Consider the following 144,179-nt stretch of genomic DNA (forward strand, 5'->3'; position numbering starts at 1 on the left):
GAGGAAGAACTGAATGTTGAGATGCCTGCAGGCATGGATTTGGATGTAAGCCGTTCACACTGCGCGTTTCTTAGCCTTCCTGGGCCCGCTCAGCGCTGGTAACTCTGTATAAGCTCCTGCTGCACAGGTGGCTTTCGTTCTCCTCTCCAGCTGTTATGTAGAGCCTGGTGGCGGGTTCGAAGGCCTGCAAGTAGGCGAGGGCAACGTAGCCAAGTTTATGCCCAGATTTAAGTGTGTCCCCTAAGTGTTTCGGGATGTTTTCAGTTCAGTGGCTCATTCGTGTCCGACTCTTTGCGACCCCGTGAATCGCAGCATGCCAGGCCTCCTTGTCCATCACCAACTCCCGGAGTTTACTCAATCGAGTCGGTGATACCATCCAGCCATCTCATCCTCTGTCTTCCCCTTCTCCTTCTGCCCTCAACCCCTCCCAGCATTGGGGTCTTTTTCCAATGAGTCAACTCCGCATGAGGTGGCCAAAGTATTGGAGTTTCAACTTCAGCATCAGTTCTTCCAATGAACACCCAGGACTGATCTTTAGGATGGACTGGTTGGATCTCCTTGCAGTCCAAGGGACTCTCAAGAGTCTTCTCCAACACCACAAGGCCAGCGCCTAGGTAGCCTAACATGGTAGTGCCGGGGGAAATGAGCAAACGTTTTAGCCCTTCCTTATGGTTTAAATTTCCAAAGACAAGGAAAGTTCAGATCTGCTAGGTGCTTGGAACAGAAAAGGTGGAATGGGGTAAAAAATGTGTAAAGTTAAAGTGAAGTCGCTCGGTCCAGTCTGACTCTGCGACCCCGTGAACTGTAGCCTACCAGGTTCCTCCATCCTTGGGATTTCCAGGCAAGAATACTGGAGTGGATTGCCATTTTCTTCTCCATAGGATTTTCCCGACCCAGGGATTGAACCCAGGTCTCCCTCATTGTGGGCAGACGCTTTACTATCTGAGCCACCAGGGAAGTCCGGGGGGGGGGGGAAAAAAAGTAGTGTTACTCGTAATTAGGCTTTAGCCAGCCCTCCCTAGCTTTAAGAAGTGATTAGTGGCTGTGAAATATGTGAAGGGTACGTGCTTTTCAGATGTTGTTTAGTCGCCAAGTCGTGTCTGACTCTTGCGACCCGTAGACTGTAGCCCTCAGGCTGTTCTGTCCATGGGATTTTCTAGGCAAGAATACTGGGGTCGGATCAAACCAGTGTCTCCTGCATTGGCAGGCGGATTCTTTACCATTGAGCCACCAGGAAAGCGCTTTCCAGGTGTAAATTAATCTTTAATCAAGAATAGGTTTACCCAAAATGAAAGCCTGACTAGTTTCTCCAATCCTTTATTAACTATCCCTTGGTATCTGCAGGTTAATTGGTTCAAGGGCCCCCCCTTCCCCTCCCCCCACACATCATAGCAAAATCCAGTGGATGCTCGTCTTTTCTATAAAATGGTGTGATGTTTTTATATAACCTACTTATATCCTTCCCTATAAATAATCTCTGTATTACTTAAAATACTTAATACAATATAAATGCTATGTAAACAGTTGCCAAGATGAAGCAAGTTTTGCGTTTTGGAACTTTATGGATATTAGGGGGGAAGATTTTTCATCTGTGGTTGGTTGAATCTGAGGCTGTGTAACCCCACAAAGGGAGGGCCGATCCTAATTGTTCAATAGAGTGCCCAAGAGAGGCTGTGTGTGTCCTGTTTGAAAGGTTTTCCTGCTAGCCGGTTGAAGTCAAGAGGCAAATATGTCTCATGATGTTTTTTGTCAGTCAAGAATTAAAACATTTGGAAACAAAAGCGTCCCCTATCTATATTTATTGGGGATAATTGAAAGTCTTGTTTTTATAAGGCACAACAGCATAATTACACCTATAATAAACTAGTAAAAACCTCATTACTTAAACACCCTACTACTCAAGTTTGGAATTTAGACAGTTGTTGTCTTAGCTAGTGCAAATTAATGGTATAAACAATGAGGTGCTGAGAATGGGAAAAGCATCTTTAAAATGGTTTGGAGCATCCATTTTTATACATTATTTTAAACTGATTAAACACCTCCTGCCTCTTCTTTCCTCCTATTTGATAGGGTTAGCGTGATTTTTACTGGGAAGCTTAGAAACACTAAATTCATTTAAAAATTTTAAAGCACTTCACAGAATAAAGCATAGGCTTTGTTTCAAAGAATATAAGTAAATCTGTATTTTTCCAACACAGAGTAAAGAAAGGAAATTGTTGTTTAGTTGCTAAGTCATGTCTGAGTCTTTGCAACTCCGTGGACTGCAGCATGCCAGGCTTCCCTCTCCTTCACCATCTCCTGGAATTTGCTCAGATTCATGTCCATTGAGTAATTAAAACAAGGTGAACACACAGTATGAGAGCTAGGATGGGTGTTGGTACTGGAGTATATTTAGCCCATTAGAAATGTCACAAGCATGAGGTATAAGGGGGCACACAATTAAGAATGTGTTGACAGGAATATCCAGAAATAATTTTTCATCAAATTTTCTTAAAATTTCAGTGGTGAAATTTCCATTATTCATTTTTCAGTATCTGGAATATTGTATGAATAGTATCCAGAACTCATGTAAAGAAAAAGCTATGAATATAACTAGTTCAATCTTTATTCATTAGTCATGTTCTAACACTCACATATAGTCCTGATATTGTACTCATTATAAATTAGAAAAAAAGAGTATAATAGTTTACTTCCTTGGGAAGAGGGGAGCATCAGCAACTGTGGAGTGTGTAGGAACAGGGAATACTAATATAAGTAAATCCAAAATGACTGAAACCGTAACTGGAGATTTGTATTTGGGACTCTTCAAGCAAAGTTCTTCCCTGGTGGCTCAGAGAGCAAAAAATCAGCCTGCAATGCAGGAGACTCGGGTATAATCCCTGGGTTGGGAAGATACCCTGGAGAAGGGAATGGCTTCCCACTCCAGTGTCTTGCCTGGAGAATCCCATCAACAGAGTAGCCTGCTGGGCTACAGTCCATATTAGGGTCACAGAGTCAGACATGACTGAGCGACTAACACACAAGAAATGTTCTTTACTCGGTCCTGTTTTTAATTTCTTTTTGCTATGTTTAGTCTTCACCAGATAAAAGTGATTTTATAAGTTTCTCTCCCATTAAAGTTTCTTTAAATTTCCTGTAAAAGTTTTAGAACTGAAAGTCTCATCTGTGGTTGAAAGGTTTATGCTTCTTGCCATCCAGTAAAGTTGGAGCTAGTCTAAGTAGAAATATTGCCACATACATTCGTTAATATACAGTATTTGTTTTTCTCTTTTTGACTTACTTCACTATGTATAGTAGGCTCTGGGTTCATCCCCCTCACTAGAACTGACCTACAAGTGTTCTTTTTTAATGACTGAGTAATATTCCATTGTGTATATTTACCACATCTTCTTTATCCATTCGTCAGTTGATGAACATCTAGGTTGCCATGCCCTGCCTATTGTAAACAATGTTGTATGCAAAACCCAGCACAACACTGTAGGGCTTTTTTAAATTAAAAAGACAGACACAAAGAAATACTGCCACAAATGGGCCATTTTTTTATATTAAAAAAAATTGGGAGGGTAGGTATAGGTGCTAAACCTTAACATGGCCTGGGGGTGATTTCTGTACTACAGAACGACTTAACTGACTTCCTTCATAGTAAGTCTGATTGCCAAATCCAGACCTCAAAAATCAAGCATAATTGAACTCTGAGCATACCCAGTTGCTTAAGACCACCAATTTAAATATATGAAAATCTCTTTGGGCTAAACATGCTGCTGCTGCTGCTAAGTCGCTTCAGTCGTGTCCGACTCTGTGCGACCCCATAGACGGCAGCCCACCAGGCTCCGCCGCCCCCGGGATTCTCCAGGCAAGAACACTGGAGTGGGATGCCGTTTCCTTCTCCAATGCGTGAAAGTAGAGTCGCTCAGTCATGTCCAACTCTTTGAGACCCCGTGGACTGTATACCCCACCAGGCTCCTCCGTCCATGGGATTGTCCAGGCAAGAGTACTGGAGTGAGGGGCTACATATGGGGTGGCCATATAACTTATCTAAACTTTTTTAAAGTGAAAGAGGCTACTAAAATAATTAACAGGTGTTGATTTAAAAACTAGGACTGCCCTCAGCAAACCAGAACATTCAGTGTGGACTTCCCAAGAGGGCTCTCATCATCAAAAGTTAATCGTGAAAGATTCTACACTCTGTATGCTAATTTGCACTCCAACCTGTCTAGATCCCTCTCCATTATTGTGGCCTTCTGGGTTTCTATTTACCCATAAATAATGCTGGGCCCGTGTGTTAAATAAGGCAGTGATCCATACTGACACCCTCTGGGGCTCCCTCTGGGGCTCCTTTGGCTTCCTCAAGTTAAGTGGGTATAGATAAAGGAATTTAGAGAGTAATTTTATTCTTTGGAAAACGATTCAAAATCACAGAAATGACCACATACTGATTTTTAAATTAGAATACTTTTTTCCAAAATGGTGAATGAAATGGGGCAACAGTCATCTAAGCAAGCTTTAATAAATTTGTAAACCCAACTGGATGATCATGTAGTCTGCAGGAACTAAGACTGTTTTAGGACTATTTTGTTTTCAGAAAATACCTGGTCAGTGAAATCTCTCAAAAATGGTAGAGAAGCAATCACAGTGAATAAATACATCTTTCTGTTTCTACTGATTGGCCACTTAAATTGGAAGAATGCATAAAGAAAACATTCTCATGCAGCAATATAAGCAATGTGTAAAGATGAAAAATTTAGTAGTCTAAGGCAACCACAAACTTCCACATTCGTTGGATATAATCGGCCAAAAATTTTTTTCTTCTTAAGAGTATGCCAAAAGAGATTGATGAGCTATTTCTGGTGTATATATAAACATGGGGTTGGTAATATTAGTTACCCTTTAAAATATACCCATTAACTTTCTGAGAAGGCATTTTCGAGTTTTGGTTTTTTTTCTTTATGTAACAAAACTTGTGTTAGGGCAGTGTTTGGTTTTGTAAACTTAAGATCAAATTATGTCTCCAGAAAGGGAACTACATATAAAACACATGCTGAGATGCTAGCTTTAAGAGTTGTTCATCCTGGTTTCAAACAGCAGCATAAAGGAATTCCTTTGAGCTTTCTTTTGTAACCAAGTGGAAGTCACTCAGTCTTGTCTGACTCCTTGCAACCCCAGTCCATAGAACTCTCCATGCAGGAATACTGGAGTGGGTAGCCTTTCCCTTCTCCAGGGGGTCTTCCCAACCCAGGGACCAATCCCAGGTCTCCCACATTGCCGGCAGATTTACCACCAGCTGAGCCACAAGGGAAGCCCAAGAATACTGGAGTGGGTAGCCTATCCCTTCTCCAGGGGATCTTCCCAACCCAGGGATCAAACCAGGGTCTCCTGCATTGCTGGCAGATTCTTTACCAACTGAGCTATCAGGGAAGCCCAGTACCCTTTACTAATATCACATAGATGCACATTCCTTCAGTCATTTAACATTTATTGAATGTCTACTGTGTGCAAGGCACTCATCCATGGCCTAACCAACCACATTCAAGTACAAAGAATCATTAGAACCATTCCAAATCAAAGTGTAAAAACACTTTGAAACAGGACATAGAGTGGTCAAAATGACGAGGTAAGCAGAACATAACATACATTAAAAGGTCATTTTTTAAACTTTGGACACTCCTTGGGTTGATAATCCTTTTAAATTCACAACCATGGGTGGCACTGCTTTCTATGGCAACATTCTTCATTCCAAAGCCTTTTCCCTCTGTGTCAGTACTTTCTACATTTGAATTTGTTGACTGGAAACATGTTTCTGAGTTTAGCCATTATGCTACTAAACTCAATGAATCATGTTATTTTTAACTTGTCAAGTCATAGAGAAATTTAGCACCACCGAAGAGGAGAGATGTTTGGATTGAGTCTCTACATTCCGGATTGTGTAGCCTAAAAGCAGTTCATACTTGATTTAGTCATTTCAAGGTGCTGATAAGAATAACAAAGAATGGTCCAACAAAACAAGTAACTTGGCCCAGCTGTGGCTGCCGTGTCCTGTTCTGGGAATTCTTAGCACAGAACACTTGTGACTGCTGCTTTCTTCAAGAAACAAACTGCAGGGCTTTCCCCCACCTTTGGCAGTGACTAAGGGTTGTGACCTTGAGGCAAAGTAAATTCTCGTAAGTCTTGATTTTGTCACCATAATGACAAATTATCCACCTCAAAGAGGCAGTTAAGAGGATTAAATGAGAAAAAGTGCAAGTCCTTAACCAGGCACCTGTAAGACAAAAGTGGTTCAAATAAAGACTAGTTCCCTTTATCTGACCTGTATGAGAAAACAGACTAGGATTTCTTTGTCTACTCCTAGTTGAAAACAGAATGGAACTTCATCTACCCTTAATCCTTTCTCCTTACTCCAAACTTCCAGATGAATTTTATGTCCAGTAGCAATCTGATATTTTAAAAATCAGCATATAGTGGTATTTGTTTTATCACACCTTCTTTATGATGCTCTGGTACCCACTGTTACTACCTTTTCCTGACAAGCACGTTACAGAATATTATCCAAATTAGAACACACTTACTGGACTAGTAGTGCCATATCTGGTCTTCAATTACTTTAAAAATACACACACACACACACACACACACACAAAACTTTAACTTCTGATGACAGAAAAAGGTAGCCACAAATATTTCTCAACTGGGTAGATATATATATTTACTCTGCTTACCTCATAAGAGAAGAAAAAAATGGTTCTAACAGAAGCTAACAGCTTCAGATGGCAAAAAACTCAGATGAGACTTCCACAATAGGTACACCTGTCTGAGCAAATTTTGGAATGTAGGAGGTAGAACATAGTAAACATGAAAAGCAAATAATACTTCTTCCTAAAAGTGGATCCCCTCTTTACTGAAAATCACCCTTAGACATCACAGTTTCCAATATATGCAGAAAGTCCCAAGCCCTTAAACAGCTATAATGACTTGCCTCTTGATATTAAAATGTTCACAAAATGAAAAATTCTTTAAGCTGAGGAAAACTTTCATAATGAACCTCAAATTGGGGGGGGGGGGTTAAATAACTGAAATATTTATTTAGCACTGGAAAAGTAAATTCTTAGTTGCCCATGGGTGGCCATGTACAACAGACAGCTGACAAAGTCTGCTTAATAAAATATACAACATATTTTTTCTTATGCAAAATCAGCAACAATCTGGGATAATTCAGATTTATTATGGGGTAACTGTCAAAAGTTTGTATCTGTGACAATAACGATGAAAAACAACCCAGAGTCCATTCAGCTTTATCTGGCAGATGGAAGGTACAATCCTAGGGCAACAGAATTTTCAAAAACAGTACAGTTGACGAAGTGTAAAAGGGTTCTAATTACTTAGTGACAACATAAAGTGTTCCATGGAGAACTGTGTCTCCTAAATCTCACATTCTTCATACCTATCTTTACCTTTCTAGGTGTCTTTCAGTCTAACACATATCTACCTGCTGATCCTTCAGATACAAAGTGTCTTTACATCCCAAATGTTATCAATGCTTCCCCGCACCCCCCAACTGAAGCTCTTATTTCAAAGAATACACTGAAAGTTTAGAGGAGGAAATAAAAAAGGAGAAAGGAAAATCAAGCCACTTTCCCCCAGAGCAGTATATAAAACTGCAGAAGAGTTTTCCTGTGTTGAAATTAGCATGCTTTTGTAATGAATAACATCTCAGTGAAAGTAAATTAACACAATCTGCCAGGTAGAGAACTAAAAAGAGGACTTTTAACAGCTATCTTCTAAAATGTCCTTCTGTTACTAAAAAGGCTGCTTTATCAGTTCCAACAGTTATGATGGGATTTAACTTTTAATCAATTCCAACTTTTATATTTAAAAAATTTACTGCAAGAAAAAATTAGCTATCTCATGGCTCATGAAATTCTAGGACAGGAGCAAGATAAATTCCTCTTGTTTAAGACAGACAATAGACCACATTAGTTAAATGGATTTTGTTTTACTTCATTCATTGAGACACCTGCAATTGCTAACAAAAATTCCCAGTGTATGCTTTGCTCGCTAATTTGGGGAAACTTTGTTTTATATTTTTCCCATTCAAACTGATTTATCAAAACAAGCTGACATTTTTTAAATTATCCAATAGAAGGGACATGATTTAAAACATCCTAGAGAAATGATGTTATCAGTAATTTACAATTTAAAAAAACTCAGCCACAAAAAATGTCAAAGCTAAAAACAAAGAGTTTTACTATGACTCGGTGCTTTATACCCATCTGAAAGAAGTTATATTTTAATATGATGTAAAGGCAACATTGAAAGTTTTTCTTTAAATTAACCACCTAATTTGTCCCTAAAATTACAAAGAATCAAAGTCTTTTACAGGTCAAGTGCAATAAACTAAAATGTTCTTTCAGCACAAAGCAGCACTAGAAAAAGTAACAGTTATAGACAGAGTTGACTAGTTTTGCAGTGGCTGCTCCATCAATAACAGACATCAGCAGACGGTATCCATTCCAGAGCACAGACACAACTACAGACTAGATGCGAAGAATGCTTCACACACTTGGCTGATAAATGTTCTTTGTCTTTGTATCTTTCTATTTTGAATGAAGTGGATTTCTTATTAAAGTTTAAATCAGATCACATCAGTTGGCGGTTTAAACAACATGATGAGGTATGAAAGCTCTGAATATCCCTAATGTTCAGCAGGATTTACCAGAGATATAACAGCTTGTCAGGGGAACTTTCAAATAGTTACACTTTGGGGTTATAATGAATTCTAGAAGAGGACAAGATTAAAGAGGTTTAAAAGGATATTCTCTGAAAAAGAAGTGAGCAACTTTTCCTTCAGAATTCATTTTGAACAGCACATCAACAAAAAATCTTCTCTGATAATGTGTCCCAACATTGAGTCAAGATGGCCAACTAGCACCAAGAAATCGTATTGAACTCAGTTGCAGTTCTCTTGGCAATTAAGCTTATTTTTCTCATTCCAGTCCGAGCACAAATGTGGATCACTGAAGACAGTACTGGAAGCGCCATTTGTAGGTAGAGGTTGTAGTCATTAAATGAGCCAGAAGGTAGAAACTTTTTATTTTATGGAAGGGACTTGACTGGGCAGTACTAGTAGGAGATGAAATGATTAGGGAACAATGAGGTTATAAGAAAAAGATCACTGCCCTTATTTGGGTTAAACAGGTCTGTCCAGAAGATGGTCACTGAAAATAAGGATGCTACTTATGCGCAGCATGAATACACTAGAATTCAGCTGCAGCTAACTAAGGAAAAAAAATAATCCCTAAGTAACCTTTAGAAGCATATATTATTTGCCAGTCACAGAAGGGAACAGCACCTAAGGTGAACTCCAACTTAATGAGGACCTTGATCAGGACCACAAAGCCTGAAACATTTGTTTTAATGCAGAAACAGCCCTAGTCACACTGGTTAAGTTTGGGAAAATCAGAGGTGTTTTTTTTTTTCCTTTTCTGTTTTTAACTTTTTTATTGAATTACAGGATACGGTTTTGATCACTAAGGATTCTAAATCTTCATACCAGTATTAGAACTGTATCACTTCCAAACCCTAAGACACGTTAAGACCTAAGAGAAGCAATAGCCATACAAATTAATATGTGCCCCTCTCCTTTCTGCTCTAAGGGAATCTTCAAACCAGTTATCACATTTAAGAGTCAAAGTGTTAATTCTTCAGCATTCCTGACAACTAGAAGCACATTCACTGAAGGCTGAAGGTGAGGGAGCGGATGGTTTACTATCTGTGGAGAATAGCGTCAATAGAGGAAAGAAAACCATCCAATCTCAGTAAGGATTAATGCAAATTTGGCTAGAAAAAGCCACCAGTTAATCCAAGGGTTCACTGTGGAAGAACTCATGAAAAGTACTCTGAAGTACACAACAGGTCTAAACATCTCCCTTGTTGCAAGTAGTTGTGTGAAATTCAAAGTAAAGATTTAGTCTCATCTTTTAATGTCAGTATTTTTTCCCACATTAAAGGGAATGAGGAGTCCTCCTTTTCCCCCACAAAAAAAAAGGGAGCCACATTAACATGTGTATATTCCCATGACTCTATAATATGTAAGTGCGGATCTCGAAAGCCTAGGGTTTTCCATAACAGAGTGGGCCGTTCTGGTTATTACCCTTTTATTAGAAGGGTATTCCACCACAGAGAGCCAAAGGTTTTCCAGATGTGTGTAAGAGAGCAGGTGCGCAAGGCAAGCAAATGAGCGCAAACAGTATTATGGAAAACATTTGAGAAGTTAGCTCCATGAGGACTGTGGGCTCCACAAGAGGACTTGACTGGGTAGCCTGGTCTGACACAGGGACATGAAAGCAGAGATTGCTTCAAAGCTGGAAACCTTCCATAGGTGCCTCACACTGCTGGAAGATGTACTGCTGCTGGCTGAGGTCAACCTGGGGTGCGATGCTGCTGTCCTCATCCTCGGTCCCAAAGTAATGCTCAATAAGATCAAAGGCCTTCTGGTAGATCTCTTGGTTTTCATGACTCTGTAAGAATTCAATTTTATCCAGGCCTAAAATGAAGAATTTTAAAAAATCTGTTATACACCTGTTAGAAATTTTAATAGAACTGTATTTTGCCATGTTTGTTTTTCTGATGTAAAGGAAGATTCTTTACTTACTTCTCATAAGCATTTTGCAACAACACAGAAAATATTCCTCCAGTTACAACTGAATAGAAGTATTGCAAACTGACATCTTAAACATGTGTACAAGCAACAGTGAGATCCCAAAAGCAAAAAATTTCTGTAACAGTCATATCATCCTATGCCTAAGGCCAGTAGCAGAAGTTTTCCTATTGGACTGTGTCTGTGGCCTAAGTTTACTCTTAGCTCTAGTTCTATCTACCCAGGCTCTGAGCTAACCAATATTATTTCAACAAAGGTGTAACATCCATAAATCAATCAGCCAGAATCAATTTATACTGGTTTAAGGAAGAAGTCCAACCAGAAAAACTAGCCAACACATACTCACTTTACTAAGTTTAATACATCTGAGCTAGGCTTTCTTTTACCTACAGCTTATAAGCAATCTAATGGCTACAGCAATACTGGAAATAAATGTTAACAGTGCTCAGAAAAAAAAAAAAGTACATATACATATTAAAAACCACATATATATACACACATATCCAAAAATTAACAAGCAAAATATCTAGGTAAAGGAACATTTGTCTTTTTATACATTTCAAAATTTTTTACACTAAGCAAGAATATAGTTTTTATAATCAAGCCTTTTAAAAAGTGGTAAACTGTTAAAGTCATTTTGGAAAACAATTCTGCATTATCTGATAAATCTGAAGATGACTGTGCCCTATGACGCCTAATTTCAATCTTAGGAATAAACAGACCTTAGAGTAGTGCTTTTCAATAGTGGCTATACATGAAAATCACTTAGGGAACATAAAAGTTATAAAGTACAATGGTAAACCAATGAATAAAAGTACAGTTAGAACTGAGATTGGAAGAATGAGGAAACCAAAAGGCATAGTGCATAGTGACTCTACTGTTTCTAATGAAACTCTAGAAATCTTTACAGTTAGGAGCAAAGGAATTGGGAAATGCGATACAAAATCAGAACTCTAGTATCTTAGAAAAGGAGTGGAATGGGATGTTGTCTATAGTAGCTACGGGTGCTCTTGAGGTTCAGATGTACTAGTAAGAATACAGAAGTATCATAATGGTGGGCAGCATCAGGGAATAAAAGATCCTAACAGTCCAATGTAAAAAGGGCTAAACTTAGGATACTTGCTTCTCTTCACATCTACAATGCATCTGTTTTCCAATCCTGCATGCCAAATATTTATAGGAGAAATTTTTTGTATGAGTTTGCTAATGACAGGTGTGAACAGGCCAAAAAGCATGGAGAAGAAAGAAAAAAATAATTTCAGGACATCTATTAATCTCGCTTACCATACGCTTCTTCAATCAAAGCACAGTAAGGATTAATGCCACTGCCATTCCTTTTGGCTTCTTGTTCTCCAAGCCTCAGGATATTTTCCAAGCCATTTAGGGCGACCTGTACAATCTTAGAGTCCATGACTGTGAGGAGATCACAGAGTGGCTTGATACAGCCCAGTTCTACGAGGTACCTAAATTGATAGAACAATTTAGTCACACAAAGCTTTTAATTTCATAAAACTTCAGTGAAATTGGTGGAAGGGAAATCCTCAAATTCATTGAAGAAATAAAAGTAGGCACTCGTTCAACCATACAACCTACACCTTGTCCAAAAAAGTCCAAGAGACACTGACAGCAAATAAAACACGAAAAGACACCCAGCATGTGTCACTGGGAGGCTGCAAATCAAAACTAATGACCCCACACCTGTTAAAATGGATAAAATCCAAAACACTGACAACACCACATGCTGAAAAGGATGTGGAGAAACAACATCCTTTTTATTTTGCTTGAGACATCTCATTTTTTGCTGGTAGGAATAGAAAATAAGATAACCACAGTGAAAAACACCTTGGCAGTTTTTTTTTTTTTTTTTAAGAAAGCTTTTCATATGACCCAGCAATCACACTCCCCAGACATTTACCCAATTGCAATGAAAATTTATGTCCACACAAAAACCTGTACAAGTGTATCTACAGGAGTTTTATTCGTAACTCAGGTGAATGAATAAACTACAGTGCATCCAGACAATGGAATACTGTTCTTGTATAATCACAAAGTTGTGTCCAACCCTTTTGCAACTCCAAGGACTATAGCCCACCAGGCTCCTCTGTCCATGGGATTTCCCAGGCAAGAATACTGGAGTTGGTTGCCACCTCCTTCTCCAGGGAATCTTCCCCACCTAGGGATCAAACCCTGCATTGGTAGGTGGATTCTTTACCACTGAGCCACCAGGGATTCAGTGATAAAAATAAAATGAGCTATCAAGCTATGAAAAGATGTGAAGGGACCTTAAATGCATATTGCTAAATGAAAGAAACTAGTCTGGAAAGACTCCATACTGTATGATTCTAAATACATAACATTCTGGAAAGTATAAAACTTTTATAAAGGCAACAGAAAAGAATAGTGGTTGCCAGGGATTTGAGGGAGGGGGTAAGGGTGTAGTGATGAACAGGTGAAGAAGAGGGGACTTTTAGAGCAGTGAATGATATAACAATGGTGGAAACATTCATCAAAATCTGTAACTGTACAACAAATAATAATCCTCAATATAAAATATGAATTTAAGCTAATAATGTATCAGTACTGGTTCTACTGTAACAAGTGTAACCATACTAAAGTAAGATTTTACTAGAAGAAATTTACAAAGTATACAGGAACTTTTATTATCATCTCAATTTGTCTCTTTTAAAAGCCTTAATTTTTTAAAGTTTTATATCATACTTAGCTTTATTATTTACCATGGAATGAATTTAATAGTATTGTGCATAATTTTATTTAAATATTTACTGATAATTTAGATGATATGTCCTTCGACAGGCTAGGTCACTCAAATACAGACTACATAGGCCTAAAGCCATTTCTGACCATTTCCCTTTCCTTTACAGCACAGTTTTTAGTCACTAAAACCTGTTAACCATTCCTTCAACATATCTATATTAAATTCTCAGTTTCTCTTAAAAAAAAAAAAAAAAAAAAGCTTCCTTAGATTATATCAGCTGCTGCAAATTTGAAAATCATAGAAAAACATAAAGAAAAATAAAAAGTATCCAGAGATAACCACTATTATATCCCACTGTGCTACATATAAGCAGGATGACTTTGGACAAGTTATCTGATCTGTGTCTCAGTTTCCTCAAGTAGAGAAATCTGGCAACCACACTAAGTCTGTCATTAAATGTCACCAAAATTTTAAAAGTAGTTAATTAAATAGATGCTTACATGTCTGCACTTAAAACTCCACTGGCCTATACAGGCAACATCAATTGGATATTTCAGAGACTTGTTCAGAATCTCCAAATTGTCCTCAAGCTTGATCCTGGTCTATGTCTGATGTGATCTCCTCTCCCCACTAGAAATCTTGGTTCAGTGACCTCTTATCCTTATATTTTCTTTTAAAACCTCATTACTTTTGTAATACTGTTTGGTTGTAAAATCTTTTATTATTAAAACCAGTGTACTGAAAACTTGATTCAGGATTAAAAACAAATTTTAAGTTATAAAAAGCTTCTAGAACTTGTATATAATTAAATGAATAAATATTGACTAAAACTATTTTAAAACTACCAAAAAATGTTCTAGTAAGTAAATTCAGAGTTTTGAAGATTTGAGTAGATTTTATCTGCACAAACATGGTATTAGTATTTCTTGTATTCCGGCACAGTTCATTAAATGAGCTCTGGGTTCCAAATTCTAGCCATTTAAATTATACCTCCTTACAAGATCAGAGGAATTTAAGGTGCTATTTTCTGCTGCAATCATTCATCTTTGGAGACTTAAAGACTACCATAGTGGTGTTCCACTATTGATACAAGTTTCTCCAAACAAAGTAACCTTCATCAAAACAGAGGACCAGGGGAGCTGGGCTGGTAGGAGATGGAAAATCATACCACTTTGAGAAAAGCATGGTTCAAGTCTGGAACTGGCTCCAATGAATGGTGTATTTCAAACATTTAAGGAAGCTGTGGTACATATACACCATGGAATATTACTCGGCCGTAAAAAGAATTCATTTGAATCAGTTCTAATGAGATGGATGAAACTGGAGCCCATTATACAGAGTGAAGTAAGCCAGAAAGATAAAGATCATTACAGCATACTAACACATATATATGGAATTTAGAAAGATGGTAATGATAACCCTATACGCAAAACAGAAAAAGAGACACAGATGTACAGAACAGACTTTTGGACTCTGTGGGAGAAGGCGAGGGTGGGATGTTTCAAGAGAACAGCATGTATATTATCTATAGGGAAACAGATCACCAGCCCAGGTGGGATGCATGAGACAAGTGCTCAGGCCTGGTGCACTGAGAAGACCCAGAGGAATCGGGTGGAGAGGGAGGTGGGAGGGGGGATCAGGATGGGGAATACGTGTAACTCCATGGCTGATTCATGTCAATGTATGACAAAACCCACTGCAATGTTGTGAAGTAATTAGCCTCCAACTAATAAAAATAAATGGGAAAAAAAAAAAAGAAAAAAAAACAAACACTTGGATAAAGCAATCAGTGATAAAGCAATCACTGATGCTACGTGGCTTTGTGTCAGGAAAGGCTTTCATTAAGAAAATTTCCGATGAGCAACAAACTCACCGTGTCTTAAACCATCTCTCTTAAGACAGGATTTTGCTTCTTCTGTGTCCTAATTTTTATCAACAGCGTCACTTTTTCCTTCAGTCTAGCTCTTTCCTTTCCTTTTCAATCTGTTACCAAATCCTATAGATCTCTTTCCAATATTTAGACCCGTACCTCACTGCTACAGCTATTATATATATATTTTGCTCACACAGCATGTGGGATCTTTAGTTTCCACTAGGGATCAAACCTATATGCCCTGCAGTGGAAGCAGTGAAGTCTTTTTTTTTTTTTCTTTAACATTTGAATAGAAAATTTATTATTTTCATCTTCCAAGTGTTTTCTTTTTCTATCAGGGGAAAAAAAAGAAATCTTAAGGACAGTTGTCACTTGCTGCCAAATTGAGGGTAGTCTTTCTACAGTGGTTTAGTTGCTAAGTCGTGTCTGACTCTTGTGACCCCATGAAGTCTTAAACACTGGATTGGAAAGGAAGTCTAAGTCCTTACAGCTATTACTGTAATTTTCACCATCACTGCGTACTAAACTATTAATACTACAATGGCATCTTAACTGCTCTCTTTCCTCTCCTCACAACACTGTCTTTTTCATATCACTCTTAATATTAAAGACACTCCAAAGCCTTCCTAATATCCAAGATTAAAGCCTTCATCCCAGTTTTCAAAGTCTATCAATTATTTAATTCCTCATCCCTGCAAAATAATAGCCCATAGAGAGATTGATTTGCCTTTTCCAATAACGTTTACTGTGCACATTTCTTCATGATATTCTCTCCTCTAAAACTGCCAAATCTCTGCTCAAATGGCAAGTTTCATCTCTTATGAAACTTTAATTCCAGGCAACATTATTTATCCTTCAGTTTTAAGAACTGTAGTATGTATTAGCATTTGATTATATTTAACCTAAAATTCTGAGTACTTCCCAAGTTATTCATAACTGGTTCTTGCATCTAAATCTTGTCTTCTCAACAAGAATAAGCAAAAGCCACATAGATGTCTTTTATCAGTAATAAAGTTATTTTATTTTCTATAATTTAGACTGTAATATTTTCATAATAATCTTTCGATATAACTCTTTAATTAAGAAAAAAATGGCTAGGAGATTGATAATTAACTTCATTATTACAAATAGCTATGCTGAACTTTAAAAAGGGATAGGAGCCGTTCCATTCCTAAGAGAGCAAAACACCCTGAACAGTTCCTGATGGATACCATGGTATTTTTTAAATGTCTTTAAAATATACACATGTACAGTTTCATTATGTCAATTAAGAAAACATACTGGTATAAAATACAGTGACAATAATTACAAATCTGAATCTGAACATAAAACTTGACTATCAACTGTTCTGTGTGCATGCGTGTTAAGTTGCTTCAGTCATGTCCAACTCTGTGCAACCCCATGACTGCAGCCTACCAGGCTCCTCTGTCCAAGGGATTCTCCAGGCAAGAACACTGGAGTGGGTTGCCGTGCCCTCCTTCAGGGGATCTTCCCAACCCAGCGTTGAACCCGAGTCTCTTACATCTCCTGCACTAGCAGCCAGGTTCTTTATCACCAGCGCCACCTGGGAAGCCCCATCAACTGTTCTAATAACTTCTATATTACTTCATGTTACTGCCATCTGGTGGTGACATATTTAAAAATCATAGTACTCCAAACCAGAATTTTGAAGATTAAAAAAGACTCAATCTCATATAAATACGTTCTGAAGACCACTTGAAGTCCTCCTTGACTAACCTATCCACGATGAACTCTACTGAAATAGATACTGCATGTGTTAATCTATTTAAATTGTATTATTTCAGGTATATACCTCTGATTTTCTGTAATTGATCAATTTCTGAAATCTTAGGACTACTTTACCTTCTCATGTTGAAATTTCAAACACAGCACTAAAAGTCAGCTGAGCACCTACTTTTAATCCACAAAGAAACAATATCAGAAGTATCTATTTTCCCCCATGTTACATATGTAGAAAAGGTGAATGGTTTAACACTCATTGGTGACCATCTTCTCATTTGAATTCCCCAAAGTACGTTAAGGCAGGATATATCCATAATCAAACATTTGATTATATGATATTCTTTTGAAGAATTGATCCCTATCCATATTTATGCATTCTCTAGCCATTAAGGTTGTAAATTGCTGCTCTAGGGGCCATTTAAGTCTCAATCTAATACAAATCTCTCCCTTTACTAAATAATAGTACTTTAGGAGACTTGCCTCTACTGAATTTGGCACTTTCATACTTCTCTTTCTAGGCTGTGCATTTCTATTATTAAGACATCTAAACAAGAAATAGCAAGTTAGCTATTAAAGTTAGACTCTTTAAGAATTCTACAAGTAACCTACTGGACTACCCACAATGTTTTTGATCAGACAGCTTTCAGAGGAGGCTCAAGTCACCCCATAAGTATTTCAATGGCCTCAAACCTCAACTACGCCTTCCTTCTCACGTCCCAGAATTATCTTTGGCAATAAAGAATGGGCGAAATATTAAGAAATCAAATATATGCGAGTTTAATTATGAAAATAATAACAATCTTCCAAGAGGCCAGAGTTAAGCATTCTTAACTGGGAAACAGAATGATTTTCTTTACAAGGCACTACTTGGCTAGTACTTACTTGATCTGTTCAGCTGATCCTCCAGAAGTTGCATTTGTGATGGCCCAAGCAGCTTCTTTCCTTGTCCGAAACTCAGCAGTTTGTAATATACTAATAAGGGCTGGGAAAATGTTGGCATCTATCACAGTCTGAAATTAAATTAAAGAAAACAAAATTACAGGAGTTGTAAAAATGTCCATGATACTACTTATAACTTTTCAGCTAGCTTTACTGACGTTGCCCCTCCCCTGTTAAAGATCCACCAGAAAGAGTTAACTTCTCATTATTCCAAACTTTTTGGCTACACTTAGTAACACTAACATCCTTCCTAGAGTTTGTGACCTTGTAATCGCCTTGTTTTCTATTCTACATGGGTTCTTTTCTTTTATTGTTCTCTCTTATTCCATTCACAGTAACAAATTTTAAAGGTTCAATTCTCTGTTCCTCAGCCATTCTCCTTTCTTTCACAGCATCCACTCTCACATGTGTGTTATACAGCTCCAGTCCCCATTTCTCACTGGAATTCCAGTCCAAGGTGGCTGAGAGCTTACTTTACATCTGCTATCCACCTTAAACATATCATCTGCTCTATCAGGTCTTTCTTCAAACCTCTCTAGTTCACAAAGGCTGTTTTGTATTTATTTATTCATTCTAAATTCAATCAGTCACCAACTCTTCCTTACATTCTCAATTCAGAACATCCTAAGTCCATCTTTTCCTTTAGCACTGCCACAATCTCACTCCAAGCCACAACCTCCCACCCAGATTACCAGAATAGCCTTTAGTTAGACAGAGTACTTTTATTCAGTCCCTCTCATATACTAAAGTAGTCTTCCTCAAATTGCTTTCTTCATGTTTCTCCTCAGTTCAAGAACCTAAAATGGGTTATCATTTCCTGTACCAAAAAACTACACAATTGATGGTAGCAGACAATAAACTACAGCTGAAAACATGCTATAAATTGCCATAGCTATAAATCCCAGTCCCTGACAGCCTTCTGGGGGGTGACTAACAATGGTTTCCTGGTCAAGAACTCTTTCCATTATACCATTGAAGGAAACCAGTAAAGTTTCGTGGAAAGATGCTTTATCTTGGTCCTGTCATTTACTGAAGGTATCTGTGAGCAAATCATTTTATTTCTCTGAGCCTCAGTTTCATCTTTAGTCAAGAATGTTGGATTAGATGACCTCTACAATTCTACTCAGCTCAAAGTCTATAGTATATCTGTTCTACTTTGTTGTTTCAGCCTTTCTCATGGTCTATCCTGAAACATCTGGCCCACTACTTGGTCTCTCAGTTGGGTCACTCTCCCACTAAAACAAGAACAAAAATCAAGGGCAGATAACCATTTAGGGAAAACTAGGTCCCCAGAGATTCATGAAAAACTGAAGCAATCTAACACGAGTCCATTAAAAGATAAATATTAAAAAATAAATAAATATAAGTCTAAAAAGACTTAACCTCTATAATGCAATAAAAAAAAGTAGTAGACTAAATAAGACGGCATTGAAAATCAGTGGTCTCCAAGGCAATAATGGAAAGAAAAAAAAAAGTACACACACACACACATACACTTTAAATGCTGACTGAATAAAACCTTAAATAATAAAAATATAGAATAAAGATGGGTGGTATGAGATTACCTGGATCTGTGCCCTATTTCCAGCTGTGATATTAGATATTGTCCAACATGCCTCCTTTTTGATAGACTCCTTTGGGCTACTCAGCAAATGCAACAAACTCTGCAGAGCTGAGCAATTCAAAATTACCTGAAGGAAAAGTTTGAAAAGGTTACTTACTGTACTGATCCAAACAGAAGTAAATCTCTAACTCACACACTTTATCTTAGGAAAATACAGGCAAAAAAAAAAAAAATCTCTCCTTGAAATTTTAGACTTAATTTTACACATGTGAAAAAGTATTCACTGCTAAAAAGAATTCATTTCTAAGATTATCAAAGTAATTTCATTATATATACTCAACAACTGCTAGACATAATATATAGCACAATGTGCCTTATTCACTTTACTATGCCTGTAGCGTATTAAAATATCTTTCCAGTAAGTGGCCAGAAATTAGTTAAGTGGTCTCAGATTTTTAAGTCTTCTGATGACTCTCTACCTGGTAGTCAACAAATCAATATATACTTAGTTAAGAATACCAGGTGCTTTACAGGTTACAAACATTGAAAATACATGCCCCCAGCTATCAAACAGCTTACAAAGCTAAAGAAAGTAAGAAAAATATAAGTGAACAAGGAAATCTACTCTACCAGAAACTAAAATCATAAAGTTATAAAGTTAAAATAATATGTGACAGGCTCAAGAATCAATCATTAAAGAAGAGAAAAGTGAAAGTCACTCAGCCCTGTCCAACTCTTGGCGACGCCATGGACTATACACTCCATGGAATTCTCTAGGCCAGAATACTGAAGTAGGTAGCCTTTCCCTTCTCCAGGGGATCTTCCCAACCCAGAGATTGAACCCACATTTCCCACACTGTAGATGGATTCTTTACCAGTTGAGCCACATGGGAAGCCCCTAAAGAAGAGAACAGCATATCTAGTCTAGAAACAAATGCAAGTATTTATAAAGAATTAAGTATATATACTTTTTTCTTCAAGAAAGGATTAACTGACTGGTAGTCTTATTTAATAGATGGTTCTAGTGAAGAACTAAAGAACCTCTTGATAAAGATCAAAGAGAAGAGTGAAAAAACAGGCTTCAAATTCAACATTAAAAAAAATAAGATTATGACATCTGGTCCTATTACTTCATGGTAAATAGATGGGGATAATGTGGAAACTGTCAGATTTCATTTTCTTGGGTTTCAAAATCAATGTGGACGGTGACTGCAGTCACAAAATTAAAAGACACTTACTCCTTGGAAGAACAGCTATGACAAACCTAGACAACATATTTAAAACCAGAGATATCACTTTGCTGACAAAGGTCCAGATAGTCAAAACCATAGTTTTTCCAGTAGTTATGAATGGATGTGAGAGTTGGACCATAAAGAAGGCTAAGCGCCAAAGAACTGACACTTTGAAACTGGAGAAGACTTGAGAGTCCCTTGGACTGCAAAAAGATCAAACCAGTCAATCCTAAAGGAAATCAGTCCTGAATATTCACTGGAAAGTCTGATGCTGAAGGTGAAGCTCCAATACGTTGGCCACGTGATGCGAAGAGCTAACTCACTGGAAAAGACTCTGATGCTGGGAAAGATTGAGGGCAAGAGGAGAAGAGGGTAAAAGAGGATGAGATGGTTGGATGGCAATACTGACTCAATAGACATGAGTTTGAGCAAACTCAGGGAGATAGTAAAGCACAGAAAGCCTGGTGTGCTGCAATTCATGGGGTTGCAAAGAGTTGGACAGGACTTAAGTGACAGACTGAGCAACAAGGACAACTAGAATAAGGGGTAACTAGTTGAAAAAAATTGTTAAATCAATTCTTAACCCCAAACAGTTACTAAAATAAATTTGCAATCTATTTAAAGAGTAAATATAAAAAAGAAACCATAAAGCAGAAGAAAATATTAATATAAACTAGCCAGTTAACAGCTAGTTTGGAGGACAGTGAAGGACTTTCCAAGCATTAAAAAGAGTAAAAGAAATTATAGGGGAAAAGTTAAAATTTTACCAAACAGAAATTTTTGTATGTCAAGAAATTCATGAAAATTAAAATGCACAGCAATGTGTAAAAGCATTTGCAACAGAAAAGGCTGCTGTCTTTAGTATGTAAACTGATAAGAGAAACTACAATTTTAATAGCAAATTACCTCACAAAGAAATGAAAATTAAAATGAAGCCAGTTTTGCCTATTAATTCAGAAAGTAACAAAACTTGTAGTTTAACAAGTACAGTCATTCCAAATAACAGTATAAAAAAGTCACAAAGCAATTTGTTAAATGCTGAAGACGTGGTATGGAAAATAAGCATGTCAGAAGTTAAAGAATTACTTGAGAAAGAGTAATAAGAAAAAAAAAAAAGACTTCATGGGACAGGGTGGGAGGAAACACTCTGAAACTCAGATAGGATTTTATAAGCAAAGAAGAGGGAGGACAAAGCATATGGAAGGATTAGAAAATAAAAAATGCTGATAAACTATCACAAAGTACTGAATTAAGAAAACATCAGTGAAACTATTAAGGAAAGGTTCTGTACCCCCAAAATTAACAGGAGGCTAGAAAGAAGAATGAAACTAAAATACTGCAGTACAAATTCCTAAGTCTTTCAAGATTCTTTATCTCATAGGCACTAAAGCTCAATGTTTCTAGAAGGAAAATAATGTGAACAGTTATTTTAGAGAAGATTAAGCACTTATTATTAGGAAGAATACACCGAGAGGGGTAAATGCCTGGGAGAGCAGGAGGATAAATAAGGTAGGTACAGCACCAACCTCTGTACGTGAGAAAACAGGGCCCAAACTAAGGTAATCAGGTGTGGACCTAGAAACAATAAAGGGACTTGCCTGGTGGCGCAGTGGGTAAGATACCGCCTGCCAATAATGCAGAGGATATGAGTTTGATTCCTGGTTGGGAAGATTCCACATGCCACAAAGGCTGTGCACAACTACTGAGCCCAGGCTCTAGGGTCTGCATGCTGCAACCACTGAAGCCTGCATGTTCTAGGGCCCATGAGCCGCAAGCTACTGAGCCTGTATGTCACAACTACTGAATCCTGCACACTTAGAGCCCGTGCTCCACACAAGAGAAACCACTGCAATGAGAAGCCTTCACACCACAATGAAGAGCAGACCCTATGTGCTGCAACTAGGGAAAGACCACACAAAGCAACAAGGTCCAGCACAGCCAAAATTCAATAAAAACAGTAAGAATCCATAAGACCTGCTGACTTGCTATCAAAAAAAAGTATGAGAGAGAGAGATACCTAACATGACTGCCAAGTTTCAAGAGTGGGTGAATAAATCGTACCATTAATTGAAGTGGGGAAAAATCAAAACTTGGAACTCACTTTGTGGGGGAGAAGATAAAGTGAGACAGGTACTAGAGACATGTTATTGGAACTTGAGAGAGATCAGAACTATATATAGATTCAGAACTTCATTTATTAGGTAAATATTTTTTGAGTCTCTAAGGACTATATAAGTTTTAAGTTTCCTTTCCATTCCTATACCCCAGCTACCCACAGAAACAACCAACGTTATTAGCTTCCTGTGTGTGCTTCCTGAGAAATTTTATGCAATTACAAACACACATATTGTTTCTTTCTCCTCTCCTCTCCGCCACTCTTACACAAAGAGTAATGTATGCTACACAATAATCTGTGCTTTGTTTTCCTTTTTAAACAACAGAACCTGAAAAACATTCTGTATATTAAAACATGCTTAACAGGTTCTTCATTCTGTTGCACAGCATTTCATTATACAGGTGCCAGACTTTAAAGGATCTTAGAATACTATCCAACAACAATTGGGGGCTATAAAAACATTTTAAGAGAATGACATGATCAAATTTGCACGTTACAAGCATCCTTCCGGTGACACGGGAACAGTACAGTACAAAATGTGTGAACTAAGCACTGCAAGGAATAAGCAGAGATGACCATCATTAGTGACTGATAAGAAAGATAGAAGAAAGGCAGTAATCAAACTAACAAACTAACTAGGTTTTTGTCTTGGGCAACCGCTGGGGTCATTCACCAAGACAGGAATGTAAATAAGCAAAGGGCCAGATATACCAGGAAAAACAACAGTTTCTCTATGGACAGAATAATTTTAAAGTAAATATTAAGAGCTGCAAGACATCTGAGAACAAAGTTTCCTTAATTTTAGAGAAGAGAAAAATGAAGACATTAAATGTCTTGCTGAAAGTCAGAGCTGGTTAAGAAAGAGCTAAAGTTGAAACCTAGTCCCCTACAGAGGATAATCCCATAAAGAGAAATGAACAGGTAAAGGAGCTTGCTAAAGAAAAATAAATGGTCAGTGAGGCAGGAGACCCAAAATACTTCAACAACACAGAAGCCTAGGAAGATAATTTTAAAGATGATGCCAAGGCATCTGAGGGATCAAGAATAAAAACAGCTGGAAGAATCCACCGTGAGTGATGTATCTTGATATAAAAGTTGAATGGAATAGAGGATAACATTAAGAACTAGGAGTGCAGATCCTCCTCATTCAGGAAACTTACCATGTACAAAATGGAGGAAGCTACCAGGGAAGATGACATGAAGCTGACAGAAAGGATGCTACTGGAAACTTCTGATGCTCACAGGAATCCCTTCAAGTAGATGCAGTGAGAAATAAATCTAACCAAAAGGATAAGTTGCACTAGTGTGTGTGTGTGTGTGTCTGTGTGTGTGGGGGGGGGGGGGGGGGGGGCCAGCAGCTCAGTTGTATCAGATTCTTTGTGATCCCAAGGAACCCACCAGGCTCCTCAGGAACCCAAGCAGTAGATCAAGACAGAGATACAGAGAGTGAAGGTATTGAAAGTAGCTACCAAAGCTAACATTTAACAAACATCAATGAAACAAAGTATCAATTCTCCCCAATAATATGGAGTTAAATACTATAATGGAAACATACTGGTGGTGGGGCTGTGGGGGTGTCAATGTGCTATTTTGGAAGGAAAAAAAAGTTACCATTTATTCATACCTGTGTCTGAATATCATCTCCTGTGACAATGTTTCCAACAGCCCGCAAAGCAGGAGAAACCACTTTATAATCATTATGCCTGCAACCATAAAAAGAAAAGATGTATTATATCCAACAGTAACATCTGTAATCTCCTCTCCTTAGAGCCAAAACCCAAAAGATAAGTGATAGTATCTTGGACCAGAAAGGTACAAGGAACCCTACCAGGATGAGGAAATGTTTTTGGTATAACCAAGAAGGACTGTTTTTCCATTTAATATTTTTGGATAAAAGCTACAAATCTGTTCTAAAAACCTTTCCCAAGTATTTCATCACCTAGAGTCCAAGTTTTTCCTCTCATTCTTTAAAACAGGTTTCATTTATTCTTTACTTGGTTTCCATGGTTGCTGAGATAATAGAGAGCAACAGTAACATTTACATAGCACTTTTAAAGTTTTACAAATCATTTCGTTTTCACAGAAATAAAAACATGTCAACAGCTAACTACCTTGAAAATGAGTCAGGTTCCATACTTCAAATACTAAACTCCTTCTACTAAACTTCAGCTAACTTAATGGTCTGAAAACCCCCTCTAAAATCTTCTACATATCTGAAGACAGATATTAAGTTTTGACTTCACGCTAAGTAAGTTAATATCCTTTAACTTTCCTTAAATATCTTATTTTCTCTCCTGTTTAATGAGATTGATCACTCTTCTCAAAACTATGCCAGTTTCTTCACATTTAAGATCTGATGACCAAAAAGAAATGTTAAAATATATAGTAAAAGTCATTAAAGAGTACAAAAGATTACTTCCAAGATTCTGAATGCTGTACTTCTGACTCCTCCAGCATCACATTGCTTTTAATTCACAAAAGCATTATGCTACTGATCTGTACCCAGTCTGTGGCCAGCTACCATCACAGAGTTTTATACTCTATATATTATATTATCTAACCCATTCCATGTGTCATATTTGGAACAATGTTTCCTTTCATCTACTTTATACTTACTCCAATAAATTTCACATGGCTTGTAGTTATACTATTTCCCCATTATGTTATCACTCTAATTTTTTCTTCAATAGTATTTTCTGAAAATTTGATTAATACAGTCTCAAATTAGTTATGCCATCAGTAAATCTTCCACTTCATAAATGAAAGGGATCCAAAGATATATAGCAAATGAAATTCAAAGTCTGACACCAGTCTATAAGCTTTAAAGAGCTTAGACTAACTGAGCCTAGACTACATGAGACAAAAGATAAGTTTGCTATCCAGTGGTTTGTCTCAGAATATTAAGTATGAGCTAGAACTAAATAGTTCAGAGTTTTCCAAATGTTTTTGCTGAAGGGCTGCTCACAGAGGAAGAATAAGAGACTCTTTATAACCCTCAAAACAAAAAGCAAACAGATTTAATGTGAATATAAAAAGTAACAAAGGACAGTAGCCCAAAGCACAATGAATCAGTATAATACATTAATATTTGAGTATCAGCAACTAGAAAACTAGTATGAGAGACAAAAGAACACACAGACTTTCTTAAAGATATCTTACATCAACAGCTCCACAAGTCTCCTACATACTCCTGCATCAATGACTGCCTGAATTTTATCATTGGGTCCATCTGACAGATATGAGAGGGCCCAGCAGGCATCAGCCAGTACATCAGTGTCACTGACAAACAGCAACCAGGAAAGCACATTCAGACAAGGGGAAACCTGTAAAGGAAAGGTGACATGATTATGAAATTCAATAAAATAAAAGCAAGTGAGGAGTGGGGATCCAGAAAGCAACCAGGCACACACCTGGTGACTTCTGGGGTGATTAATACTTCTAGAGATGGAGTAATAAGTGGCCAAATGACATTTCCACCTTGCAGTTTACTTTGACAATAGTCAGAGCCCAAGGAAAACAATTTCAAAGAGCGAAGTTTAATATATACCAATTTTCAGGGTGGGATTCCTTGTCAAAACACTCTCTGTGGATCACAGATAAAGCAATTTTCCCAAGTGCTAAAGCTAGGAAATTCTACATTTCAGATACTTTGTTATGAACAAAAATGCCACATTTTAAGGTTAGTTCAGAGCTTTCTACAGGCAGTGAGATTTATTCCAAATTCAAACAAAAACAAAGACCTAGTTTTCTAGAAACAAAATTCTAACATTTTAGTTTATCAAAAATCATTCTCTTTCTATTCACATTAACACTAGTTGCTACACTCTTTTAACTGTACTTTTTCTGCCAATTTCCCACATAATCCTTACCTTTGCAAATTCTGGAGGTGGACTTTTCCCTCTACAAAGATTAGACAAAGCCCATACTGCATTCCGGGTCATAGTCAGGCGGTTCTGCTTTGAAAATAACCTATAAGCATAATGATGCAACTGGTAAATGATATAATGGGCATCAATTCTCTGAAAGCATATGATAAATATTTAACCACTTAATGCTATTGATAGACAAATGTCTTCAAATAGCTCTTCTCCAGAACAATAAAGTTTAATTCTAACACAAAGAGTTCAGATTTTTGGCACTTCTTTTTACACACCTGCATAACAGAGAGTGCCCAAAGAAATGAGCTGAACAAGTTAGTAAGAAAATATTTGTAATGAAAAGCAACACTAGGAAATCCAAAATGATTTCCAAAGATGCACTCGTTTCTGAGGAATTTCCCATATTTTCAGTACTCACAAAAAAGAAAGAAACTTACTGCAGAAGAGGGGGAAGAATATTGCAGTCTAAGACATAGTCCCTGCACATGGTACTATCTCCAGCAATGTTGCCAAGAGCCCAGACTGCCTGTGAAAGAATTATTCATTAATGACAGGCTGCAGAAATATGTTCTCATATTTCTTTCAAAAAAATGCCAACATACTATAAAAACTCTTTACAAAATAATACAGTAGCTAATCAACATATTGTACATGGACATTAACTATTAACACCACTAAGCTCACTCATCAGGGAGTCAAATGAAACTGTTATGGGACTGGTAGAAGATCAGTAATATTAAAAATATACATGTGAATATACTCATGGTAGTGAAGTCATTAAAAAGAGGTACCAGTTCTTATATATATTCTTTACCTTAGGGGGTCCTATCCTTAAGTAACATTCCATGCAGCCCTTGGAACATAGCAGAGATCCAAATGGTTTACTCAGCTGATTTAAAATGTATTTTAAGCTTGCTTACAAAAGAAAACAGTGAGCCAAGAAATTAAGAGCAATAAAAATGCAGAAAACTTGACTCAATTTTGGGAGGTGGATATACTAGCAATCAACTAATCTTTCATGGGTACACACATATGTTAGAACTTACAAATTATACACTTTAACCATATGCAGTTTACTGTCGGTTGATTACACCTTAATAAAGTTGTACAATAAAATTGTACTCATTTAATTTGTATTTATGAGTTTGACAAAGTTTGTGATAATTAAAAACGCATTTTCTCTAAGTGATTTTCTGCACAAAAGTGACAAAGACTTGCTACTTCAATCAACACCAGAGCATCACCAAAAACAAACTGCTCACATGTCTACAACGTGCATGTGTAAGACTTGAGGAACTTCAGGGCTGGAGGGAAAAACAGTTCTATGTTTCTAGGAGAAATTCTGCCTATATTCACTATGAAACTTCCTATTTAGGTTAAGTTTAGATTTCTGGAACACTCCATGTGAGAACCATGAACTGTCATATCCAAGTGGTAAAACTAAGGCTCTCAAATATAAGACTCAGGGAAAAACTATATTCTTTAACCTGCTTCTTTTTACTTGTTTCATCTTTTACCTGTTCCTGGACATCTTCAAACTCTGAGCTGAGCAATTCTATGAAGATAGGCACAGCTCCTGCCTGAATCACAATCCGGGTCTGAAGAGAATTTCCTGAAGCAATATTTGTCAGTACCCAAGCTGATTCAAACTATAAAGATAAAAATAATTTCATTATCTTAGTAGAATTTAATAGGTTGTTTACTTACAACAACAAGGTTTTCTTTAAAAAGAAAAAAAAAAACCTGTTTTCTATGCATGAAGAAAGAATCTGAGATCATTATTTGAACATAATCTATCAGGTAAATATTATACTAATTTAATAGAAGACTTCCCAAAGAAATAACCTTCATCAGGAATATTGATCAGGTGTCTAAAATTTCAGATCAAGGTATAGCTGACATGAGACCATAAGAAGAATGAGGGACTGTTTGGTACAGTACTGTATTTTTCAAAAGGGTTAAGAAAGAACATATGCATTAATTTACTTATTGCACAAGATATCTCTTGAAGGAATCACAATAAACTGTAAATACTTGCTACTTACATGGAGCGGTCTGGGTGAATGGCAAACAAGTACAAGAAGGACAAACACTTATTAGAGTAAAACCTTTATGTACCTTTTGGCCTTAAACCATGTTTATTATCTAATAAAAAACAAAACTGAATAGTTTCTATAAAATGGGAAAAGTGAAATGGGGAAAGAATACTAGTGTAAAATGTATAAAATAAGGGCAGGGTGAAAAAGGCAGAGGACAATTTAAATGATTAAGTAGACCAAAAGGAGTTAACAGGCATACAACAAACAGAAATGGCAGCTCGAGATTCCAATAAATGAGCAGCCTTCAAACCAAGGCACAGAGGTGCGACTTTTTTAAAAAAGCATTCCTAAAGGTTAATAAACTGGTAAACAGAAGGTATGAAGGAAATTATGGCCAACAAAAAATACATCACATTATTAATTGTACACATCTCTATGGTACCTTGACTCTTTAGCCCAATAAAATGAAATCCAAGAATGAACTCCTACTTAGAGTTCTTAATTAAACTTCAGCTTTATTTCCTTCTCCTGTTCTGTCTCCTATTTAATATTCTTTAATGAAGCATATATGTAGGGGCAAAAAACTTCAGAGACATGCCACTTGAAAGAGAATCTCAATAAAAAAATCATCAAAAAATGGAGCTGTGACTCTTAAGCTTTTGGGTCTACTGAAAGGTAGCTGTCATATGGAAAAATAAATCAATCACTTGGGGTATGGGGAAATGAAAGAAATGGGAAAGCAATGCTTAGCACAGTCCAAAGAAACATGAATGAATGACAGTAAATTCATAGAAGAAGACACTTAAAGAAGGGGATATTCAAAGAAACCTTTAAGTGTGAAATACAGAAGTGAAATAAAGTGCTCTGATAGACAGTTAGGACACTGATATTACAGCAGCAGGGAGGCCAGACTAGGAGCACCACAGTTAAAGGGACTTTATTTTGCATGATAACTCTTTATTATAATCTCACATGTTAGTAAAGTAATGCTCAAAATTCTCTAAGCCAGGCTTCAGCAATACGTGATCTGTGATGTTCAAGCTGGTTTTAGAAAAGGCAGAGGAACAAGAGATCAAACTGCCAACATCTGCTGGATCATCGAAAAACAAGAGAGTTCCAGAAAAACATCTATTTCTGCTGTATTGACTATGCCAAAGCCTTTGAGGATCCAAAGACTGTGGATCACAACAAACTGTGGAAAATTCTGAAAGAGACGGGCATACCAGACCACCCCCAGACCACCTGACCTGCCTCTTGAGAAACCTGTATGCAGATCAGGAAGCAACAGTTAGAACTGGACATGGACTGGTTCCAAATAGGAAAAGGAGTACGTCAAGGCTGTATATTGTCACCCTGCTTATTTAACTTATATGCAGGGTACATCATGAGAAACGCTGGGCTGGAAGAAGCACAAGCTGGAATCAAGATTGCCAGGAAAAATATCAATAACCTCAGATATGCAGATGACACCACCCTTATGGCAGAAAGGGAAGAACAAAAGAGCCTCTTGATGAAAGTGAAAGAGGAGAGTGAATAAGTTGGCTTAAAGCTCAACATTCAGAAAACTAAGACCATGGCATCCGGTCCCATCACTTCATGGCAAACAGATGGGGAAACAAATGGCTGACTTTATTTTTTGGGGCTCCAAAATCACTGCAGATGGTGACTGCAGTCATGAAATTAAAAGACGCTTACTCCTTGGAAGGAAAGTTATGACCAACCTAGACAGCATATTAAAAAGCAGAGACATTACTTTGTCAACAAAGATCCATCTAATCAAGGCTATGGTTTTTCCAGTGGTCATGTATGGATGTGAGAGTTGGACTGTAAAGAAAGCTGAGTGCCGAAGAATTGATGCTTTTGAGCTGTGTTTGAGAGTCCCTTGGACTGCAAGGAGATCCAACCAGTCCATCCTAAAGTAGATCAGTCCTGGGTGTTCATTGGAAGGACTGATGTTGAAGCTGAAACTCCAATACTTCAGCCACCTGATGTGAAGAGCTGACTCATTTGAAAAGACCCTGATGCTGGGAAAGATTGAGGGCAGGAGGAGAAGGAGACAACAGAGGATGAGATGATAGGATGGCATCACCAACACAACAGACATGGGTTTGGGTGGACTCCAGGAGTTGGTGATGGACAGGGAGGCCTGGCATGCTGCAGTTCATGGGGTCACAAAGAGTCGGACATGACTGAGCGACTGAACTGAACTGATAAGTTCAGAAGACTTTTAAACACTGAATAGAACAAAATAAACTCATCTTAAATCACCTCTGTAATTAAATTACTACCCAAACCAATGTTCAAGCCCTTTTCAATCTGTCTGAATTGAAACTTGACATTTATACAGGCCTTTATATTTTAAAAGCATTAGTCACATACTCTTAGGTGTTCCTTACAACCACCCAGACAAAGACGCCCAGCTTTTCTAGTTTATGAATGAGGAAACTATCAGCAAAATATCCAATGATCACTAATGATTTGAGTAATGTAAGTCAAAACTATTAAAATAGATTACAGTCTCCTCATCTAGTAGGCTTATGAACCAAATCAGCTTCCTCTCTGAAACACACCTGTAATAATGACAAAAGCCTTTCAATGACTTGTAGTTTTAGTATCCAGGGCAAGCAATTTCGATTAATGACATGCCAGATTATTTAGGAAAAGCTAAAAGGAACACAGTTCACCTACAAAGTAGTTTCTTTTGCTTACTAGGAAAATTAACTAGTTTAAGAGAAACATTTGAAGTGAGTACAAAAGCAAACTCTCCTACAAGAAGGAAGGCTCCAAGTTCAACAAAGAGTCATCAGCATCTGAGAACAAGTCAAAAATACGAAAATTTGGAGGAAAAGCAACCTGTAAAAAATGAGTAAAATCAGCATAGACAGCAATCTATATCAGAGAGAGAAAAGGTTTGCAGTGAGATTTTCATGCAAAAGAAATGGTAACAACAACCTGAGTAGATAAATAATATATTAAAGAGTTATAAGGGTTCCCTGGTGGCTCAGTGGTAAAGAATCTGCCTGCAATGCAGGAGAAGGGGGTTCAATCCCTGGCTTGAGAAAATCCCCTGAAGGAGGGCATGGCAACCCACTCCAGTATTCTTGCTGGGAAATTCCATGGACAAAGGAGCCTGGCAGGCTACAGTCCATAGGGTCACAGAGAGTTAAGACATGACTGAAGCGACTGAACACAACACACACACAGAGTTATCAATGAGAAGAAATTAGAATACTGATTGCTCCCAGAATTCAGACTGCTGTTTGATGAGGTTTAGCACCAAAGGTCTCCCAGAGAAAGAACTCTAGATGCCAATGAAGTGAATAAAATGGAGAAGCAAAACAAAGTAGAGTGATAACAACCAGTAAAATGGAGAAAAAGTAAATAACAGCCAGAACATGAATGGAAGGAAATTGGAAGTTAGGACTTTTCAACAAAAGAACGTACCAGAGTTAAGTTTATTACTAAGAAGTACGTAACGATTATAACCTGAATCCAAAGAAGAGTCAAAGACTCTCCTAGTGAGAATGGAAATCAGAAAGTAATTTTACCATTACTGGATGGTAATGAATAAGTTACGAATAACCATAATAAGTTATGAATAACCATAACCAGATGGTAATGAATAGAAGGAGATGAATAACCATAACCAGAGAGCCACTGAAAACCAAATCATACTCATGGATTAATGAGGCATTAAAATACACACACAAACACGGAGAAGATTACTGTGATGTTTATCTTGTAAAAACTTACCAAGCTCTGCTTGTGTAATTTTCTATACCAATGTGTATATGTGTGACATCTATGTACGTATTGGAGAGACAGAAACAGAAAGAGAGAGAAAGGGAGGGACAGGCTGAGAATTCCCCATGAGTTAAACTCCTATTAAAGTGTTATAAGAACCAACTTTCTTCTTGTGTTTACATTTAATATGTAAGTATGTTTTTTAAAAATTGGGTGAACTTTGAACTATATTTCTCTTTCACTGGGTATTACAGTCATTATTTTTTGAGTGGGATGAATGTTTCAGTCTCAGGTTCCAGACTAGATTCTAACACGAGAGTTGATTCCAAAAACAACTGCATAAAGTTATAGAGAAATGGCCAGAAAAGGTAATCTAAGTAAGTAACCATGCAACTCAAAAAAACTCAGCAACATGATGAAATGAAAAAAATTCAAGAAATGGTACCATCAGAAGTAATACCCAAAATAACTATAATCTTTACTCCTCTTTGTTGTTCTAAACTACTATATTCTTAGTGTTCTAAGAATGGCATCATGTGAGGAAACAACCTGTCATGCAGCTGTGATTGCTTACAAATTGTAATTTCACTTATTTTTCACTGTCCAAAAAATTTCTAAATAAGCCTACAACTGAAATCTGAAGGGCACACTAAAGACTTGATATGTTCTCTCTTTCCCTTCTCAATCTCTACCTTTCGGTGCCCAGTTCCTTAAATAAGGAAAATGAGAATCCAAAACTGAAGTACTTCTGACCTCCTATCAAGTTTCCCACTCCAGGTTGAAGTACGCCTGGTTCCCTTTCTCCATTTGGATCAGGACTCTGTTGCTGGCCACTTTGCCGGTTCCACTCTGGTTCCTAGCAAATGCCAGGCTCACCTGGAGAGCAAGTGAAAAGAGAGGCTCACATCAGAAAAATAAACCCAGATATCAAACTCTGGAGAGAACAGTGCCTGAGTCATCTGAGCAACCTTTCAAGATAGGTAGAGGGCTCAATGAAGATGGGAAAAACATAGGAGGATGAAGGCTTACTGCAGTTTATCACATTAAGCTTTTAGTGTCAACAAGAAAGGTAGAAATGGGAAAACTAAACAAATTTAACTCAAATTTATAACTTTAAGAGGAATATCTATTTAATGACTGGAACTAGGAGGCAATTTACTTATATTCTAGCTTTTTTTGTAAGCTTCTATATAAGAAGGTTTGGGAATACATCTCAGCACTGCAAAGGACAGTACAAAAATTTTGGACCTGGACTCAGAATGCAACCAAAGTGGGTCCAGGGAATACACCATGAAGCAGACCAATCTCATGTCAAGGGCTCAAGTATTCTGAGGCCTACATGTTACCAAGTTTGAGAACGCTGTTAGTTAAATGGCGTAGTCTGCTTCCAAAGTCCTAGATTTCATTCATGATCATCTCATTTGAGGGCAAGTGAGTATTTAGGTAGCACTGCCAAAAGCAGGCATTTTTATCACCTTGGTTTGCAACACCCCATTGGTTTGGGATGAGGAAAGCCAGAAAGACAGTGAAGAGACCCTTCACTAGGATTCACAGTTCTTTGTATATGGAATGAAGGGATTACATTTGTCCAAGGATTTATTAGTGAGTTAAGTTATCATGACTATATATTATTACTCTCTTTCTGGAAGAGAAATGGTAAACATCTCATTCCAAAAAACACACTATTCAAATTTCTAATATGCAGGTAGGAGTATCAGTGACAACTCACATCCTAGTGCTCTCCAAGGAGACAGAGGAAGGAGTACCCTCCAAGCCTCCCAGAGTATACCTAATTATTTGACCACGAAGCCTCTTGGAATATAGTGATTTCCTCCTGCCTTTGGGGTAGTCAAGATTACCCATTAGTCACACTGGAGAAAGAATATTATGTTAAATGTACACAGAAGAAAATCTGAGGATGATGACAGTTTTGTTTTCTCTCTCAGTCTTTGGATCACTAAGGTGAAAATCATGAGGTGGTCACTTCCAGAGGAATCATTTCTTCATCTTTCAGCTTAATTAATAGTCTGTACAAGGGAGGACTCTGATAATTTTGATACAAGCAAATTTAGAGATTTCTGAAGGCTTTTGTCTTCAAATATGTTAAGATACAAACTCTAGGATTACAAAATCAAAATGATGTAGAATTTACAAGTGTTAGCTAGGAGATGGAATTGTGTGTGAGAATACACTGTGCTCTTTAGGGAGGACTGGAGAGGGTAGGAATGGGGAAAGATCCAATTCTCTGACATATTTTATCTTAGGACTAAATATACCATCTGCCTTTAATGAATGCATTAAGGAACTGGATCTCTTCAACCATCTACTAAAAACTAAGTTCAAGAGTAAATTTAGGATCTCCAAATTACTCTTGCTGTCAGGGATAGGACAGAAACATATTTTCAAATGAACAAAATGGTAATTTTCCCTACCTCCCTCTTCCTATAAAGCTTTTCAAATGATAAACTGCAGTAAGGCTCTTCATTTGGTCCCTCTGGTTCTCTTGACAGGTTGCTTAGGGGTTCAGGCTCTAATCTCTGCAGTGTTGGTAGTCTGGATTTCCCTTTTTTCCTGAGAAAAGTCCTCTTTCTTTGCTCTCTAGGTGAACCTGATTATTTTCCAGGTGTATGGTGATCTTGGCCTCAGATGGGGACCAGAATTACAATCCAGAAGGCAGCTAGCAAAACAGAATCTTAATGCAAATGAACTTGGGAATTAGTAAGTGTCAAACTGGAGAAGAAAACTGATGGGACACTGAAGTACTCTACCTTTTCTGGATTTCTTGTTTTTCCTCTGGAAGGAACTCATCACCGCAACAAAGAGTAAAAGAAAGAGAAAGATGGGATGGGAAGAAAGGAGAGAAAATATCAAGACAAAGCATCAAGCTTATGAATTATCAATAGTGCTCTGGACAGTAAGGAGCCTGGGGAGAGGAGCTATTACTTATTAAAAATAATACCCCAGTCCTTATTGTAGCCTTAGAGTAAGGCAAAGGTAATACACAAGAGGGTGAAAGTTATCTTTATGATTAACTTGTTATTAGCAAGTATCTACTTGGAAAAATAAGCCATTTTGTAATCTGCATGGTACCTAACTGATCTTTATAGTTGCAGAATCTTTCTAAAAGGCTTGAGCCCCTCAGAAAAGATCCTACAAGTGAGAATTTAGGAATCACACAAATTGTTAAAGAATAACACAGAAATTGATTCAGGTGGTTACTACAAGGAAGTTCTAACTACTGAAAAATTACCAGTTTACTTAAGAGCTGACTTTATTCAGAAACAATATAGTATTTTTAAATTTCTAGATAACTCCCAAGATGCGAGTCAGTTCATGGTTCTTTTACTCTAAAAATTATCTAACACCAAAGTGGTAGAATTTTCTCTTGGAATTCCTATACAACAGTATTGACAGAGTAAATTAACACAGGAGAAAGCACAGATTCCCAACAAGGCTACGTCCTTGACAGCTCTTTTGGGATGGGCGGGGAAGAGGATTAATTAGAACCAGGTTTGGGAATCAGTGAGTCTCTGATCTAGTTCATGTTACAAAGCCCCGAAAAAACCAACAAGTATAATCTAAAAATCCTTCAAAACCAAATTTTACAGAGTCCACATTAGGTCCTTACTGGGTCGTCTGCTACTGCAAACAATTCCCTCCCAGCTAAGTATGATCCATAGTCATCATAAAATATAATCTTTTACATGAGTAAAAATGACAAGAATTTTAAACAGTAAAACCAAGGACCTGGATGTTTACAAAGATATGAAAGCAGCTTGCAATGGGTTGTCTAGAACATCACTATCAAAAAATTAATCTTTCAACTAGATTAAAAAAAGTAACAAATCTGTATACAAAACATAAGTTTGCAATGGAAATTAAAATATGAGGCAAGAAATGAAAATGGTCCGCACCTGCAGTGTACAATTTTCTTTTCGTTTGAGGAACTCCACAAACCTGGCCACTACTCCTGGTGTGCTGATGACTTCATCAATAGGAGGATTAGGTTCTGTCTCCCCATAAAATAAAAGAAGAAAAACAATCCTTTGATTTCAAGTCAAGGACTTTATAAAGCTCAAACTTACTTCATAATATCCCTCCCTCAATTTTAGCATCTCTTTCATGTTGGAAATCTAAAAAAGAAAAAAAAAATGTAAAATTGAGTTCGGTCACTTTGAAACTAGGGTAGCTTAAAAGATTTCAAAATAAGGGAAGCCTTAACATGAAATGATGGGCAGAATTTCTAAAAATTGAAAATCACTGCCTCTATTATTTTAGAAAACTTCGAAAGTAGGGGAAAAACATCAAAAGACAAACACTGTTAAGTCTTTTTTTTTTTTTTAAACATAAATTGTCTTAAGAAACTGGATTAGGAGATCCTGTGCTTAAAGGATCTAATTTTACAGCTGTAGTGATAAGTAGGGGCCAACAAAAATAAGAATGACTTGCCAAATTCATCTGATTTTCATTTATGACAATAGAGTATCTTATAAACAAAGTCAGTCAACAGAGATATGTTGGGTAAATAGGTAAGAAATGTCCTAAACAATCAGCATTGTAATTTCAGCAAGAGATCTGACGAAGTTTTTGATGACATTCATGTAGCTCTGCAAGAAAAATGGCAGCTGGATGACAGTACTACTAGGGACTCTTAGCAAAGTCAATGGACTCACTGCAAAGAGATGACTAATGGTTCAATGTTAATTTAAAGCAAGCTCTAATGACATATTCTCTGCCTGGTTCAACATTTTTATCAACCATTCATATAAACACAACAAATAAATTTGATGATTACAATAAAAATGAAGTCATTAATATGTTAAATTACAGAAAGAACATATAGAAAGAACAATAATCCAAGCTGGCAATAAAACAACAGGGATAAAGCAACATTTAGCTTTTAGAGCAATTTTAAAAATTCACATGGCTACACAGACAAAACCTAAAAACAGTCCATAAAGGAAAGTATTAGGGCGTATAGACTGTTGAAAAGACAAAGAAATATTACTATGCCATGGCCACCAAAATAAATGATGCTAGCCTGAAGTACATTATTGGAATATATAGTTTCAAGACAAAGAAGATAATTTCCCACCACACTTTAGAGTAATAAGAATGTAGTATCATATTCTAATTATCACATTTTAAGAATGGCTGGAAAACCAGAATACAGGCAATGAAGTAGCACAGTGGTGAAAGGCCTTAGAAAGCCACACTGTCTAAGAAAACCATCTCAGAATACTAAAAAAAGTTAAGACATTTTTTGAAGGGGGCAGGGAGAGGGAGGTATTTTTAACAGGCTGCTGTGCACAAGACAATTATCTTTTGCTATGGTGGTACATTTTAATTCTAGTTATCCTCAAGAGATATATTAATTTATCACTAATGATTCCAAATAACCATAACCTACTACTGGATGACGGGGAGGAAGGCCAATTATTTTAAGTATTTACTATCAATATTTCCATATGGCTTAGAGTTCCAGAGTTCTTACGTGCCCAGAAGACAAGAAGTATCCTATCTCATCCTACTCTAATTATAAAAAAAAAAAAAAAAAAAAAAGCAGTTATCCTGTCCACTAATAAATCCATACTTAAATCAGCAATAAATTGCTATCATTAAAATCAACAATCACTACTCTTCCAAGTGATACTTTAAGTTTTTCTTAAAAAAGAGTGGAGTTTCTCATTTTAAATTAACATGAAACATTGCTACTCTTATCACTTTAAGATCTTTTATAAAATACCTCAGATATGAAAATAATGCCATCTTCTGGTACTGATAAGATCACTCAAATAAAAGAAGAAATTAAAAAACTAGCCATGGCTCATAATATACACGTATCTGTAAGCATCCTTTTATTCTGTTGATAGACATACTCCAAAACAGGCCTATCTACATGAGAAAAATAGACTATGGCAAAGTAACATTTTCTACATAAATGAAAAATACTTAACATATTCAGAACTCACCTTTTGAAAGCAGTTTTCTGAACTTCTGTGTTGCTGAAAGCTGTTGCTCTGGGCTATTGGAAAATATCATTTCAATCATGTCAGAAGTAATAACACCACCCTGAAATCACAAACAGAAAGCAAATACAATAAAATTTTAACTTAAATTCAAAGGAAAACAAAGATAAATTGTGGCCAACTTACTGAGTTACACAAAGGTAGCATAATCTTTGCATGTATAAATGCGTGAGATAATTAATAATGCGATGAAACCAAAAATCTTTGTCTATTATTAAAAAACTCACAACTGTTGAGAGAGTAACCTTAATAGTAAACACTAAGATAAGGCATTTATTATCCTTCCTCTCCTGCTCATCACATGGCTGGCTGTTCCTTGCATTCAGATTAAATGTTAAGTTCTAAAACAAGGCTTTTCCTGACCTCCAAATCTAAAGCAGCTACTCTATCTCTACCACATCATTCTACTTTAATCCTATGCCCAGCCCTTTCAACTATCATTCTTCTTAGTTACCTGTTAAATGTTTAGGTCCCCCCAGTATTCTATAAGCTTCATGAAAGCCAAACACCCTATCTTACCACTCTATCTCTGATGGCTGGCATACTGTGGATGTGCAACAAATATTTACTGAATGAATACAGAGTAGTCTTGTATAAATCACAGATTCTAGCCACTACCAAATTCAACAGCTGACTTTTAAAGTTTCTATTTTCTTGCTTTAGAAAAACCTTTCAGTTTCCCACTAGTCTCTTGCTTTATTAGTGCTTTCCCAAAACCCATCCCCAGCATTATACTTCTCAGGATCACTTGTCACAATGAAATAAAGTTCTTAATATTTCATGAAAGGTAATAATAAGATAAATCCTGAAGAAAACTGCACTAAGTTATAAATGCTAGATGGCTGGTAAGCAATATCTAACACTTAAGAATAAAGGATAGACCTAATAGATGTTGAAGAGATCAAGAAGAGATGAAAAGAATAAATGGAAGAACTGTATAAAAAAGATTTTAATCAATCAGATTACTATAGTGGTGTGGTTAGTCACCCAGAGCCAGATATTCTGAAGTGCAAAGTCAAGTGGGCCTTAAGAAGCACTGCTGTTAATAAAGTTAGTGGATGAAATGAAATTCTAGCAGAACTATTCAAATCCCTAAAGGATGATGCCATCAAGGTTTTGCATTCATTATGTTAGCAAATCTGGAACACCCAGCAGCAGCCACAGGACTGGAAAAGGTCAATCCTCATTCCAGTTCCCAAGAAGGGTAGTACCAAAGAATGTGCTAACAATCAGATGAGTGCTAACCACTGCACTCATCTCCCATGCCAATAAGGTCATGCTTAAAATCTTACATGCTAGGCATCAGCACTGTGCAAACCAAGAACTTCCAGGCGTCCAAGCTGGGTTCAGAAAAGGAAGAGGAACTAGAGATCCAATTGCCAACATTTGCTGGATTATAGAGAAAGCAAGGGAATTTCAGAAAAACATTTGTGTTTCCTTGACTATGCTAAAGCCTTGGACTATGTAGATCATGACAAACTGTGAAAAGGTCTTAAGAGAGATGGGAATACCAGATCATCTTACCTGTCTCCTAAAAAACCTGTATGCGGGTCAAGAAGCAATAGTTAGAACCCTATATGGAAAAACTGACTGATTCAAGATTGAGAAAGGAGTACAAAAGGACTGTCTGCTGTCACCCTATTTATTTAACCTATATGCTCACGAGAAATGCCAGGCTGGATGAGTTACAAGCTGGAATCAAGATGGGTGGGAGAAACATCGACAACCTCAGATATGTGAATGACACCACACTAATGGCAGAAAGTAAAGAGGAACTAAAGAGCCTCTTGTTGAGGGTGAAGGAGGAGAGTGAAAGAGCCGGCTTAAGACCAAATATTAAAAAAATTAATATCATGGCATCTGGCCCATTACTACATGGCAAATAGAAGGGGAAAAGGTGGAAATAGTGACTGATTTCCTCTTCTTAGGCTCCAAAATCACTGCAGATGGTGACTGCAGCCATATCAGAAAATGATTACTTCTTGGCAGGAAAGTGATGACAAGCCTAGTCAGTGGGTTGAAAAGCAGAGACATTGCTCTACTGACAAAGTGGTCACATACGACTGTGAGAGCTAGACCATAAAGAAGACAGAATGCCAAAGAATCAATGCCATCAAACTGTGGTGCTGCAGAAGACTCCTGAAAGTCCCTTGGACAGCAGGGAGATCAAACCAATCTTAAGGGAGATCAATCCTAAATATTCACTGGAAGGACTGATGCTAAATCTGAAGCTCCAGCATTTTGGTCATCTGATGCGAACAGACGACTAATTGGAAAAGTCCCTGATGCTGTGAAAGATTGAGGGCAGAAGGAGAAGAGAGTGTCAGAGGATGAGATGGCTGGTCAGCATCACTGATGCAATGAACATGAACTTAGGCAAACTCCAGGAGAGGATAAGGGACAGGGAGACCTGGCGTGCTGCAGTCCATGGGGTCACAGAGTCAGACACAATTGGGTGACTGAATAACAAGAAGAATAACTCATGGGTTAAGAAGCATTCTGCTCTTAAGAGTCAGAAAAGTAACTACTTTGAAACTTGTAAGTCTGATTCCTGAATAAACAAAAGTACCTACATGATCCTGTTAAGAATATGTTTTCACAAATATCTTTGCTTTCTTCCCTCTCTCATCCCTTTATCATGTAAGCTATATTGACTTTACATTTACAGTATTTAAATACCGTTAACTTTACATCATAGCAAGTTAAAGGATATCAAAGAGAGAAATAACATCACTCAAGGACTTTTCCCCTTCTGAGGAAAAGGTTAGTAGATCTTCAGCTGCAGGAAGGATAGCTGTATCATGTTACGAGGATGTGTGATCTTGTCACTGTCTTTATCTGAGACTCAGTTTAAAGAGTTGCATATGAATGCCACAATGACAAGGAGTAGATTGGGATAGTCAATTTTATGTGTCAACTTGGTTAGGCTGTGGAACCCAGCTGTTTGGACAAACAACAGTCTAAATGTTGCTGTGAAGGTTATTTTTTAGATGTGATTAACATTTTAATCAATACACATTATCCTCCAAAATGTGTGTGGGCCTTATGCAATCAGTTGAAGGGCAAAGATTGAGGTTTCTTAAAAGAAGGAAATCAGTCTCAAACTTTTACCTAAATTTCCAGCCTACTGGCTTACCCTACAAATTTCAGACTTACGAGCTCCAACAATTGCACGAGCCAATTACTGAAAAATCAAATATCAATGGATCAACCAATCTCTCTCTTCCTCTCTCCCAACCCCAAAATTTGTTCCATTAACTCTGTAGAACCCTAATACAGTTCACAAAATACATCATAATCATTTAACATTTACTTGGAAAAAAAAAGACAGCTCAACTTCCTAAAGAGTCTGTAAGAATTCACCACAAAATAATAGTGTTGGCAACACGTCTACATAGATTTCAAAGCAATTTAAACTGCTCTAATCCCAAAAGAAAGTTGGCCCATAAAAATTGAAAGAGAAAAAAAATCTGTAAAATACTGTGCATAATATACTATTATTTGTCAAAAAGAGGGGGATTTTTCTCAAAAGGAGTTAAGAATTTAGTAACAGTGGCTGCCAGTGGGGATAGAAATTGGGTGAGTAAGGTAGAAGAGAAAGATTTTTCTTTTTTTGAAAATCATGTATATATATGATTTGTTAAAACATTATATACAATTGATTAAAAAACCGAAAACCTAGACAAGTGTTATATCCATATAAATAAAGCATAATTTTTATCTGTTTATGTAACCCTCAAGAAAGTTACAAAATGGGTTATAATAGAAAATTGCAATAGCTGTGATGTAGAACCAATGTTTTAAAACATATGAATATGTCCAATTTTGTACTTGGAATGAGTAACAAATTGGGAATTCCTTTAAAGCATGCCTTGTTATCAACTTTTTTTTTTCTTTAACTTTTTAAGATTTATTTATTTAAATTGGAGGCTAATTACTTTACCATATTGTGGTAGTTTCTGCCATACATTCACATGAATCAACCATGGGTGTACATGTGTTCCCCATCCTGAACCCCCCTCCCACCTCCCTCAGGGTCATCCCAGTGTACCAGTACCCTGTCTCATGCATTGAACCTGGACTGGCAATCTATTCACATGACAATACACATGTTTCAATGCTATTTGCTCAAATCATCCCACCCTCACCTTCTCCCACAGAGTCCAAAAGTCTTCTTTACATCTGTTGAGTCTTGCTGTCTCGCATATAGGGTCATCGTTACCATTTTTCTAAATTCCATATGTGTGCGTTATTATACTGTATTGGTGCTTTTCTTTCTGACTTACTTCGCTCTGTATAACAGGTTCCAGTTTCATCCACCTCATTAGAACTGATTCAAATGCAAAAATTCAAGTACACTTCCTGAATCTGCATGTCATCCTTGCACAGGGGCCAAGCTAATCTCTTTATCATTCCAATTTAGTATATGTGCTGCGGAAGCGAGCACTTTAACTTTTTATTTTGTATTGGAGTATGGCTGATTACAAACAATATTGTGACAGTTTCAGGTGAACAGCAAAGCCCTTGTTATCAACTTTTAAGGAATAATTTTATAACTATCTCTTAAAGTTTCAACAGCTGACTTAATCTTCATAATTTAGTTAATTCTGTTAAACTGCATGCTGTTCAAAATATAATAAACATTTAATGAACCATGAGTTTACAGACATAGTTTTCTTTTAAAAATGAAACACCAAGTACTTTCTGTAGCCATCTAACCTATTTTTTTAATTCTTTTCTTGGCTCCACCTCATGGCTTTCAGGATCTGTTTCCCAACCATGGATTGAATGCAGGCCACAGTCATGAAAGCCCAGAATCCTAATCACTAGGCCACCAGGGAACTCCCCTACATTTTTTTTTTTAAACTCCAAAAAAGATCTAAACCTCATATCTTCATCAGAAAAAAGTAAAAAGCATTTATTTCATTATCCTACTTACTGGTGCCATCTCCATGTTATTAATCTGAGCCTCATGGAAGCCTCCATCTGACATAACTTCTTCTTCTGTTTCTTCTTCTGCTGTAGCAACATTTCTTCTCTTGAATAACTGAAAAATAAAAGACTGTTACTAAACTAAACTAATTCTAACACAAGGTAGTTCAACATTCAAACACTAGGTACCCCACTTTTAGAAAGCAATAAAGATGGAGCTTTCTGAAAATCATTTTTAAAATTCTAACATTTGTGCGCCTCCTTCAACGTTTCTGATGAGGAACTATTTCAGAATGCTCGTCTTATAAACTAATGCAATTAACTACTACAAAATATTACCACCAACACTTGATGAGGTAACATTTAGCAATAGAGGCCTGACACTACATGACACATTAAAAAAAAAGTAAAGTTGAAAAAGCAGGGTATGCTTGGTCATTTCACTCCTGAAGTAGCTGACAGGACAGACTTACCAATACATTAGGAAAAATAGGATAAAAATGCTAGAATAACTTAATACCTCCCTCCTAACCCTAATGGATGGTGGATAAAGGTTTCCTAACCTTCCCTATCTGTCCAGCAACCAATGATGACAAATGAAGACTGTTTGAACACTACTTTTAAAGCACTTATTAATTTGTGGAGGCAAAGGGAGAATAGTTGTGATTAAAGGAAAACCACTATAGTGCCTTCCATTATATACTAGGAAGTACACTTATTCATCAAGCCATGGTAGAGTAATAATTTATCCTCTCACCCTATACGATTTAAAAAAGCAGACAAAATCCCTAAAATAATAGTTATCAGATGCCAGATTACAGGCAACAGAGGCAGTGATCCTTCAGAAGAAGAGAAACAAGATTAGTCCTATTGCCTCAGATTGCCTGGATGGAGGTTCTAGGATGCAGCACAGTTAGAGTGAACCTAACAGGGTCAAGCAGCCCCCTCAATTGAGGAGACAGCATTCAGAACCAAGGAGGCCAAGACACCTAGAATCTAAAGGCAGGGTATTGAAGACAAAGAAATCACCAAAAAGAAAGAACTCTAAAACCTGTAGAAGGTTCCCCTTAATTAGCTTTGTACTGACAAGCACAGGTGGTGTGAGGAAACAGCCAAAAGCTAGAAAAGAAATTGCTTTCAAGGAGTATGCAGAACAATTTTATAGGTCACACAGGTTAAGAAATCATTCATGTTTCAGCTGGCTGGAACAGAAAAGTGTAGGGTTCCCTGGTGGCTCAGATGGTAAAGAGCTCACTTGCAATGCTGGAGATCTAAGTTCCATCCTTGGGTTGGGAAGACCTAATATATGGGGCACTGAGTAGAATACCCAGAAGGGTATTGACTCAGCAGTAAGGTAAATTAGTCCTAGATTATACATACAAACTGGTTTCAAGTAACTTAACTACATGCAATGACAAATTCAAAGAATTATACATTATGTAATTAAAAGAATACAAAAACTCAAACAACAGGAGGTAAAAATTACAATGCTCTGTATTCAATCAATAACTACAAGTACACACAAGAAGTAAGAAAAGACTACCTATGAGGAAAAGAAAGACAATATCAATCAAAATCACCTAGAAATGAAAAAGATGACAGAACTGGACAAGGAATTAAAATAGTTATAAATATATTCCATGTGCTCAAAAATACAAAAAAGTATAAACATGACGAGAGATTTTTTAGAAATACATTAAAAAAAAGGAAATCAAACACCTAGATATAAAAAATATAACTTTATGAAAAGTATGTTGGACGTGATTAAGAGCAGATACTGTAGAAGAAAAGATGAGGGAATCTAAGGACATCTCAAAATAAAAGAGATGGAAAAAAAGGCTGAGAAAATATGTACAAAATATAAGTCAGCTGTGTGACATCAAGTACTTACTGTACATGTAACTGGAGCCTCAAGGTGGGGATAGGGAAATAAATTTGGAAAATCAGTGGCCAAAACTTTTCCAAATCTATGAAAAATACAAACCCACAAATCCAAAATCTCTAAGAACTCCAGGAAGAAATATGAAGAAAACATGATAGGACATTATATCAAACTGTTTACATTCAGGAATAAAAACAAAAAAAAAACAAAGCAGCCAAAGGTAAAAAGACATTTTACATGCAGGGAAACAAAGGTAAGACCGACGGAAGACTTGCTGCTGGAAACAATGGAAGCCACTGAGTATGGATCATACACATTTAAAGTATCAAAAGAGATTCTGGTATAGCCACTACAGAAGTTCCTCAAAAAATGAAAAAAGAATGAAATTTTGCTATTTCCAACAAAGTAGATGAACCTAGAGAGGATTATGCTTAGTGAAATAAGTCAGAAAGACAATAGGCACTCTATGTTATCATTTATATGTAGAATCTAAAACATAAAAAACAAATATCAAAGGAAAACAGACTCACAGAAAAAAAATTATCTATCCTATATATATATATATATCCTATATATATCATATACCAGTGTTAGCTATGGTCATGAGGTACACTGTATCCCTAGCATTTATGTATCTTGTACCTGGAAGTCTGTACCTTTGGACCACCTTCCTCCAATTCTCCCTGCCCTAATCATCCACATCTGGTACCTACAAGTCTGATCTCTTTTCCTAGGAGTTCAGGTTTTTTGTTTTTAGATTCCACATATAAGTACATGTCTTTCTCTGGCTTGTCTCACTCCACACAATGCCTTCAAAGTCTATCCAAAGCTATTTTAAAACTTTAAAATAAGTTTTAAAGAAGACAGAAACTACCAAAACAATCATGATTTATATACCACATACAGACTGCAGTTGCCTGAAATTGTCAACAAGTTATTCAATGGGAAAAGTTGGCTGTCTACAAGTTTTATCAACTTGCTTGCTTCACAAGATATTTCTTGTAACTAGAAACATCAAGCAAACCTTCATTCTTTATCATTATAGCTTTAACAAACTTTTTGGCAGCATTATGTTACCTACTCAGAGTGAGTTAGCAAGATTCTGCTTATTTCAAAATATTTTAATAGTAACTGTAAATTTCATCTTTTTATACATAAAAAAATATAAAAGTGGCTCAATCAGAATGACATCAACTAATAAAGTTAAATTTTTGTTCTACTGGCATCAAATAAACAAAGGTCATTTATATAGTGCCGCCTAAATAACAGATACTAAGTACTAGTCTCCTAAAGGAAAGCTTTAACAGCTACGCTGTTATCTTCTGTATACTTGGCAGCATCAATTCCTGTACTACCCTCAAATCTAGCTGCACAGCTGGCCAAACCCTGTGACTTTTCCCGATAGATGACTGAGCAACTGTGGAAAGAGAAACAGAACGTAAATGAATCTGTTTTTTACTGATGTTTACTATTTTACAAATTAGGCATGAAACAAGTACTGCTGTGATAAGAAGCCGCCTAATTTGCTTTACCAGTTCTCCCTACATAAGATGGAACATATGAAACAACAAAATTAAAATTTTAAATAGAATAATATTCCAGAACCGTATCATAGAAACCTATTAAGGCCCTATTACAGTTCCAGATGTCATACAATGAAGATGACAGAACATCAACTACAAAGGTTTTTAGTCAGGTAAATGGGACCATACTTGCCACTGACAGAGCATCTGCCTTCAGGCAACTGAATATGAAAAACTTATCTTGTTTATATAAATTTTACAATGAAGCGCAATAACATGAAGTTCCTATCACCAAGAAGGAAACAGTATAAAATAAATACTGTTATTGGCAGACTGCCATTACATCATCTTCAAATGGCTTTATGCTAAATATAAGGCATAGTCTACTGGTTATATTCAGATCTATACTTGTTCTTGTATGCATACATACATGTAATTCATATTTACATGTGAATATAAATATGTAACAGTGCTGTTGTAATTTCTGCAATTTACCCCCAAAATAGAAGCTAAATAACAGCTCATCCAAAGAAAAGGTTCCACTTCAAAAAAGACACAGAGATGACTAAAGATGCAACAAGAAACCAAAAGAAACTCATCCTTTTATGAATAAGTGGTTGCTTTCAAAAGATGGTAAAGCAGACTGTTAAAAACTTAATTTGCTATACTTGGACTTCAAATAATTGGATATTCTAGTGCAGTGTTATGCAAAAGAATAGTGTGTGTTGAATAGCTCACTGTAACTGTAAAATATTTATAACAGATTACCTATTTCTCAGGTACAAAGGGTACCAACTCATTCACCTACCTTATATGGAGCTTTTTATAGTGTGGGGGTCAAATGGTCCTTCCAAACTGAAGTCTTAGCAAAAAACAAAACACCTAAGTGCTCTACCTTTAAATTTCCTGGCCAAACGTGATGGACCATTTCTCCTAAGGATTTTTAGAGAAAGGTAAAATGATGGTGAGTATCAGATTCTCCTGCAGATGTTCTAAGGTTAAAAATGATCAAAATTCTTGTCCTAAGTGTCATTATGAATGATACAGAATTTAGGGGTAAAAAGACTTACTTCTTGAAATTTTGTTTAAAATACTAGGTAATGAAGAAACATAAAGATACAAAGATACAAAACAAGCACAGCAAACTGTTGACAAGCAATGAACCCAAAGGATGGGTTTATGAGATTTATTATCTATTCTTTATTTCTATACATGTTGATAAATTTTCAAATTAAACTTTAGAAGGAAAAGCAAGGGACCAATTCTCAAATTGATCACTTGAGAATTCATTAATACACACACAGAATCTTTTTTTTTTCCCTCCACACACAGAATCTTAAAAGAAGTTGTAACTTCAGAAAAATAAAACAAATAGGCCAAAATATTAAACAGTAATTAAATAGCAATTGGAAACATGAGAACCTCATTCTTATATTCTACTTTACATCACCTCCACTCCCATACCCCTAAAATAAGCTGACTTTATAGTTGGGAAGGGGACATATGTATATGTATATTAAACATTATTAAAAGTAAGATACAGGAAGGTGAAGTCAGGATTGAAATAGAACATTAAATTCTTTAAGAAAAATTAGTATGGGTAAAGGATTTACCTGCTCTTCTCTTTTCTGTTTACGTAACTGTAGTCCTTCTTCCTCCCTCCTCCTGCGCATCTCATCAGGATTCAGGGACTTATTTTTGTAACTTTTCAGGCGAAAGTTTTCTTTTCCTGGAGTAGTCATGATTTCTACAAAAATAAGAGAGGAAACAGAGGAGCTTAGCTTACTAGGAGAGCTCTGCTACTTTAATAGTTCACATTTTTAAACAATTCAGTGTCTTTTAGCATATTCACAATTATATACAATCAACACCACAGTCAATTTTTAAACATTTTCACCACCTCAAAAAGCTATTGCTTCTGGATATTTCATATGAATTGAATACGTGTGATCTTCTGTGCCTGGTTTCTTCCACTTAGCATAGTATTTTCAAAGCTCATCCAAGTTGCAGCATATATTAGTATATATTAGTATTTTATTCCTTTTTGACTGAATAATATCCCATTGTATAGATACACTCCATTATATTTATCCACTCATCAAATGATGGACTTCCGAGTTCTTTCCATTTTTTGGCTACTCTGAAAAGTGCTTCCATAAACATTTATGGACAAGTTTTTATGCAGATCTGTTGTCATTTCTCTTGGGTATATATCTATATACTCCATTTAATCATTTCAAGAAGTACCAAAGTATTTTTCCAAAGTGGCTGCACCATTTTACATTTACAAAAGCAGTGTACAGGGGTTGCCAGTTTCTCCACATCCTCACCAATACCTGCTATCACAGCTTTTTTTTAAACTGAAAGATAGCTAATTTACAATACTTTGTTAGTTTCAGGTGTATAGCAAAGAATCACAACCTTTTGATTCTAGCCATTCTAGTGGGATAGATGTCTTTAAACCTATTTGTTTGCCAATTATACATCCTCCATAAAAATTTCTATTCAGATTCTTTGCCCATTTTTAAATTGGGTTGTCATTTTTACCACTGAACGGTAAGAATTCTTTTAAGTCCCTGTCAGATATATGACTTGTTAATATTTTCTTCCATTTTATAGGTTGTCAAATTTTCACTTTCTTGATAGTTTATTTTTTAATTTTTTTAATTTTATTTTTAGCCGCATCAGGTCTTAGTTGCAGCACACAGGCTTCTCTCTATTGGTGGCACAGACTTAGTTGCCCTGCAGCATGTGGGATACCTCAGTTCCCTGATAAGGGACTGAACCTGTGTCTCCTGCAATGGAAGGTGGATTCTTAACCACTGGACCACCAGGGAAGTTCCAATGTTATAATTTGAAGCACAAAAGTTTTTAATGTTCTTAGTGCCATACTTAGTGATTCTTAACCCTCAGTTTCATTCTAAGAGTTTTAGAGTCTTATCTCTTATATTGAGGTTTGTCATCCATTTTGAGTTAAGTATGGTTTGATGTTTAAGGATCCAAGTACACTATTTTGCACATAGCTACCAGTTGTTCCAGCACTACTGAAAAATGAAAAACCATTCTTTCTCTTTTGTATAGTCTTGATGCTCTTGTTGAAAATCAGTCAATTACAGACAGTTTTATTTCTCACCTTTCAATTCTACTCCCTTGATCTGTATATGTATCCTTGTGCCAATTCCACAAAGCCTTGCTTACCAATTTTTTTAAAGTAAGTCTTAACATCATGAAGTATGAATCGTCTTTTATTCTTTTTTTTTTTAAAGACTATTTTCACTCACCTTGATGGATACACTGTGAGTGCATTCCATGTGACTATTAGAATTCCATGTGACTTTTAGAATGAGTCTGTCAAGTTCTGCAAGAAGTCAGGTGGCATTCCAATATGAACTGCATGGAATCTGTAAATCAATTTGGAAAGTACTGCCACCTTAATGTTAATCTTCCAACCCATGAAAACAATTTTTTTTTTTACTTAGATATTTAATGTCTTTCAACAAAATCTTGTAGTTTTCAGAGTACATCACATTTGTTAAATTTACTAAGTATTTTTATGCTATTGTAGATGGAATTATTTTCTTAATTTACCTTTGAATTATTCATAACAAATCTATATAAATACAATCAATTTTTTTTTTTTTTACAATCAATTTTTATATGTTGACTTATGTATTCCACAACCTTGCAGAACTGAACTTGTTAATTTGAGTATTTTATTAGTGGATTCTTTAGGATTTTTTTGCATACGAGACCATGTCATCTGCCAGAGACAGTTTCACTACTTTCATTCCTTTTCTTCTTCTTGCATAACTGCCAAGATCAGAACTTCCAATACAATTTCATATAGAAGTGGAGAGTTGACAATCTTGTCTTACATTCCCGATCTTACGGGAATGTATCCAGTATTTCAACACCAAGTGTGATGTCACCTTCCAAATTTCCACAGATGTTCTTTTTATCATGTGGAGGAAGTTCCTTCTTAATGCATATTCTCATGCTTTTTCTTTTGATCAGTAAAGGGTATTAGAATTTTGTCAAAAAAGTTTTTCTATTGCAAAGACTGTAACTTTTGTTTTTTATTTACTGATACATTATTACATAATTGGTTTGTGAACCTTACATTTCTGGGATAAATGCCACTTGGTCATGCTGTATAAATCCCTTTATGTGTTGCTGACTTTAGTTTGCTAGTATTTTATTGAGAATTTTGTGTTCGTATTCATAAGAGATATTGGTCTGTACTCCCCTTATGATGTCCTCAGCATCAGGGTAATATGAGCTTTATAAAATATGTTGGGAAGTATTCCTCCTTTCAGTTTTTTGCAAGAGTTGGTGAAGAATTAGTCAATTCTTTAAACATTTGGTAGAATTCAGCAGGATAGGGCTTTTCTTTGCAGGAGGTTTTATGATTAATCCAATCTCTTCACTTGTTGCAGGTCTACTCAGATTATCTATTTAAGTCAGTTTTAGTCTTTCCAAAAAAATGTGCCCATTTTATTTAAGCTGTGTGTCCATTTTACCTAAGCTATGAAACTTACTGGAGTAGGAAACGGCAACCCACTCCAGTATTCTTGCTGGAAAAGTTCATGGACACAGGAGCCTGATGGGGTACAGTCCATGGGGATGCAAAGAGTCAGACACCAAGCATGCACGATTCCATGTAACACTGGTACACAGCTGTTCATAAGATTCCATTATCATCCTCTTATTTTTAGTTATGTTCCTTCTTTCATCTTTGACTCTAGTAACTTGAGTTTTCTTTCTCAACCTAGCAAAGGTTTCTCAATTGTGTTGGTCCTCTCAAAGAACCAGTTTTTGGTTTCCTTAATTTTCTGTTTTTCTATTTTCTAGTTGATTAATTTTTACCTTATTTTTACTACTTCCATCCTTCTATTTTGCTCTTCTTTTCCCAGTGATTTACTAAAGAAGGTTAGGTTATTGATTTGAGATCTTTCCTCTTTCTTAATTTAGGCATTTATTGCTAGAAATTTCCCTCTAAGCACTGCTTTCGTTGTATCCCCTAAGTTTTCTTAGGTGCTGACTTCACTTTCATTTATCTTAAAAGTATTTCCTGATTTCCCTTTCTATTTCTTCTCTGACCCACTGACTATTTAGGAGTATGTTCCTTAACTTCCACATATTTGTAAGTTCCCCAAATTCCTTTCTGCTTTCATTTCTAATTTCTTTTCACAGCAGTCAGAGAACATCCTTTGTACTATTTCAATCCTCTTAAATGTGTTAGGTTTGTCTTTTGGCCTAGCACGTGGTGTGTCCTAAAATATGTCCCACACGCACTCGAGAAGAATATATATGTTCTGCTGTTGCTAGGTGGTGATGTGTTCTATACATATCTGCTGGGTCTAGTTGGTTATAGTGTTGTTTCCTTTTTTATTTTTTTATTGAAGGATTTTATTTTATTGAAGGATTTACAGAATTTTGTTGTTTTCTGTCAAACTTCAACATCAATCAGCCATGCTGCTGCTAAGTCGCATCAGTCGTGTCCAACTCTGTGCGACCCCACAGACGGCAGCCCACCAGGCTCCGCCGTCCCTGGGATTCTCCAAGCAAGAAAACCGAAGTGGGCTGCCACTGCCTCTCCAGAATCAGCCACAGGTGTACATATATCCCCTCCCTTTGGAACCGCCCTCCCATCTTTCTCCCCGTCCCACCCTTCTAGGTTGATTCAGAGTTCTTATTTGAGAGTTTCCTGAGCCATACAGCAAACTTCCGTTGACTATCTATTGTACATATGGTAATGCAAGTCTCCATGTTACTTTTTCCATACATCTCACCCTCTCCACCCCTCTCATGTCCATATATAGTGTTGTTTCTTTTCTGACCTTATGCTAAGTGGTCCATCATTCAAAGTACAGTAATTGAAGTCTCCCAACCATTATTGTTGAACTATTTCCTTTTCTTTTCTGTCAGTTTTTGCTTCATGCATTTTGATGCTATTATTAGGTACATATAATAACTTTGACCTATCTAATGAATTGACGTTTTTATCACCATAAAGTGTCTTTCTTTATCTCTAGTAACATTCTTTGTTTTAAAATCTATTCTTTCTGTTATTAGTATAGCCACTCCAGCTTCTTCCTAGTTGCTACTTATTCATCTTTTTCCATACTTATACCTTTGATGTATCTGTATGTTTAAACTTAAAATATGTCTCAGGGATTTCCCTAGCAGTTCAGTGGTTAGGACTCCACACTTCCATTGTAGGGAGCATGGGTCCAATCTCCAGCCAGGGAACTAAGATCCCATCTGCCATGATGCAGCCAAAAAATAAAATAAGGTAAATAACATATGTCTCTTATAGAGAGCATATAGTTGGATCCAGTCTGACAATTTCTGCATTTCTAATTAGACTGTTTAATCAAATCATATTTAGTGTTATTACCGATACAGTTGGAGTGATGACTGCTTTTTCATTTATTTTCTGTCTCATGTCTTTTGTTCCTTTATTACTCTACCACTGCTTTCTTTTGTAATAAGTAATTTTTAATGAAACACTTAAAAATTTCTATAGTGATTTTTCACTGTACTTTTTTTGTTTTTCCCCCCTAGTAGTTGCTCAAGGGCTTTCCATACACTTTCACTTCTCAGAATCAGCTTCAGACTTAACACTCCCTTAATTCCAAGGAGATATAGAAACATTATGTTATATAATTCTATCTCTTTTCCCATTTTATCATACTGTTGTTATATAATGTTACAAACCCAAAAACAGTTATTATTACTTTATGTTATAAACAACATAAAATAAATAACATCTATGTTATTTCCTTAGCTTAAAATAGTTTTGTTCCCACTCACCTACTCTGAGCTGCTATTAGCAGATACATTTCAAATATATTACATTTCTACAGGCCCAAGAATGCATTAGAGTAAGGCCCCACACATGAAGTTTCAAGCTGTGAACATGTATTCACATGTCCCATCATGTAAGTTAGTTCACGTTCTGGTATACATTGTCACATGCATGCATCCATTATAAGTGGTTGTGCTTTTGTGTACGTACTTCACTGTACTGTACAGTATGTTGCTGTTGTTCAGTTGCTAAGTCATCTCCGACTCTATGCAACCTCAAGAACTGCAGCATGCCAAGCTTTCCTTTCCTTCACTACTTCCTGGAATTTGCTCAAATTCACATCCAATGAGTCAGTGATGCCATCCAAACATCTCGTCCTCTGTCATCCCCTTCTCCTCCTGCCCTCAATCTTTCCCAGCATCAGGGTCTTTAACAAACGGCTGGCTCAGTGTCATGTCAGGATGGCCAAGTGGTCTAAGGTGCCAGACTCAAGATTCTATCTTCCGAAGAGCTGGCTCTTTGCATCAGGTGGCCAAAGTATTAAGAGCTTCAGCGTCAGTCTTTCCAATGAACATTAAGGGCTGATTTCCTTAAGGACTTACTAGTCTGCTCTCCCTGCTGTCCAAGAGATTCTCAAGAGTCTTCTCTAGAATCACAATTCAAAAACATCAATTCTTTGGCACTCATTCTTCTTAGTATCTTTATTTCAAGCCCAGAATGTCCAGAAGCAAATGTAAAAGCAGCTGTGGCATAAGCTGGTACTGCTAAGATACTAAGTGCCAAGCAATAAGGATAGAAACAAAAGTGAAAATAAGTGAGAGAGCAGAGTAAGAAGAGGAAGTAACCTAAGAACGGAAGAGATTCACAATGCAGAATACTGCAAAGGGATTTTCTTTATTGGAGAAAGCACTGTTAAGTTTTTGAGGCAAGGACCCGAATGTAGAACGGTACATGAAGGGTGCAGCAGCTGTTCAGAAAGCAATCCAGTGATACCATGTCACCTATGACAAGAAGAACAGAGCTACTACCCAGACATGACTGGATCATTTTTTTAAGAAGGTAGATTGAACTGAACCCAGCAAGGAACCAGAACCTATGCCATCAATGTCAGGTGTGAGTAAAATTGCAGCATGCCTTCCGTCTCCTACTGCTGACGATCCTTCAGCTCTACCATCTCCCACCTCCTCTCCTTACTCTAGTCAGCAACTCTTCTTGCCTGTTCCCTCAATGCCAGCCCCTGTATGTCAGCTGTTGTACTTTACTATTGTACTTTTCAAGGTACTGGACTGAAGATTAAAAATGTTCATTTTTTTGTTTTTCATGTATTATGTTTATGAAAAGTATTATAAACTTATTACAGTATAGTACTATTGATATAAAGATGGTTGTGTTAATTGGGTACCTAGACTAACTTTGTTGGACTTATGAACAAATTGGACTTATGAATGTGCTCTCAAAACAGAACTCATTTGTATGTAGGGGATTTACTGAACACATATTATTTTACACACCTGCTTTTTAAATCAATTTTAAGAAAAAGGCGGGAAAGGTGTGCTTTTACACTTTCAAAATTACATAATTACCTTTACTGGTGCTCTTGTGTTCATGCAGACTGAAATTACCACCTACAATCACTTGCTTTCAGCCTAAAGAACATCCCGTAGCCATCATGCAAGACAAGTGTGTTAGTAGTGAAGTCTCTCAGAAGGTGTGTCTGGGAAGTATCATACATTCATTTTTAAAAGACAGCTTTGCTGGATATAAAAAAATTGGGGTTAAGAGTATTTGTCTCTGAGTACATGGAATATATTACTCTACCAACTTCTGGACTTTGTTTCTGATGAGAAGTCAGCTTTTTGTTTTTAATCAGGGTTCTTCTAAATAAATAATTGGCTGTTTTCCCCTCCTTTTCTTATTTTCAACAGTCACACTGACAGGTCCATTTGAAGATTTTCTTACGTTGATCCTACTTGAAGTTCTTTGGGTTCTTTGGATGTATATGTAGGTCACTCTTTTTCTATAAATTTGAGATGTTTTCAACCATTATCTCCATGAATACTTTTCCACTTTTTTTCCTCCCCTTTTCTTCTGGTACTCTCATTATATATACTGTGGTGCAGTTAATGATGCCCTATATTCCTCTGAGGTTCTTCAATTTTACCCATTTTTTCCCTCTCCTTTCCTTGGATTTCTACAGATCTATTCCCAGTTCACTAATTCTTCCTTTCCACCAGTTCAAATCTTACTATTGAGCCCCCTAATTTTTCATTAGTTATAGTACTTTTCAACTCCAGAATTTCCACTTGGTTCTTCTTCAGAATTTCTGTCCCTTGATTGCTAGTATCTACTTGACATAGGTTGTCATCATATTTGACTTCTTTGATGAAGGTTTCCTTTGATCCTTTGAATATATTTATAATGATTACTTCAAAGTCTATTCCTATTAAATCCAACATCTTTGCTCACAGGCAGTTTCTATTGTCTGCTCTTCCCAGTGTATCAGTCATATTTTCCCGGGTTTTGTTTTTGTTTGCACATATTTTACCTTTTTATTGGTTCACTTTCTTTCTTTCTATAGTTTCTTTTGGAGAAGGAAATGGCAACCCACTCCAGTGTTCTCACCTGGAGAATCCCATGGATGGAAGGGCCTGGTCGGCTGCGGTCTATGGGGCTATAAAGAGTTGGACACGACTAAGCAACTAATGCACACACAACCATCTTATAAAATACTATGTGGCAACTCTGTGTACACTCCTCCATCTATGAGGTTTTGTATTTTTATTTGCTTACTTGTTTACTAATTTGCTGTTTTATTTTAAAGAAGTCCACTTTCCTACCACACACACCTAACCACTTGGGAGTGTTAAGCCTCTGATGTTGATCCTCAGCGGGGAAATAGCCTAGATATGCCCAAAGTCATCGTGATCTAACAGTAATTGTCAGGACTCTAACCTCCATTAACTGCCAGCTGAGATCAGTCCTGGGTGTTTACTGGAAGGACTGATGTTGAAGCTGAAACTCCAATACTTTGGCCACCTGACACAAAGAGCTGACTCATTTGAAAAGACCCTGATGCTAGGAAAGATTGAGGGCAGGAGGAGAAGGGGATGACAGAGGATAAAATGGTTGGATGGCATCACTGACTCAATGGACATGGATTTGGGTGGACTCCGGGAGTTGGTGATGGACAGGGAGGCCTGGCGTGCTGCGGTTCATGGGGTCGCAAAGAGTCAGACACGACTGAGCAACTGAACTGAACTGAACTGCCAGCTGATCACTCTACTGTTTTAAACAACAGCTTCATGTACAAACTGTGCTACAGAGGAATCCAATCAGATTCAGGCTCCTTTGAAGAAGTAGTTTCAAGTCAGTGTTTGACATTCACTGTCCTCAGAAAGACTCCTTCCAGCTGTCTCTTATCCCAGTTCTTGCTGGCAAACTCAATGGCCTGCAGTCTAGTTTGTATTTTCTTGAATCTACAAACCTCCCAACTGCCTTTGGGAGGCAGTTTTCACAAATAATCTCCACTGTTTGTAAAAGTACTCTTAGGTTTGAACCTCTCCAACTCTACTGCAAATGAAGTCAGTTCCTTGAGGCAGTGATTAGGAGCTATGTTTTATGACCTGCTTCTCTCCTCTCAGTTCAGTTCAGTTCAGTCGCTCAGTCACATTCGACTCTTTGCAACCCCATGGACTGCAGCACACCAGGCCTCCCTGTCCATCACCAATTCCCGGAGTTTACTCAAACTCATGTCCATTAAGTTGGTGATGCCATTCAACTATCTCATCCTCTGTAGTCCCCTTCTTCCTCAACCTACCCCCAAGCAAAATCTCTGAATCGAGACTCTCAAGAAGAGGGTGTGGACAACAGCACATTTTTCGGAGTGACACCCATTTAGTAACCGAGTATTCGGTGGGAGACAGGCAGCAAATGGAGATCATCTCTCCTGACATAGAGCTACCACCTTACAACCTAGGGAAAAGGTGATCTATTCCCTATCAGCTCTGTTACCAAAATAACCCTTTATTCCACAAGTGGGTGCTGGACAGAAGGTAGCCCCCTACTTCTGCAACACATTTGCACAGAACTTAGCCTCGAACTTAGCCTCAACAGCAGGCATCTGGGGGTAGGATGAGAAATCCTGGTGTCCTGCTTCTCCTAGGAAGAAAACATTCCTTCTGGCAGAAGTTCCACATTTACTGCATGCCCTAGGACTATTTCCAAATCTCTAAGAAGTTGCTTTTTAATAGTTTTCCTCTGTTGTACTAGTAAGTAGGTCTGCAGAGCTCTTATGCTATCAGACTTAAAAGTCAAAGAAAGTTATTTTTAAGATGATTTTGATGCAAGCCTGATTTGAAAATCACTGACTGATAGCGTGCTATGTCACATCACCTATTTTACTTGAATCTCTTTAAAAACAAAAATACCTACAGGGCAAAAATTATTATTCTCATCCTTTATAGGGAAGGATTCAGGAGGCTTAAGGTCAAATAAGGTCACAAGGTGGAGAAGGCAATGGCACCCCACTCCAGTACTCTTGCCTGGAAAAACCCATGGACGGAGGAGACTGGTAGGCTGCAGTCCATGGGGTCGCTACAAGTTAGACACAACTGAGTGACTTCACTTTCACTTTTCACTTTCACACACTGGAGAAGGAAATGGCAACCCACTCCAGTGTTCTTGCCTTGAGAATCCCAGGGACGGGGGAGCCTGGTGGGCTGCCATCTATGGGGTCGCACAGGGTCGGACACAACTAAAGTGACTTAGCAAGCAAGCAAGCAAGGTCATAAGGATGGGGCCTTAATCCAATAAGGTGGGTGTTCTTACCAGAGCAAGAGACACCAGAGACCTCTACCTACAACCACTGCCCTGTGCTCAGACAAGAAGTTATGTGAGAAGAGACAGAAGGTGACCATATGCAAGTCAGGAAGAGAGGCCTTACCAAAAGCCAACCCTGTTGGAACCTTGATCTTAGACGTGTAGCCTCCAGCACTGTGAGAAAATGAATTTCTGTTGTTTAAATCACCCAATCTGTGGTACTTTTTTATGGCAGTCCAAGCAGACTTAACACATATACCCACTGGTATTTTGTCAGATTGGACTGAAAGACTGGTGCAATGCAGATGAGAATTTGCAAATAATTCTGAAGGAATCATAATTAATGGTGCTGAGAAAGGACATAGAGATCAGTTGGATTCCTAAAGTAAGTAGCATTTTGGTTCTGAACTATCACAGGACAGCATAATATCAACAGTGCTGCAATGATATCCAAATTAAAGAATCAGAAGTTTCAGGTTAAAGATATAGTAGTACAGAAACAGGGCAAGACCCAGATAAAGTTTACAACCAAAATCAATTAGATTTAAATAACTAGAAGCTTAGATTCAACATGGAGCTGGAAGGGCAAGCAATTAAGGAAAGGCAAAGTTGGGAATACAGCATACACATACAGAGAGACAATAAACAATAACATAAATGGAGCAGAAGGTACACTGAACAGCTGGGGAAGGTGGATGAAAGGTAAACAGGTGGGCTTTGTACAATTCATCTATAAGATTTCAATTATTTCAAAAAAATTTTTTTTATTTTTTAAATTATTTCAAAAAATTTTAAACTAGAAAAACGCTAAAGAGGAAAGAAATGGTCACACAAAACTTAACTATTCACTTGCTTTTTATTAAAGTGACATATAGAAGCAAGTCCAGAGAAGAAGTCTGGCACTGAAGCCCTATTTTCAAATTTACTTCTAAGCACCAAGATGTAGAGAAGATACTAAAATTCTGTGAATCTTGGTTTCCTTATTAGCATTGTGGAGACCATACTTTATAAGGTGAAGAGAAGTAACATATGAACGCATACTTCCCCTGTCCGGCCCATATACAGATCACACCTGATATTTGTATAATGAAGAAATGGCTATAAATAGCTCTAAAGTTTCAAAAAAAGATCTCATCTGACTAAACTGATCAGGGGTGGCTTCATAGAAAAGATGGTGTTTCAGGAAGGTTGTGAGGCATAGACAGGACTACAGGGGCTAAAAGAGAAAGGCCCACAAAACAGAGGAGAGTACAAAATAAAGACAGAACAACTGATGAGAACAGTAGTAAGTCATGTTTGGTTAGAGCAACTGTTCTTTAAAAGAAGTAAGTACACATAAGAAATGCAAAGGCCTCTTGGTTTTTTATTACTTCTTTGGTTAAATTTTGGTATCCAAGAACTCACAAATGACTCCAACATTCTAATAATTTCTACCATTCATATAGTGCACCTGTGTCTTTGAATTTCAAAGCATTAAAAAAAAAAAAAAAGAAATCCAAACACTATGGGAGGGTATAAAAAGAAAAATGAAACTGTACCTCCTTCACTGTTTCTAAAGGTAGCCACTATCAAGTTTTCCATATATCTTTTCAAGAATTGGTTATACAAACACATACATATCTTTTCAGTTATTACTGTATACTGACAGAGCAATTCTACATGCAGTTTTGCATTCTGCTTCAACTTTCAACTTTCCAAACCAACACCTTGAGAGCTATATCATTTTTAACAACATAGTAATTTTTATAGCATAATAACTAGACCAGACACATCACTGACAATTAAGCTTGACTTCAACTTTCTTTTGGGGCTTCCCTGGTAGCTCAGTTGGTAAAGAATCCACCTGCAATGCAGGAGACTCCGGTTAGATTTCTGGGTCGGGAAGATCTGCCGATGAAGGGATAGGCTACCCACTCCAGTATTCTTGGGCTTCCCTTGTGGCTCAGCTGGTAAAGAATCCACCTGCAATGTGGGAGAGATCTGGGTTCAATCCCGGATTGGGAAGATCCCCTGGAGAAGGGAACAGCTACCCACTCCAGTATTCTGGCCTGGAGAATTCCAGACTGTATAGTCCATAGGGTTGCAAAAAGTAGGACACAGCTGTAAGCAACTTTCACTTCACTTCAATTTTCTATTACAAACAATGCTGTAACCAATATTCTCTCTCAAGTGTTTGTACTTATTTTGCAATTATATCCATAAATGAAATAAAAACAATGAATCTCAAGGTCAAAAATATGTTCATTTAAAATTTTAATACTGTCAAAGTTCCCTCTAAAATACTGCACCAATGTACCAGTGAGTGAGTGCAACAGTTCCCCACCATCATCATTAACCCAAGGCTGATTCAAAATTTTCCATATCTAACAGTATAACATGTGAAAAAAAAATGTTTTTCATGAACACTATTTCCATAATACGCTCAAGTTATATGCTTTTTTCACTTTCACTCGCAAGTTTTTCAGAGGTATGGTGATAACATGGCATCATCAGTCTGGTGCCTAATGGAATGTTTGTTGTCTATGCTTATGTTTTAAAATGTAATTTTTATTTCTAAAACAATAAATATTAACAGATACACAATAATATAAAAGCTTTTCACGGTATGTGTAAATTTGAGACCACAATATTGAGAACCTTTGGTTCAGATAATCTTCTCTGTCTTAAGAGGAGAAAAAAAAATCCTGTGATATTCAGACAGCATTCAATTCATAGATTAAGGAACATATTTACAATACTATATCTCTTTGGTCAGAAATTATGTATTTCCACTTATCTCTTTTGTTACAACGATAAATGTAATGTTTCCTTCCATTATATTCTAACTGGTCACTGTTTGTTTATAGGAAAATTACTCATTACCATATGTTAATTTTTTAAAGCCAGCCACTGAATTAAATCAGCTACTGAATTCTGTTTCTGATACTTTCAGCTGACATTCTTGACACTGGTTTTTTGTTTTATTTAAAGCTTATGTTTATTGGGGTATAATTTACATACAAACTGTGGAAAATTCTTAAAGAGATGGGAATACCAGACCACCATACCTGCCTCCTGAGAAACTTCTATGCAGGTCAAGAAGCAACAGTTTGAATAGGACATGGAAAGGAGTACATCAAGGCTGTATTTTTTATTTATTTAACTTATATGCAGGGTACATCAAGCAAAATGCTGGGCTGGATGAAACACAAGCTGAAATCAAGACTGCAGGGAGCAACATCAATAACCTCAGATATGCAGATGCTGCAGCTGCTGCTGCTAAGTTACTTCAGTTGTGTCCGACTCTGTGCAACCCCAAAGACAGCAGTCCACCAGGCTCCCCTGTCCCAGGGATTCTCCAGGCAAGAATACTGGAGTGGGTTGCCATTTCCTTCTCCAATGCATGAAAGTGAAAAGTAAAAGTGAAGTCGCTCAGTAGTGTCCGACTCCTATCGACCCCATGGACTGCAGCCTACCAGGCTCCTCTGTCCATGGGGTTTTCCAGGCAAGAGTACTGGAGTGGGTTGCCATTGCCTTCTCCTGATATGCAGATGATACTACCCTTATGACAGAAAGCGAAGAAGACTAAAGAGCCTCTTGATGAAGGTGAAAGAGGAGAGTGAAAAAGCTGGCTTAAAACTCAACATTCAAAAATCTAAGATCATGGCATCGGGTCCCCTCACTTCATGGTATGTAGATGGGGAAAACAATGGAAACAGTGAAAGACTTTATTTTCTTGGGCTCCAAAATAACTGCAAATGGTGACTGCAGCCATGAAATTAAAACAGGCTTGCTCCTTGGAAGGAAAGCTATGACAAACCTAGACAGCATATTAAAAAGCAGAGACATTACTTTGCCCACAAAGGTCTATATAGTCAAAGCTATGGTTTTTCCAGTAGTCACATGTATGGATATGAGAGTTGGACTGTAAAGGCTGAGCATAGAAGAATTGATGTTTTCAAACTGTGGTAGTGGAGAAGACTCTTGAGTCTCAATGGATGCTGAGTTTGAGCAAACTCCTGGAGACAGTGAAGGACAGGGAAGCCTGGCATGCTGTAGTCCATGGAGTCACAGAGTCAGCCACGACTGAGTGGCTGAACAACAGCAACAAAATTTACATACAGTAACACTTGCCATTTAAGTAAACATCATGTCTATGAAGATGAAGAATATTTTTCGCACCTACAAAAACTTCAGTCAGGTCCCTTAGTAATAAATCCACTTGCCCCAATCCCAGGTAAACTGTCCCTATAATTTTCATTTTTCAGAATGTCAAATAAATGGAGTCATACAATATGTAGCATTTTGCATGTGGCCTCATTCACTCAGTATTAACTAATCTAAGCTGCCTTCATATTGTTGTATCTATTACTAACTGATTCATTTTACTGCTGAATTATATTCCATTGTATTCTGCAATTTGCTTATCTATTCACCAGTGACGGACATCTAGATTGCAGTTTGAGATGATGATGAATAAGCTACTATAAACATTCATATATGGGTTTTGTTTAAATAAATGATTCTCATCGTACTTGGTAAAAACCTAAGAGTGAGACTGCTGGGTAATACAGATCCACTGGAGAAGGAAATGGCAACCCACACCAGCATTCTTGCCTGGAAAATCCCATGGACAGGAGCCTGGCAGGCTACAGTCCATGGGGTTCCAATAGCCAGACACGACTTAGAGACTAAACCTCCACCATGGTAAGTATATATTTAACTTGACAAGAAACTGTCAAACTGCTTTCTACAGTGGCTATAATATCATGCATTTCTATCAGCAATTTATGATAGCTCCAGTTGTGTCATAGTAGAGATAGTTAAAAAAAATCACATGTAAGTACCACCCATCCATATCTATTTCACTAAAGTTACACACCTGAATGTGTGTTGAATTAGATCAAATGTCTTTCAGGCAGTTAATAAAATGGTCATTGTTTATCTCCTCTGACACATTAAATATGGTGAGATATTAATACATTTCTTAACAATTTTTGACTCTTGGAATAAACACATTTGGTCACTGTGTGTTGTTCTTTAAAATTATTAGTTTTCTTAAAAATGTTTAAATCAGTATCCATACATGAGATTGATTATTTAATAAAGTACCCTTCTCCCTCTTTGGGTGGATATTGTATTCACCACATGATTCCAGTTTTATGACATTCTGGAAGAGGCAAAACTATGGAGAGTTAAAAGATCAGCGGTTGCCAGGTTTAAGGGATGAACAGCAGAGTGCAAGAGGATTTTGGAGGTAGTGAATCTATTCTGTTGGATACTATAACAGCTGATTTATGTCATTTTACATTTGCTAAAACCCAGAGAGTGTACAACTCCAAAAATGAACCTAAAGGTAGCCTACTGGCTTTGGGTGATAATGATGCGTCAGTGTTCACTGGATTATAACAAATGTACCATTCTGGTGAAAATATAAGAGGTGAGGGACACTGTGTGTATATGGGGTAGGCAGTAGATGGGAACTCAGTAGTTTCCATTCAATTCTGTTGGGAACCTAAAATTGCTCTAATAATCAACATTTTTTTAAAAATCAAGGATTTCTTCACAAATGAAATAAACGAGACAGAGTTCTCTCTGAGCAAGGGAATGAGGAGACTATATTTGCCTCGTGGGAGGTTTTTTAAAAAAAAGACACTACTGTCCTTTCAAATATTTGAAGTAATAGGTCTGACACATACCAGGTCTCTAGTGTTGGTTTTTTCTTTCAAAAATTACCAAGCGTATTCTGATATGCATCTGCATGCAACTGAAAATCTAGATAGTGGCAGCAAAAGTTTTACTGGAAACTAATGCAAAATATTGTCACCTTGCTTATTTAACTTATATGCAGAGTACCTCATGAGAAAGGCTGGGCTGGAAGAAGCACAAGCTGGAATCAAGATTGCCAGGAGAAATATCAATAACTTCAGAAATGTAGATGACACCACCCTTATGGCAGAAAATGAAGAGGAACTAAAAAGCCTCTTGATGAAAGTGAAAAAGGAAAGTGAAAAAGTTGGCTTAAAGCTCAGCATTCAGAAAACTAAGATCATGCCATCTGGTCCCATCACTTCATGGGAAATAGATGGGAAAACAGTGCAAGCAGTGTCAGACTTTATTTTTCGGGGTTCCAAAATCACTGCAGATGGTGACTGCAGCCATGAAATTAAAAGATGCTTACTCCTTGGAAGGAAAGTTATGAGCAACCTAGATAGCATATTAAAAAGCAGAAACATTACTTTGCAAACAAAGGTCTGTCTAGTCAAGGCTATGGTTTTTCCAGTGGACATGTATGGATGTGAGAGTTGGACTGTGAAGAAAGCTGAGCGCCGAAAAATTGATGTTTTTGAACTGTGGTGTTGGAGAAGACTCTTGAGAGTCCCTTGGACTGCAAGGAGATCCAACCAGTCCACCCTAAAGGAGATAAGTCCTGGGTGTTCATTGGAAGGACTGATGTTGAAGATAAAATTCCAATACTTTGGCCACCTGATGAGAAGAGTTGACTCACTGGAAAAGACCCTGATGCTGGGAGGGATTGGGGGCAGGAGGAGAAGGGACGACAGAGGATGAGAGATGGCTGGATGGCATCACCGGCTTGATGGACATGAGTTTGAGTAAGCTCTGAGAGTTGGTGATGGACAGGGAGGCCTGGCATGCTGCGATTCATGGGGTCACAAAGAGCTGGACACGACTGAGCGACTGAACTGAACTGAACTGAACGCAAAGTAATTTTGTCTCCCTTGTGGCTCAGGGGGTAAAGAATTCGCCTGCAATGTAGCAGATCAGGGTTCAATCCCTGGGTCAGGAAGATACACTGGAGAAGGGAATGGCAACCCACTCCAGTATTCCTGCTTGGAAAAGCCCATGGACAGAGAAACCCGGCGGGCTACAGTCCATGGGGTCTCAAAGAGTCAGATACAACTTAGCGACTAACACTCTTTTCATTTCAATGCAAAATACAACTGAAATGTAGGCTGCAGCTGGATTGAAGAGAGCTCAGATAACAAAGAAATGAAATAAAACCTATAGCAATTTATAATAAAATGAACATGTAAAAGAATGAGAAAATTATCTTTATACTAAGCAAACATCTTTAGAATATTATCACCTAAGTGATTAAATTAAGTTATTCTCAATAACTTTGCACTGTCTCAGGAACCAGAAGCCTTTAAAATTAAAGCCATTATGCCCAATTTTCCTTGTTTTCTAAGAAAATAAAGCCCCAAAAGCAATAAAGTTAAAAACAAGATACAAAACTGGTGGTAAAATAGAAATGTACTCTTCCAAAATGAAATCTCACAATTTCCCCTTCATATCTATAATCAAATTTTGCCTATTATTCCATCCAAAAGTGTTTGATTTTATCTATTCCTATCTATTCTCACTGCCACCAGTCTGATCTAGGTGCCTATCATACAGCTAAATAACTTTATAGTTGTTCAGTTGCTATTCTTTACAGCTAGATAACTGCAACAGCTCTAAACCACCCTTCCTTAACCTCAGACTCTTTGCTTTTTAATTCATCCTTCATACAGCTCTCAGTTTAATCTTAACACTTTGTCACTGCGTAATTTTAATGTCTAAGGTCCTAGAATGAGTTTTTAGCACTTCTTAGATCAAATCTGAACTTCTCTGTCCTACAAGTTCCTTTGGCCTTGATTCATTCAATACTCTTTCCACTCTTCATCACCAATCTGTACCCAAAACACACTGAACGTAGATACATTTTTATTATATTGGTATACACTATATTCAGTATGCTGAGTCAATCCAAGCAGTCAATAAATCCCAAACACATGCTAACCACTGTAAATATTTAACATTCACAATATTCTTTGTGCAACACTAAAAAATGTTAGTATATTTAATTCCATTGTATAAATAAAGCATAATTTTATAAGAAAACATGACATGTACTTAATATTAAAAAACCAAAACTATAAGAAAGTATGACTACAAAATAAGCAAGTTACAGACTTATAAATTTAACCATAAATGAATTTTAAGTATAAAAAATTTTCAATTCATTGGTGAATATTTTTTGAATATATTTTTCATTAGAGAATGGAGAGGTGTGAGTTTGCATTCCAGAGTATATGCTCTCCCATTTATTATTCATTTGTTGTCAGCCTCTGCTCAAGTGGGTTTCCCTTGTGGCTCAGCTGGTAAAGAATCTGCCTGCAATGCTGGAGACCTGGGTCCAATCCCTGGGTTGGGAAGATCCCCTGGAGAAGGGAAAGGCTACCCACTCCAGTATTCTGGCCTGGAGAATTTCATGGAGTATACAGTCCATGGAGTCACAAAGAGTCGGACACAACTAAGTGATTTTCACTTCTAGAGTCAAGTAGTAACAGGTCCCTTAAAAATATTTTATTAAAAATTAGAAAAGAAAAATGACATTTAAAATATCCTACCCATGTCTTCCCTGTAAAATCATTAGAGTATCTTATTTTAGTGACAACATTCTTGTATCCAGTGGGGTCAAATTTTGAAAAACCCTGCAATAAGCCTCTTCTGGGAGAAGTCAACGCAACAAATACGATTCTTAGGTGCTCATCTTTGATTACATCTTACAGCTTCAACTCTATTAATCTAATAGAAATCCATCTTTTCTTTCATGTCTCAGCTTCAGACCTTCTTTAACTGAGACATTTACTATAACCTTTCTAAAGACGTTTACTATAACCTTGAATACAAACCTCACCTTTCAGTATTTATGGGTTTCCACTGTGCAAGGCTCCACACAGACATTCTCAAAGATTTTGGGAATTGACACCCCAACATTCAATAATTCCACTTTTGGAATGTACCCAAAGGAAATAAAATCAATGTAATATATAAGAATGATGACAGCAGAATGAATGATACTTGAAAAATTATAAACCTAAAAATTCCAAATTGAGGGCTTGGCTATGAGACATAATCATAATATATTGGGAAATAAGAAAAACAGAACATTAACACATGAAAAATCTGGGTGGTGGGAACAAATCCCCAATCTATACCATTCTCTGTATTTTTTAAAATATTTTATAACTTATAAAAATCTTAAATGGAAATTAATATTCTTTATCTTCCAAATTTTCTACAGTAGGCAATATACTAATTACACAACAAGAAAAACTTTCAAAAAGTAAAGATGGAAACATATAATTTACTACAATGAGGCTTCTCGGCCTAACTAAAACATTAAATTTCTTTACTTTTGGCTAGAATTTTATCAACTCAACATGTTATTTCATCAAATTCTTTACCATCTGAGACACCAGGGAAACCCTCTGATTGAAGACTTCAGGTCTTTATGAACAGTGAAAACTACCTCTCCTCTTATAAGTTGGATTTTTTTAAACAGAAATCTTTCCCCAAAAAAGGCAAAAAGGACTCCTTCATGGGAGCGTGGGGGGCAGAGGCGTGGGGGCAAACTTGTGTTTATCCAATTCATATTCATTGCTGAATATATCTATTATGTATACATTTAAAAGGGTTCTCATAAATTTAAATTAAGATTTAGCACTTTAGGATGTATGTGCTTTCCTCCCAAAACTTATTAACATCTTAATACTCAGAAATTTAATTTTGTTCAACACTAAAGTACTGATTATACAATACTCAAATACCATGGAGGGAATGAACAGACCAGAGATAAAGAGTTTAAGAAATAAAATGATGGATTTGGTAGATTAATCCATACCAAAATTATAACTTTTTTAAAAAAAAGGATGAACTACAAAGATAGAACACAAAAAGAGAGCGTCAAAGGTCACATATGAGATGTCAAAAACTTTTTAGAAGCCTTAAAACAGATGATCTAATGATATTTTACTAGTGAAGTGGAGAATTCTGAAGCCTAAGCACCTGTATTACTTTGCTAGCGTGTGAGATGAGTGCAACTGTGCAGTAGTTTGAATGTTCTTTGGCACTGCCTTTCTTTGGGATAAAAACTGATCTTTTGCAGTCCAAGATAGGCTTCAACAGCACATGAACCAAGAACTTCCAGATGTTCAAGGTGGATTCAGAAAAGGCAGTGGAACCAGAGATCAAATTGCCCATGTCCACTGGATCATAGAAGAAACAAGAGAGTTCCAGAAGAACATCTACTTCTGCTTTATTGACTACACCAAAGCCTTTGACTGTGTGGATCACAACAAACTGTGGAAAATTCTTAGATATGAAAATACCAGACCACCTTACCTGCTGCCTGAGAAATCTGTATGCAGGTCAAGAAGCAACAGTTAGAATCAGACATGGAACAATGGACTGGTTCCAGATTGGGAAAGGAGTATGTCAAGCCTGTATATTGTCATCCTGCTTATTTAACTTAAATGCAGAGTACACCATGTGAAATGCCATGCTGGATGAAGCACAAGCTGGAATCGAAAAGACTGCCGGGAGAAGTACCAATAACCTCAGATATGAAGATGACATCACTCTAATAGCAGAAAGCAAAAAGAAACTAAAGAGCCTCTTGATGAAGGTGAAAGAGAGTGAAAAAGCTGGCTTAAAACTCAACATTCAAAAAACTAAGATCATGGCATCCAGTCCCATCACTTCATGGCAAATAGATGGGGAAACAATGGAAACAGTGACAGATTTTCTTGGACTCCAAAATCACTGCAGATGGTGACTGCAGCCATGAAACTAAAAGATGCTTGCTCCTTGGAAGAAAAGCTATGACCAACCTAGACAGCATATTAAAAAGCAGAGACATTACTTTGCCAACAAAGATCCGTCTAGTCAAAGCTATGGTTTTTTCAGTAGTCACATATGGATGTGAGAGCTGGACCATAAAGAAAGCTGAACATGGAAGGATTGATGCTTTTGAACTGTGGTGTTGGAGAAGACTCGAGGGTTCCTTGGACTGCAAGGAGATCAAACCAGTCAATCCTAAAGGAAATCAGTTCTGATTATTCATTGGAAAGACTGATGTTAAAGCTCCATTAACTTTGGCCACCTGATGCAAAAAACTCACTCACTGGAAAAGACCCTGATGCTGGGCAAGATTGAAGGCAGGAGGAGAAGGGGACGACAGAGGATGAGATGGTCAGATGGCATCACCGACTTGATGGACGAGTTTGAGCAAGCTCTGGGAGTTGGGTGATGGACAGGGAAGCCTGGTGTGCTGCAGTTCATGGGGTCACAAAGAGTTGGACATGACTGAGCTACTGAACTGAACTGAAGCACCTGTAAGAAGCTGATTCATACAGCCCACAAGCAGGAGGTTTCAGAGACAGGAGGGCACCACTCCCCACCCCCAGGCATTACTAAAGGTAGAGTGAGGTGTTGTGCTCAGTCACTACTCGTGTTCAACTCTTTGCGACCCCATGGACTGCAGCTAGTCAGACACCTGTGTCCATGAAATTTTCCAGGCATGAATACTGGAGTGGGATGCCATTTCCTACTCCAAGGGATCTTCCCGACCCAGGGACTGAACCTGTATCTCCTGCACTGGCAAGTGAATTCTTTATCACTCTGCCATCTGAAAAGCCTCAGAGTGTCTATCAAAAAATAGAACAATATCATAACAATGAACTCTAAGAAATTAAATATGAACAGGAATTTAAAATTCAACAGAAGGGTTGGAAGATAACATTTAAAAAAAATATCTCAAGAAACAGAACAAAAAGACTAAGTGATGGAAAATAGGAAGGAAAAGAAAATTTTTTTAAAATGACCAAAAAATTCTAATACCCAAATAAAATAAATCCCGAGAGACAAAAAATCAAATAAGCAAGAGATTATCAAAGAAACAATGCATCAAATTTAGAAAATTCATTCAATAAAAGATACTATGGACAAAACCAACATAAAGATGACAGGCCAAGAGAAGGTATTTTTCAATCCTATAACCAATAAATCTCCACAAGGAACTCTTGCAAACCAAAAAGAAAGACAGGAAGGGGAGCTCCCTGGTGGCTTAATGGTTAGGATTCTAGGCTTTCCCTGCCCTGACCTGGGTTTAATCCTTGTTTGGGGAACTAAGATTCTGCAAGCTGCATAGAAGTGTGCAGCAAAAAAAAAAAAAAAAAGAAAAGAAAAACAAAACAAAAAAAAAAGAAGTGTGCAGCCAAAAAAAAAAAAAAAAAGAAAGAACACCCAAAAGAAAGATAGACAAAGGACAAAACAGACAATCAACAAAAGGGAAAATCTGAATGGATACAAGATGCTCAAACTCATTAATTATCAGAGAATGTAAACTAAAACAACAAGACATCATTTTAAATCTGACTTGCAAAAATAAAGAAGTTGGATAAAACCAAATACTGGCAAAGATATGGGCAAACAAGAACCCTCCTCACTGCTAGAAGGCACATAAGCTAGGCCTTCTATTCTATAACCCAAGAATCCCAGTCCTGGGCATATATCCCAGAGAACTCACACAGGTCCATAAAGATGTACAAGGAAGAATATATTTACCACAGTGTACTTGTGATGCCAGAAAGGCAACTCAGGTGTTAGTGATTAGGGAATGAGAAGTAAAATGTGTTATGTGCGTATTATGAAATTCTACATCATATACAATTATACGTACACACAAAACAGAAAGGTCTCCAAAACAATGCTGAGTAAAAACAGTAAAAAGTCAAACAAGGTCTATAACACAATACAAAAACTAAATATACATACACACAACACACTACATATTTCATGATTCATATATAATCAAGGAATGTATCAGCCATAATGCAGTGGGTACCTACCAGAAAAGGTAATGCAAGCAGGGCTCAGAAATGAAACAGAAAAATTTAAAGGACCTTGTATAGTCTGATGATAGTGTCCAAAAATGGGAAACATAGTAAGCATAACTCTTTTTACCTAAAGCCCTAATAATAAATTTCCCAAAACTAAAGGACACAAATCCCCAGCTTGTAAGGACCCAGAGTGCCCTTAAAAAGGGAAAGGGAAAAAAAAAAAAAAAACCCACATCTAGACACACTATGGAATTTCAGGGGTTTAGAATGAAACTCTAAAAGCTTCTGGAGATTGGGAAAAAGGCAGGGAAGGTCACATAAATGAAGAATAAGAATGGCTTTGGATTTCAATGGCAACATTAGAATGCAGAAAACAATGGAACTATGACTTTCAAACTTTTTAAGCCTAGATTTTTATACTCAAATGACTGATGAAACGTACAGGTAAAATAAAGCTTTTTTTTCAGCCATGCAAGATCTGAAAACCATAAAGTTTTTGCTTCCCAGGTACCCTTTCTCTGGAGGTGGGAAAAAAAAAAAAAAAACATGGAAAATAAGAGATCCAATATCGGAAAAGGGCACAGAAAATTTTAAGGTGACATAAAGAGAAGTTTCAGGGTGACGACTGTGCAGTAAGCCTAGAAAGTCATCAGTACAGATTGCTTTAAAAGGATAGAAGGTTCTAGGACAGCTGTCTCAAATGGAAAAGGGAAAATAGATATTACTACTGGAAAAACAAAAATTGGTTAAGAGAAGAAATGATATCATAATACACTGCATAGTCCTGCTATAATTATTTACATAGTTATAACTGAATGCTGACTTAATAAACATCTAAATAAATATATTTAAAGAATATGTGTAAATGTGGAAAGTCAATAGATAATGCCTAAAACTGTTGTATCAAGAAATAGCAATAGAAGCAACTTATTTATAAATATGAAAGAGTAAACAGCTAAAAGAAATAAATAAGTAGCCTCTAAAGTGTAAAGGTTGGGATAGGGAACAGTTGTTTTACAGATACTATTCTAATTTAAAAATTGTATTTTTTATTGCTAGTAAAGCAAGGAACTCCAACAGCCTTTCAGCTTTTAGTACAGTAGATCTTCACAATATTATTTCTTGGTGTTAAACAAACTATATCTAATTTGAGGAGAAGACTGAACCGCAAACCAAGACAAAATCAAGCTTTAATGATTGATGAGAACATAGTACAAATAGCCCTGAGATTGAATCCCAGCTCCACCACTTAACTCTGTGAAGTAGGACAAGTTACTTAACCATCCTGTACATGTAACCATCTTCTCAATATGGTTCTGCAAGGATAATTAGGTGAAAACACCTGATGTAGGTGACCCATCAACAGATGTTACAGCAACTTTTGCTTGTCTTTCTGCTCCCTAGCTAAAAACCCCCATTTTGACCCCAAGCTGCCTTGCTGGTCACACAATACAAAGACTCATGGACAACTCAGCACATATCCCTCCTCACACTGAAAAATCAATCATGATGAGTAAGCAGACTTATCTTTGTATATGAAGTGCAGCATTATTCTTGTTATGTGAAGGAGATTATCCTCATTATCCACATTTTGGATTATTGCCTGCTTTCAAACACTGTTCCAATTAGTCTAATACACTAGATCAGAACCATTTTATCACTAAGGTCTGTTGTGTAGGAGCATTATCAACTTCAAAAACAAACAAAAAGTGTATGTTCCATCAGTCTTCATCCCTGCTCTGTCACTGCAAAGACTTAAAAATTTTCTAATGATGGTCCTATCTGGCTCCCGGCTGGCTTGGGGCCACCTCCTACTTACTGCAGCAAGAATAGAGTGAAATCAGCCCCAATCAGCTAATTGAATTGTTTACCATTTTCAATGTTTTATTCCATTATTATGGCTGAATTCAGAATACCCTGCAAAATACAGAAACCTTAAAGAGAGTAACAGGAAATTATCTTTATCATTATGCCAGTCACCTTCACTTGCATGGCCAAAAGTCTTAACTGATTGATTTTATACAAAGCATACATACTTCTAGAAATAATCTGACAGACTTAAAAACAAATTCATAAATCATCAAGACTTTATCATTAATTCAACAAACACTATGCTAACATACTGTAGATCAAATATATAAACCCTACTCTCAAATGAGAGGGAAAAGGTAAAAATAAAATTGAGAGCAACAGAGAACAAGTAGTCCAGGAAACAAATGAGAGCAGCAATTTCAGACTATCTGGTATAGTTTATAACACAGTCGAGGCTAAGGAAAATTATGAAAACTACCAAAGCTGAACACAGCTCTGAGCCTCCTGATAGCCAAAGCATAAAGAGAAACAGGATGGTTTATGAATAGAAATGATCTAATAAAAGCAGTCATTTGTTAAAAAAAAATTGTTAAAGCAAAGAAGGATAACAGAAAGGCCTGTCACTGAGGGCTTAAAAGAACTTGTCTTTAAGGTTTATACTTTATAAGGATCAGTAAATAAACTATAAACAGTGTCTTGGATAGCGAGGAAGAGTTTTTTCATGTCCCTTTTCTCATATTCCAATCCTAGATAAAAGTCAAAGTACAAAATTTTAACTCACAGTCTGTGACGGAATTTCTATAAGGATCTAAAGTAACATAATGCAAGTACACTGACTTCAGGTGAAGTGTTAAGTTCTATCATTTAGCTTAGTCTAGGTTTTTATAAATGCATGTTTTGCTTCTCTCCCAGACTGTAAACACTCAAGGCTTACGTTGTTTGGTTCCATTTGAACTTCCTTTGCTTTTCAGTACAGCTCCCGCTCAATTATAATGACAGATAAAATGTTATGCAGTCAATATTTATAGTCATTATCTGTTAGTCTTCTCTGCAACACTATAAATTCCATGAGGAGAGGAACAGTGTCTTGATCATGTCCACATCCCCAGTCTCTGAGCATATGGATGGGCCAAAAAAATAAAACACAACCAAGAAGCATGAAAGGAGAGGAGAAATAATTCCTAAAATGGCACTGATCCTGTTTCTAACAAGAGCTGGAACACCTAGGTAAGTTACTTAACTTCTCTAACCCTCAAAGCTTTAATCTGTAGAAAAGGAAAAAAAAAAACACACACACACTTCACACACTTCAGAGTTACTGTAAGCATTAAGCCTTTTACTCTACAAAAGTATTTATTTAGCACAGTATCTGGAAAAAAACCCATTAAACGTTACCCCTTTAACTTCTCTCAAGTTCTCCAACTAAAAACCCGGTGTTAAACACAACAGTGCCATCAAAGAATAAATTATTTCAGTAAAAGTACAACAGAGTTCATCCATCCTTTCCTTTGAAGTTGAAATTTCATCTCTTCAACATTTAAAATGGAAGGGGAATAGTTTGTGAATTACTTTCAAAATATTACAAACTCAAGAACAAGTAAAGGAAAAAAAGGTCACTAATGAGCCTTGAAGTAACATGAAGGGGGAAAAAATCACTTACTCATCTACTACTAAGAAACAGGTTTTTAAGGGAGTGTTTATTAAAGGAAAAGAGGAGTGAAAAATAGAAATGCTATTTAATAATATGCTTAGAAAAAATTCTTCCAAACTGTTTATTCAGAATTTAAACTTTAAAAATGAATTATCTTGACATCGTTTGCTTAAAAGCGGAACATTAAATACTCCCATTCAAACCGAAAACATTCCTTCATGACGGCTTCCCGGACTCCAGTCATCCTTCAGTTCTCTCCTCCCATTTTGAGCTTCCCTCGCATCACCACTGACACACGCTGTGTGCAGACTAAGTTCTGTCATTCCTATAATTACCACACCCCTGTCAGCCGCTTCAGGCCCATGTTGTTATGACATCTGTAAACTGCAGTCGGCCGTCTCCACTCGCCCGCCCCCCCCACCCCCCCGCTTCCCCAAACCTCCGACTCCGGCTGAAACTTGTGAATTTCCGAGACCAGACCGTTCCCGACTGTCTCAGTTAGGGTTTTTACACACACCCCATCCCCTATTCTCACCTGCCTCAGTCACGGCACACTGCGCAGCCCACCGCCGCCCCCCGCCCGTCTGCGTGGGGCCGCGGCGCTGGCTCCGCGCTACCTCCTCGCAGCCCCGCAGCCTCTGCGCCCCGCAGTCCCCGGCGCCGCTTACAGCCCGGCTGCCGCGCCACCCCGCCCCGCCCCGCCTCGCCTCGCCTCCACCGGCGTTCCCGATGGCGAACACACCAGCGCTCCCCACCCCCACCGTCCCCTCCGCCCGCCGCGCGGCCGTTAGGACAACCGGGCCCGTGACGCACGGACGCGCCGCGAGTGCCCAGGCCCAGGAACCCGAGCTCGAGCACAGTCGGCGACCCGCCCTCGCCGCGGGGCCTCTCCCGGGTCCCGCCGAGGACTGCCGGATCTGCCGGCGGGAGGGGGAGGGGTCGGGGGCCGCCACAGCCCCGCACTCACCAGGTTCAAGGCAACCGATCCCGGTGCCACTTCTGGGGTGAGCCTCTGCCTCGCTCGCTCGCTTGCCGTGCGTCTTCTGCACACAACCTCGAAAGAGTCGGCTCGCCCCTTCGCGGTGCTCACCAGGCCTCGCTCGTCGCCTCCGCCGCCGCGCACCCAGCACAGCGAGACCCAGCTCAGCCGGCGTTCGCAGTACGCCTGCGCGCGGGGGCCGGGCCGCGCGCCTGCGCGTGCCTCTCCACAACCCTGCTGCAGAGGCTGCCGGGAGATGTAGTCTTTCAACTGTCTTTGGGAGCTCTGGCGGTTAGCTGGGAACCAGTGGAGAGTCCGGAGTCCGGGAGAAGGTCCGATTGAGAAGGTTGGCAGTTAATGACAAGGGTTAAAGAGTCATGCTGGAGTGACAATGAAACGGTGGTTCTTAGGTTGAATTGCAAAGTTATGTCTTGTCTTCGAAGCTTTTCCCGGGCGGCGGGTCGATCTTCGCTCACCTCTGTCTATATCTAGCCACTGACACGTTTGTTACCTAGAACAAGTTTATTGAATAAATAATGGAATGAATGAAGGCTGAGGGATTTTGACAAGAGTTATAAGTCAGCGCCTCATGGCTAAGGCATTCACATGCAGCACGTTTGAGAAAACTTCTGGGTATATCCTTTTTGGTTCTCTCCCGTCCGCTTTGCCTGGTAACGCACTGAGCAGTATCAGAATTCATTGAGGAATTAAATGAAACATGAACGCTGGCTTTACCCTTAACAAACGCTCTCCAACGAAAATTTGGGGCAGATAATTGTTACTGTTAAATTTGACGGAATTCTCTTTGGGGGATTCTTTTTGAGCAGTGGCTTCTAAAGAAAGACTGAAGGCAGCCAAGCAGAGGTCACAGAATATAAAGTCTCACATATAACATGGTTTATCAAATCAACCTAAAACACATAGGGAGAAGCAGGGTGAAAGAAATGGGGTAACTGTAACATTAGAGCAGGAGAGAGGACCATACTATGCAGCGTTCATTTGTCCTGGATGTCTTTCTGCCACATCAGTATTTCCCACTAAAGGTGTGTTTTCTAGGATGTGTTGAGTTCGATCAACGGCCCTGGTGAAAGGGAGTGTGTTCTAAGGGAGAGACTTGGCCACGGGGTTGCAAAAGAGTCAGAAACGACTTAGCCACTAAACAATAACAAATGCCTCACCACAGCTGAGCTGAGGACATATCACTTTATTCCAATCAGTAGCTAATATTAATATTATTCAGAGCTGGACTTTAGGGTCTGTGAAAACTAGTTTCTTTCCAGTTCACCCTTTCTCCTAGTTAGAGTATCCCATGAGGGTCCTGACCAAAAGTCTGGAGTACTTACTAGGGCCTCTCTTCCTTTTCAGGGCTTCCCTGGTAGCTCAGTTGGTAAAGAATCCTGCAATTCAGGAGACCCCTGTTCGATTCCTGGGTCAGGAAGATCTGCTGGAGAAGGGATAGGCTACCCACTCCAGTATTCTTGGGCTTCCCTGGTGGCTCAGCTGGTAAAGAATCTGCCTGCAATGTGGGAGGCCTGAGTTCAATCCCTGGGTTGGAAAGATCCCCTGGAGAACAGAAAGTCTACCCACTCCAGTATTCTGGCCTGGAGAATTGCAGGGTCACAAAGAATCAAACGTGACTTTCACTTCACTCTTCCTTTTGATTCAGACTCTTCAATCCCATGAGACAGCTAAAATCTCTACACAGTTTTTTAGCCACTGCTTTCAGAATTAGCAATAACTTCAGGTGGAAAGATAATGGCAAACATCATGCTCACTTCTTTTTTTTTTTTTTTTTTTTGCAGCAGAGTCTGGCAAATCTTTATTTTTTTACCGTAGCTTTTATATTCTAAGTTAGTACATTTTTAAGGGGAAGATAGTTTAATATTACATCAGCTTGTCCTACACGAAACCAGGGTGTTTTCTACATACTTCTTTTTTTTTTTTTCAGTGGGTTTTGTCATACATTGATGTGAATCAGCCATAGAGTTACACGAATTCCCCATCCCGGTCTCCCATCCCACCTCCCTCTCCACCCGATTCCTCTGGATCTTCCCAGCCCAACAGGCCCGAGCACTTGACTCATGCCTCCCACCTGGGCTGGTGGTCTGTTTCACCACAGATAATATACATGCTGTTCTTTCGAAACATCCCACCCTCCCCTTCTCCCACAGAGTTCAAAAGTCTGTTCTGTACTTCTGCGTCTCTTCTTCTGCCCTGCATATAGGGCCATTGTTACCATCTTTCTAAATTCCGTATATATGTGTTAGTATACTGTAATGTTCTTTATCTTTCTGGCTCACCTCACTCTGTATAATGGGCTCCAGTTTCATCCATCTCATTAGAACTGATTCAAATGAATTCTTTTTAACGGCTGAGTAATATTCCATGGTGTATATGTACCACAGCTTCCTTATCCATTCATCTGCTGATGGGCATCTAGGTTGTTTCCATGTCCTGGCTATTATAAACAGTGCTGCGATGAACATTGGGGTGCACGTGTCTCTTTCAGATCTGGTTTCCTCAGTGTGTATGCCCAGAAGTGGTATTGCTGGGTCATATGGTAGTTCTATTTCCAGTTTTTTAAGAAATCTCCACACTGTTTTCCATAGTGGCTGTACTAGTTTGCATTCCCACCAACAGTGTAAGAGGGTTCCCTTTTCTCCACACCCTCTCCACATGCTCACTTCTGATGGGTTCCCTTTCCTTTCTTCCAGATCTTGGACCCACAAGTTCTCACTGCTGTGGTAAGCTCCTCAGTGCCTTAATGTTTATTATATTTTTCCCAGCTGTAATCAGTGGTGGGAAGACTTGTTCAAGACAATAGTAGTCCATTGCTGAAGCAGAATTCCTATAAATATGCTACTTTTACAAAAATGTTATTGTACCATACATAGTGTTTTATTAGCTAACGTCTCTCTGACTAGATCTTTTTGCATTTAAAATTTTTTTAAATTTACATTATAGAACAATGGTTTTGCTATTACAAACAATGCTGTTATGAATGTTCTTGTATGAATCTTCGTGGGTACAGGGAAACTGCTAGATCCTAAGACACTGCATCTTAAACTTTACTAGATGTGCTAGGCAGAATTCTAAGATGGCCCCCATGGTCTTTGCCCTTTGTTTTTGCCCTGCCCTTTGAGTGTGGGCAGGACCCATGACTTACTTCTGGCCAGTAGAATATGGTAAAAATGATTACATTTCATTATATGTCTCTATCTTAGCTGACTAGAGTTAGACGCACTGCTACTGGCCTTTGAAAAAGCAAGCTTTCATGTTGAAAACTGCCTGTGAAGAGGGCCTGGTGGCAGGGAAGTGTAGATGGTTTCTAGAACCTGGGTGCAACCAGCCAGAAGCCTCAACCCTACAACCACAAGGAAATGAATTCTGTCAATAATCTGAGAGAGCTTAGAAGTGGATTCTTTCCCAATCAAGCCTCCAGAGGAGAAGACAACCTAACACCTTGATTGCAACTTTGTGAGACCTTGAATAGAGGAACCAGTTCAACTGTGCCTAAAACCCTAGCTCACAGAAACTGTTAGATAATAAATGTGTTCTAAGACACTGGGTTTCTGGTAATTGTTCCACAGCAATGGAAAACTAATATACTAGATATTGTCAGATTACTTCACAAGTGGTTATGCCTACTTCTACTCCACAAGCAGTGTGGAGTAAAATTCTCTTTTCTGAACATGACTAATTAAGAAAATAATTTGTGGAAAAAAGTACAACTTTTCATAACAATATTTTTGTTTCCGTCTGGTTTGGCAACTTATTTTAACTTTTTTTAGAAACTCTTGCATATTCAACTTTTGTAAGCTATATTATAATGTATTCTTAAGATACATAAATGAAGGAATTTTGTAAAGGAGAATATAAATACAATAGAACTATTTAAAAAGATATTCTATCTCATTAAAAAAACAATGATATGTTTCTGTCCCATGATACAATGGGATATTTTTATTCTTTCTTGTTTCCTTTTTCATCAATATTTCTTGGAACTGCCCGAAAATTTAAGATATGTATTCTTTTACATAATGGTAAAACTGAATACAGCCAAACATAAAATTACTTTTGACTTGCAGCTCTGTTCCTCTGCCTGCATAGTAGTAATTCTTGCTATTGTTGGTACAAATGTGTGTTTGAGCAAAGAAGAGTTAGGATTTTAATTATTAGCGCAGCAGGTTTTTAAAATTGTAGGAATTTGTTTCCAATTCTCCCAAATGACCACCGATTTTGTATCTACAGACTTTCATTGGTAAATCAACTGTTTGTCAGTCAGGTCCTTTGCATCTGTAAATTCAGTTCAGTTCAGTTGCTCAGCCGTGCCCGACTCTGCGACCCCATGGACTGCAGCACACCAGGCTTTCCTGCTCATCACCAACTCCCAGAGCTTACTCAAACTCATGTCCATCGAGTCAGTGACGCCATCTAACCATCTCATCCTGTGTCATCCCCTTCTCCTCCTTCCTTCAATCTTTCCCAGCATCAGGGTCTTTTCCAATGAGTTGGTTCTTCGCATCAGGTGGCCAAATACTGGCGTTTCAGCTTCAGCATCAGTCGCTCCAATGAATATTCAGGACTGACTTCCTTTGGTATGGACTGGTTGGATCTCCTTGCAGTCCAAGGGACTCTCAAGAGTCTTCTCCAACACACCACAGTTCAAAAGCATCAATTCTTTGGTGCTCAGCTTTCTTTATGGTCCAACTCTCACATCCATACATGTAAATTAACCATCTCCATATCTAAAAAGGCCATTGTTTGTAAAACACTCTGAAGCACATGTATGTCATCAAAAGTTAGATCTCTCTTCCCCAGGGAAAATGGTTTTAAACCATAGAAGTAATTTGAACTTGTGAAGTTGGATTCCAAATGAATTTACAGTTTTAGTGAAGAAATTCAGAAAATTCTGTTTAATTTGGTTATGTTTTCTTTTTTAAAAAATATTTATTTTTGGCTGAGCTAGGTCTTCAGGATCTTCTCCAGTTGTGGCAGGGCACAGGCTTCTCTCTGGTTGTAGTGCGCGGGCTTCTCATCGCGGTGGCTTCTCTTGTTGCAGAGCATGGCCTCTGTGACACAGGGGCTTGAGTAGTTGCCTCACATGGGCTCTAGAGCACGGGCTCAGTAGTTGTGGCGCATGGGCTCAATTGCTGCACAGCACGTGGGATCTTCCCAAATCAGGGATTGAATCAGTGTCTTCTGCATTGGCAGGCGGATTCTTTACCACTGAGCTACCTGGAAGCCCTGCTTTTTCCTAAGGACCTTTTTTTTTTTAAGTCTGAAACAGTCTTATTTCCAACAAATTGGTTTTTTATTTTTTGAAGTTTTATCACAACATGCATATGATATTGAATAATCCAGGTTCAGTTGGTTCATCCTTTTCTAGACTCCTTTGGGCCTCTTCAAGGATTATTAGACAGTTTTAGAGAACCGGCATGTTAATTTGTTTCACTCTAATTCTCTCCTTATCATATAAATTTACATATTTGGGGGGTAGTCAATACATATACATTTGATATATGTATTCAAAACACACATATTCTCAAGGTTCCATATTGGCACAGGTCTGTTTTGGAGCTTTCTATTCTGTTCAGTTGGTCTCTTTGTCTATCCCTACACCAATAACACATCTTAATTACTGTAGTAATATAACAAGTCATAGTATATTACAGGTCAAGTCACCTCCACTTTGTTTTTCTTCATTAAAATTGTCTTGGATCTTCTTGTACCTTTTTGTTTAATATGTTTTATAATTACTCCATCAGCTCCTATGAAGAAAACCTCTTAAGATTTTGATTGAAATTATATTGAATTGATGAGATTAAATTTTTGGAGAATAGACATCTCTATTAAATTGAGGCTTCCTCTTAATGAGATATAGTATATCTCTCCATTATTTAGGTCATCTTTCATTGCTTTCAATGATGTTTTGTCATTTTTTCGTGAAATGTTTATATATCTTTTATAAATTTAATTCTAGTTGTATTATTTTTTCTGTTGCTATAATATTGATTAAAAAAAGACTTTACATTTACTGTTTCTCATGCATAGAAATGAAATTGATTTATATAAATTCCTATTTAGAATTTTGCAGGATGCTTTTATTAATTCTAGTAATTTGTCTCCAGATTTTCTTGGACTTTCTATAGACAATCATATTTCCAGTGATTTAATGACATTTTTGTTTCTCCAATTTTAGTCTTGTGGTTTGTTCTCTACTGTGCTTGACAGGAGCTCTAATACACTGCTATAGATAAATGGTGATAGGAAGCAGCACTGTCTCATCCTGATTTTGTAGGGAATCACTCTAATGTTTTACCATGAAATATGATGCTTGCTCTAGGTTTTTGGTAGATATCCTTTTATAAATTCTTTATCAGATGATTTTTCTCTACATATTGAAATGAACATACCCTTTAATATAGTTACATAGTGAGTTACATCAATAGATATTCTAAAGTTAATCTGTATTTGCATTTCTGAAATAAACCCAACTCGACCATAATTTATTTATACAGAACTGAATTACATTTCTTAATATTTTGATTAGAATTTGTGAATCTATTTATGTAAATGAGTATCTGTACTTTTCCTATCTCGTACTGTTGTCTATCTTTTGATATCATGGTTAAACTAACTCTGATTCTTTTTTGCCTCTTCTCCAACTTGCCTTTTTTTGGATTTTTTAACTACTTTTTCTTTTTTGTCTACTATTTAGAAGTTAGGTACATTACTTCCTTCAGTGGCTGCCCTTAAATTTTAATCTACATAATAAACAATAATACTAATCTCTTGAACAACACAAGGACTTTAAATCCCTTTTAACTACTTAACTGTATTCATTACTCCACCATTTTACTTTTTTACATGGTTCTTTTTTCTCAGTGTTTTATTTCAGTCTTATTTAATCTCCAAGTTATTAGTTGTTTATATACAATGTTTATTTACCATTTACATATTTATCATTTTTTGTTTATCCTGCCTTCTTGCAGCCTAGATTTTTGTGTTTTCCACCTCCTCCCTGAATCATATCCTTTAAATATTAACTTCCTTAATGAAAGTTTATCTACTGTTGGTAAATTCCGTTCTTGATGGTCTGAGAGTGTCTTTATTCAAAAATTAAGGCAAAATAAAAGTTTGGCTAATTATGGAATTCTAGGTTAACAGTTCATTTTTCTCAGCCCTTTGAAAATATTACACTAATGCCTTCAGGCTTCAGGATTAGTTTTCTACTACTGCCATAACAAATTAGCACAACTTTAGGGACTTAAAAGAGCACAACTATACTACTTCGTAGTTCTATAGGTCAGAAGTCATGTGTAGGACTCACTGGGCTAAAATCAAAGTGTTAGCAGGCTTCACTCCTTTCTGGAAGCTTTTGAGTCCATTTCCTTGTTCACTCCAGGTATTGGCAGAATTCAGTTCCATGCAGTTAAAGGATTAAGATCTCAGTTTCCTTGCTGGTTGTCAGTTAAAGGCCACCCTTGCCCCTAGAAGCTTCTCACTGGTCCTTGCACATAGTCCCCTACATCTCAGAACAAGCACAGGGCATCAGACTCTTCTCATGCTGCCATCTCTTAGGTGATTAGATTAGGCCCACCTGGATAATCCTGGTAACTCTTCCCATCTGAAGGGTAACTTGAATCACATCTGCAAAATGACTTTTGCCATGTAAGGTAATATATTCACAGATTCAGAAGGTTAAGGTGTGGACATGTTTGCAAGGGCAGAGGGAGGACATTATACTGCCTACAACAAGAAATATGTTGTCAGTCTAATTGTCATTCCTTTGTAGGTGACTTAAATGACTGTTCTCTCTGCCTGCTTTTAAGTTCACCTCTTTGGTGGCCTACAGTTTCAATGTTTCTTGGTATGAATTTTTTTTTTCTTATCCTTGTGAACACTGCCTGTGCTCCATCATGTTTTGAAATCTCTGTTAAACATAAGCTAGATATTTCAGATCAATCCTCTCACCCTTGGCTTTGTATCACAGCCTCATGCACAGACCTGTGAATACATCAGCCCTCATGTCCAAGCTCCATTCCTGAAAACAGTCACCCCATGACCATTCCTGATGTAGGCTGTGGAACAGTCCACCCTTGGAAGGAACTACCTGAGGAAGAGGCCCAATCAGGCCCTAGAAAGACTTGGAACTATATAGCCAGGAAATTAGAATATTCAGGTACCTAGTAGGTGACTTAGAAGTGAGGTGTGCAGGTCCCAAATGGACACATTCTCTTGACCCCATGCATTCCTCACCTTGTAGAGATAGGCATGGCCAGATGGAGGTCAGAGTGAAATCCTCTCAAACTGGAAGTCCATGGTGGGATGCCTCTTGCCCCAAATTCAAGGGCAGTACCATATGAGAAGATAGATATGCTTCTTTCAAGATGAAGAATGCTGGTTAAAGTAAGATGAGGAAGAAGAAGTATTCTAGATAAGAGGTTGAGGATAGGAGGGTCAGGAAAGTCTGGAAGTGTAGAGAAATATTGATCTCAGAATAGGAAAGAGACACCTGCTGAGATTAGCTGGCTACTACATGGCAGAAATCTGAAGTCAAGTATGAGCGCAGTCGGTAGATTCAAGCTTTTTAAGAACTCTGCACAAGATACTCTTCCAACTCTGCTCCCAGTGTGCTCTATCCTTAATTTACCTAACTTAAAAATTCTTCAGGTCTCAACTTGAGTTTCATTTTCTTTTAGAAGGACTTCCTCCCAACCCCAGATTCAAGTATCCCTCTCCTCAAATTTTTCCAAAGAACTTGTAATTCCTCTTTGTTATACCAAGTCACACTTGTTAAGCTGTCCATAGCTGCCTTTCTGATTATTTAGGTTAGAAGCTTTAGGAAGACATTTGTCTTGTCCAGCATCATATTCCCAGCACCCAGAAAGTGACTGAAACACATCTAGTGACCAAGATATATTGGATGAATTAATAATTTTGCCTCATGGTGCTTGAGTGGCATTGGTTGAAAAAGCTCAATCCAAAAAGGGGATCAGTAGAATATCAGCCTTCTGGTATCCTTCCACTCCAAATAATTTCATTTTACACATAATTTTCAGAGCCAGTTACTTTGACAAAGGTGTTTATTTTGATATCCAAAGCACTTTGTAAGATTTTCTGGAAAATCTGAAATCATCTTGCTGTCTTAATATGTTACACTATTATCATTTTACAAAATAAAAGGATTTAGATTATATACTGGAAAACATCTTCATTACATATAAAGCATATTTGCTGTTACCTACGGTAAAGGAGATGAAAAGACAACTTGAAGGAGAGGGCATAGTCCTGAAAGTGTTTTAGTTGGTATCTATCCACCCCAACCCCAAGAGACAGAGACAAAGATGAAGGCACTAAGATGCTGGTTTGTAGCTGATCCTTCAGCTACATAAAGACAGTCCATAAAGACAACCTATTTGACATATTCAAACCATTCTTTGAGTCACCGATGGTTATTATTTGATTAGTTCCTCCAAAGCAAGGTCATGTTTGTTGTTAAAATAATGTAGAGGTTAATCAACAGAGCTGCCACTTGAGGATATCCTGTAAGACTGCTGTGGAGAGTGCATCATTTGTCCTGAGTAACCCTGTACATGATCCTGGATGCAAGTCCACAAATACTGGGGCACAGCCTGTGTGTTACTAAAAATGACAAAGGTTTCAGGGCTGGAAACATTGTCAACCACACTGTCATGGCTATCTATGGCTCCAGGATGCAATGGTGGGGGAACAATATTTAACTGATTACCCTGGCAGAAGGAGCCTGTGAGTACTTCAGCTTCAAACACGCAGATCAGCTTATCTGTGGCAGATGTTTTCTTGATCCTGTGTGCTATGTTTTTGAGGTTCTTGGTGAAGTATATTCCAGCTCCATATTTTTGGTCTAATAAGAGAAAAAATATTTAAAGATTATTATGATCTGACAAACTGTATTGCCTACTTGGGTACTAATATGTATTCACTCCCTAGTCCTCCAAATACTCACCAGTTCCTGATCTCAAGTCCCTGTGTCTGAAGCAGACACCCAAAGTTGTTCAGTGGTGGCAAATTATCACTAATAGGGCTTCCCCGCTGGCTCAGTGGTAAAGAATCCTCCTGCCAATGCAGGAGACATGGGTTTGATCCCTGATCAGGGAAGATCCCTACATGCCACAGAGCAACTAAGCCTGTGTGTCACAACTATTGAGCCTGTGCTCTGGAGCTGGGAGCTGCAGATACTGAAGCCCACACACCCTAGAGCCCGTGCTCCTGAGAAGCCACCGCGATGAGAAGCCTGCGCACTGCAACTAGATAGTAGCCCCTGCTTGCTGCAACTAGAGAAAAGCCTGTGCAGCAACAAAGACCCAGGGCAGTTTTCCTGGTATCCCTGAAATCATGCCATGTAATCGTTCACCTGCCCTATTAGTTTTGGCCCTTGAAACACACCCACAGTGAGGAACAGAAATGTCTCTAGATCTGCAGCTTGAAGTCACTTTACTGTGTATGAGCAAGTGTCCTAGAGCTTGGGTATGATGCCAGGGCCTAAAACCCTGCCTGTCTGTTAGAAATGATGGGTGAATAGAATATAGAAAGAAAAGGAGTCAGGTTTACTGGGCCTCAGGCACAGTCAAAGTCTGACCCCATCACATCCCAACCCCACAGCTTGACTTCAGACCAAGCCCTGAGGCAGTTAATGAATGAACTGGTTCTGCAGCTGAAGCTCCAATACTTTGGCTATCGGTACGAAGAGCCAACTCATTGGAAAAGACTCTGATGCTGGGAAAGATTAAAGGCAAAAGGAGAAAGGGGCAGCAGAGGATGAGATGGTTAGATAGCATCACTGACTCAGTGGACATGAGTTTGAGCAAACCCTGGAGATAGTGGAGGACAGGGAAGCCTGGCATGCTGCAGTCCATAGGGTTGCAAAGTCGGACATGACTGAACGACTGAACAACAAGGGTTTATCTAGCAGAGGACACTTCTTTCAGGCACCTGCAGCTAAGCATTCTCACCAGACACATTGGCACAAGTCACATTATGAGGAGTATCTCCCCACTGAATCTCCCGTCTGATTTGCCTCAAAGTAGTGGCTGTTAAGCTAAAGGCTGGGGAGCAGAGCACAGAGGCCAGTAGGTAAAAGACTGGAATCTTGAGGCTTAAAGACTAGATGGAGACAGGATCTTTGGCTGGGTTAAAAAGACACAAACTTGGCCAGAAACAAACAGGCCTCATGCTGCTTAGTTTTTAAAGGAGCTGTATGGCTGAAAAAAAAATCCTACAAGTCCAGCTATCAGAAGCCTGGGAGCATTCTAGACCCCTGGGGTAAGCCATGGACCCCTGGTAAGCAGTGCACCTAGAAGTGACCAAAGGCAGCAATACAAAATGAAGATTTCCCCAGAGTGCAAACAAGGGTCTTACTTCACTCCCCGAATAGGGTTCTTACTATTCCAGTTCAGCAGCATGTGGTTAGTGGTACAAACCAGTGACTTGTGTGTTTTCCTTCTCCCCTTTCGAAATGGGGAGTTTTTATTGCAATTTTCCTGCTCGCTCTCACATCATTATACAATGAGTGTATTAGGACGATTGCTTTGCCTTTAAGCTTTAAGAGAAGACTGCCTGAACTTGAGACTAATGATGAGACAAGATGAGTGTCTAGGACTGTCTTCCTTGGGAAAATGGTGTCTGTCTTAGCTGTTTGGAGAAGAAATATATACAGATATTGGGTAGGCAATTAGCAGTACCTGTCACAGAACTGAAAAGAAGGCACTTGCTGGGTTTGAAAAATAGGAGGATCTTGATGTTTTTAGACTAGTTTAAGTTAAAATAGAAGGGGCAGTGGTGGAGTGCAGAAGAGCCAGTTACAATGGATTTAGAAGCAAATGGGAGTTGTGAATTTTTAAGAATTTGCCAATGAAAGGACCATTCTGATTATCACTTTCCTGGTTATACTCAAAAACTTCATGGTGAGGATTCATTTATCAGTTTGTATTCCCAGGTGAAAAATTGTTCATATTCAATTTTTACCCTTATTGCTTATGGTATTGCTTATGTTTTCTCTGGGACAGAGAAGATGATTCCCAGACCCTTTCTTTGCTTTCCAGAAATCAAGACTTGGAGTAGGCTCTACAACAAGGATCATGCTACATATTTGGAAGGTAAAGATCAAGAGTTACATCTTTAATGAACCAGGCAAAAAAAGCTGCATTGCCAGGTATCCTCTGTGATGGCTACAAAAACTTCTTACCTTCATCTGGAGAGATTTAAAATGGAAAATACAGAGGTAAAATATACAATATTTTTTTATAACTGAGACATAGAAGTTACTATACATAGAACTCCCATATCTGAGAAGGAACTTAAAATATTCATTTCACCTGCCAGATGATGCCTAATTCATTTGCTAGCAGATACAGGAAATGAAAAGGATGGAAGAGAAAAGACTAACTTTATTAAATTCAGGAAAATGCTCTTTTAATTAAGGAGGAAGATGGCTTGGTAGTGTTAGTAATAATTTTTTGTCAAGATAAGAAAAAATCTCCAGGGTACTCTCTGTAGAGGCCACAAACACAGAATGGGGAAAAACAGTGAATTGTAGTTCTTTTTTTTTCTTTTGAACTGTAGTTCTTACGGCAAACACTTTCATCAAAATAAAACCCACCAGCCACAAAATAAATAAAAGATAAATTTTAAATATTACCCTTTCCAAATGACTTTACCACTAAATCCCAGGTGTAAATGACATCCTCACTGAAGCAACAAATGCTATTAGTGGTGAGACGCCTGATGATGTCTACTCGCCAACTCCCACATACAGTAACCCAACTATGAGGGGCTGACACCTACCGCAGGGCACGGAGTACACTCGGTGAAAGCCGACACTGCATACCATTTTGCAGAACTGATGTGGGACTTGCTGAAACAACCTGTAGCTCACAGGTTTTCCAGGGGTTCTCCCTTCCATCATTTTCTTCCTTTCTTGGAAGGCAGCCATGAGAAGCACATTGTCTATCTTCTCTACCTACAGCCCAAGGAAATGAAAAACTGAAAAAGATGCTGGAGAAATGCTACTTAAATTGCCTGATACTCTACTTCAAAAAGAAAAGCACTTATGTGTTTATTACTTTGCATGTGATTTGCTTTTCATATAAAGTTGCAGAAGAGTCTCTCCTGACTCCAACTTTCTCCTATTTTGACTTCTATCTCTTCAAAATTCCCTATCCCTTCTTTTATAAAAATTAACTGAGCCATTGCTATGTGCCAGGAACTAGTAATGAAATAGACAAGTGCAGACACAGTCTTTGCTCTCCTAAAGCTTATAGTTTGTAAGTGAAGTTGCGCAGTCGGGTCCAACTCTTTGGGACCCCATGGACTGTAGCCCACTGGGCTCCTCTGTTCATGGGATTCTCCAGGCAAGAATACTGGAGTGGGTTGCCATTTCCTTCTCCAGGGGATCTTCCCGACCCAGGTATCGAACCTGGGTCTCCCTCATTGCAGGCAGACGCTTTAACCTCTGAGCCACTTATGGTTTAGTGAGAGATAAAAATAGGTAAACAATTACAATACAGTGTGATAAATGCTACTTTTACCATATATATTTTATGTGATATATATACACATATATATTTTATGTAATAAAATATTTTGTTTCAAGATAGGCAGATAGCTTTTCTCTGAGTCTTGACCTATGCTTCTATACATCCTAACATTACTTCTACCACTTGATTCCAACAATACCCCTCATCCCTACCCATCCCTGCCCTCCTTTCAGACGAACTCCTAGGATTGCAGGACAATGAGCAACTAGCTTAGTCATCAGTGGGTAAGTTTTTCTTCTGGCTGTGGAACCAAATGATAGCAAGATGAGTCAAATTCTCCCCTTAATTAAGTATACCTTTATAACTCGCAAACCACAGTCTTCAAACTGTTTTTTTTTATCCTGAATTTCTGGAGCTGAAAGCGTTAGCCATTTCAGAAATGTATTTTCCTTCATTTGACTCTGGTTCTCTGGTTGCTGATCAGTGTGCTGCCCTAAAAATAAGTAACATAAAACTTTGTCTCAGTGATCTATGAGAGGAAAAGGTTTGTAAAGAGGTTAAATGAGGGAATTTCCTGGTGGTTCAGTGGTTAGGACTCGGTGAATCCACTGCCAGGGCCTGGGTTCAATTTTTGGTTGAGGAACTAAGATCCCAAAAGTGGCACAGCCCAATCAAATAAATAAATAAGCAGAAATTAAATGAAATAAATTATAAAAATTTGGAGGAGAAGATTAGCAGTTTAATTTGTATGCCTCATGTGTTTATGGCATGCAATGACAGCTATAATCCCATGAGAAATCATAGGATAAAATGGGGGGTGGGTAATAAATTTGTCCTCAGATTGATTTAGATTATGAAGTTGAGGGGACAAGAGGAAAAAGAACATTAATATATATTTTCCCTATCAATGCTGTAATGATGATGTATAGTTGTTTTGCTAAGAGGAAATGTTTGTATTTCTAGCCAGGAGGCCAATCAACAAAAAGAGACAAACATAAGAAAATATTAAGGAGTGATGGAAAACAATAAGACATTTATGTAACACTTGAAAGTTTCCAAAACAGTTTCATATCTCTACCTTAACAACACCACCACTGAAATAATTAACACAGTTTTACAAACAGGAAAATAGAAACTCAGATTAGTTAAGTGACTTGCTCAATAACACAAAGCTAGTAAGTACAGATCTAAGGTTATAAACCTGGCTTTCCCCGTGCTTTCTGTAAGGGGCAAGGCAGAATATTTAGTACACATGTTACTCATATGCCACCCAGTCAAGGAGAACAAAATTTGGAAATTGAGTTTATGGTGTAATGTCTTTCCTACCTTCCTTCCTTTTCCCTCTTTTTCTCCCTTCTTTCCTTCCTTAATTTCTTTCCTTCATTCCAATTTTACATTTAAGGGACAACCTTTTATCTCCCAAAGGAGCTCCTTATTGGACTAAATATCTATACATGGGTGAACAAATGAAAACCCGCCAAAAGGCTTCTTTTCTTTCAGTTTACTTTCTGTTTGACTTAAGACTGAATATACTAAAATGACCTAATCCCCACCACATTATGTAATTGAGTAGGCTCAATTTAACCACAAAAAACAGGTGATAAATTCAGAGAAACTCATGGAGAGGGCCAAGTTGTAACTCTGGAAAGCATGAAAGCAGGAGGGACATAACTCTATAGCAGAGAACTCCCATGCCAGGACATTTCAAAGAAAGAGTCTGTAGGTTAAATGTGGAGAGTTGTACAGCAGAAACCAATACAACACTGTAAAGCAATTATTCTCTAATGAAAAATGAAAAAAATAAGATCATAGCAATCATCGTACAACTCTGTATATATACTAAAATCCATTGAATTGTATACTTTGAATGAACTTCATGGTATATAAATTATGTATTAACAAAATTATTTTAAAATTGAGGTAACTTCCAAAATGAAATAAACTAACTGGCAAATGACAAAAAAAATCTGGAGAGTAATGACTCACATTTATAAAATATAATATTGTTGCTGTTGTTTAGCCACTAGTTAGTGTCCGACTCTCTGCCACCCCATGGACTGCAGCACACCAGGCTTCCCAGTTCTTCACTATCTCCCCGAGTTTGCCCAAACTCATGTTCATTGAATCAGTGATGCCATCCAACCATCTCAGAGTTCAGCAAACATTTACTGAGTTCCTATTACATGCTAGGCACTGGGCTGGGCACTGGAAACTCAAAGATCCACAAACTCCTGCTATCAGGAACACTCACCAGGAAAGATTAAAAGAGCACCATAAAAGAGGAGGTGCCTAGCTTCTATTATTTAAAACATACTCTTCATGTGGATAGCTGATGTTCCCTGTAGTAAGAACTCATTTCGAAATTGTCCACTTTATTAATGAAGATCTTAACCTGATTAGAAGGGGCTGAGGGCTTATGAACCTCTGAAACACTGCTGTGGAATAATATGCTTAGTCACCAACTGCCCAAAAATGCCACCTTGCAGCACAGCAGGGGACTTACATGACTCAATTGCCAGTAGCTGGGAAAGTAGGCCGACTTTATGAATGAAGTTAATGTCACAAGCTTTATAGGAGATCAGTATTATTTTCAATCTTGTTCTCTTAAGAAGTATCAATGTCAGTTTAAAGGCCCACATTCACTACATTACAAAAGCTTGGTAGAAATCATAATATTGGGTCTCATTCTTGAATATTACTTTTGTCCATGTTTTTCGGCACTGGGTTTTCTGTGGAATATGGACTCAACATTTATTGTGAACTCCCACACACTTCGACTATATCTGCCTGAACTATTTTTACAAACACATGGTGAAAATAAGGTATTCTTTGAAATTTTACATCTGAATTTTTGTACTAAATTCATTCTCCACATTACAACCAAAGATCTTTCTAAAATACAAGTTTGACCTTGTCTTTGCTTAAAATCATTTAAGGTTCTCCATGTATTTCAATAAAAACTTTGAATATTTTCATGTGATTTATAAAGTCTTGCGTAACCTAGGCCTAGCGATGGTCTGATTTCTTGAAAGTTCTTTCTTTGTTTACTAACTCCTACCTAGTCTTCACTTCTCCATTTGCAACACCTCCCCTGAGAAGTTTCCCCCTTACGTCCCAAGTCTGGGTTAGGTGCATCACCTAGTTTCCATAGCACTTTCACCTTCCTGTTTCATAACTAACCTGCTTACATTAGTCAAATAAATGAAAAAATTAGCCTCAGTCTCCCAAGGCAGTATTTTTAATGGTATAATTTCCTAGTGAGCTCTAGGACTAAGTTAAAGGATCTCTCCAGACCCAAATTCTCAGTTATCCTGATAGATTTTGCCCCATTGAATGAGTGATGCTTGACTGGATCTCACAGTACCAATGAATAATTTACTCTGGTGAGAAGACTCAAAGTAAGTAATTTTAGGGCTCTTAACTCTGCCAGCAATAAATAACTCCAATAAAACTCAAAGAAATGAATTAAATAAGTGGAATGTGTTTGTATCTGAATGTTTCATCTGCAGAATTAGGGATGTACTTTTTTTCCTAGAGCCTGGGCTTGGGATACCCTGGGTTTTGCATGGAGTTGCCTCTTAGGCAATCCATGTCATCATCAGTAAATCCAATTGTGTGTGTATGTGTGTGTGTGTGTGTTTTCATTTACTAATAATTAACCTTGTTGGTAGAGTCAAAAAACGGTTATAAAAGTTTATGGCCTAACACAGACCCAGCATAGTTTGCTCTCTCCTCTTCCATTCTTTCTCTCACCCACTTACACATATGAATGCTCACACTCAAAAGCTTGAAGAGCTGATTTTTCTAATCTGATAGAAAGTTACTCACCTGACAAGCTCCAGAGGACTCGCTCCTTTGTTCTTGCCATTTTCTCTTGAGCTTCACATAGCATCTGTTCAATTTTCATAACTGCCTCAATGAGGTTAGCCTGAGCTCCTCTAATCTCTAAATGTGCCTTTCCCAGGCTGACAATCTCTAAGATAGAGACGCATAAGGTTTTCTGAAGCTGAAACAAATTATCATGTTCCTTTTTTCCGAGGTAGAGGATGTGCTTGTCCTCAATGATGTGGCAGTCCTTGGGGCTCAGTATCCTCTGGATCCACGCTTGGGCCTCATCTATCTTTTCCCAGTAGGATCCCATCAAACTGATGACAGGAAATCTGTTTTCTTTCTTCTCTCTGGTCTCCTGGGGGACTGAAAACACTATCATAAGAAACTACAGAAGGCAGGTGGGTTTTAAACCACCATAGCCAGTGTTTGCCCCAAGCATCCTTAGCAGTAGCAGCTTCAAATAAGTACCTGTCTCTGAGAACTGTGTTGGATACAAAGAAAATCTAAAAGCATAATTTATAGAAGTGGTGTCCAGGAAGCTTGTAGATGTGGGCAGCCTGACTACAGTGCTCAAAATCTTGCTTCCCAGTGAGTGATCTCAGGGTCTCATTAGTGGTCATTAGCATCTTTTCTGCTCATATAGTAACTGAGTGGTATCAGGAGCTATGAAAAAGTACCAGGACATACCTAGAAGTAGAAGGGGGAGAATGGCCTCCCTCTGGTAACAATAAAAGCCAAAGTTTTATACAACTGTAAGAAATGACAAGAGATTCTTAAACTGATGACATACTTTTTTAGACAAAGGATTAATCTCAAAAATATACAAGCAGCTCCTGCAGCTCAATTCCAGAAAAATAAATGACCCAATCAAAAAATGGGCCAAAGAGCTAAACAGATATTTCTCCAAAGAAGACATACAGATGGCTAACAAACACATGAAAAGATGCTCAACATCACTCATTATCAGAGAAATGCAAATCAAAACCTCAGTGAGGTACCATTACACACCAGTCAGGATGGCTGCTATCCAAAAGTCTACAAGCAATAAATGCTGGAGAGGGTGTGGAGAAAGGGGAACCCTTTTACACTGTTGGTGGGAATGCAAACTAGTACAGCTGCTATGGAGAACAGTGTGGAGATTCCTTAAAAAACTGGAAATAGAACTGCCATATGACCTAGCAATCCCACTCCTGGGCACACACACCGAGGAAACCAGATCTGAAAGAGACATACGTACCCCAATGTTCATCACAGCACTGTTTATAATAGCCAGGACATGGAAGCAACCTAGATGCCCATCAGCAGACGAATGGATAAGAAAGCTGTGGTACATATACACTACAGAATATTACTCAGCCATTAAAAAGAATTCATTTGAATCAGTTCTAATGAGATGGATGAAACTGGAGCCCATTAGACAGAGTGAAGTAAGCCAGAAAGATAAACACCAATACAATATACTAATGCATATATATGGAATTTAGAAAGATGGTAATGATAACCCTATATGCAAGACAGAAAAAGAGACACAGATGTATAGAACAGACTTTTGGACTCTATGGGAGAAGGCGAGGGTGGGATGTTTCGGGAGAACAGCATCGAAACATGTATACTATCAAGTGTGAAACAGATCACCAGTCCAGGTTGGATGCATGAGACAAGTGCTCGGGGCTGGTGCACTGGGATGACCCAGAGGGATGGGATGGGGAGGGAGGTGGGAGGGGGGGCTCAGGATGAGGAACACATGTAAATCCATGGCTGATTCATGTCAATGTAAGGCAAAAACCACTACAATATTGTAAAGTTAAATAGCCTCCAACTAATAAAAATAAATGGAAAAAAAATAAAATAAAAATAAATTGAAAGTAGAAAAAAAAAACCCTTGTTCTATTTGGGAGCTTATATTACTTTTTAGGAGAAAATTTTAAAAACACATGGTAATATTTCATTTATCCATCATTATCAGGAGAGAAGAGATGCTCTTCCAGGTAACTAAATTGTTCAAAACACTAACAGAGTCTCTTTTAGGACCAAAACATATTTCATTTTATTTGTTAAATATTTATAATGAAAACATGCTTCTCTGCCTTCCTAAATAGTCCAACTTTTCCTTAATTATCTGAGACCATCATCATCATTAATGTCAGTTATTAACCTGTGCTATAATTTCTTTACAGATATCCTCAAGAATTACTGAAGTAAATGGCAATGCCTGGCCCCATTTTTCAGATTCATGATATAGGAACATTTGTATGTTCCTCTTCCATATTATTGTCTCCTAAAACTCCTACTATCTAGCTTCCCTAGAGTCACCGTGGTTTGCCAAACATGAACAGCATTTGTTTGCTTCTGTGAGTTTTCTTCACTCTGGGTGCCCTAACCCCAACAACCCAACTCTGGCCATTGAAAAATCTTGCCAGGGTTGGGAAGGGAGGCTAAAAAGGGAGGGGATGGATATATATATATATACATATATATACATATATATATAATTATGACTGATTCACATTGACATATAGCAGAAACCACCACAACACTGTAAAGCAAGTATCCTCCAATAAAGTATAATAACAATAAAAAAGATTCTGTAAGAAAAAGAGAAAAATTTTGCCATCTTCAAAGAGCAACTTAGAACCGTCTTGTCCATGAATTCATTCTTGCACCCTTCCAGCTACAGGGCATCCCTCCCTCTTCTAAGTCACCTGAGGAGTTTGTCCATTCTCTCATTCATTATTTATCCCCTGGCCTTTGTTTAATGCTGCATAATTTATAGAACATTTTTACATATATAATCTCCAGTTATCCTCACCACACTGTCATTATCATCATTATACAGATAGATAAATGGGCTCATAAGAGGTGCAGTCACAGGCCAGAGCTCTTAAAGTTCCCTTTTCTTCATTTCCAACACTGCTGGACACTGAACATCCATAAGTTAACTCCTATATTAAAGGGAATAAGCAAATCGTCTTGATCCAAATGGAAAATGTCCTAAAAGTTTCTATTGCTGGTTGAATGTCTGGGGTTCTTAATATCTATAGAATGTTGTGGATTACAAGTTTATTTCAGGAGACTTCCCTGGCAGTCCAGTTATGAAGACTCTGTGCTTCCACTGCAGGGGGTACAGGTTTGATCCCTGGTCAGGGAAATAAGATTCCACATGTTGCCCAGCACAGCTCCCCGCCCCCCCAAAAAGTGTATATATATATCTACTTTTTTAAAAAAGACTATTTCAGAACTACATATCTAAATTGTCATGACACAATTCCATCTCAGTCTACTCAAACTCCTCTAAAGGAATGAAGTTATAAGACAAAGTTAATTCTTCTCCAACAACAACCAGCACTGATTTAATCCAGTGATTCACAAATCTGGTTCAGCAGCCAAACTGAGCAGGAAGCAGTGAAAAATATACATGCTTGTCCCAGACCCCGAGTTCCTGAATTAGAATCTGTAGAGTTGGGCCATACATATTTTTATTTGTTTTTTAAAGTTTCCATCATGATCCCACTGATTACTCATGGTGGCTAGCATTGGGTTAATCTACTTATTATTATCTGGTATTACTGAGATGTATTTTCTATGATTACTAACGAGTAACCCGATTTAGACATCACTCCATTCAAAACAGAAAGGCTAACTGGTTTAGTAAGCTCATGAAAAAAATATAGCCCAGCTTCTTGTGAATGAACTACCCACACTGTGGATTACCTACTGTGACTGTAACTCAGCCTCTCTCTGTTCATATCATGAAACTAGGATGAGCAAAAATAGAATCATGGCCAGGTATAGAGCACACAGGTATCCAGGCAGGAGCGCAATGAAACATAGGTGGCTTATGTATTCATCTTCTCCCTCCATTAGTTCAGATGATCAAGAATAGAATGAGCCTACAGTGGGAGACTATATTTCTAGACCCATGAGTTTCTTACTTACCACGGTAATTGTTGGGACCCTGCAGCTTGAACTTATTCTTTTCCATTTCAGCGCTGAAAGCCTGCAAGAAGCAAAACAGAGCGGAGAGTCCTAAGTGGGGCTTTAGCTACTGTCATCAAAACCTCCCTCTTTACTTGCACTCACCATGCCTGGCCTCACCCACTCTGTTATCCCCTATTCCCACTGTCACAAATTTAAAGCGACCTTTCAAAAGTCCTCGGGAACAGCCAATGCAGCGCTACAATCTATTAGAACATAGAGGGGAAACAAGTACAGGAAAAATGGAAAGGAAAAACTCTTAAAATCTGGCATAAAAAAGAATGTACATCCCAAAGCAAAATATAATCATTCATAGATAATAATGCCTTGCTACCATGGGGTTGCAGAGTCAGACATGACTGAGCACACACACTCAACACGACAATCACAAATTATATATTAGGCACTGAACTAAAGGTGTGGCTATATCACTGAGGAAGACAAATAGTGGCAGATGTTCTTGTAATCAATAAAACAAACTCATTTTTAAAACTTATATGCACATCACGCTGTAGACTGAATGATCAGTTCTTGTAAAGTGCTTAAAATTGTACCCAGGTTATTGTAAATACTCAATACGTTGAATTGTAAATATTCAATAAATATTTAAAATATCATAAATATTCAATATGTTAGCTATTGTTTTAATTATTATTATATGACAGTATGCACACAGACATTTATGTATATTGCCATGTAGATCCTTTGTCATAGTATCCATTTGAATAAACTCATCTCTCCTAGGGTTTGGAACCACCACACACAGGGTCTTCTTTGTTTAAAGTTGATGCAATTGGCAGTAATTCTTCATTGAAAAAGATGGTAGGTAATGAGGTACAGTCTAGAATTGTCATTTCATCTGAACTTTAATAATGAAGTTTCTTAACCTGTAGCAGTTTTTCTTCAAAAATTATATTTGCAATTGCTATTTCCAGAGCAAAAAAGCCCTCATATTTATTTAGTACCTGGAGTGGTCATAACAGGGAGGAGCTTCCCTGCCCTCCAAAATAAACAAGATAATATTATCTGCTGATAAATGAACTAATAATAGCTGTCAAACACAAAATGGATAAAAATCGGCTCTTTTCCAAACTCACTTAAAGTCAGTATGCATTCCTGGGTTAGAAATCAATGAGGCAAGCCTTTTGAATTGAAAATGAAAGAAAACTGTAACTTAATCAGGAGCAAAAATTTAGAAGGTGTGGATAACAAGCAGTTTGGAAATGCAGATCCAAATGGCAAGAACTTGGCAGTTTTCCCAGTTCTGTCCACAAAAGACCAACAACTCATGTGAAGAATGTGAGGAGTGTTCCTAGTAAGGAGTTTCTTATTCGGAGACGTAATATCTGGCACAAGGTAGATATGCAACACATATTTGTTAAATAACCAAATGAATGACTATCCATTGCCTTTTGTAGATACTCAGCACCACCCAGGAGCTTTATCATCATGAAATACTAATGAACACAGTATATAGGTCAGCTGGAGAGTTATTTGCTCATTATTATTCATGAATTGGAAATTCATCAGTATGTGAATATAAGTATCACTTTAATGTAAGTTCAGTATACACTGGTCTTCCTGAGTCAGGTCAACTCTAGATGTCTGACAAATCCATTCTCTGGATTGTAGGGACCTTGCCAAAGTAAGAAGTGTGCAAACTACCCTCTGTTCTTTCTGAACAGAAACTCCTTGTTGAAAGACTTATTTAGGAGGAAAAGATGTGCTTAGCAAAAGACTAGAGGAGTATACATATGTGTATGCACATGTCACACTTCCACATGGATATAACGTAGTGAGTAAGTGTTAGTCCCTCACTCGTGTCCAACTCTTTGCGACCCCACAGACTATATAGCCCACCAGGCTCCTCTGTCCATGGGATTTCCCAGACAAGAACACTAGAGTGGTTGCCATTCCCTTCTCCAGGTGATCTTCCCAATGCAGGGACTGAACACGAGTCTCCTGCATTGCAGGCAGATTCTTTACCATGCGAGCCACTAGGGAAGCCCTAAAATGTAGTGTTAACACTGAAAAAAAACCTGAAGGAATGGTCATTGTTCAGGGTACGATATAAATTACCTTTTAAGATAATCTCCTTTGAGTCACAATACTGAAAGCTGTATCATCTTTCAAGATATTTTCTTCCCTATATTTTTGTTTAGTGTTTCAGAACACAGACTTTAGGGTCAGATCAACAAATAGAGGTTGGACTCTTGGCTCAGCCACTGGACTAGGTATGTACATATTAATCTCTGGTCCCACTTGCAAGATGGAGATGACAATAATGGCTAGCTTCTTCTTGGCACAGTACCTGGATGATGCAACTCATGGCAACTACTTTTGTTATTATCCCCCCAGGGGAGCTCTTAAACTACGGTTGATCTTTTCTGTATTGTTGAACTGCAATTTACATTTTTGCTTGTATGTTGACAAGAACGAGCACTTTCTTTTCTGGTGGTGGTTTAGTTCCTAAGTCGTGTCCGACTCTTGCAACCCCACGGACTGTAGCCTGCCAGGCTCCTCTGCCAGAATCCAATGGGATTTTCCAGGCAAGAATACTGAACTGGGTTGCCATTTCCTTCTTCAGGGAATCTTCCCAATCCAGGAATCAAACTCAGGTCTCCTGCATTGCAGGAGGATTCTTTACTGACTGATCTACAAGGGAATCCCCACTTTCTTTTCTACTTGTAGCTAATCCCTTTTACAGGGATATGGTGCTTTATGGACAGCCCAGGGATGTATTCTGAGCACCTATCTGGGCCTAGTAATAGTCTTCTGCAGTGGGTGGCAGGTGGAATTGGTGAACTTCATTTGAATGACAGGATGTTTAATTTTGTCAAGAAGATAAGCTGCATCACTGGGTAATTCACCAATTTTGCAGGTCAGCTGTGGATGAGACAGTGGTGTACTTGAGCTGGCTTACACTGGCTCATGAGACTCCACAGTGACTGTCTCTTTCCGATTTCTCCTCCAGTGATGTAACATAGATAGCTTGAGGACAGCAATGGAAATCAGCAAACACTACAAACCTCCCCCTGTCTAGCAAGGCAGCAGGAGGAATAAGAACATTTACACTTGTTCCAGGGAAGTGCGAGTTAGAACAAGTCTAAGCTTGTTTTCTTGTAGAGAGAGAGAAAATGGCAACTACCCACATGGAGAACAGGCTGGAAGGTGGGAAAGAGAAGGGGAGGAGCAAAGGACCCCACAAAACTAGGAGGTTGCATACCTTTAAGGAGCAGAGGGATGAATAAATGCCAACAAAGGACAAGGGAAAAGCTAGGTAGTGGGGTAGACATGGCTTCTACAATGACATTCCTTACTAGGTCAGAGGTGAATGATTTATAAAAATTACATTTCACCAAGTTAGACCATCATCATGTTCCACAGCACTTAACAAACCCTGTATCTTACTTTGGAGATATTAAATAGATGTTGTTGAGTAAATGAATGTGAACGAACTGCAGGACATTTCTAAGATATTAACTTACCTTATATGTCTCCAATTCTTCGGGGAGAATCACAAACTTTACAGCTAATTGTTGAAAATTTTGTCTGGCAAATATTAAAACTTCATTAAACATAATCTCTGCTGTTTCACTCTTCTTCATTCCAATGATTCCAGTCCCAAGGGCAGGAAAGGAAATGGAGGTTATATTTAGTTCAAGGCATTTTTCCAAGCATTCCTTCATCGCAGCTTTCAATGTCTATAGGAAAACCACAAATTTAAGATTAGTCTTTTGAGTCAAAAATAAGACTTCACTTACCCACTTACCCCTTAATCCTGCCCATATTTTACAATGCCAACCTCCAGTATTCCTCAGGCCATGCCCATGCCTCCTCAGAGAACAGGAAAGGTACCACTCCACAGGGGACCCATTACAGCTATAAGGTTAGATGATGAGAAATGAAAGGGTTGAGAAACTGAAGTGACTGACTGGTACATTTTGTGCCAAGACATTTGGGCACTGGGATTACCCTCAATTTATGCAGCCTTCTTCCCGGATTAGAGAGCCAATCTTCAATTTATCCCCACTTACCTGCCACTTCTGGATCAACATAAAGAGCTTTAATAAAGGAGGGAGAGGTTAAAGTAAGTGGTCAACATTTATTTAAAGTCATTAAGATCTGTCATGTAATTTATTTTTGGCAGATTTAAACTTCCATCAATATTTCAACATTCAAACAACACTATAATAGGAAAGTTACTGGATAACCTTCTTACATTATACTAATATACTAATATGTTAGTTATACTAATGTAAGAAGATTATACTAATGTGCAAGGACCTTGGAAAACTGAGGGACTGGAAAAAGCAGAGAGTGACTAGAGGACCAATTTGGGATTTGAGGGCTCTCTAGACAAGAGAAGATCAGAAATGGTGATAAAATAAATATGGACAAAGACAGAAAAGGGGATTAAGTTTCCCTCTCTCTACATTTCAGTGGGTTCCCCCTAGTCCTTAATGTATGTAATTTATACCGCTCAGTTGTAGAGTCAGCCAGAAAGCTAAGCTTTACCACAGGTGCTTCACTACAGGGAAGACCTCACAGGTAACAGATGTGACTGGAATGGTATTAGAAGGGAGATCCCAGGTCCTCCTGGGATTTAACAGATGGCAGGAGATATGGAGAGGCTGAATCCCTGGCCCCTATGTAAGAAGAGGCCTGTAGTGCCACTGGGTGCGGAGGTGAACAAGTGTGCAGATAGGGAGCCCTGATGTTTGTGTCCATCTGTGGTATGCCCGCTTAAAATTCAGACATGGACTAAGCGAAAATTTAAATTAAACTTCTTAAGATAATTTGTGACCACAACATCTGTTTAATATTTCAGGTATTCACAAGAGTAGTAGAGAATGGGGAATATTCCACCTGACAATAACATATCATGAATGTCATGACATGATGGAAATTCAACAAACTATTATATAGACTTTGGAGACACAGAAAGATAAATTTATTTTGACCTTACCAGTTTTTGTTCAGAATATCCTGAATTCCATAACACATGGTAAATGTATTTGCAAGACAATTTAAATCCTCTTGTGACCAGTACCAACGGGGAATCTAGTGGTGTTTTAGTTATATTTTGGTATAATTCCCGCTCTATTTCATCTCCGGCTGCTTTTAGAATTGATTTTGACACATCCCCAGCTCTAAGACTATTACAGGAGTACACAGAATTAACAATTACATCTGTCTGAAAAGGGAAAAAAAATGAACAAGGTTCAGTGTTAAATTACTTTTTCTTAAATGACTAATTTAAATATTTATTTTCCTGAAGAGCTTTGAAAAATATTTTTGAAGATCCTAAATCCACAAAACTATCACTTAATAACAGATATAAAATTTCCAAAGAGTGATCACTTGATTACCCTAAGTCTGTTCGTGCTAATCAGAAATTACGTTAAACATGTAGATGATACAATTTTTATTGCAAACATCTGTCAGCCCCTTGCTGGCTTATACTCCCAATATTCCCAGATTCAGAACTTTCTCTATGATTTGTTTTAAGCTTTATCAAGAAGTGGTTTCATTCTATAATATACTGCCTTCACTTTTCCATGTTTCTATGTGAATGTTCATGTTGTCTTACACAGAATGGAAATAAAATTTATAAGGAAATTTTACCCCCTATAGTTCGTGCTTTTTAAGGTAAGTGGCACATGGTTAAAGAAAAACACAAATGAGATGAAAAAGTCTACAGTGGGAAGTAGGTCTCCCTCTTGGTGGGGGTCCCCAGAGCCCCTTAATTCATCTTGATGGCTTTGGCTCCTTTTGGGGGTAACTTATGTTACTTATGGTTATTAAGAATGTGTCACTTTGAAAGTACAATCAGAATTTGCAAGTTGGAGGCACTGGCACCCTTTACAAATTTTAAAATTCTTAATGTTGGTAATAATTAAATAAAATTTTAGTTAGAGGAATAAGCTATTCAACCAGGATGTTTCCACTTTAATTTTAAATTGGCATATTAATGATTTATCAAATAAATATTTCATCTCACGGGATCCCCTCAGTCTTCTTTCTAATTGTCGTAAGCAATAAATGGAATTTTTTCACTTGTGATTAATTCTGTTTGACTCTGGCCACAGGAGAGCCATGGATCCATGGGGGAAATAGAGAATATAGCCTTATATTCTCTTCCTCTGTTGCAGCCCCTGCTCTCTGCTGCCTCCTTTCACTTATTTGTCAGTAACTTGTTGAACACCAACATGGATGCCCAGAGACCAGCTCCAGGGTTACAGAGATGAACAAGTGAGAGTCCCCACCGTCAAGGTGCTCTCTGCACTAATCCAGAAATACCGGGTTCACTGTTACCTTGACTCTCTCCCCTGCCTGTCAATGCCCTCACCTTTGTGCCCTACTCTTCCTGGCTAAATGCTAAGTTACAATTTATATCCTCCACAGCCGCTGGCACAGAGCCATAGACTCACATACAATTTACAGCTCCACCTAGTATTTCTGACTAGTCCAGCCTATCACTTTTGATTTGTCAATTTCTCTGTATCTCTTCGCTAAGTCATTCTAACCACCCAGGCCTCTTCTGCCAATTCATAACCATCCTAACTTGAGATCAAAGTCAAACTCATATCTTCTGAAATAATCCTTCTTGATCTACTACACTCCAGTCTTGTGACAAAATGTACATGCTCTGAAATATTATGAATTCACTTTGAATTGAGACTTTTTATTATTACTGATAGGTTGCTTTAGAAATATTCAGATGGTTTGTCTCCCCAGTGAGATTTTTCAACTAGAGAATCTTTCTATATGAAAAGAATATAGTAGATTTTTACCTCTTTAGAATCAAAGATTGTTCTATTTTCTCACGGTGCTTGAGAATAATGGTAATAATTATAAATACTTATCACATGCCAAGTTCTATTCTAAGCAGTTTATGTGTTCTGATTCCAACTCTGAGATATAAGTGCTATTATTATCCTAATTTTATAGATGAAGAAACTGAGGACCAAAAGGTAAAGTAACTCAATTCAGGTCATCCAGTTAGTAAATGGCAAAGCTAATATTGAAATCCAGATGGTCTGGCTCTGAAATCCATACTCTTAAACTAAATAAGATACTTTCTAAACCATGTTTGAAATAGTATATGCTGAAAACATACTTGCTAGGTAATACACAGTTCAGGGATCCCCTTTGGCAGTGAAAGAGAATAAAACAAAGACTTACCTCCTGCCTTTCAATGAGGCCTTGGACAATCTGAAGAGTCATGTTATTCACAACCATAGTATTGAAAGGCTGGGTGGCTCCTTGACTTAACCAGGATTCCAGCTCATTCCTTCCTAGGATGATTTCTGAAGCAAGTTTAAAGGCAGCAACAGTAGGGTCCTCATTGCTTACCAGGTGAATTTCTTTCAAATTACTGGTTATTGGCACCCTTTGGAAATAAACCTTGATAGTTTGCACAATGATCTCTGTACACAGATCCAGAGGGAACTGGAAAATCCCAGAGCTCAGGGCTGGAATTGCTACTGACTCAGTGTTCATAAAATTTTTACTGTTGACAAGATACAAAATATTCATAATGGCTCTTTGCAGTTTATCAATACATTCCTGGCTATCCATCAATGCCCACCGAGGCCCAACAGCATGGATAATGTATCGGCAGGGAAGCTTCCCTGCTCCTGTGGTAACTACGCCACCAGTTGGAACTCTGCCGTACTTGGAAACCAGTGATCTACTCTCCTCTTGGATTTCAAAGCCGCCAGCTTTCACAAGGGCCTGGGCCAGGCCCCCTCCATGCAGGAGTTCTTCATTGGCTGCATTCACCACAGCATCAACAGCATGTCTGGTAAGGTCGTCCTTCCAGACAGATAACTCTACATTGGGAGTCAGCATTTTTCTGAAGACTCGTAGAGACTCGTTGTTACCTTCCCGGGCGGGAGACACCAGGGTAAAGTTACAGCCAAATTTATTCTGGAGGACTTCACACAGCAGACGCTCATTATTTTTTAAAATTTTGAAGTTGTCATGACTAATAGAAATTTGCTGACTATAGTTTCCTCTGAGAGTATCAATCTCTGAAAAAGGAGAGAAGATAAATAAATGAGCAAGGGGTCCTTTGTAAAGGATATAATCCTACTTCACACCAGGAGACTGAGCTTCCTCTATGCAAAAAGAGAGATGAACTTCTTCGAGGCCTCTTCCTGCTTCTCCCTTATTCCTTAGACCAAGGATATCCAAGAGTTTTCCATGATATCACCATAAAATGCTTAGTTGTGTGCCTGCCATACAGTAAATACCCAATAAGTAGTAGCCACCATGATGTAATGATGGTGGTGTGAAACTGCTTATCAAGGTTCATAGATTTTAAAAACCTACATAAAAATAGTGAGTTTGGGAAGACCCATGCTTAAGGCACAAGTTTTAGACTTAATTATGAGTCAAAAATATGTGGAGGCTTTATTTATAACTTGTTTGCCTTTGTCAATATCTTGGCTTGGGTTCTCCTAGAAACTGATTCTGAGGTAGGGGTTGAGTATAAGTTTATTTGGGAGGTTATCCCAGAAAACACCAGGGGCATGGGATGGGGAGAATCAAGTGGGAAAGTGAGACAGGGAAAGGAAAGAAATGAATAAAGGGGATGTTACAAAGAAAATGAAGCTGAACTCCACAGAGGGGCAGTGTAGACCATGTGTCTTAGAATTGTATCACCAGAGGGGTGAAGGAGCTGGGATAGTTACCCTGTTTCTATCAGTCATTGGTTGAGGATGCTCCTGGGGACATGGTCCAGGAGATGGGAGAAGCACTAACAATAGGATGGTAAATATTTATTCATCATATTCTAATTTTGTAGTATGATTTTGGTGGAATTAAAACTGATTGGCTAAAAAGTATTTTCTGCAGGTGGCTGCAAGATGATGTGCTAGCTGCTCATAACCTCCTTCAGTGAAGCGGGGAGTATGATTAGCCAGCAGCCTCCAGGTGTTAGCCCCTCAGCTTTCCAGCCCAGGTCACATTATTCTCAGGGTGGCTCCATCAATAGCTGGACAAGGCCACTGATGTCCAACTTCGCCCAAGAGCAATCTTAGGCTGGCAGAGATTTGCCAGATTATCATTACAGTCTGATGGCTCCACCTGCCCAATCCAGTTTCTTCTCTCTTCCTTTCACAATAAGCCTTCAGCATTCCTAACTCCGTCTCATTTTCTGCTTCCTGGAGAACCTGACCTGTGACACTGTAGTTCATGGGGTCTAAAGCATTATTATATGCCACCAAGAAAGGAAAAACGATGCCAACTAAACCTATCAGTGGATAGGGAGCAGCCTTATTTCAGAGACCTGAAAAAAATCTGTGTCCTAAAATAGATATAGTGTAGTAATTTCACTGACTGGGAAAGATTGAAGGCAAAAGGGGAACGGGGCAGCATAGGATGAGATGGTTAGATAGCATATCCATACAATGGGCATGAATTCGAGGAAACTCCGGGAGATAGTGGAATACAGAGGAGCCTAGTTTACTATAGTCCATGAGGTCCCAAAGAGTCAGATACAATTTAGCAACTGAACAACAGTAATTGATTACTTTTTACTTCAACTCCCATTTCTAATCTGAGCCACCTAGAAAGACCTCTAATGGCCTCAATTACCCCAAAGCAGCAGCACGTGAGTAGTCAGAGCCTATAGGCTTGTGCTGTGGTTGAAAATCTCAAGGGGGTCACCGTTGAGGATGAGGCAGGTTCCACTTGGCTCTTAAAAGCCTTGCTGAGCAAGAAGACAATCAGTGGGTCACCTCTCGTGCCAGTTTTAGTTCTAGGGCTGTGGTCAGAAGAGACTCCCATCTTGTGGGCAAAGGGCAGGATCAACGGGAGCCCTAGAGACACGCATCTGCTGGGTCCACACCATCTTCGAAGCAGTCCCTCTCTGAGGCATGTGCTGGGTCCCCACAAGGTCCTGCCGTCACGCACCTGAGCACTGGTGGGGAAGATAGTCTCCTTCTGTATTCCCCTTTCTCCACTGAGGAAAGATCTGAGCAAAGATTTTCTGAGGCAAGAGTGAGAGTGAGGTAATCCTACCTGATTTCTCACTGTCAGCTGCTGCTCCAACACCCTGTGAAAAGCGAGAGTGGATTCAAAAACATAGAGATGGAATAATTTACAGATTACTGATGACAAATACAGTTTCATAAACACAAAGCAACAGAAACCTTCCTAAGAGCACTGGGTTGGAGGGGGGAAGGGGAACACATTTGTTTGATCAATGTGCCTGGAATACTTGAAATACTGTGTTCCAGTCAACACTGACTCTACCCCTCTTCCCTAGAGGCCGATGTACTTTTAATTCTGGATGAGATGAAGGGTTGGCGATTACCACCTGAAAAGGCTCAAAGGTCACAGACCAAAAAGACCCCAAACTCTCAGAGAGGACTCCAATCTCCAAAGGCTTGTGGGGTTCCTCTAGACAGAATAGAAGACATGGGGACAAAAGCCTCATCAGCTCCACCTCCCCATCAACCTGAAAGGACCCACTTTCAATGGCTTATGTAATAACATGAGCCTGAATGTGGAATTTTCAGGATAAACCAATGAGGTGCCTTTTTCCTAGTCCCTTACTTTTATTTCTCCTCCCTCCACCTCCTTCCCTCATGCTGCTGCTGCTAAGTCGCTTCAGTCATGTCTGACTCTGTGCGACCCCATAGACGGCAACCCACCAGGCTCCTCTGTCCCTGGGATTCTCCAGGCAAGAATACTGGAGTGAGTTGCCATTTCCTTCTCCACTCCTCATGTTACAAAAGTAGAATTGCTGAGCAGAGAAAATAAAAATGATACTGAGGCAACATTCTGAAAAAATCACCCATCCTCATGTTGACTCTGTTGATTATATTAGCACATTCTTGATTTCCCATCTCTCACATGAGGCAAGGAGAAAACTTTTACTGGGATATTAAAACCAAACAAGAATGCCAGGTATAAACTGAAAATCCCACTATTTTTGCTATCATAGGAAGAACTATTCATGTGCTGATCAAAGTTTATTACTTCTACATTTATGCTTTTTACCTTTGAAAAGTCCATCTTCCAGGTCTCTGAGGTCTTTCAAAGTTTGCTCTGTTTTGCGTTTCCCAAATATGGCAGTCCCCTTCTAGGAATGAATAGAAGGATGCATATGCAATGATGAGTACCTTAAGGAATTTGGTGAGGATACACAATAGGAAGACTAAAGATGATTTCTGATCTTGAGTTATTTTTCATTCCATTGGTGAAGGTGCAAACACTGTTTTTGCTTCTGTTGTTACTGTTTACCTTTTATCTTTTACTGAGAGCTTCCAATTGAAACCATAATGGCAGTTCAAAGAAGGCAAAGAGCTGTATGGGCTACAGCAGGGAAATCTGTATGGGGAAGGTGAGGCTAGGGCCAGGTCTTGAAGGATGAAGCAGGCGTTTACATTTTTAGAAGAGGAGGATGGCGACACGTGAGCACAGCATTCAGAGAGTAATGAGGAAAAACAAGCCTATGCGAGAGTGGGATGATTTGAGAGAACACCATTGAAACATGTACATTACCATATGAAAAACAATGACCAGTGCAGGTTCAAGGCATGAAGCAGGCACTCAAAGCCCATGCTCTCGGACAACCCAGGGGGATGGGGTGGGGAGGGAAGTGGGAGGGGGGGTCCAGGATGGAGGGACACATGTGCACTCATGGCTGACTCATGTCGATGTATGGCAAAAACCACCACAATATTGTAAAGCAATTATCCTTCAGTTAAAATTAATTAATTAAAAAATGACTTAAGGACAATACATTGCAATTTGCACAATTTGACTGCTGCATTCAAGAAAAAAGACAACAGCAAAATAAAAAATTTAAACCCTAAAAGATTGTTAATAAGACATGGGAAAGTCAAAAGAAAAAGAAAAACGAAAAAAAAAAGACAGAAAAAAGAAAACAAGCCTAAGAATGAGTGAAGACCCCTGGACAGTGTCTGAAGAAAGAGGAAACTGTATTTGTGCCTGTAGGGATGTACATTACTGAATTTGTGATAAATATCCCTGATCTAATTATAAAGGGGATTATGTGGATAAAAATCAGAAACCCTGGAAAAACACATTTTAATGATTTTTCTAACAAAAGAATTAAAGACTATGGAGAATAAGAATAAAAATCCTTAAAGACACAGATACTCACACCTGTTGCCACACAGTTGCCTGAGGGCCTCTGAAATCATTTCTAATGCTTTTGCAAAAGGAAAAATTTGAACAGCTATCTGCAGTATCAGAGCACGATTATTATTAAATGTCAGGAAAAGCAAGTCCAAGTACAATCCTAAAATGCAAGGAGAAGACACATTTTTGCCTCCAGAGGGCACTGCTGTTTTCACAAAAGAAGGAAAACTGAGCCGGCTTCTGCTGTGGGCTGCCAGGGGGTTTGCTTTCCATGCGCTGTGCTGTCATGTCCGACTCTTTGCGACCCCATGGACTGTAGACCGCTAGGTTCCTCTATCCATGGGATTTCCCAGACAAGAATACTGGAGTGAGCTGCCACTTCCTTTCCCAGGGAATCTTCCTGACCTAGAGATGGAATCTACGTCTTCTGCGTTGCAGGCGGGTTCTTTACCACTGAGCCACCAGGGAGTTAAAGGCATTGGGGCCGACTGGTCAGTAGGGGGCGGCACTCTTTTAACTCCAAAGTAATTAGAAACAAGGAAAGGAGCATATGGCCCAAAACACTCAATCTCTTCAATTTTAACAACAGCAACAGCAACAAAAGCCTTCCCAACTTTTCATCGCTGGTCCTACTATGTTCCTTTTTCTTCATGGGCGGCTGAAGGAGTTGACTCTGTCCATCTGCCTGCTCAGCCCACAGCAGTCTGGCTCCGGAACCCCAGTTCTCTGAAATTGCTCCTCAGTGTCTTCCAGGTGGCTAACCCCAGTGGACTCTCTTCTGCCCTTCTCTCTAGTTTCATTCATTTCATGATCTGATTCCTGATCCTCTGCTTTTAGGCTTCTCCAATGCCATCTTCCCTTGGTTCTTGTTACCTCTCACTTTGCCTTTACAGACCTTTCCACTGGATTCAACCTTCATCAGCTGCCCCAGGACTTTATGAGAGGCATGTCTCAACTCTTTCTATATACTCTCCAAATGCGATCTCATCTACTCTCATGACTTCAACTCACCAGCTGCAAATATGACTCCCATACCTGTAATTCTAGGCTATGGCTCTCCTAAGACTAAGTTTTCAAGTCTACCTGAATGTCCCATAGTTCCCTCAAACATAGCCTCTGAAAATCTGGATCCATAATCTCATCTCCACTCCCCACATTGCTACCTACCCTCACCCAATCCCTCCAAAATCCATGCTTTATCTCCTGGGTTCCACAGCTTGGTAAACAATACACCATTTATCTACTCAAGTCAGAAATCTAGAATCTTCTCTTCTGTTTCATATTCAGTTCATCACAGGGTCCTGTCCACCTAAATCACTTTCAGATATGGTCCTACCCTCCTTGCCCACAGATACCACTTCACTTCACAGCTTTCAGGGCTTCTTGACTGAGCTATGGCAATACATTCTCTTTAAAGATTTAAATGTACTTAATTTTATGCTTTATTGTTTGAATAGTTACCAGGTACATTTACTGGTTCAAATTTAGAACATATAAATGGCTCCCTCCTACTCCCCTCACTAAATTCCCTTCCCAGAGGCAATCAATGCTATTAGCTTCACCAATATCCTTCCAGGGGCATTTTTACACAAAAGGTAGCATTTTTTTTTTTTTTTTAACTCTCATGAAGTAGACATTTATTGAGAAGCACTCTTTGCTCAAAACGTTCAACAAACTCCATTGCCTACGGTAAAGCTCAAGCTCTTCAGCCTGGCATCCAAGGGTCTCTTTGAAATTTCAGTTTCCCAGCCTCCCCTTTACATACCTAACGCTCCCACAGAACTTCAGTGCTGTGAAATGGCACGACTTGATGCTCTCCAAACTCTCCTTCACTTCTGGGCCTTTGCCCTCTTGGGGAAGAAGCTCTGGGACACCAGCTTTGGTCAGAGTGCTCCTCAGAGCCTGGGCCCACCCTCAAACGGTAGCATCTAATATGCCCTGTTCTGCGTCTTGCCTTTTCCATTTAAGGTATCCTAGAGATCTTTCCATGTTAGCCTATATTCCATCATATAGATGCATTGTAAGCTATTCAACTACTAGTAACCCCTTTTATGGACACTCGCTGTGTGCTGTGCTTAGTCGCTCAGTAGTGTCCAATTCTTTTCGACCTCATGAACTGCAGCCCACCAGGCTCTTCTGCCCATGGGGATTCTCCAGGCAAGAATATTGGAGTGGGTTGCCATGACCTCCTCCAGGGGATTATCCCAACCCAGGCATCGAACCCAGGTCTCCCACATTGCAGGCAGATTCTTTACCATCTGAACCACCAGGGAAGCCCTTAGGAACACTTAAGGGGTTCCTAATCTTTTGCTATTATAAAAAAGCTATAAAGAACAACTTAGTACATAGGTCACTTCACGCAGGTGCTAATCAATCAACAGGACAAATTCCTAGAAGTGGACCTGCAAAATAGGATTGAATATGCAGTCATAATTCTGATAGTACAGCCAAATTGCTCTCTATAAAGATACCTATTTCTAGTCTTACCAGACATGTGCAAAAACTTTATCTCTGGCCTCTCCACCTCCATTCACCCTTGCATGGAAATGTGTCCTCAACATCATTGCCAACACCGCCTTTCTAAAATGCACATCTGACATATCACTCTCCTGTTTGCCCTACTTATCTATCTTCCATATCTCCCTATCGATCTTCAAGACTTTTCGACGTCTAGAACTGTGCAGTCCAGTGTGGGCCATTAGCCACATGCAGCTCTTGGAGCACTTGAAATGTGGCAATGTGGCTTAACACAACTGAAAGATGATATAAATGTGAGCTAACACTAGACTGCAATGACTAATGATGACAAAAAAGAGTGTAAAATATCTCATTAATAAGTTTTTAACATTGATTACATACTGAAATGGTTAATTTAGGATACAGGGACCAAAAGAACATAAAATTATTTTCACCTGTCGGTACTTTAAAAATTCTAGCTACTGAAAATTTTTAAATTAATATGTAGCTCACATTATATTTGCTCCTCTGTCCTTGGCGCTCTCCAGGAAAGAATACTGGAGTACTGGAGTGGGTAGCCATTTCCTTCTCCAGGGGATCTTCCCAATCCAGGGATCGAACTGAGGTCTCCCGCATTGCAAGCGGATTCTTTACCATCTGAGCCACCAGGGAAGCCCAGTATTTCTATTAGACACATTATATTCCACTGGACCCTTCCTCTGTCATCTCCCTTATCCATCACATCCTCTCCAAAGCCTCTGTGCTACCTCTGTGCTTCACATACAGTGGTCCCTGTGCCTTTGACGAGCCCCATCCCTCCCTCTGCTTCTCTTTTAAGATTCTGCTTTACTTCAAACTTCCTCTTGAGGGCTTCGAGAGATTTTGCTTCTTGAGTCACAAGTCTGACTCCAGTTACCAGCAGGTGAGGTCTGGCACCTCGGCACTCACCTGTACACAGGGCAGCGTGCAGTTCAGAGCATACCTTCTCAGACTGTAGCCCGCCAGGATCCTGTGCATGGAATTTTCCAGGCAAGAATACTGGAGTGGGTTGCCATTTGCTACTCCAGGGGACCTTCCCCACTCAGGGATGGAACCCGTGCCACTGGGTCTCCTGAATTGGCAGGCGGATTCTTTAACCCTGAACCACCAGGGAAGCCCCCATGAAGTTCAGCACTGTTGGCTAAATGGAGAAAGGAGGGCGGGAAAGCCAGAAGAGCCAGTCTAAAGCACCGAGTGACAGAGAGGTGAACAGGTGTTCATAATTCAGGTGAACAAATTCAAATTTTTAGGAATGTAGGTAAGTTTAACCTGAACTTAGAATGTGAATTACATCTTCCCTGCAAATAACAGTAACAGTAAGAGTTAAAAGGAATCATAAACTCAGGAGAAACTTTTCTCTGACTTGAGCATCTGCCCCGTCTCCACCCTCCCCAGGGGAAGCCCAGCACTGGGCGCCCATCCCTCGCGCGCCTCTCCCCGTCCCCGGCGCGAGCCCGCAGGAGAGGACCCCGGGAAGCCTCTGCGCCCACCGCCCCGGGAACAGAGAATGGGACCTACGCACCTGGCAGTCCGCGGCCAGGAGGGCGGCGAAGAGAGGAGGGGGTGCGGCTCTGCCAAGAGCCGAGAAGGATCTCCGGGAAAGAGAAACTGAAACTTTGCGCCCCAGGGCGGCGGGGCGGAGGCACCCGTGCCCTGGCCCGGCCCAGCTGCGTCGTCGCAACTCGCGGCGCCATCCCCGAGCGGACAGCCATGGCTTCGAGCCTCTGCCCGCCGTCCCCGCTGCTCGTGCGGGTGTCCCATCCCGGCACCCGCCTCCAATGGAAGCTGGAAAAGTACTTCCAGAGCCGGGAATCGGGCGGCGGGGAGTGCACCGTCCGAGCCCTGGACCGCAGCGACCCCAACTCGAACACCTTCCGGGTGCAGTTCCTGCAAAGGGCGGGTGAGCTGAGGGCCGGGGCTGGGGGGCAGTCGCCGTCCCTGGAGGGGCCCCCCGGGCGTTCCATGCAGACCCAGTTCAAGCTTATCTAGGAGAGACGGTGGGAGAAAGTCTGGTACCGTCCAGTGGGAGCCAGGAGGTGGGGGCTCCTGCTGACAGACGCAACCCCAACGCAGTGCCCAGTCTCTGACCTGGCTGATACTCGTCAGTGTCCCCGTGGTGCGTGGCGACAGAGCACCCATGCCGCCCCCAGACGCCCCTGTCCCTTGGGTATTTCACTTTGATGTTTTTCATCATCCTTCCATTGATTTGTTTTTTAGAACTGCAAGAGTTATAGATACTAAGGAAAGGGGAGAAAAGAATAAAGAAGAAAACACCCAGAGAAAAACAATGCGAATATTTTGGTGTATTTCCTCCTGGCCTTTTCCTCTGAGTGTCAGCAAACATATATGTAGTTACAAACCTGAATCTACTCTTTGATTCCTGCTCTTCTCACTTGATTTATGATGAACATTATTCCATGACATTGAAATGGGAAACTGGTGACAGTTTCAGGAATGTGACTTTTAATGAGTGGATGATATTCCATTATCATTAAGCTTTCCTTTCTACAGTAGAACTTAAGCTGCCTTCTTTAGAGTTTTGGGACTTCCCTGGTGACTCAGCTGGTAAAGAATCTGCCTGCAATGCAGGAGACCCAGGTTTGACTCCTGGGTCAGGAAGATCCCCTGGAGAAGGGAAAGGCTACCCACTCCAGTATTCTGTCCTGGAGAATTCCATGAACTGTATGGTCCATGGGATGGCAAAGAGTTGGACACGACTGAGTGACTTTATTTTAGAGTTTTGAATAGTTTCCTCACCCTCTGGTTAACCCACCATTTCAGGATGCAGGCAAGAGCCCTTACTGTGAGGGTGCTGGGGCAAGGTACAGATGCATGAGTAAGAGGGTTATTTGAAATTGCTCTCACTTCTATGTGTATGTGTATATTTAATGTCTCCACTGAAGGTAAGGATGGAGTCTTGAAAAAAGGAAAGCACCAAATTGTGGTTGACAACCAACCTGTGACTATTTTCCTGGAACCCAATGAAAATACAAAAGAGAAGAAGACCAAGATGTCTTCTTCAACACAGTCACAAAAAGGGGCAAGGCACGGTGAGAAGCCTCCAAATATAAAGGACATTCATAATGCTGCGGATTCCTGTCTCCAGAAGGTGGGTATTAAAGGGAGCTATATATGTTCTTGCAACTTCCTCCCCAGTCCAAGGACCATTTGCTGATGATTTATTATGGGCCTGGCACTGTTGTAGACACTGGGAGACAGCTGGGCTTAGTGGCTCAGTGGTACCCGACTGTTTGTGACCCTTTGGATTGTAGTCTGCCAGGCTCCTCTGTCTGTGGGGGTTCTCCAGGCAAGAATACTGGAGTGGGTGGCCATGCCCTCCTCCAGTGGATCTTCCCAACCCAAGGATCGGACCCAGGTCTCCCACATTGCAGATAGATTCTGTACCATCTGAGCCACCAGGGAAGCCCAGAGGTACACAGAGGTGAACACAACAGACAGGTCCCTGCTGGGGATGGAGAAGTACATAGACAATAAGCAAGTAAACAAAATAACTAAAGTCATTTCAGAGAGTGATATGTGCTAAGAAGAAAATATAATGGGGGTTTGCCTTAGAGAGTGACAGGGCTGGGGCAAGGAAAGAGAAGGAGTTTGTGTTATTTCTGACCAGAAGCCACTGAGGAGATGACATTTGGCTTGAGAATTAAATGATGAGAAGGGACCAACCATGCAGAGACATTTGACAAATCAGAGTCAACTGCCTGCTATGTGCCAGGCACTGTCACAGGAGCCAAAGGTACAGCCAGGAACAAGCAGACCCTGCCCTCAGGGACCTTACATTCTAGGGAACCAGACAATAATAGTAATCATATAGATAGGGAGTAAAATATCTGCCAGTGATAAATATCTTCTAGGAAGAAGAACAAAGGAGAATTTGTTGTTGTTTAGTCATTCAGTCATGTTCGACTCTTTGCAACCCTATGGACTGTACCCTGCCAGGCTCCTCTGTCCATGGGATTTTCCCAGCAAGAATACTGGAGTGGGTTGCCATGCCCTCCTCCAGGGGATCTTCCCGACCCAGGGATTGAACCTGCATCTCCTGCACTGGCAGGCGGATTCTTTACCACTGAGCCTCCAGGGTAGCCCATAAAGCAGGATAAATGATAGTAAAGGACTACTATTTTAAATAGGATATCGGGAAAAAACCTCTCAAATGAGGTGACTTCTGAGTAGATACACGAATAAAGTAAGGAAGCTAGCTAAGTGAATTTCTAGGGGAAAAAGATTCTAGGTAGAGGGAAAATAACAAGTGTAAAGCTGATACAGCCACCCCCACCCCCAGCACACCCAGACAGGAGCTTACCTCCCAAGCCCAGAAGCTTCAGGGAGGGAGGCAGGTGTGGCTGGAGGACAGAGGGCAGGAGAGTGAGAGAGGGCCTTGAAAGAGGCAGCGGAAGTCTGGTTTCTGCAGGGTGAAGGTCAGAACTGAGGATTTCAAACTAGATATTAGAAGAATCCTTAGGTAGTTTTTGAGCAGGGGGGTAGAGTAAACTGATTGACATTTCTAAAGGATCCCTCTGGCTGCTGTGTGGAGGACTGAATCTAGGAAAATGCAGAGGCGGAAGGTCAGAGTCCAATTAGGAGGGGCTGCAGTGAGCCAGGTGCCAGATGACTTTGGCTTGGACTCTGGGTGGTCCTGATGGAGGTGTGAGAAGTAGCTGGATTCAGGAAACATTTTGAAGGAAGATCTAGAGGAAAAGTGTTACATGCAGAGGGAACAGCTTATGCAAAGACTTTGAGGGAGAACAAAACATTAGAAATCTTGCTTTTATATTATGTTCAATTTGCCACTGTCCTTTTTTTTTTTTTTTTTTTTGCCTAATTTGGGGTTTCTCTCATATTTGAGTTTCTAAAGGCCATGGTTTAGAGGGACTAGCAACATTGCACGCAGTTAGGGAGTTAGTTGTGTTTTTTTTTTTTTTAAAGAAGGAGCATAGGAGAGAAAAAACAATAATAGGAAAAAACTTCATCCTCACATGTATGGCCCCCTCCCAGGCTCACACCCTTTAGTCAGAAACATAGCAATTTACCCAGAAAATGAAGTGCCTAGCCTCCATCCGACTCGCCAAGGTCAAACCAACAGTGGCAGCTCTAGAATCCAGACATTTTGTCCTTGGAATTTTTAAAAATGTTAATGCCCAGATTCTACATTTACATCACAATCTCTGAAGATGGGCCTGGACCTCAGCTTTTTTTTCTCCCTGGGCAATTCCAGTGTGCAAACAGGGCTGGCTATTTTATCAGGGCAGGGGTGCCTCTGGGCTGCAGTACATTGCCAGCTCTGCAGAAAGGAATTGAAAGAAGTCATCATGGTTATTTCTCTCATCTCTAGACATTCTCCTGAGAGGAGAACATAGACCTGGATGTTTAATATATTTTATTTGTTCCCTTTTAAAATTTCAGATCTTTCTTACTGTCACGGCAGAACTGAACTGTCAACTGTTCTCTAAAGAGCAAAGGGACCGCATCGCTGTTCTCTACCCCAACGTCCAACTAGTGAAGGGCCATGATGGAACTGAGAAAGTCTGTGGTAACTTCAAAGATATTGAAAAAATACATGGGTTCTTAAGTGACCAGCTCCTGGAAAGGGAGCAGAAACATGAATCTTCCCCTTTGACATCAGAGAGGGAGCCACTCAGTCAGCAGGACAGGAACGGCTGTGTTTCTCCCTTCGAACCAGAAAGCAGGTCAGAAGAAAAAGGCAACCGTTTTGAAGTTCCCTTGGCTTTCTTTGAATACTTCACACACTCCTGCCCTGATAAAATAGCCTCCATAGAGAAAAGATTTGGTACAAAAATAAAAAGTCAGACGAGTTCTCTGAATATGGTCTATTTAGACTTCACCTCCAGTCAATCGGGTAACCTCGAAGCAGCTCGCAAGGATTTTGTCGAAGAATTTCAGAAGCGTGTAGAGACTCTGACGCAGGAATGTGTTGCGCTAGCAGACAGTAAGCAGGCAACCAAAATCAAAGAGGAGTTAAATCACCAGTTTGCAAAGCTTCTCATAAAGGAGAAAGGAGGAGAATTAACTCTCCTTGGGACCGCAGATGACATTTCAGCTGCCAAACATTTTCTTGCCTCAAAGAACTTTGAAAGTCTTGTCAAGCCACCTGTGAAAATATTGACTCCTGAGGACATGATGAAGGGAATTGAGGTTGATACCGCTCACTATAAGCTTTTAGAAGCAGAATTATCCAAGGAGATATCAGAGATAGAAAAAAAGTACGACACTCAAAGTAACATTTTGGGGATAAATCAGAAAACCTGCATTCGATTTGAACCCAAAACCAAAGAGTTAGATCTATCCATGCATGCTTATTCAAGTTTCATCGACGCCTATCAACATGTTTCTTGTCAGATTATGAGAGAAGTTCTTTCGCTGAAACTTTTGGGCAAGGAGAGAAAACACTTACATGGGACAAAGTTCTCTGATGATTTTAGAAAAAGGCATCCAGATATACACTTTGTGTTAAATCGAGAGTCAATGACTTTGATTGGGTTGCCGAATCATCTTACAAATGCAAAACAGTATCTCTTAAACAGATGGGGGGTGTCTCCATCAGCTACAGAGAAATGGAATAAAACACTCACGGATACTGATAGTCATAATTCAAAAACAGCTTCACCAACATTGCAGCACCCCGCCAGTTCTGAGGTGTCAGAAGCGAGTGAGGAACAGGACACATGTGCCGTCTGTTTGAACACCATTAGTAACAAACAAGTGCTCTCAAAGTGCAAGCATGAATTCTGCAGCCATTGTATCAAGGAAGCCTTCTTATATAAGCCAGTCTGTCCTGTGTGCCAGACTTCCTATGGTGTCCAGAAAGGGAATCAGCCAGATGGAAGAATGAGCACCGTTGTTGTAAAAGACTCACTTCCAGGTTATGAATCCTGTGGCACCATTATAATTACTTATACTATTGAAGGAGGCATACAAACAGTAAGTGTTTCTGAGTTCCATGTATTTCTTTTCAGTAAACTGAGATTATCAGAGCAACAAGGACTGTTCTATTACCAATTGTCAGTAGATTTCCCAGATAGTTATCTCCATGGTCATATGAAAGGATTTTAAATTCTTATAAAGTTCACTTTGTAAGTAGTAAAAAGTACTTTGTTTACTTATAACAGGTATCTTTCTTGTCTATTAAGGTAGAGAAGGGGTGGGTGGTGATTGTGCACTGGAAGGAGGATTGTATTCCCAGCATGAATTTGGGGAAAGAGAAGAAATATGAATTATTTGGGGAGTATGAGCAGACCTTCAGTGCTTTTGTTTTTTGTTTGCTCTATCTACATATGAACATATCTACACATGTAGTAAAATTTAGACATGGATGTTTTCATGTGACATTTTCTTGCCTTCATACAGGAAGAGCACCCAAACCCAGGGAAGAGATTTTCTGGAATACAGCGAACTGCATACTTGCCTGATAACAAGGAAGGAAACGAGGTTTTGGATCTGCTTCATAGGGCCTTTGACCAAAAACTGATTTTCACAGTGGGGGAGTCTCGAACATTAGGAATCTCAGATGTCGTTACATGGAATGATATCCACCACAAAACGTCCTACACTGGGGGACCACAAAGGTGAGAACCTTTTGAAACAGAATGACTGCTAAATAGAATTTGGAGGTCATAAAACATGGCAATTTGAAGATGTGACTGTAAGGAGACAGTTTATATCAGTGAGACTGGATGCAGTATTTTGACAGATGCTAATCAGGGATGATAATCTCAAAGACAGAAAGACTGGTTCCCATGACCTTCTACCTTCCAACCACAAAGTAACATACAGTTCATAAATTTTGCATCAAAGGGCAGTGGATCTTCAGAATGCAAGATAAGTGGTATCTAAGGTGATTTAATTTGGTATAATTTTAATACCCTTCACATCTATTTGAAGGGTAGATCCTAGGAATGTCACTTTGCCTTCTTTTAAGATCACCCTTTCTTCTACCCTCCTCTCCCATGAGTCCAGTAAAGATGCTAAATTCACTTGACTAATAGAACTCTAGAAAAGTCTTAGTTAATGGTGATGGAAGTTGTATCATGGGCAATCCAATTGCTCTTTATGAAATTCAGATAGACTACCTCAGACCCTTAGTATTCAAAAGGGAATATATCCTAAGACTTAATTTCCCAAATTTGAAAATCTTCCTTTAGCAAAATGATTACCCTCCATAGAAATACAGTATATTATAACTTTATGAGAATCATTGCTTAACCATGAACTGAAATTAAAGTCTTGTTAGAAGGCAGATCCTGGGTGGGTAGCTAGACCTATTCACCAGCTAAGTGATTCACCTCAGCACACTTAGAATTGATTATCCGTCATCGGCCTTCAGGATGGTTTGTAAATATCGGCAACTCTGAATATGTTAATGCCAAGGACCTACTGTACAGATTTTTAAAAAAACATCTGTGAAAAAAAAAAAAAGAAAAAAAAAAAAAACAACATCTGTGGTGAAGCTAAGGGCATCTTTTCTTCTGCAGGTATGGTTACCCTGATCCTAACTATCTGAAACGTGTCAAACAAGAGCTGAAAGATAAAGGAATTGAGTAAAAAGGCTGTATTAAAAGGATGTCTCGAGCCAAGCTTCCAAAAGGCACAGTTGAAGAAGTAGAGTAAATTCTAATCTAAATCCTTGTGTAAAAACACCTTAAAATTCTTTTCATCTCAAGAAGTATATGCAAGGTTGTCATTTCTGGAGTGTTACATTTTATGGACGAAAAAAGCCGCAGAGATCTTTGTAATTTTGCTGCAGAGGTATTGCACCTCATTCGCATGTCATCATTGTTGGGGTTACAGGGGTGGAGTGCTGTGAATTTGAAATCACCTTCTGTTTTGTTCAATTGAAGTACTCAATGCCAATTGATCCTCCTTTTATTGCTATCTCTGCGATAGTCCTTTAGTTTGGTTTGTTTGCCCTTTAAACTCTATCCTAAAAGTAAAATCCTAATCTGAATGGAGGCAGGGGAGGGGAGGAAGGCTTTGGTTGTGAAAAATTAGGAACCGCATTCCTCTCCCTATCCCATGGCCAGAAAGGTGGCATGGACAGAAATTGAGCAACCTTTGGCAATAAATGGAATCTCTCTCTTTAAGTTGCTCAGTCATGTCCACCTCTTTGCAACCCCACGGGCTATAGCCCTCCAGGCTCCTCTACTCATGGGATTTTCCAGGCAAGAATACTGGAGTGGCTTGCCATTTCCTTCTCCAAGGGATCTTCCTGACCCAGGGATCAAGCCTGGATCTCATGCACTGCAGGCAGATTTACCGTCTGAGCCACCAAGGTTTGGGACACTGAACCTAAGTATAGTTGATGCTTAATAAATTTTTGCTGCCTGACTCAAGTTGCTAATAACCCAGCAGAGAAATATATATTCCCTAAATCTTTGGCAGAGCTCTTGGAAGCCATTGGCTTTGGAAACCATTTCTGGAGTCCTCACCATTTATTGGGGAAAATGAGTTTGTTACTCCAGAGCTCATGGCCTCTGAACTCTGACTGGCCAAACTTTGTCCTTGCTCCTTGCTGATAATCTGCCAAATCATGTGCACTTCCCCTGCCATAGTAATGCTACACATCTCTGAACATTTTTTCTCTCTGGATATTATACTTTTATGCATACCCCACTTCGAGTTTTAATAGATAAATCACAAAAACGTCTGTAGACTATCACTTTCTCAGTAACTGGAGCCCCCACAGCACCTTCTCCTTCCTTTTGCTAAGTCCCACCATGTCATGCTTTCTCCCTTAAATTATTTCTTCCTCATAATGACTGGACAGAGAAAAGACTCGAGTTGCGCCTACTGTAAGGAATGTCAACATGTCAAAATTTACTTCTAAATGGTTTTCCAACTCATGAGAAAGTTTTAATAGCAAACTATCTCGTTATCCATGTTCCAGTCTTTTTCCATAAATGATGAATGAGATGCTATTTTCTTAAAAATACATGCATACAAATTTTTTGGTCAGACAGTAATAGTTGATATTGTGTATTTATTTTGTCCCCTTTATAAGAACTTTGTATCTGAGTGATTGATACTATTAGTATCCCCATCTTATAACTGAGAAAGCTGATGCACAGAGAGGGTAAGTACCTTGACAAAGGTCCCATAATAAGAATCGGTGCTGAAATTTGAAGGACTTAGGGTGACTCCAAGGCTTTTGTCCCAGAGTTGTACTGTCTCCTATAGGGGTCTTCTCCTCCATGGAACAGGCTGAGGAGTTCCCATTATTCTGAGCTTCTCTCAGAAATGGATTCCTGCACAGTACTCAAAGTAGATTTCCTTTGAGAAAGTCCTATTTGAAAAATTTAAAACCCCAGAATTTTTTCCTTTGTTCAGAGAGTTGAGGAAATTTAAGGCAAATGATACATATATTTTTTTCAAATCAGATTAGACATTTAGTTTTTGGTGATTCATTAAAATCTTAGAGTTATAATTAGTTGCTTTGTGTCTATGGATATTTTAGCTTCAAAAAAGATTAGTTTGGTTCCTGCTAAGGTCTGGATCCTTGAATGCAACGTGTGTGCAAGTTTCATAGTGTGAGTGGTTGTCGAGCCTTTGGATTACTGCTTTTGTTCTGTGGAAGGTATTATTATCAGTATCTGCTATAAATAAAGTTATTTCCATTTTAGGAACATATTGTCTGTATTCTTTTCCATTTCCTTTTTCTTTTTCCTAAGGTTGAGATTCTGGGTGTTTCCTGAAATACACGCAGTGTGCAGCGTACTGCTTGAGCAGATGTCTTTGCTTGGTTTTATGTATATGTGCTCAGTCGCTTCAGTCACGTTCACCTATTTGTGACCTATGGATTGTAGCCTGCCTGGCTCCTCTGTCCATGGGATTCTCCAGGCAATACTGGAGTGGGTTGCCATGCCTTCCTCCAGGGGATCTTCTCGGGGATCCAGGAATTGAGCCCATATCTCCTGTGTCTCCTGCACTGCAGGCAGTTTCTTTACCCACTGAGCCACCTAGGAAGCCCAGTTTTGTGTGTAGCTGTTGCTACATAGTATCACGATAGACTTAACTACTATTGACTTCACTACTGCCATGCTCAGCTGTAAAAATCACATTTCTTATTATTTTTCCTCCTTAACACATAGATTACTACAAAAGTAAAAGGAGGCTGCAGGTTTCATGTCTTCTCTCCTAAGAAAGCATACGTAGTAACCTATCAGAGTACACTTGTCCCTCCTTGCTCCAACAGTTTTTGTTTCACCTTTCCAGCATTTGAACTGGATTACCTAGATGGCTCACTGCTGCTGCTGCTGCTGCTAAGTCACTTCAATTGTGTCCGACTCTGCGTGACCCCATAGACGGAAGCCCATCAGGCTGCCCCGTCCCTGGGATTCTCCAGGCAAGAACACTGGAGTGGGTTGCCATTTCCTTCTCCAATGCATGAAAGTGAAAAGTGAAAGTGAAGTTACTCAGTCATGTCTGACTCTTAGCGACCCCATGGACTGCAGCCAACCAGGCTCCTCCCTCCATGGGATTTTCCAGGCAAGAGTACTGGAGTGGGGTGCCATTGCCTTCTCTGAGATGGCTCACTAGGCATTGGCAAATCAGGACACCTTTGTCTCCAAATTAAAAAAAAGAGAATTATGAATAATATTGAGATATTTGATGCTTCCTTCCCTAAAGATAGTTTCTGCACCCAATTTCAGTGTGTGGGATTTTCCCCTAAGCAATCCAACACCAGCTGACTGTCCTTCAATTCAACACAAATCTGACACTATCCATCTGGAGATAGCATCAGATCCCACAGGTAAGGACTCAGTCTCACAAGACTGTCCTCCATTTCAGGTGCCAATTACAAGTCTAGATTGTTCCTGTGCTTCTGACTAAATGGCTACAAAAATCAGAGGTTCCCACAACCCCCTCCTTAGGCTCAATTAATTTGCCAGAGCAGCTCACTGAAGTCAGGAATCCAGGTTACTCACTAGATTACTGTTTACTATAAAATGATATAACTCAGGAACAGCCAGATGGAAGAAATTTTGTTGTTCAGTTGCTCAGTCATGTCCAATTCTTTGCAACCCCAAGGACTGCGGCTCTCCAGGCTCCTCTGTCCTTCACCATCTCCTAGAGTTTGTTCAAACTTATGTCCATTGTGTGGGTGATGGAAGAGATGCATATGGGGAAAGGTCATGGAACTTCCATGCCCTCTCTAGGTGGACCACAAAACTGAACAGAACACCGTAGGGTCCTCTTGGGTACAAAAGCCTTTCCATGTCCCCTATTTCTTGTTTGTAGGGACAACATTTCAGCCTCCCAGATCTTCCCTGTGTTCCTAAGGGAAGGTTCAAACAGTTGCTAATTAGAGTGAGAGAATGCAGAAACAAAGGAAAGGAGGTCAAGAAACAGCTGTGCAGTGACGATCAGGGTCCTGGTTCCTCCTCAAGGGATACACATAAGAATCTGATGCATACCTCTATCCTCAAAGTAATCAATAAACAATCTATAATAGGAATAGAAAAGAGTTTTATCTGAGCCAAACTGTGGAATATAGGCCAGAATACAACCCCTCAGATAACACTGAGACTTGCTCAGGAGAAGCATGGTTTTCAGGACATAAATTTAAAACGATATCTCTCCTCCCCTGTCTACCAGGAAGAACAAAGCTTAATCACTGGAAACAACTTTAGACCCATAGCAGCCTAGAGATAGCACTGGAAAAATCTACACCACAAATTCTACTAACTGGTCTTTGTCAACCACTAGTTTTCCCATGCATTTGCCTTCCCATGGACTCAAGGTCCTTTTCCTTTGACTTATCACTCCTTACCACTCCTCTAAAAATTTATTTTTCCTTTGCTAAGATGCTGTATAAGCTGAAGTTCTAACCAAATCTTTGAAATTCTCATCTCTGGGTACTCCCATGTGTTACGTGTGTGATGCACATGTTAGTAAACTTCTGTTTGCTTTTCTCTTGTTAATCTGTAGTTCATCAGTCCTATTTACAGGGCTCTAGGCAGAGAACCTCAGATGGGTAGAGGAAGAGATTTTTCCTCCCCTAATAGAAATATGTCAAATAAGTAAATTTTAAAGGTGTTAGCTAAAGCTTCTGTGCGTACTTGTATGCTTAGTCACTCAGTCATGTCCAACTCTTTGTGACCCCATGGACTGTATAGCCTGCCAGGCTCCTCGGTCCATAGGATTCTCCAGGCAAGAATACTGGAGTGGGCTGCCATTCCCTTCTCCAGAGGATCTCCCTGACCTCGGGATCAAACTCAGGTCTCCTGCATTGCAGGTAGATTCTTTATCATCTGAGCCACTAGGGAAGCCCAAATCTCCTACAGTATATATACAAATGTATATAATAGACATATATAAGTGTGTGTATACAATATAAATACATATATATGTATACAATATAAATACATGGTATATAAATGTATCAAGCCAAGCAAATATAACATTGTACACCTTAAACTTACACAATGTTGTTGGTCAATTATATCTCAATTTAAATTTTTTTTTTTTTTTTTTGGTTTTAAAATATAAGAAGGGGGACTTCCCTGGCAATCCAGTGGTTAAGAATCTGTGTTTTCAAGGCAAATTTGATTGGGTAGTCAATTTGGGTTTGATTGGGTAACAGACTCCCCATGCTGCATGGCACAGCCAAAAATAAATAAATACAATATAAGAAAAAACAATGAAAACGTTTAAGGTGAAATGAACTTTTTTCAAGTGAGATGGATTAGCCAGTGACAGCCAGTGCTCATACCTAAAACAAACAGAAAATTGAAACACAATAGAGAAATCGTTTATTTTAAGGTAAAAGAGAGCTGCTAAGTCAAGAAGAACTGGAGAGGTTGAGACCCCAGAAAGGGAGAATTTTGAAGAGGGAGGGCTGAGTTTTGCAGCCACTTCACCCAGGTGTTAGTTGCTGATTCTGGGCATGGGCCCAAGGCTGATAATTCCATGTCTCACATCCAGGGAAGACCACTGCTGTGAAACAGACCAGCAGAGCTCTGGGAGCTCTGGGAGGTTCCTTTAGGGCATCTGTTAAATTCTGGGGATGCATGAGTCAAGAGTTCTAAAAACAGAAGCAGAAAGCCTCTGAAGCAGAATAGAGCCTTCCAAAATCTTGTGAGACAAGGATTAGAATTCTGGACTCACCAGGGAGATTTCTGCCAAAAATCCTGAAAAGACAAGAGCAAAACTGAGGTAGACTGAACCTTACCAGAGCATAACTCAATCTCAACTCAGCATAGGACATTGAATTCGGGTGACCAGCCACTGATTAGAAAGAAAATGCTTCATAGAATTAGTGTAATTTTGGTTTTATGTTGAAACATAAACAGGAAAGAATACCAAAGAGTATTCTAGATTCAAAAGGACTTATGAGAAGAATTTGTCCTAGCAGACATTGAAATCTATCAGCAACCAATTTGACACTCTTGGTATAAGAAAATATCAATAATGAGAATATTAAAATGACTCACACTTTCCCCAATACTCTCCAAAAAATTCCAGGTGGAATGAAAGTTAAATACTTAAAAGCCAAAACAAATGCACTCTCATGAATGTGAACAGACTAGCACTAGGGGAAATCACTTTTTGACTTTTGATGGAATAGAAATGAAAAAAAGATGGACAAGTTCATTACTCAGATAGTTTAAGCTGTGATGGAATGAGCATCAATAAAGCTAAGATCTTAAAAATCCAGAGAAATGGAGAAAATGTTTGCACATAAACACAAAAGTTCAATAACTGAAAAGTATAAAGAGCACAAACACATGGGCAAAAATACTAACTGCCCATCCAACAAATGATTAAAATTCAATCATACAAGAAGAAACATGACCTTAAATCATGATTTTAAAACTATGCAGCCAACTTTATTGGTAAAATAGCTGTAAAATGCACCTACTGTGAAGTTTCATTTTGTACCTAAAAATAGAACAAGAAAAACTTCTGAAAAGTGATAAAACTCAAAGCCTGCAAGGTTTGAGGAAAGCAGATATCATGCATTAATGACAGCAATGTAAAGGAAACCAGTCTTTCTGAAGGGTAAAACGGCACTTTATTGAAAGAATCATGAATATGTTCCAGCCCCCCATCCCACTAAGTAATGGAATTTATCCTGAGGAAATAATGTTTAATAAAAAAACAAAAGTAGACATATACAATGTTTGTTTTATGATATTACAATACCAAAAGAAGCTAAGATCCCAACAGTGCTGAAATATAGAAACTATTTGTGGTATATCAAAGTAATATGTATACTCTAGTGATATACTGAAGATATAAATATGGTGCAGGAAACAGAAGACATTTGGTTAAATCATGTGACATTAAAGGAATAATACCAAATTATATATGTGCTGTGTGTTAAGTAACTTTAGTCATATCCAACTCTTGGTGAGCCTATGGACTGTAGCCTGCCAGGCTCCTCTGTATGGGATTTTCCAGGCAAAAATACTGGGGTGGGTTAACATCTCCTCCTCCAGGGGATCTTATCCACTCAAGTCTTGAACCCACATCTCCTTTATTGGCAGAAAGATTCTTTACCAGTGAGCCACCTAGGAAGCCCAAATAAATGATACTTGTCATTTTCCTTGTAAGTTTTCTGGAATATGCATGGAAACAGGATCTCTTGGGCAGGATACAACACCAGCTAAGAAAGAAAGAAAGGAAGCTCAATTGCTTTTCAGCTCAAAAGAAGGTTTGGTGTATGCAGTTGCTTTAAAATATGTTGGCAAGTTCTTGTAAATACTCCTCCTATGAGGGAGTTGAGTCTATTTCTCCTTTCCTTGAATGTGAGATGGCTTTAGAGACTCGCTTTGACTCACTTCTAACGAATAGAATGCTGGAAAGGAGACACTGCATAACTTGAGGGCTAAGTCATAAAACATGGTACAACATTGGTCTCTCTTTTCTCTCTTTCTCTTTCCCTCCTTGTCCTTCTCTACATGCCTTAGGAGCTAAACTGCCACATTAGAAGTCCAGTGATCCTGAAGCTGCCAGGCTGGAGAGACCACGTAATGAGACCACATGTTCATGGTGATGCCAGAGGAGCCTGTTTTTTGAGTTGTCCCAGCCTAGGCACCAGACCTGTGTGAATAAAACAGCCTTTGAGATGACTCCAACCTCACCGACAGTATGACTACAATCATATGAGAGACCTTGATGAAGACTGTCTACCTGAGTCCAGAATCTTGAGAGATGATAGTAACACGTGATTGTCATTGTTTTATATCACTATATTTTGGGGAGGGTTGTCAAACAGCAAAAGATAACTAGAATAATGTACTCAGCACTCACTGTGCCAAGAATTTTTAAAAGTTAGGTTCATTGCTGAATGTAGAAATAGAATAATTTTTTAGTCACACTGCACAGCTTGTGGGATCTTAATTCCCTGATCAGGGATTGAACTTGGGCACTCAGAAGTGAAAGTGCTGAGTGCTAACCTCTGGACCACCAGGTAATTCCCAAGAGAGTAACACAGATTGAAATTTATTTACATTTGTGCCTTGATTTCACTGGTTATGTCAATTGAGGAAGATGGATATGGAAGATAGAGATTTTTTATTTATTTTAATTCAGGTGTATGCCTAACTAACAGAAACAAAAAATTTACCAAACCTCTTCCACGGAACAAAGACTTCTAGAATGTAAGGCTTTTAACATACACACCTTCTTGTATGTTGAGTAACTCACAAGACTGTACTTTCAGACCAATGATAATGTGATATCCAAATACCTTGAATTTGATACTGGAAGGAGGAAGGACACCGCTGATTTCTTCAGAAGGCTCTCTAGTTAGAAAGACAATGGATTGAGCAGATGGCTCTTGTTCCCAATTGCTGATCTGCCTTCATTCAACAGAATGAAAAGATGCTTCAAAATGTCATACCCAATCATGTATGTGTGTGTGTGCGCTAGTCACTCAGTTTTGTCTGACTCTTTGCGACCCCATGGACTGGTCAGGCTCCTCTGTCCATGGAATTCTCCAGACAAGAATACTGGAGTGGGTTGCCATTCCCTTCGCCAGAGGAACCCCAGTCTCCTGTATTGCAGGCAGATTCTTTACCGAGCCACCAGGGAAGGAAATGGCAACCCAGTCCAGTATTCTTGTCTGGTGAATTCCATGGACAGAGGAGACTGGCAGGCTATAGTCCATGGGGTCACAAACAGTCAGACATGACCGACACTACTAACGCTTACTTCTGTCTGATGGTCTACACCTGTAAATTGCAGTTCTCAATTACATGCTTTCCTTATTTAAAGCCAGAAGTAGCCATATTTACTCATAAAGTTAAGTGAATGAAAACTTTGTGGTTTATAAAGAAGACAAAGGATAGACTTTAAAGGGCTAAAACCCACTATTAGCCATTTCCACATAACTGATCTTGGAACAAGAGCTGATAATCATTATTTCCAGTGCATTTTCTTCTTTTTCTCTTTCTTCTTCTTCTTCTTTTTTTTTTTTTTTTTTTTGGCCACACTTTGTGGCTTGTGGGATCTTAGTTCCCTGACCATGGATTGACCCCAGGTTCAGTGGTGAAAGTACCAAGTGTCAACCACTGGACCGCCAGGATACACACTGGACCTGCCAGTGTATTTTCTAGGGAGCCCCAGAAGGAAGCCTTCACCTCACCTCTCATCACCCTCTCCCTACCTCCCCCATCAAACAAAGGATGGGATGCAGCTCAAGCAGTGCTTAGTGGGAAAATTATAACATCATAATATTGATGCTTATAATAAAATAGAAGGGTCTCAAATCAATGGTATAAATTTCTGTCTTAAGAAACTAGAAAAAGAGCAAGTTAAACCTAAAACAAACCAAAAAAAGACAATAATAGAGATAAAAGAAGAAAGCAATGCAATCAAAAATATAGAAAGAGTAGGAGAAAAAGCAATAAATCTGCAAGCCAGATCTTTGAAAATATCAATAAATTAATAGGCCTTTTGTGTGTGTGTGTGTGTAAATTTATTTTTAAAATGTACAATTTCCCAATAATACAATATGCAATACACTTTATTGTAAGTTTCATTTGCCAGTTGGTTGGTTCTCACAAAATTTGCTCACTGATACTATATAAAAGCATAATTGAAACATATGAAGTCAGACAGTATGTGATATTGGTTATATATTTATCTTTTTATCTTATATAACCCTGAAAATAAATTACTGGCAAGTACTATTAAATATATTTTTTAAAGATGAGGAAACCAAGATTTGTAGATTTTTATTAATTTGTCCAAGGTCACATAGCTGGTAAAATACAGAATAAGTCTTTAATCCAAGTCTGTCTGACCCAGGCCTCAATTATCATATTGCCCTAACTATCAGGATCTTGAAGAGGATACAAGGGTGTCTATCCAGACACCATTTTAGGAATAACTAACCTTTCTCTCAGTTGCTAGAAACATCTGCTGCTGACAGGTCGCAGCTGCATCCCTCACTGGAAGTTCATCTGAGCCTGCAGAGAACCACCTCTGCCAAGACTGGGTGATGTTTTCAGTTGTAGGCAACTGAATATAAAACTAAAAGAAGTTTTAACAACAAGGACATTTACTGACTCAGTAAGAAATCTGGAGGTTGGTGGTTCTAGGGATGATTCTGTACCTCAGCTACGCCATCAAGGATCTGGACTCTTTCTCTCCAATTTGCCATTCTCAGTGTTTCTGAGGTGTTGGCCTTCATGGTTAAATGGCTGCAGTATCTCCCATCAACATATGCCATCTGATTGAGTGAGTGAGTTAGTGAAGTCACTCAGTCGTGTCCGATTCTTTGCAACCCCATGGACTGCCTACTGTGGTAGGACAGCCTACCAGACTCCTTCATCCATGGAATTTTCCAGGCAAGAGTACTGGAGTGGGTTGCTATTTCCTTCTCCAGGGGATCTTCCCGACCCAGGGATCAAACCCAGGTCTCCTGCATTGTTGGCAGATGTTTTACCATCTGAGCCACTCGAGAAGTCCCATTCCATCTGATTACATCCCAAAAAAGGAGGGAAAAGGGATTTCCCATTGTGTCTCTATATAAGGAGGAGGGAAAAAAGTATTTTCTAGAAGCAGAATTCCCTTTCTATCTCTTTGCCTACAACTGGATAAAATGGTCATCCCTAAACCAATTCTATGAGAAGGGAGTAAGATGAGTAAAATTGATGTAGCCCAACCATGAGTCAAGTGTGTGTCTGAAAGGGCATTTGCTTTACCTAAGCACTTTGCTCCTAACAAGGAAGGGGAGACTGCCTCTGAGAAAGCAGCCAACCTACTCAAAATGTCTGTAACACTTAACAAGGACTAACTAAATTAAAGTGGTCATGCTGCTGCTAAGTCACCTCAGTCATGTCCGACCCTGTGTGACCCCATAGACGGCAGGCCACCAGGTTCCACCGTCCCTGGGATTCTCAAGGCAAGAACACTAGAGTGGGTTGCCATTTCCTTCTCCAGTGTGTGAAAGTGAAAAGTGAAAAGTGAAAGTGAAGTAGCTCAGTCATGTCCGTCTCATAGTGACCCCATGGACTGCAGCCTACCAGGCCCCTCCGTCCATGGGATTTTCCAGGCAAGAGTACTGGAGTGGGGTGCCATTGCCTTCTCCGAAAGTGGTTATAGAGTAAGACAAAATGGACTTCAAGGCAATGAGAATTAATAAAGGAGAAAGAATAGCATACATTAATGACAAAAAGAAACACGTTACTTGGATGATACAAAAGTCTTGAACTGATATACCCTTAAATTAAGCAAAAGCAAAAGAAGATAAGGGAAAGATGGCAAAATTACAGGGTGAAATTAACATATCACCTACCACACGAGAGATCCCATTTCCCCACACCCTCACTACCACACTTTGCTATTTGGACCACATAAGTTTGAACTGTGGTGTTGGAGAAGACTCTTGAGAGTCCCCTGGACTGCAAGGAGATCCAACCAGTTCATCCTAAAGGAAATCAGTCCTGAATATTCATTGGAAGGACTGATGCTGAAGCTGAAGCTCCAATAATTTGGCCACCTGATGCGAAGAACTCACTCACTGGAAAAGACTCTAATCCTGGGCAAGACTGAAGGTAGGAGGAAAAGGGGATGACAGAGGATGAGATGGTTGGATGGTATCATTGACTCAGTGGACATGAGTTTGAGTAGGCTCTGGGAGTTGGTGATGGCCAGGCAAGCCTGGCGTGCTGCAGTCCATGGGGTCACAAAGAGTTGAACATGACTGAGCGACTAAACTTAAGTATATCCTCAGTGTATCCCTCACCAATCTGGCATGCAGAGCTTCGCTTCACTGGTCTGGACATTCAAGTCAAGTGAAAGTCGTTCAGCTGTGTCTGACTCTTCGAGACCCCATGGACTATACAGTCCAATTCTCCAGAATACTGGAGTGGGTAGCCTTTTCCTTCTCCAGAGGATCTTCCCAACCCGGGAATCGAAACCAGGTCTCCCACATTGCAGGCAGATTCTTTACCAGCTGAGCCACAAGGGAAGCCCTTGATCTCCTTAAATGACTTTTATTTGGGAAAAATATACATTAGGAATTACTATACTGAGAGAGTGGGGGCATTGGAGACATCCCTTGTGTAAGTTTGAAGATGAAACTTCTACAAGGGACCAGGGCACAGGGAGTAAGTCCACCACCTGGTGTGTGTCCATCAAGTGACTCTCTGAGGACTGAACTTGAAGAGGTAAAAGGCAGGGTAGCTTACCTCACTTCTCAGGTGACATCCTTTTTACAGAAGCAGTTTCGGGAGCAAAGTGAGGCAGAGTTGGATATGAGGTGCTCACAACTCATTGATTCAGGACAGATGGGAATGCCACCATTTCCCAGTATATACTTCAGTGGGAGAAATGGGTGGCAGGGTGGGTGGGGAACTGTTGCTGGCTTGTAGAGAACTTGAAAGGAGGCTGATGTTAGGTTATAGAAGTTTGTAGAGAAGTTGAAAGTGGAAACTTAGATGAAGCAGAGAAAGGGAAGTTTAGCCCAAAATGCAGATATGGGTTGTTCTATTAAGATCATGTGTGACTCGTAGTTGGCAAGAGAAACAAAGAACAGCATGTAAATGTGGCCACATCTCTGCTGGAGTCTGCTCTCCCCCAGGCCCTGACAGGATGCTTGCTTTCTTGGAAGGAAGTGAGTTTCAGAAAGCAAACACCCCAAGGAGACAAAGAATTGAGAGAGAGTAAGCACACTGCTGGAGGGGGAAGGGTGTGGGTTCAATAAGCGGAAGTAGTCTAAACAACTGAGGAGAAAAGACAAAGTACTTCAGTGGCTAATGATGCTTGCAAGTTGTTACTCTTAGAATTATTTTTCTCTTTGGCTTTTAACACCTGACATCCTGATCCCTCTGATAGATTCTTTCCAGTGAGGACAGAGAAGGAACACTGAGCAGACCCTGTGTGACAAAATACACTGCTAATAATTAAAACAATTCTTGAAAAAAAAATCCAGAAATGGCTTGCCACAACTTCTACTACAGTTTCAGTTTCACTCTGATTTTATTTTTTGTAAAAAGATGGTGTGAGGAAAAAGATAAAGCTGTTTGCCCAGTTCTGGATTCCCAAACTGGTTAGAGGAGGGTGCTAATTTGAGTTGTGGTTTGGAATGAAAGGTCTTGAAAGGAAACAGTCACCACTGTGTTGCAGGAAGAGGGACCCATTCCAGGACCTGAAACTGGGCTCTTGTCTAACACTCGGAAATGAATTGTCCGAGGAAACACATGTGCTGACAAAGCAAGAGATTTTATTGGTAAAGGGTGCCTGGGCAGAGAGCAGTAGGGTAAGGGAACCCAGGAGAACTGCTCTGCCACGTGGCTCAAAGTCTCGGGGGTTTCATGGTGATGGGATTAGTCTTTGGGTTGTCTTTAACCAATCTTCTGACTCAGAGTCCTTCCTGGTGGTGCACACCTTGTTCAGCCAAGATGGATGCCAGAGAGAAGGATTCTGGGAGGTGTTTGGACATGTGGTGTCTCCTTTTGACCTTTCCTGAACTCTTCTGGTTGGTGGTGGTTTATTAGTTCTGTGTACCTTACCAGAACCTCCCATGGTAAAACAGCTCATGCAGATAGATACTATGGTGACTGGCCAGGGTGGGCAGTTTCACTCAGCGTGCTTCTCCTAGTGACTGTGTGTCTGAAAGCCCTGACGGACCCTTCTGCGTACTCCCCACTTCCTCCTACTGGGGTCCAGGGTGGTTTGGACTGGATGACGAGCGCCACCTGCAGGAGGAAAGCTGGAAGTAGGAGAAAATATCTGAATACTGTTTAGCATTACTATGGATCAGAAATAAAAGCCCTGTAATGGTAAAGAGTCAGCCTGCAACTCACCAGACCTGGGTTTGATCCTTGGGTGCGGAAGATCACCTGGAGAAGGAAATGGCAACCCACTTCAGTATTCTTGCCTGGAGCATTCCATGGAGAGAGGAGCCTGGCAGGTTGCAGTCCGTGGGATCGAAAAGAGTCGACATGACTGAGCGACTAACACAAACTCTTTGGTCTGTCTCTGGTTCTCTTCCTGAAATTTAGTTTCATTATGATATGATACATGAGGTCCAGCCCTGCAGGGAATAGAAGCTCTACTTTTGGCAGATTCTAAGAGGCCTCATCACCTTCTTCACAGATAAAACAAAATCCATCAGGAGAGAATTTCCAGACCTTCCTATCAGCAGTCATTCAGAATCATCTACTTCTGTACTCCGTGTTTCTCTAGTGGCTCACTGGTAAAGAATCCAGTTGCCAACACAGGAGATGCAGGTTCAATCCCTAGGTCAGGAAGATCCCCTGGAGAAGGAAATGGCAATCCACTCCAGTATTCTGCCTGGAAATCCCATGGACAGAGGAGCCTGGTGGGCTACAGTCCATGGGATCACAAAGAATCAGACACGACTTAGCCACTAACAACAATATAACTTCTGTACTCTAGCTCCTCCTTCCCGGTGCAGTAGGAAAAGGGTCCCCTCTTTGGGCTAGTGCCTCTAGGATCCCCTTCCGCCTTCTCCCACAACCTGTGTCCTCGACCTTCCTTTTACTTTTCTAACAATATTTAAACATTTCTAAGATTCTTAAATTCCACCTTAAATATATTTAAAATGCCAAAAAACAAAAATAACAACTCCCTGATCCTATAACCCTGTAAGCTGCTGTCTAACTTCTTCCCTTTCACAGTCACACATCCAGAAAGAGCTGACAACGCTTACTGTCTCCAATCCCTTCCCTTCCCTTCGGTCCTCTGTCCACCGCCCTCTGTTCCCTCCTCACCAGAAGACAGTGCTTACCAGGTCCTCAGAGTCTAATAGACATTTCTCTCACCTGATGTACTGGTTGTATGTGAATGATGATCCCCCCTTTGTATTTGAAACACTCCTTCACTACGTGTCAAGGTCAAGGATACACACAATCCTAGCCTCTCTCTCACCTTAATGCTCCCATTGGATAGATGCCACTTTTATCTAGTCAGTTGCTCAGGCCATGCATGGAGGAACGGGGAGTCGTGCTTGAGTGTCTTCTCTTGTTGCCCACATCCTTCGGCAAGTCCAGTATCAGTCTGGAGCCCCAGCCCTTCTCAGTCCTCCTCGGCCAGCAACCTGGTCTCAGCCACCCTCATCTCCCACCTGACACTACAGCAGCCACTTGGCTGGCCTCCTGCCTCTACTCTGGTTACCTCAGAGCAGCTCAAGGGATCCCATACAAGCACATCAGGCAGAACTCCCCTCTTGCCCAATGCCCAAGGCTATCTGTAATCATCCTTAGGCTTCAGGTTACATGTTTCCTCCCCATAAACCCTCCCCGGGCCCCCATACCTAGGCTAGGAGGCCTGATTTGTTCTGGGAACACCTGCATATTCCTTCCAACAACACTTCCTCCACTGTGCTCTAAGTCCTTGTGTCCCCATGGTTTCATGAGCTCGGTGAGGGCACAGACTGTGTGTGCCTGTTCAATCCATTCAGAGTGCAGGGCACCTATAAAAATTTCTATTAAAAATAGCTGTTAATGTACTGTTCTCCTCATTTCTAAATACAGAATATTAACAGGTCAAGGAACAAAATGCAAAAGTAGGGAAGCAAGGTAAAATTCTGACAATTGTTGAAAGAAGGCTGAAAATGGGCCCCAAACATTCTAAAGAATCACAGTTTGTAAAATGGCGGCCTGGGGCAAAAATGAAGCTTTTTTTTTTTTTTTTTTTTTTTTTTAATACAAGGTCTAGTGACTCAGAGCAGCTGACTTCATCTGTGGCTTGGGTGAGTAGCAAATGGTGCCTGAGCTTAGGGTCGCGAGTATAAAGATGGAGGGAAGCCCCAAGGCGATGCCAGCTTTTGCCGTAGTCCACGGATGAAAAAGTGAAGGATGGAGGCGGAGTGAGGGAAAGGGTGGTTTCTAGTCCAACTTGGGCCAGCCGTTTACAGCCAAAGGCAGAAACTAACGGCAGGAGGAGTGTTCTGGGAAACGAAAGCGAAAGAGGCTTAACAGCTGGTAGTCCGGGAGGAACCGGCAGTCCGAGCTGGGCCGGCAGATGAGGATGGCTGCGGCCGGCTCCTTCCCGCTGCTGGTCGAAGGGTCCTGGGGCTCCCAGCCCCCGAAGAACTTGAGCACCAAGTTGCAGATGTACTTCCAGAGCCGGAAGAGATCAGGAGGCGGGGAGTGTGAAGTCTGCCAGGTGCCGGGGAGCTCGAACCGCTTCCTGGTGCTCTTCTACCCGGACGACGGTGAGAGGGGCCAGGGGTGGGGGGGAGAGGGCAAGCTGGGCTCTTCTTCCAGGGAAACCGGGGGCTCGAGGGCCCGGCGGGAGAATCCGCCCGGCTCGCCAGCAACTGTAGTGAAGCCCATGGGGTGCGAGGCGCAGAGTAGACGAGGTGGTCTAGGGCGCCACACTTCCGCCTGCGCTGCGCTTCCAGGCGCTGCAGGAGGTGCGGCAGCCAGCGCAGGTGAGTGAAATAAACATTTGGCACGGTGTGACCGAAGGGCTTTCCTGGTGGCTCAGAGGTTAAAGCGTCTGCCCCCAATGCGGGAGACTCGGGCTCGATCCCTGGGTCGGGAAGATCCCCTTGAGAAGGAAATGGTAACCCACTCCAGTATTCTTGCCTGGAGAATCCCATGGACGGAGGAGCCAGGTAGGCTACAGTCCACTGGGTCGCAAAGAGGCGGAAACGACTGAGCGACTTCACTCACTCACGGTATGACTGAAGGGGGCTGCCAGGGAGCTGGTGGACATTTTACAGGGCTACATCGTGCAGTGGCATCGTGTGTTAATGGCGGAGTTGCAATGCCATTGCAATTGTCTTCTTCCTATGAAAGCAGCAGTTCTGAAACTCCAGAGCTTTATGGGAACACAATTTGAAGTAAGTGATCCAAAACAAGAAGGAAGAAGAGCTGAAATGCCAATGTCTAACCACCCTTGAACTTCCCTGGTCCAAGTATTAAAGAATCCACCTGCCAGTGCAGAAGATGTGGTTTGATCCCTGGGTGGGAAAGATCCCCTGGAGAAGGAAATGGCAACCCACTCCAGTACTTTTGCCTGGGAAACCCCATGGACAGAGGAGCCTGGAGGGCCCCAAAAGTGCATGGGGTCGCAAAGAGTCGGACACAATGGAGTAACTGAACACAATTTGAGGAAAGAGAGTCTCCTGGGAGAGCCACATCTAAACTGACTCCTTCGAGTGAATTCAGTTCTTGAGAGGTGAGATGTAGGCGAGGGCCGTTCAGATGGGAGCTGGTGGCAGTGCTGGGGGCAGGAGAGCAAAGGCTCTGGAGGGAAGTGTCCAGCTCCCTGGGGGTAGCTTTGGTTGGAGGAGTGCGCCCTCTGCTTATCCCTGTGCACATGCGAGTCTGGAGACCAGCATGAAAAGAACATGTGGGGGTTGGGCAATTTTATAAGATTACAAAGAGGATGCTTATAATTTTAAAAATCTTAGGCCTTCTCTTACTAAACCTTTTTACAAAGAAGTGGGGTGCAAATTAAGGCTAATAGAAAGTTGGGTTGAGATGAGAGAGGGCCTGGCATGGTATGCTAAGGAGTATGAACTTTCCCCCACAGGTAGGCAGTGGAGGGCCATGTCCATATACACTTTTCAAGAGATAAATTTGGATGCAAATAATACAGTTATTTCTGTTGGGAGAGACCTTGGACATTGGATCTGAAGAAGATCATGCCATGTCCAAGTGAGGACCAGTGAGGCCTTGAATAAGGAAAGTCAGCATGGGTATGAAAGATGCATTCTTTCTACTGTTCTGGATTTTGTAGCTGATTCTACAGGAATAATAGGTGTTCACTTGACGGAGAGAGAGAGCCCCTGTGCTTTCTGTTATTTATTTACATTTTGGAAAAAAAATTATTTGCATTGCTTCCATTTTTCTACTGTAGTATTAGGACTTGACATAAGCATTTTTCTTCTACCTCCTGTTTACAGTTCATTCAGAATATTACTGCAAATATAGTATATAATTTTAAAAAACTTATGGGGAACTGCAGTTTTTGTTTTTCTTTCCTCTTTATAGAGGAGATCTCAAAATCATCCAACTTAAATAAAAATTTATATGGACATTTTCTGTATCTCTTATTTTTTAGATGGGGAAGGAAGGAGTGATATTCTAAGGAGCTGATTGAGTTTTCAGGGGGAAATTCCCTCCCCATAGGTAATTGAGCGGGGCTTCCCTAATAGCTCAGTTGGTAAAGAATCTACCTGTAGTGCAGGAGACTCCAGTTTGCTTCCTGGGTTGGGAAGATCTGTTGGAGAAGGGATAGGCTACCCACTCCAGTATTCTTGGGTTTCCCTTGTGGCTCAGCTGATAAAGAATCTGCCTACAATGTGGGAGACCTGGGTTCGACCCCTGGGTTGGGAAGATCACCCGGAGAAGGGAAAGGCTACCTACTCCAGTATTCTGCCCTGGAGAATTCCATGGACTGTACAGTTCATGGGGTTGCAAAGGGTCGAACACGACTGACTTTCACTTTCAAGCTTAGAGGCTTAGGAAGCCCTGAGAACAATTGGAATGCTCTAGGGCAGGGAAGGAAATGGCAACCCACTCCAGTATTCTTGGCGTGGAAAATCCCATGGATGGAGGAGCCTGGTGGGCTACAGTCCACAGGGTTGCAAGAGTTGGACACGACTGAATGACTTAACTAATTAAGGGCAGGGATGTAAAAAGGAAAGAATAAAACCCCAAAATAGAAAGGGATTCACAGACTCAGAGCCCTGACTCAGAGCCCTTAAAACAATGTCAAAAGTTTTCCAAGGATTAATTTCACCAAGAAATGCTCTAAAGGGTATCTGTGCAATGTAAGCTCCCCCCCCCCCCCACCCCTGGGCTTCACTTTTCCTCACAGGGTTTTACCATTTTGATTCCAGTTGTCAACATCACCACCAGCCTGGCCTTTAGGGACACTTCTTTCTTCTTTAGAATCCCATTATCCTCAAGAGTTGTCCTCAAATTGGGGCCACAGACCTCCTCCATCCAAATTGCAACAGGTTAACAGGCACATTTCCAACTTTGTCCTAGAGACTTAGGTACCCTGAGGGTGGAGTGGGTGAGAATCTGCATGTTTAACCCCAATTCACTGAAGTTTGGGACTTTTCAGGTGGTGCAAGTGGTAAAGAACCCACCTGCCAATGCAGGAGACATAAGAGACATGGGTTCAATCCCTGGGTCAGGAAGATCCCCTGGAGGAGGAAATGGCTGCCCACTCCAGTGTTCCTGCCCAGAGAATCCCATGGACAGAGGGGCCTGGTGGGCTATGTCCATGGGTCGCAAAGAGTCGGACACGACAGAAATAACTTAGCACAGCATTAAAATTTGAGAATCCCTGTTGTTTTTTGATGACCCTGAACAAAAAGAAATGATTGTAGGAAATACAAACCTCATAAAAATACAAACAGCAAAAATATAATTGTGTGAAGATAATATCACTCTGTTCTAGTCCTCAAAGCAGAAATTATTTCAGTTTCCCTGCTGGGTTTCTTCCTTCCTACCTCCCAGCCCACTTCCTCCCTTCCTCCACCCCTAGACCTCTCGAATGTCCCTCTTGCAGTACCCCTTGCACAGACACTCAAACTTAGTTCAACTCAAATCTTTGTATGGTCAAAGTTCTTAGGGAGGGGAAACTCCCTATTCAGTTTTGGTTTCCTACCAGAGGAATGGCTTTCTCACCAGCACACGGTCAGGAGTTAGATAACATCAAATGACTTACCCCATCATTGCCCCAAGGGCAGAGTTCTTCTCTCTCGGGAACACCCTCTGCCCTCCACAACAGGAAGTGGCCCCAACAGATGCAGGCCCATAGTGTAACACAGCTTGGGCCTTATCATTTACGTAAGAAGAATGAGCCCCAAAGCACTTCTCTGTAGAAATTAGTGGATAGGAAACAAACTATCTGGAAGCTCTATTGTTTTATATAATTGGCTGAATTTCTGGAAAGTCAAGTGTAAATTAACTTGTGAGATTTAAAATTCTGTTTCAGATGTGCATATTTGTCATCTTTTTTTGGTCATAATTTGACTCATTATTGTCAGCTTCTTTGAGGTAAGGGAACCCAACTTCTCCATAAATATAATTACATATGGATGGTCTGAGATTGATGCACAAGACAGCCTGTCCACATGGTAAAGGTGATGATGGTTGTTGTTTAGTCGCTAAGTTGTGCTGACTCTTTGTGACCCCATGGACTGTAGCCTTCCAGGTTCCTCTGTTCATGGGTTTCTCCAGGCAAGAATACTGGAGTGGGTTGCCATTTCCTTCACCAGGGGATCGAACCCATGTCTCCTGCTTTGGCAGGTGGATTCTTTACCACTGAGCTACCAGGAAGTCCAAGGGTGGTTAGATGTCACCATTTTATCTCTTTTCCTCCCAGATTCACCTTCTCCTTGTTTTGGATCACTTGCTGATACTGCTACCATCTGTTCTCTTAAAATAGTCATGCCCATACCTATCACACACAATCTCAGAATAGGCTGACACATGTAGATGGCTGGACAGACTTTTCCAAACTGTACGGAATGCAACACAGAGGTCCATGACTCTAGATAGTTTGGCTTACAAAACAGCTTGCTGTCTGGGCTCAGGGGTCTTATCCGGTCCTTAGTCGTAACTTCAGCTTAGGACAGTCCATTATGAGTCCATGCAAAAACATTCACCCTGCTCATAAAAGAGTGAAATTAGAGTCTGGCATTCCATCTCATATTGTTTTTGAGGCCTGTTTCTGAGGTGGCATGCAGTGAAGGCATCACCTCCCTCATCCTCTTCATGGATGGTTGAAGTGGGGAAGCTACTCAAGACCTTCTTTAAAAATATATATATATTTTTTCTTGGCTTCACTGGGTCTTCATTGCTGTACATGGGCTTTTTCTAGTTGCGGTGGCTTCTCTTATTGTGGAACACAGGCTCTAGGTGCTTCAGTTTTAGTAACTGAAGCATGTGGGCTCAGCAGTTGTGGCTCCAGGGCTCTGGAGTTCAGGCTTAATAGCTGTGGTACATGGGCTTAGTTGTCCCAAGGCATGTGAAATCTTCCCAAACCAGGGATCTAACCAGTGTTCTCTGCATTGGTAGACAGATTCTTGACCACTGGACCACCAGGGACATCCCTCAAACCCTTCTTGATGAAAGATTCTGCTTATATCTTTGGCCTCAGCAGGCAACCACATCAGAATACAACATGGCAGCCCAACATCCATGACAGAGCCACACCTGTGACTGCAAGGCACTCCCAAAGGTTCTCCTTCACCCTGACCTCTTTGCGCCACCTGACCATGTTGGCCATGCCTTCCCCTCTAAGCTCACCCACTCCCTGTTCTCCATGGTCTCAGATACCATGGTCTCTGATTTTCCTTTTCTCTCTCTAGCTGCTCTTATGGGTGTCACAAAATTCACTCACAGACACTGCTTCACTTGATGAGACTGAGACTCAAGAGGTTAAAATATTTTCTCAGTGACTCAGCTACTTCATGGCAGAGTTGGAATTTGAATCAAGGTCTTTAAACTTATGTCCACTGTTCTTTTTTTTTTTTTGCACTACAGCTCAGATGCCAAATGTGCTAATTCTTTTTTGTATTTTGTAAGAATCTTTCCCATCCCTCTTTTGCTATTCCTTTTACTATCCTAGGTAAGGCTCTTATCACAGGTTAAATAATTGATTGAAATACCTTTTTAAGAGGGCTGCTCTCCATTCTGCTCATTGTCAGCTGAGCCACTCTCCTAAAACATGGTTTTCATGATGTCGTATCTTAGTATCAGTAGTTCATAGTGAGAGATGCTTTAATTCTTTCCCTTCATTGTAGAACAAATATTGCTACCTTTCTGAGTGCCCACTGAGCAAAGGGTACTGTACTAAGTTCTTTATAATGTTTCTTCAGTCTAATCCATGTAACACATAAGACAGCTTTCATTAATTAATAGGCAAGAAGACAGATTTTGTCAGTAAAGCTTCTTCAGGAACATGCTCAGGGTTAAAAAAAATAAATAAAAAGGAAATTTAAAGATAGAATTCAAATCTGTGTCTGCTTGCTAAACTTTTCCTCTTTTCATCATACATAGCCTCTCTTGAGAAGTTGACCAGGCCACTGACAATGATGATGAAACCTATGGAAATCATAGAATAATTTTGCTAGTAAAGATTGCTTAACAGCTTTTCCAAAAAATTTCAGTTCGGCAGCGAGTTCTGGAGAGAGAGAGCCATGAGTTAGAATGGCCGGGAAAAGGAACATTCAAGTTAACTGTCCAGTTTCCCACAGTCCCAGATGAAGTCCAGGAGGGGAAAATTCCCACAAAGGTAAGTATAGTGGTGATTACAAGATAAGTCGGGTGTTCTCCCAAGGTATGTGGAGATGGGAACCATGATGAGGAAAACATAGTGGAATGAGAAGTATAACTTGCACTGGGGTGAGAAAAGCAATTTATAGATGTGGAGGGAGTGAGAGTGGTGATGGGGTAATGGGAGAGGAAGCACTTTTTGTTTGTTTTGAAAATTCAAGATTGGGGGGCTAACAATAATGATGGTTTGAATTGTAAAATCTTGGGTTCGTTCATCCTAAGTACCTAATAACCTGGAACTTGCCATATTTGTTTTATTTTTACATGGTTTAGAGGGGTGAGTGATCTATACTCCATGTATTAAGTATTTCCTCAATTATAAAATAGGATAGTAATAGTGTTGACCTCTTTGGTTTATTGCATTGTTGTGAGGATTAAATGATACAGTCTTAGTAAAGCACTTGACCTAGTGCTTTTTAATAGTAAACACTCAATAATTGTTAAATAGGGGAAAGAACATGAGCTGCATTATTTCTCTGATTTAGGTCTTACCACCACCATTTGGTGTTCCTTTGGAGTTTTGTGACTCGTTTTTACCTTTGATTTGTGTGCTAAGTGGATATGCCATGAAATGTGAGGTATATTCAATAGCATCATTGCCTGAGTTTTTAGTTATCATTTCTGTAGACCCTACATCTTCAGGTTGGCCCTAGGGATACTTTCTTAATGTAAATAAATTATTAGTAATTTATTAATGCTACTTTATTGTTTGAATTTCAGGAATCCAAGACCAAAGAACAGGTTGAAGAATCAGGTAACTTCCATTTATCAGGCAGTTTTGTTTTTACTAAACACTTTGCATTACAGAGGTCACCCTTCTCTTCTTGACTTCATAAGGCAGGGTTTGCTCAGCTGAGAGATGCTTTGGGCTGCACCATCTCCATCCTCTCAGCCATCTGCTCAATGGCTGCCTCTTGAGTTCTAAGGGTTCAGATCAGAAGGATGGGAGCAACTCTCTCTGTGGGGTCTGAGAGTACCTTGCAATTGATGGGAGGATAAAGAGGTACCTGTAACTGGATGAAGTGACCTTTAGAGTCTACCTATGCCCAATCACCTGTTGAGAAGCAGGGACATGACATGATAGTGGGAGTTGTATGCAGCTAAGTCAGTTGGCACTGTTTTCTGAGCACTGGGTGCAGGATATGAATGCAGCCCTCCAGATCAGCACTTATCCCATCTGCTGTAGGAAACAGCCAGCAATCCAGAAGCTATTGTGGACTCTGTTACTTGATTTGTGTCTGGGTGTTGGCCTGCGTGCCACCTGACGTTTGTTAAAGAAGACACAAGTTTTCCTGCGTAAGCATGCTGTTCTAAATGGGAGGAAAATGGACTGGGCTGAATGGCCAAGCGGGAAAGAGAAGGTGATCCATATATCCAAACCTTAGGGAAAAGGAATTCCCAAGAAAAGTTTAAATATTGTCCTTCTAAAATTGAAATTTTCTTAAGAACATGTTTAGATTTTTGCAACTTTCCTTTTCTGAAAATGCCTCTGGGATGAGAGCTGCCTTAACTTGGCAAAATGCCTGGATAGGGATGTATAGGTTGTTTCTACCTAACATGGATGTACTATTAAACTGTAGAATATTGTATGCATTGTTGAGAAGCTCCTGCTTCTTATGAGACAGGAATTTTTTGTCTCTTTAGAGGAAGTTCTGCTTTCTGTTCTTCAGATATGGCTCACCCAACTCCCAGTATTTGTTCACTGTGACTCCCTAAACCTTTATCTGTTTCTTGAAAGATTCCTTGTATGCTGTACCTTCGAGCTCAATTTTGTACCAGAAAGTGGTTTTATATTTGTAGTACATTTATATCTGTACCATTTCTGGAATTAATCAAGTCTGTGTTTCTTATGTTTTCATAGATTTCAGCCTAA

General features: G+C 39.4%; 4 protein-coding genes and 1 non-coding gene across 11 annotated transcripts in view; 2 read left to right on the forward strand and 3 right to left on the reverse strand.

The window, feature by feature from the left end:
- Window positions 1-7,197: 7,197 nt before the first annotated feature.
- On the reverse strand, window positions 7,198-75,775 carry KPNA1 (karyopherin subunit alpha 1). Its single transcript, XM_065942211.1, has 14 exons — window positions 75,589-75,775; window positions 48,475-48,608; window positions 43,464-43,571; window positions 38,468-38,567; window positions 36,410-36,504; window positions 28,230-28,361; window positions 27,150-27,238; window positions 26,704-26,803; window positions 25,994-26,157; window positions 24,459-24,537; window positions 19,488-19,613; window positions 17,866-17,993; window positions 11,936-12,114; window positions 7,198-10,537 (listed from the first exon to the last, which is right to left on the reverse strand). The coding sequence occupies exons 2-14, from the start codon at window positions 48,601-48,603 to the stop codon at window positions 10,350-10,352; spliced, it is 1,617 nt and encodes a 538-aa protein (XP_065798283.1). The 5' UTR covers window positions 48,604-48,608; window positions 75,589-75,775; the 3' UTR covers window positions 7,198-10,349.
- On the reverse strand, window positions 42,869-42,971 carry LOC136173847 (U6 spliceosomal RNA). The gene has a single exon (XR_010664326.1). It is a non-coding gene; the product is annotated as a U6 spliceosomal RNA (small nuclear RNA).
- An 8,896-nt stretch (window positions 75,776-84,671) lies between the features above and the next one.
- Window positions 84,672-113,166, reverse strand: PARP9 (poly(ADP-ribose) polymerase family member 9). Of its 7 annotated transcripts, none has more exons than XM_065942289.1 (11): window positions 113,068-113,166; window positions 107,943-108,024; window positions 106,959-106,992; window positions 104,115-104,965; window positions 101,896-102,123; window positions 100,415-100,630; window positions 96,888-96,948; window positions 92,949-93,314; window positions 89,477-89,613; window positions 88,429-88,603; window positions 84,672-85,489 (listed from the first exon to the last, which is right to left on the reverse strand). In XM_065942289.1, exons 2-11 carry the CDS (start codon window positions 107,955-107,957, stop codon window positions 85,119-85,121), a joined length of 2,454 nt encoding a protein of 817 aa, XP_065798361.1. In that variant the 5' UTR covers window positions 107,958-108,024; window positions 113,068-113,166; the 3' UTR covers window positions 84,672-85,118. The 7 variants fall into 7 exon arrangements, with proteins under 7 accessions (XP_065798361.1, XP_065798358.1, XP_065798363.1 ...); XM_065942286.1 differs by having other exon boundaries at window positions 106,851-106,992; XM_065942291.1 differs by lacking the exon at window positions 113,068-113,166 and adding an exon at window positions 112,455-112,686.
- DTX3L (deltex E3 ubiquitin ligase 3L) lies at window positions 113,118-122,200 on the forward strand. The gene is made up of 5 exons (XM_065942294.1): window positions 113,118-113,445; window positions 114,449-114,654; window positions 116,967-118,502; window positions 118,929-119,146; window positions 120,053-122,200. Exons 1-5 carry the CDS (start codon window positions 113,256-113,258, stop codon window positions 120,120-120,122), a joined length of 2,220 nt encoding a protein of 739 aa, XP_065798366.1. The 5' UTR covers window positions 113,118-113,255; the 3' UTR covers window positions 120,123-122,200.
- A 13,726-nt stretch (window positions 122,201-135,926) lies between these two features.
- Window positions 135,927-144,179, forward strand: part of PARP14 (poly(ADP-ribose) polymerase family member 14) — a 44,467-nt gene continuing 36,214 nt past the window's right edge. The window contains exons 1-3 of the mRNA XM_065942247.1: window positions 135,927-136,212; window positions 142,141-142,265; window positions 143,027-143,060. Coding sequence (XP_065798319.1) covers window positions 136,020-136,212; window positions 142,141-142,265; window positions 143,027-143,060 — 352 coding nt within the window. The 5' untranslated portion in view covers window positions 135,927-136,019. The remainder of the gene's footprint in view (window positions 136,213-142,140; window positions 142,266-143,026; window positions 143,061-144,179) is intronic.

This window comes from Muntiacus reevesi, chromosome 8, assembly GCF_963930625.1.
Source record: "Muntiacus reevesi chromosome 8, mMunRee1.1, whole genome shotgun sequence".
NCBI classification, from domain to species: domain Eukaryota; kingdom Metazoa; phylum Chordata; class Mammalia; order Artiodactyla; family Cervidae; genus Muntiacus; species Muntiacus reevesi.

Bases quoted from the DNA above. Each gene is read 5' to 3' on its own strand.
- PARP9 (XM_065942286.1), bottom strand. The intron at 104,966-106,850 runs GTGCGTGACGGC...CTCCTTTTTCAG, and splicing joins TCTTCCCCACCAGTGCTCAG to AGATTGATACTCTCAGAGGA. The intron at 85,490-88,428 runs GTAGGTGTCAGC...TTCTCTTATTAG, and splicing joins AGTGTACTCCGTGCCCTGCG to ACCAAAAATATGGAGCTGGA.
- DTX3L (XM_065942294.1), top strand. From the start codon at position 113,256: ATGGCTTCGAGCCTCTGCCCGCCGTCCCCGCTGCTCGTGCGGGTGTCC. The intron at 113,446-114,448 runs GTGAGCTGAGGG...TCTCCACTGAAG, and splicing joins GCAGTTCCTGCAAAGGGCGG to GTAAGGATGGAGTCTTGAAA. The intron at 114,655-116,966 runs GTGGGTATTAAA...TTAAAATTTCAG, and splicing joins CGGATTCCTGTCTCCAGAAG to ATCTTTCTTACTGTCACGGC.
- KPNA1 (XM_065942211.1), bottom strand. From the start codon at position 48,603: ATGACTACTCCAGGAAAAGAAAACTTTCGCCTGAAAAGTTACAAAAAT. The intron at 27,239-28,229 runs GTAAAAGATGAA...ATTCTTTCACAG, and splicing joins TTGAAGATGTCCAGGAACAG to GCAGTCTGGGCTCTTGGCAA. The intron at 26,804-27,149 runs GTAAGTTTCTTT...TTATGCTTATAG, and splicing joins ATTCTTCCCCCTCTTCTGCA to GTTATTTTCAAAGCAGAACC.